The following is a 119,772-nucleotide window of genomic DNA, read 5'->3' as shown; positions in this document are numbered from 1 at the left end:
CAAGTTTATATGAAAATATTTATTATCCATTTCATAATGCATTAAGTTTGCAAATATAACATTTTAGTAAATGAATAAATACATATACAGTAGAGCATCGATTATCCGACTTAATTGGGGACTGGGGTTGGTCGGATAACTGAAAAGTCTGATAATCGAAAAGTGTGAAAAAATGCATTATTAGTATAGTGTATTAGGCCTGGTTTAATTACTAGACTCCCTTCATGGTCGAGCCAGTGCTGCCAGCTAAAACATGCAAAAATTTAACAAAAATAATATTAAAGTAGCCAAGACATAACCAAATATTGTAGCGTCACATCACTAGCAGACATTTGAATTTGCCGACTACAACGCGGTCGGTTAACCGATAAGTCGGTTAATCGGGGGTCGGATCATCGATGCTCTACTGTATCTTTATAACCATTTGCAAGAAGAATGAAACAATTTGATGTTTGAGATTGAATTGACTCTAAATTTCTGTAACAGATAAAGTAAAGAAGCAGATTCAAACATCGTACCTTAATACATATGACATAAAACAAATTCCCAATATAATATCGATTCTAGTGAAAGAATTTCTCTTTACGTTTGTTTCTTATACAATATCGTAAATTAAAATTAGAATAGGATATGCATGATATATCAGAAACAATAATATACGCTACTATATGTCGTTCTGTTTATACTTCTCTACAATCAGCCAGAGTATATCAATCCAATTTGCAGAAAAACAATTACTTGAGTAATTAAAAATAGACACATCTGTGAAATAAAAAAAATAATAATAAAATTCTTTACTAAATGTGATGAAACAATAATACAAAATTTAAAATTTTATAAATTTTCTTCGATTATAACAGAATCTAAGTTAACTAGCAGTATACATCTCATACTATACCATATCATAACTTTGTAATTACTTTATATTAATATTGAAATACAGCAAGTAATTAGCTAGTATATTTCCGAACATGGAATTTTGTAAATAAGTATATGATAATGGACTCACCTGCATCATATTTACTTTTGTGACAGGTAAAGTGCCAAAAAACGTCAAGTTCATTTCGGACTCTTGGCACTGGCTTAACGCATTATATATCTGAAAAAAACGTTTAACTAATACATTCACAGTAATTAAAAACTTACAGAAGTGAAAATTCGATATTCTTACCAAATTAATGTCTTCTATATTTTCACACTCGAAACTAATATTATATGTGTTTTTATATAAATTTTTAACCTGTAAATTTAAAATACAGCTTGTTAACCTACTTTATATAGTTTTCTGTTAGCATAAAAATTGTAAATACAAATTACTTTATTATAAAAACAGAATATTTTAATATTATATTATTGAAAACGGAACATGGCATATTTTCAGGTGAGAATACATCTATAAAAAAATTAGTAAGTGCAAAACAACCATATCATGCAAATCAACACATTCGCATTTTAAAAGATTACAGTGAATCGTGATCATGATATGCAATCGATAATCAATTAATACTAATTCAATTGTAAGTGCTGTAATCAGCAAAGGAAATGACTAATTATAAAAATAATAATATCTTGTGAAAAATTATATAAAAACGAATTTTGGAAGTACAGTAGATGTATATTAAGACTATTATATTTGAATTAATTCAAGAATTTAACTTACGTGTACAGAAATATTTGACAAGTAATAAAAATACAGTATCAACGTTGTAAGCGGTAATAGTATATAGGTCTCATAAAGGTATTTCAAAGTTTTGTTCATCTCATTACTAAACAATAAGATTCTTCCAACACACAATTCAACACAAATTACAAGTACAGCTAAAGTAAATGAAAAATCAATATGAATCGTGTTACAAAAGTTCAAACAGTCTTTACAGTCGTACAAACGCCTGCACAGATACTTAATTGATATTTCCCGATTTTCTTTTTCACACAATTCAATAATAACGGAAAATTGCATCTTCTGTAACTCGCATAAGAGAATCAAAAATATAATTTGAATCACAGTGGACATTGCAACATACATATAGAAATATGTAGAAGGAACTAAACAAATTCCTAATCCTATTGCCCATTTATAATCGATAAACGGTAGAAATGCCCTCCAAGTTGTGGCAAGAACATTAATGCCTACCATTGATAATGCAATAATCCACAAACGTATTAAAATATCTTGCATTCTTATGAACTTTCCCAGAAATCTTGTTTTAAAAATTGGATCGTTTATGACGTGATCCAACACCAGTTTATTTTTTCTAAGTAAGAGTTTATACTTCGAAGAATTCCAAGTGATTAACTGTTTCAAATTCAGTAAACTTAATACTAATTTCATGCATCTTACATAAAGTGAATTCTGCTTGAACATTCCTGAATTATCGCATAATTTCAATGCCAATTTTTCGTCATTAGATATAAGAATTATAGAATAACTCGCAATTATAGAAATGAAATATATGTTCATGAATAATACAAAATTTTTCATCCGTGCATCGTTTTTACCTTTCGAAAAAACAATATTTGCACCAATAATTTTCAGTATTTTGAAAGTTGGTTGAAAAAGAATTTCTAAAGATATTTCACGTTCGACCATAATTTTAATTAGGAATGTCAATTTTTATAAACTGTTAATTTGTTCTAATTCTTCACTATCGAATTGGCACGGCTTCTCTTCATATACAAATCGCTTTCAGTTATGAATCGATCTGTTTACATTAGCAGTCGAGTAATATAGGATCAATATGGATCTATCCATATACATTATTATGTAAGTCATAAAATTTATTGATATATATATGGGTTTCATAATCTTTATGAGCTATTTCGTAACAAATTTTATACTATATTAGAATTATCCCATTTAATAGAAGACCTTAAGGGCTTCCATTAAAACGCCATGCGACAGCATATTTTATAATGACGATACTAGATACTGTAATCTTCTTAATGCAAAGAATGATTTGAGAAACACGCTGCATGAATGTAATAGATTTATTTTTTCTGTTCCTCCAGAAGGAGCTGAACCATTTCATCACTAGAAACGTTGGAAAAAAAAGGAATATCTGGAGATAAGTTTGTTTCCATTATTCTGTGTAATTGGTTTAGCAAACGAATATCAATATTTTAATTCTAGTAACCTCATAAAAATGAATAAATTTACACGAAAAATTAAGAATTATTTCAATTTTCTAAACCTCCAAGTGTGATCCACGAGCCTTAATCTATCCTTTTATGACCGTACTTGCATAAATCAATGTACCGGTAATACGATTAGACACATTAAATCTCTAATAATTATAATTAAAATTTCGAAGAACAGGAATTGAAATTTATTTTAGAATACTTTTATATATTTAAAATTTGATAATCGATTGTTTCTCTGATATAAAACCTTTCTGCTATATTAAAATCTATATCTATTATTAGGATATTTCGTTTTCCAATGCCAAAGCAAACTTCCATATACAAAGACATATCAATTTATCGAATATCAGTATTGTTATTCGATAAATTGATCTCTCTGATACATTATGTAAATTTTTAATGTACGAGTTTATGTAACAGATGAGATATTATCCACGCATTAGAATTAGAAAACTTCTATATATTATTTCTAATAGAAATAATTAATAATTCACAATTGGATAACTACAAGTAATTATAAGTGCAATTACACAAACATCGTATCGATGTTATGAAACATTCAAGCCGCATTCCATACTTACGTAATCTTAGGATTTCAGTATGAAGACCATATTAAACATGTTATCGAGATAAACAATCGACATATAATATTCCTTTCTAAATATATATTAATGCTTATTAATACTCGGTAGCCAGTTAATAGCGAGGTTTGAGGCCGAAGATTTAGCGTTGCAAACTTCGGCCTTGACCTCGTTAATTAAAACTCTGGTTTTTACACTGAAACTGAAAATAAAATTTAAACAAAAACTATTGCAACATAATCTTTCAGGTTGTGTGAATAAAGTACTTGTCATTTGTTTTGATTGACTTAGTTATATTTCATTTTGACACAGGCGAGTCCCTATTTATAGCACTTTTTGTAATGTGATGATTTCGGTTTCGGTTGGAAGTGACAGAACATTTTCCAGTTAATATATAATTATATAAAATGGATATAGATAATATTATATTATATTGCATTTGTCGGCATTTTTATGCTTAAAATTCAGGTACAAAAGTAAAAAAAAGGGGGCTGTTTTGGGGACTGGAAACGAATTAATCCATTTTATAATGGTTTGTTACGGGAAAATTTTTTTGGATTCAAAACAAATCGGTTTTCCAACGACTTTTGAGAACGAATTAAGTTCGAAGCCAGAGGTTTAAATGTATATATATTTTTCTGGGTTTAAGTTTTCAGTTTGTATCTTTATTGGCAGAGTTATATAGTGGTTCGAACGTTAGGATTAAATGGAGGAATTGTTGTTCTCAGCCTTTCTTTTCTGATAAGGGTGTTACACAGGGTTGTATTCTAAGCCCTATTCTGGTTAGTTTATTTTTAAATGATTTATTGACTCGTGTTGATGATTCCCGCGGAGATGGAATAATTGTTGGTGGTGTTTCTGTTAAGATATTAGCGTACGCGGATGACGTGGTCATGGTGGCAGATTCTCCGCGGTCGTTAGAGAGGTCGATTGGCCTTCGGGATAAATATTTAAAGGATAACAGTCTACAATTGTATCTTGCAAAATCTAAAATTATGGTGTTTCGAAATGGTGGTAAGGTTTCTAAGGCTGACAAATGATGGTTCCCAGATGTTCCAATTTCGGTTGTATCACAGTATAAGTATTTAGGTGTAATTTTAAAAAGTAATGGTTATTTTAATACTCATGTGAGGTCTTGTTAAGTTAATGCCGAGATAAAAATGGAGAAAGTTATTCACATGTGTCAATCTTCTAAGTTGTGTAATTTGAAGGATCGGTTAAGGTTATTTATTGCCGTGGTGGGCCCATCTCTCCTTTAGGCTTCCGAGGTGTGGGGGTTTCAGGCGGAGAGATTCGATACAGTATTAGTTACTTTTGTTAAGAGAATGTACGGGCTTCCAAAGTGTACTCCTGGTTTTCTAGTGTCTATGGAGTGTTCATTGATTCCTTTATCTTTCTCAATCTTGAACGAATGTGTTAATTGGTATTTTAGAACGTTGAGTTTAAACAAAGAACGCCTTAGTAAGATTTGTTTGCGTTCTGTTTCGAAACAAGTTGAATTTCCTTGGTCGAAGTATTGGTTGGTAATTGTTCAAGGAACGGAATCGATGTTGATAATTTGTTACAAGATGTTAACAGTGTTTATTTATTAAAGTTAAGTAATTTTGATAATTATATTTTGAAGTTGAATCATGGAATATTAAGTTCTTATTGTGAGTGGTATAAAGGTTTGAATAAATCCTTTTTTGATTGTTCTATTTATAATAGTTATTTTTCTTCTAATGTTATCGCCGTATTAATGCAAGTAAGATGTAATTCCTTAAGTTTTTTTCAATCTAATTACAGAAGGGACATTTGCATATGTGGTACGGCTGACGCGCCATTGGCTGCGTTTCATATTATCGCTGTTTGTACTTTATTGTTAAAATTACGTGAGAAGACTTTTGGGGTTCCCTGGTTTTCATTTAATCAGTTTAAAAAAGTTGTTTCTGATTTTGATTTATATTCCAAGGTATTTATTTTTATAAAGATGGTTAGATTGTTCATTTTTATAATGTTTATGGTTTATTTTATGTTGATTTTTTCTTTTTTATTGTTTTTAGGCTTAAAGCGAAAGATCTTTTTGCTGTTAATTAGCTTTAAAATTTTTGTTTCTACGCCTATTACGCTCTAATTGGTAATTTATATTATGACTGAATCAACTTCAACTAATAAGAGATTTTCAGAACCATCTGGTCAAGATTTTTCCATGAAGAACCAATCTAAGTGATTGGAGTCAGAAATAATGTAAACAAACGTTAAAAAAGTAACTATATTCTTTATTTTAGAGCATAATTCTACTAGTTTTTATGTTATTTGACTCTATTTTGACAGGAATATTTCTTATCAAAAGCATCCAGCTGAAAAGTTTTTTGGAAAACTCATTACTTCCGGATATTGCGTAATCGCAGGAAAAATTAACGAATCATTTATTATAGTCTACTATTGTATAAAGCATTCAAAAAATATATAAAAAGTATCAAATATTCACTATTATAAAAGTATGTTGACAAACTTTGACCTAAAATTACCCGGTTCACTCCAGCTCTCGCAGTTAGTCAGGAAGAGAGACAGAGTAGATTGTAAACAAGGACATTACTCAGAACTGTTTTTGTATGTAACAGCCAAGTCAAACTTTCGTCGTTAGATAATAAGAGAAAATACATAAATAATTGCTTGCAAATTTGCATTGTATATTTAATTACTTTAATAATCATCAAAATAATATAGAAATGATATTTACTATACATTGTGTAGAAAAGAACTTGTCTTGACCTTGATTCACTGAAAACCCACCACTCCCGCGAAACTCAGTCCTACCTATTGTTACTTTATAGAAGATAATTTAGAAGCAGTTTTTTCTAAGATGATTTTTATAAACGCCTTATTAAGTTGTGGTTAAATTATTTTTACTTTGACTAACTACTACTATTTTGTAGAGTAAACAAATCACAGCTTTTTAACCCTGTAAGTTTATTTTCCAGGTGCTCACAAAAATGTCATAAACAGATGACAATGGAGGTGTCGATTAGTTTGTAATTCATGTTTTGATTTTATTTTTTTAAAAATAAGTAAACAGTAATTTGACGTATTAATTGACAAAAATAATAAAAAATTCAAAATATAATGAGAAAAATTATATACAAGATACTTCGTACTAAATTGTATTTCAAATATGACGTTTTGTCCCCAAGCAGTCTGCCAGATGTCTCTGCTTCTATTTACCCTCCCCTTTGTTTCCCCGATTCCGACGCTCGTACGCGAGCACCTGCACAAAGCTCATCTCTCGGTTGACATCTCGGTGATTCGTCATCGAGTCGCGTTTGCTTCAGGATAAGTTTCATCAGGAAGGTTTCTTTCGTGTCTGGTTTACATCACCAACACGTGTTCCTGACCTGAGTTGACCCTTGAAATTTCGATTTTAGAATTTTATAATTATTCACCATTTCTGCGCGTTTTTGCGACTCATACAATCAACAAACAACCAAACACCTTAAGTTGCTGAGAAAAATTTTAATAAATAACAAACGTTTTCAGCCAAATCTGTTGGCCATCATCAGGTTAAACAAATTCGAATGCAAACACAAAATGGAACAAAAAATTTAAATACAAATAAATAAAATAACGGATAAAATATACATATAAGAAAGTAAAAATTAAATATAAATAACAAAAATATATAAAAAATATGTATAGGTTAAATAATTTCCATGCCGAAGGCAACCCTTCGCATGGAAATATTTAATTAAGAGGTTTGATACCTCTTAATTTAATGCCTTGATTTTGTTATCACTGCATATCTTGTATATGTCAGAATTTCATATAATTTATTGATAAATGCACTTCTTGCATTTATTAGAGTTTCGTGTAGTTTATTATTTAACCTATACATATTTTTTTATATATTTTTGTTATTTATATTTAATTTTTACTTTCTTATATGTATATTTTTATCCGTTATTTTATTTATTTGTATTTAAATTTTTTGTTCCATTTTATGTTTGCATTCGCATTCGAATTTGTTTAACCTGATGATGGCCAACAGATTTGGCTGAAAACGTTTGTTGTTTATTAAATTTTTTCTCAGCAACTTAAGGTGTTTGGTTGTTTGTGATTTAATTTTTGCTGAGTGGGTTCACTTCAATGTTAAAATGGCGGCACCGGTGGATTATTACAAGAAATATAGGAAGATTGCGTTAAAACTTGTCAAGGCAGAATGCAAATTTACGTTTTTGAAAGAATGTTTGAAAAGCAGGGTATTTCCGATGTCGATTTATAGGATCAGCATCCCTAAGGAATGTGCTTCATTGAAATTTAAGTTTTGTCTTATGTGCCTTCGTAAGTCCATTAGAATTGCTAGGAATAAGAAATATGGTGTCCTGCATGAGCTCATCAATCTAGAAAATGTTATATACAATGAGGATCCTGAAATGTTGGTAGATATCAACCGAGGAATAGTTAAGTTAACGGATGCGGTACATGTGAATTTAAGGAACAAGTACATTAAGAAAATGAAATGGATCCTTAGAAAACAGGCATCAAGAGTAGCTAAGGATAATCCTTCGACATTCGTATTATGGGACAAGGTAGAAGTCCCGATGAAGATCATGGAGTTTCTAAAGTGGGGACCGAACTATGTCCCTGAAAGTTCAAACTCATGGGACGCGTCAATTCAGGAAATAGAAAGAGGAATATCTGGGCTAGATCCTTTAGAAAAAGAATACCTCCGATGGAAAACTGTCATTAAAGACCGGATGGCTTGGAGGAAAGGATGTGATGCCGGTAAATACATCAAACTTACTAAATGCTGGCTTAGAGAAAACGATTTGGTTACTACTAGAGCGGACAAGAGCAAGACATTAGTCATCATGAAAAGGCAAACGTATAATGACGCTTTGGATGATTATATTAAGAAAACCGAATGCGAGCGTGTTGACGAAAAGATTATCGATAGCGTCGACAGAAGAGTTAAGAAACTTGAAAAAGCTAAAATCACTAATTTATTACCTTTTCTCAAAAATTGTCGGAATCCTAGGCCAGGTATGCCGAGATTATTTGCGTTTGCCAAAACCCATAAAGAGGGCAAGGAAGTAAGACCCATAGTTGAAAGATGCAGAGGACCAACCTTTTTTCTTGAAAAGAGATTACATAGGTTTCTCACCTCTCAGCTCGAGAATAACGTATATGTGGCAAAGGATCCTAGGGATGTGGTTAATGAGATACAAGATCTAATTTTAATGGATAATGAGGTTGGAACCGTAATGGACTACGAGAGCTTATACCCCTCTATAAAAATTGAGTCATGCAAGGTAGCGCTTTTGGATTTCATGCACAGCAAAAGCCCAGGTTTGGCAAATTACAGTAATGATTTGATAGAGCTAGCTAACCTTGTCTGCTATGAATCTTTTTTCGCTTTTAATGGCCGTCAATACAAACAAAAAAGGGGAGTCCCAATGGGAAGTCCTATGTCAGGATTGTTGTGTGAACTTGTATTGAGAAGGTTAGAAAAGAGTGTTATTTGTGGCTTCATGAATGACATTATGTATTTTAAAAGATACGTAGACGATGTCCTTGTAATATGGAAAAATGACCGGAAAATCGAGGAATTTATTAATAGAATCAACAACAACGATGACGGCCTCATGCTAAAGATTGAACAGACGTGTTCCTCACGGATACATTTTTTAGACATTGACATCGAATTCAAGGAAGGTTGGTTGGTTAAAGTTTATTGGCACAAGGGCCACATAGGCCAAGCTGCGCCACAACACACGGTATATATAGGTACATAAATAACAATAAAAATGAACAAAACAAAAAACCAATAACAAAAATATACAACAGTTAAACTGTGCATAACAACAACATGTATATGGATATAAATAAATAAATAATTAAATTTCTTTATAAATATTTGTAACTTTTAGAAAGTTCAATAATTTATCAACATTTGGCCTCTGGCCCAAAATCTCTTTAAAACTTGCATTTCCAAAATGCTGCCTACGAATCCGTTCAGAGGCGATGCAATTGCTCAGTATGTGCTTAACACTTACATTACAGTTGCAATACTGACATACAGGCTGGTCATCACCCTTCAAAAGGTATTGATGAGTCAGTCGAGTATGTCCAATTCTCAAACGAGTAAGAATGACCTCAGATCTCCTGTCATAAGGTTTCTTCTGTGTCCAATTTTCTATCACAGGTTTGATCTCGTGTAGTTTATTGTGGACTTGTGCGTTCCACACATTTTGCCATCTCTCCTCTAGTCGTTTTTTAACAACTAGCTTCAAGTCACCTCCTTCAATATGCATTGTATGCTGAGAAGGACTTGCTGACTTTGCAGCTGCGTCAGCTTCTTCATTCCCTCTTATACCTACATGGCCTGGGACCCAACAAAATTTTATAGAGAAATTCCTCGCAAAAAGATGGCAAATCAGCTTACGAATTTTAATCACTATGGAGTGAAAACTAGTTTCATACGAGATCAAAGCCTGAAGTGCACTAACTGAGTCAGTGTAAATCACGCAGCAACGATGACCTTTCCTATTTATATACTTTAGGGCTAAATAAATAGCCTGCAACTCCGCAGTAAAAATGGAAGACTTCGGTGCTATTTGCTCTGCCACGATTTCATCCTGGCAAACAAAGGCTAAGCCAACATAGTCATCCGATTTAGATCCATCTGTGTATATAGGAATTAAATTCCTGTCACGATGTTGAATTTCTGCGAAGTGCTGTCTATAAACGTAGTCTGGGGTGATTTCTTTTAGAAACTGCTTTAAGCTAAAGTCAACATTAATCACAGGAGTTGACCAAGGTGATATATTATCGACCTCGACCTGTGAAATGTTGCTTGTGTCCAGGTCAATCGTGCTGCTTACATTCTCCATTCTAATGTCAAATGTAGGGACACAACTTGGGCGAGCTGTAAATAATCTTTTCAGCTGAGTATCTGATACTCTACAATAAACTGAAGGTTTAGCCAGAGATTTCTGTTTAATGTAATAGAACAAAGACAACTGCTCTCTCCTGAGAGATAGTGGAGGCTCATAAGCATCCACGTACAAACTTTGAACAGGAGAAGTTCGAAATGCACCAGTGCACAAACGCAATGCTTGATGGTGGATTGGATCCAGCATCCGAAGAGTAGATTCTCGCGCAGAGCCATAAACAACACATCCATAATCCAGCTTAGAGCGAACGAGGGCTCTATATATCCTGAGCATCGAACATTTGTCTGCTCCCCAGGATGAGCAGCATAATACCTTTAAAAGATTCAGAGATTTTAAACATCTACTCTTCAAATTGCGCAAGTGTGGTAAGAACGTCAATTTATGGTCAAACACGACACCCAAAAATTTTGCTTCATTGACCATTGGAATTTTAACCCCCTTTAGGTGAATTTCAGGGTCCAGGTGCAAACCACGCCTTCGGCAAAAGTGGATGCACGAGGTCTTCTCTGCATTAAAAGTAAAACCATTGATCTTGGACCAATTGTCTATGCGATTTAGGGAGGTTTGCAGTTGTCTTTCAATAAAACTCATGTTAGTAGACTGACAGGAGATCTGAAAGTCATCCACATACAAGGAGTGTTTCACACTGGGAGGAAGATACTTAGCTATGCTATTAATTTTGATTAGGAACAGAGTCACACTCAGAATAGAACCTTGAGGAACACCCTCTTCTTGTGTGAAAGGCCTAGAAAAAGTGTTGCCCATCCTGACTTGGAATCTACGATTCTGCAGGAAGTTTTTTATAAAAATTGGCAGATTACCCCGCAGTCCAAATTCATGCAGATCACGGAGTATTCCATATCGCCAGCAGCGATCGTAAGCCTTCTCTATATCGAAAAACACAGACACTAAGTGCTGTCGTCTTACAAACGCTTCGCGTATAGATGTTTCAAGGTTTACTAGATTGTCCGTGGTACTTCTGTTCCTACGGAATCCACTCTGATGTGGTGAAAAGTAGTTCTTTTCCTCTAGGAGGAACATCAGGCGTCTGTTTACCATTCTCTCGAAAAGTTTGCAAAGACAACTAGTCAGAGAAATTGGTCTGTAATTAGAGGGATTCTTGTGGTCTTTACCTGGTTTGGGTATGGGAATGATGATAGATAGCCTCCAAGAGTCTGGAAAAGTATGTTCTGTCCATATTCTGTTAAACAGATTCAAAAGATTACTGAGGGAATTGTCTGACAGATTTTTTATCATGCTGTAGTGGATTTTATCCGGCCCTACAGCAGTATTCCCCGAGCGAAAGATTGCTGTACATAGTTCTATTCTGCTGAATGGCACATTATATTCCTCATTAGATGGGGAGTGGAAGTTTAGATATTGTTTTTCAGTTTGAACTTTATAAGCCTGAAAATCCCTTGTATACATAATATTGCTGGATGAAGACGAAAATGTTTCACCCAACAAATCAGCAATACCTTTTATGTCACTGATTATTGTGCCATTACTTTCCAGCATGGACAGAGAGTGAGAAGCATATTTTCCATTGATTTTATGGATTTTATCCCAGACTGCTTTTGAGCTGGTGGAAGATGTTATGCTAGAAACATACTTCCTCCAAGAATCCCTTTGGCTTTGCCTTCTTATTTTTCTGGCATTAGCCTTTGCTTTCTTAAAAGCAACCAAATTGTTAGCAGTGGGGTATCTTCTGAAAATCCCCCATGCTTTCTTTTGCTTTTTAAATGCTGCCTCGCAATTTTGATCCCACCATGGTTTCGGATGTTTTGGATATCTGGTTGACGTTTTCCCCATTGTTTTTTCGGCTGCCTGAATAATACTGGAAGTGACAACTTCGACTGCATCATTGATATCAGCAGTATTGACCATTTCCTCAGTGACGTTAGCCAAAGAGGAAAATGCAGGCCAATCTGCTGTTTCAAGTTTCCAGCGTGGTGGACGGGCTGTTTCACAGCTTTCTCTGCCTCGGTATTTTAGAAATATTGGGAAGTGGTCACTAGAGAGTGGATTAGATCCAACCCCCCATGTAAATGCTGAAAACAAGTTCGGACTGGCTAATGATAAATCAATGGCAGTGAATGTTCTTGTTGGGGCATGGAAGTATGTCACTTCTCCGGTATTAAATATATACAGTTGGTGATTGCCTATAAATCTCTCAATGGCCCTGCCACGACGATTGATGTCGGGACTGCCCCACATTGGATTGTGACCATTGAAATCACCGAGTAAAAGGAATGGAGTTGGCAGCTGTTCAACCAAGGCATCCAATTCATCATCATTGACTCTGACATCTGGTGGCAAGTATATGGAACAAACTGTGACAGTAACGCCGATTGAAATTCTGACTGCCACGGCTTGCAGCTCTGTTGTTATTTGTACCGGTAAAGACGGGATGCGGTTTGAAACCAGTACAGCCACACCTCCACTGGCGCGGGTGTGGCTGTCATCATCTTTACGGTAGAGATCGAATCCTTTTAAAGAAATTCTTTCTCCAGATTTCAAATGTGTTTCCTGAAGTGCCACGCAGAGAGATAAAGTAGACGATGTCAGGTGTTTAATGTCAGAAAAGTTGTTGCGAAAACCACGACAGTTCCATTGGATTATTTTATAATCCATTATGTGTTTGAAGCAGCATTCTTTGTAAAGGTATCCCTCTTTAATTTTACAGCCGATTTGCCTTTTGGAGGTGAGGCTGGTGGTGTAACCACCTTATTAGTCTCCTCATCTGAGAAGTCGGAGAACTCACTCATAGACTGAGTCTCTGATCTTTTAGATTTAGAGAGGGCTGATTTTAATTTTTGTTTGTTGAGTGGGTTCTTATTAGCTTTTTTTGAACCCACATTTCTGGTTACTACCCCTGCTTTAGGTAGGGGTGTTCTTTTCTTTATACTCTCCTTTTCTTCTGTTTCTTTGGATTGAGTTAATAAACATCTAGCATGGCAAGTGAGAGATTCATTTGGTGAAACGGAAATGTCTGTCTGAACCCCACGTGTGTTTGTGGACTTCAAAACAGCAGCAAATGTTTTCTGTTTCACTGGTGCACTTGAAGTGACCATGCGACGAGCCTCTAGGTAAGATAAATTGTTGACAGTTTTTACCCGCTGAACCTCTTTCTCTCTCTGCCATGCAGGGCATTTCCGGGAGTAGGAAGGATGGGCATCTTTGCAATTCACACAGCATGGGATACTTTTACAATCGGTACTCTCGTGACCTTCAGTCCCACACTGTGCACATACGCTCTTTCCTCGGCAGGATGTTTGAGAATGTCCAAACCGCTGGCATTTGAAGCAGCGCAGCGGGTTTGGAATGTATGGTCGAACTGGGCAGCGCAGATATCCTGCAGTAACAAATGATGGTAATGTTGGCTTTCCAAAAGTGAGAATGAGATGTTTGGTTGGTATCAACTTGCCATCACGACGAATGGAGATGCGTCGGACAGCAGTGACACCTTGATCTGAAAGATTGATCTGGATATCTGATTCATCTTCAGACATCAGATCGATCTCAGATATCACACCACGTGACGAGTTCAAACTTGTGTGTGGTGTGATGGTGACATTTATGTCTCCTAGAGATTTAGTTTTTAAAAGCTTTGCTGATTGTTGAGGAGAGGCTGCCTCTACAAGTAAATCTCCTGACCTCAATTTTTGGATTTTTTTAAGATGCCCAATGGTTGATTCAAATAATTTTTGTATTAGAAAAGGAGAACATTTCGACAGAGATGTTTCTCCCGTAGCATGAACAATAAGGTAGGCTGGTTGGTTGGTGGAAATAAAATCGCTTGGTGGTGATGCATTGGTACATGGTGTTTTAGATTTTAGTGAATCCATATTGAAAAATTATTATTCAGCTCCTGGTGACCCCACCCACCATGGGGCCCAACAAGGGGATGCCGTCACATGGGAGATTCCCATAGACCGTCACACCAGGGTTTCCCAGGAGCTATACCCTCACAATGCAGTCAAGAAAAGCACATCTTGTCTGACGTGTCCGCCCGGTCTGCATCGATCGGTTGACTCCAAGCCGAGGTCAACAATGACTCAACGACCAGCCGATTGACTCAAACGGAGCCTGATTTGAGCCTCCCGTTTATCCGAAGCAAAGGCCAAAGCAGTGTGTTGGGGACGTTATGTTGCCCCTCAACTACCAGGATCCCCCTTTCCGGCATACGGGACACCACGCACGGCAAACACGTGGGTGGGCGTTCAGATCCCAGGGATGGTAAAGAAGAGTTTCTAAACCATCTCTGGGAGGTCCCCTCACCACGGACAAGAACCCACATCGAGGGGAATTCAAGGAAGGACATTTGATTACTAAAGTGTACGTAAAACCAACGCATAGCCCTTTGTACATTCCATCGCGTTCGAATGATCCTTACCAATACAAAATGGCTGCTTTCCGTGCCCTTGTTCGCAGGGCTTTTCTCTACTGCAGTAGTGTGGTTGATAGACAAAAAGAAATCTACAGGATATCGCATATCGCTAGAACTCTAGGGTACAGGGCGGATATGATAACCACACTAATCAAAAACTACAAGAATAACAAAACAAAAGCTCAAGGAAGGGATTTCCGCAAATTCACAAAGTTCACGTATGACAGAAAGAAAGAAGCTATCATGAAGGAAATCTCAGCTCGCAAAAATACCAAGTTAATTTTCAAGAGGGCTCCCAACTTGTACAAATTATTAAGGAACGACAAAGACCGTATTGATAAAGAAAGAATGGCTGGAGTGTACAAAATTCCTTATGAAAACCAAGAACTAGGCATTAATAAAAACTACATTGGAGTTACTAATAGAAGCTTAGGGATCAGATTGAGGGAGCACAAATACAACATCAGCAAAAGATCTAACGCCACAATTCTATCTCAGATGGCACAGGTTGAAGGCTCGGTAGTCAAGTGGGGTGAAGCAGACATCATTAAACCTGTACACTCACCGACTTTAGCGTTTTGCGCCGAAAAAATTGAAATATTTAAGAGCAGATTACATAATGCCTGCATTAATGCCAGGGATGCCGAAGGGTTGCCTTCAGCATGGAAATATTTAATTAAGAGGTTTGATAGCTCTTAATTTAATGCCTTGATTTTGTTATCACTGCATATCTTGTATTTGTCAGAATTTCGTATAATTTATTGATAAATGCACTTCTTGCATTTATTAGAGTTTCGTGTAGTTTATTATTTAACCTATACATATTTTTTATATATTTTTGTTATTTATATTTAATTTTTACTTTCTTATATGTATATTTTATCCGTTATTTTATTTATTTGTATTTAAATTTTTTGTTCCATTTTGTGTTTGCATTCGAATTTGTTTAACCTGATGATGGCCAACAGATTTGGCTAAAAACGTTTGTTATTTATTAAAATTTTTCTCAGCAACTTAAGGTGTTTGGTTGTTTGTGATTTAATTTTGCTGAGTGAGTTCACTTCAACATACAATCAACGTAACTTTCGTCAGTTGTTGCATCTAAGGAAATCGAATATATTTTTGCCTTTTTTAATCGATTGAATATTTCACTATACACTAATTTTCTAATTTCTTCAGTGAGTTGAAAAGAGGTAATTTTCTTTTCTGCTTCCACAATTTCCGTACTTTTCTATATGTTCTTTCAAAAAAGGATCGTATTTCGCCGGTAATTCAATTATCCCTAGAAAATTACCATTGCTTGGGGATACCAAAGTTTCATTCATCCCTCCAAACACTAATGATCGTTCACTTGAAAATAACACAACATCAATGACACAGTTAAAGATATTGCGCCAATATTGAGTGGAAACCTCGACTTTTTTTTCGAGTTCTTTATCGATTCGTCCTTATACTTTTGAAAGGCTATTGAATAAATTCAATGCTCTTAAACGATTATTTGACATTTCATGTTGTACTAATCGCTCATTTTTGTAAGGTTTTGCGCCCCTTTATTGAAAGGGCGAAGTTGACCGACTCGCTCCTCTCGCTTTAGGGTGCAACTATGCAGACGCGAATAGTTCTGGTATAAAATAAGCTTATTTTATACCAGAAACACTTGACATAAAAAATAGAGAATAAAGATTCCGTAGCGTGTATAATCTGTTTAATATATGCTCAATTTTTATTACTTCGTTATATCGCGTCGTCGGGTATACCGTGCTTTTCTTTGTCTCAGGACACGTGCAATATAACTAAAAGCTCTTGTAATTAATGTCAAAATATAAAATTGATTATTTTTGAGTTAAATTATACAGTGGTTGTTAATAAATTAGTTTTTATATTTGCAGTAACCAGATGCAAGAAGTTATGGAAAAATCTCTGTGATCAGTTCCGGGCTATCCACAACAGCTTGCCAAGGAGTGGAAGTGGCTTAGAAGCCAAAAAGCCTAAATGGATCTTCTATTCACAATTACAGTTTTTAGCTAATGTGGTAGAAGCTAGAGAGTAAGAATCTTTACATTAATATTTTAAAATAATGATAAATACATTTTATTTTATTAGTAGTTTTCTAAGGTACAAGTAGAACATTTCATACAATAATATTATTATACTTATTTTCCAGAACACAATCAAATATTTCAGAAACTGAAATAAATGAAAATATGGAACCAACTGCATCAGAAGTATGTATTCTTTTTGTAATCTTTAAAATTATTTTTTATTGTTCTATTTTTAAATCTCAACAAATACTTCAGATTTTAGAAAATATTGCTATGGGTTGTGATGTAAATATAGAAGAAGTTTCACCGTCCACATCACATCCTCATCCTCATCCAAAGAAGAGGAAAACATCCTTTCCAGATCAGTTACTAAAAGAAATTAGTAATGTAAATAGGTGAGAATATATTTTCTATGTACAGAACAATTTTATATGTAATAATTGTCAAAATCTGTTTGACAAAAATTTATAAAAAATTACAATTCAGAACATTAAAAATTTATTTCTTTTCAGGGAATTGAATGAGTGTCAAGGGAGTCCTTTCGCACTATATCTTGACACTTTAATGAAGCAAGTGCCATAAAAAAAAAGAAGATTGTGCGAAAGGACGGTGATTGATGTTGTAATTAGTTTTATTGACGATGTGTTAGATTAATAATTATTAATAAAGATCACTTTTTAAACAATTTTTGTTTATTTAATCAATATATATTATTCCATTGCCAAGATACATTTCCTTCTGAAACAAAATATATGGCAAATTTATTTTTAATATCTCCTGCCAATTTTAAAAAATTGCGTAATACATTTTGTTTAAATGGTTTCCATTGCTCACACAATTCATCTGTGCGCCATGAACCTTCGCAAAATACACCATTAGTATCTAAATAGTCTCTGTATCCTTCTGGGCAATATGCTGCTTCATCTAGAAGACACATTAATACTATAAATATAAAATATAACAAATAAAAATAATTATTGTAACAAATGATACCTGATAAATTATTCTCAGTGATCATAAAATTGTGCAGCACAACAGCTGCTTTTATTACTTTATCTACGTTATCTGGTGCTAAAGCAATGGGCCTTCGAAAAATTCTCCATCGGTTGGCAAGTATACCAAAGGCACATTCAACACAATGCCTACAAATACATTAATTATTTGTATCTAGAATTATAACTATTAATGTAAAAAAAATATAAATATACCTTGCTCGACTTAAGCGATAATTAAACACACTCTGCAAAGGGGACAGTTGTCTACCAGGATACGGTCTCATAAAATCTGGGCGTAGTTGAAATGCTTCATCTCCTATCAACACATGTGGAAATAAAGTATTTGAATTAGGCAGAATACTTGAACTCGGTATCCCCAATGTTCCATTTTTCAATTTTCTGCCTAGTACTGATGCCTTCAAGCTCCTCCATCAGAAAATGAGCCATACGCACCAATATCAACAGCCAAGAATCTGCAATGTGCATCAGCGATGCCTAACAATATAATGGAGTTAGTTCCCTGGAAGAAATTTAAACAAATTAAAATTCTTGAATTTTATCTATTTCAGATTTCTTGACATGGTTGAGCATTAATAATTTTATCATAATTTTTAACAAGCTTTTAAAATAGTATATAGATAGGTCAATAGAACACAATTCCTTGATTGAAAGTATTAATATCTTCATTTGTACATTACAATTGTCTTTAAAAACTTTATCCATCAGAAATTGTTTCTCTAAATCATAAATAACTGATAAATATATTCATTATCTGTTTACTCTATTTGTTATAAAATGCATTATGAGAAACTAATGTTTTAAAATAAGATTAAAAGATTGCATTGCAAGTTATTCATTCTTTCTGAAAATCACCTTATAATTGTAAAATCGAAAGCCACTATTTGCAGGCTGCTGAATGTTGACATGCTTGCCATCAACTGCTCCACAGCAATTTGGAAATTGCCATAATTTTTCAAATTCTATGGCAGACTTCCTCCATATCTGTTCAGTAGGTTCCTGCAAGGAATGCACACAGTACAGCAGATATGCGCTGCTATAGGCAACGCCCAGCATATTCTACTGGATTGCAAGACCTATGACATAGAACGCAGGCAATTGATCCTCTACTGTCTATCTAATGGACATGCTTGGCTACCTGACTGGAAGGTGTTCTGCTCCAATAAGGACTGCTTTAAACACCTAATGACTTTTGCATCCAATTGTGACATCCTCAAGAATAGCCTTACAACGTAAGGCTCCAGAACCACGGGTTCTGCTTCTGTTATTATTTATTGTAAACTGCTTATTGTATTTCCATTTCACTGCCTTTCATGTATATTTTCACCTTGTACATTGTACTCATCGTCGCCAAATTGGCATGCTGTATTATCTTCTATTTGTTTTTATTACTTAATAATTGCGGTGCAAGACGCCAATGTGTTCCCACTACACTATCTTCCCTTCACACTCTATCCCTATCAACTATCCTCCCACCTCTTCCCCTCACCCCAATCCTTACTTCTTAACCCCTCCTCTTCCATTCAAGGCAAAGTCTGCAGACAGCCATCTTACTCTATCTTCCAGTCCAGTACAGCAGATATATTTCAGAATAAACTAATGCAATATATATATATATATATTAAAATAAAATGCAGTGCAAAAGTATGGAATTATCACAATACTTAATTATAATTATGTATGAAATTTTACATAGCATTGTAGTGTATATTTTCTATGTTATATACCAGACATACATGAATATTCACGGGAATGTATTTTTCTCTAAGTGTATCCCAAATGACTTGGCAAGTTTCTGGAATAATTTTTTGAATTGTGGAGAATCCTACATAAAATGCATAGGCTAAAGACTTGTAAGAGCCTCCAGTTGCCAAAAATTTAGAAAAGCATTTTATTAGTTGATAAATTATTTAATTCTAAATTTTTATCTGAACTATTATATTCGAATTTTGCCTTAATGTAATCGCTAAACGTTCACCAGGAGAAATCGACTCATTATTACTATATTTTTGTAATCGATCAGCCGTCAGCCGTAATAACTGATCGAACTGTGACGGAGCCATCCGTAAATAGTTCCGAAAAAATGAGGAATGATTATTTCTCATGTCTTTCATCTATATATAAAAAGATTTTTGTTTTAATATTATTCAAACTACAGACAAACATGAAATTATACAAATTCTATTTTCTTACCAAATTATTATAATGTCCTTTAGCTTTTCGCTGTTTCCATAGAGGATGAACACCGTATCGTCGTTTTATTTTTATTTCTTCGTGCAGTAATCCTAATAATAACAACTTTTTTTTGCTAGTAACAAGCGTCGATGTCGAACCATTTTGTGTTTTATTTGTATATAACAATAGCTTTACTCGGCAAGTTCGACGAAAACACGTGACTCATTAACTCCACGCCTCTTTCTCTCGTTCGCTCGCGCGCTGTGTGGTCGTATAATCGAGAGCGAGAAACAAAAGGGAGCGAGAAATGTCATCACCTCTTCTCGCCACTTATTCTCGCTCTCTCCAAAAATTCGCTCGCTCGCGTCTGCATAGTCGCACCCTTAGGTCAGGATGTCACGAAAGGGCCTTTACCGTATGGGGGTAGTGGTTTGCTGGACGCAAAGGGACTCACACAGAGACCATAATTACGAGTGTAACGCGTTTATTCATATATAAACATGCTTACAACTGAGGTACTGTCGCCGTCTCGTTGGAGATTATCCCACCGAAGAAAAGTTCGTCTCCGATGATGCGTTGTCCAGTATATGGAGAAAGTTCGACTCCACGATAAGATGCAGCTGGAGGTTCGTTGTTTAGAAATCCTCGCCAGGAAGTTCAGTCCCAAGTCCTATTTTCCGCACTCGGATGAAATTTGGGGTCTTGTCTCTACGTGTTTACTATTCCAGGGAGATGTCCGGGTATAGATCCACAGAACCGAGTATTCTACTTCCAACCTCCCCGTGTCCTTGGAATTTCGGGCTTTTATAACATTTCTTTCCCGAAATCCCGAACCTTGGTTGGTCCGAACGAGGGTCTTCTTTTATTCTATTGGTCCCTGGTCTGTTGCCAAGGACGCGATTCGGGCCGCGGGTTCGCCGAAGATCCCCGAACTTTCCTCCCTGGGCCGCTCCCCGTCCGAGTCGGGTCAAGCCCTTCCCCGGACAACGGTCCCGTAAATTACACTCTAAATGTGTTTTTCTGACTCGGAGAAGGTGCAGCCGGGACCACTCGGCCCCGACTACCGCCCCCTCCGATGGGGAGCCGGACAAATTCCGCTTTGAACCCGGTGCAACCCGATGACACAAAATTTCCCCGGCGGTCGATCCCTCAGTCGTTCCCACGATGTACAGTACGATCAGTGATCTGTCAATTAGGTCGGGAATGTGACAATTAAATCGTCTCGCGCACCCATTCCTCGACCACCTCGATCTTGTTTACCGGATAAATCACCGATTTAACGAATTTAGCTCGACAACCACTTTGCCGATGGGGGGGGGCAAAATCCCGGCCCCACATTTCCATGTTTCCAGTCACAAAAACCGCCGTGCATAAATTGATTGTATTTGGAGTCATTGAGTAATTTACAAAAAAGCGATAAAGACGGCCAGTAGTTGGAGAAAAACACAGCCAAGAGCGATTGATAACTTCCTCACTTGGAGTTTTTTTTTTCAAATATACTTATACAGTAGAGCAGGAATGGACAACCTTTTTCTACGTAAGGGCCGCATTTCAAAACTTTTGAACTGACGCGGGCCGCACACAAGAGAAAAGAGGGGGAACTGTCGGTAAATCACAATTCTTTATTCATATATAATTATAAATTAGCATAGGTATACTTAATATAGCTTCTGGCACCGATCTAAATGTAATATATCGGAAATATTTTGTTAAATATCAGTCACTGCTAGTTTTAAATTAGTTTCGACGTGTCTGTTAGTCGGTTTTTTGTTTTAATTTTTACTAAATTCATTGCGAAAAAACTTTTCACAAATATAAGTTGTAGAAAATAACATTTGAATTTTTGTCAAATATCTCATTAAGCTAGGAAATTGATATATTTATTCATACTTTATGCCACGCGGGCTGCAAAAAATATTACTGCGGGCCGCATGCGGCCCAGGGCCGCATGTTGCCCATCCCTGCAGTATAGCATCGATTATCCGAGTCAATTGGGGACTGGGATTGGTCGATAACTGAAAAGTATAAAAAAATACATTATTAGTATAGTATATTAGTATATTCCATGTAATTTGTATATTAGTATATCGCTATTAACCTACTTCGCGTTGAATTTTCATCGATGTTAAGCCCAAAACTTTTTTAAAATAATAATCGTCGCTATTGTATCCTTAAAAATTATTTCTTTATTTTCCACAAAATAAAGACAAAATAAAAAATTAAGCATGGTTTAAATACTGGCTTCCCTAGCTTGGTCGAGCCAGTGTTGCCAGGTAAAACACGAAAAAATTTAACAAAAATAATATTAAAGTAGCCAAGACAGCCAAATATTGTAGCGCCTCGTCACTAGCGGACATTTGAATTTGCCGACTAGAACGCGGTCGGTTAACCGATGTGACGGTTAATTGGGGGTCAGATAATTGATGCTCTACTGTAGTACATTTACTGATTTTATTTCTGTCCAACTATTCAAATGAATAACTACATTACAACACTGCGATAGTCAGTTATTGAAAAATAAAAGTTTTCATCCAGTAATAATTGAATTCCTTCATTTTATCCGGCCACATGCCTATATCATCAGATTAACCATTTTTTCCCGTAATTGTAGTTTACAAATAGATTAATTTTTTTAAAATTTAAAAATATTAAATTTGAATTTTTACATAAAAGTAAAAAATTTATTGATAATTGTTCATAGTTGATTAAATACGTTAATTACATTTAATATTACAAAAAATAAAATACATTTAATCGTAAAAATAATGATACACTAAATAAAAAATTTGTCAAGAAAATTGTATTGTATAATTGCTGAATTATAGAATTAGTATTATATTGTTGTGTTTAAAGTTTTGAGTTAAGTAAGGATACACAGTTTAGGAGGGAAACGAGAGTGGAGGAACTGACCTCCAACCAGCAACTCAAGCACTGTGTGATGCAAGTATGCCCTAAAATTGTTTACTATAAAGGGTTATATAATATGATCAATCTTGTTATATACGAGCACACCTGTATCCACCGATAGTCCCACGTAACAGAATTCAAAATACAGTAAAACCTGTCTATGGCGACCACCCACGGTTCCTTTAAAAAGTGGTCTTTTAGACAGGGTGGTCGTCCAGTACAGGTGGTGGTGTAATACCGTATTTCCGTACGTATTTTGCGCACTTTTTAGCCATTTCTACTAAGCAAAACTCGAGGTAAACAAAGAAATTTTTTCAACGATACAACTATATAGGTATTTTATTCTTATCGGATAAATGGATTTACAGGAGTCTTCGTGATGTAAAAAGACAGATTTAATACGAATATTTTAAAGAGTAATAAAATACTCGCATTTTCTCGATTATAATGCACACTTTCTTTTTTCCGATTTAATTAATTCAACTTGGTTATTTTCATTCGCTCTTCAGTTACGTGTATTACGTCATCGATGTACTGTACAAGCGCGTCCTATCTCTCCATCCCTTTTGGTTTTGGTTTTCGTTAGTTTAAGAATACTGTATTTTTTAAAATATTTTGCGTGCGAAAAATACTTGGATATTATTTTTCTAAAAATACAGTAGAGAGTCGTTAATCCGAATCAATTGAAGACTGGAGTTGTTCGGATTACTTATTTGTTCAGATAACCGATTATGTATGAAAAAATATATTAACCAGTCCGATGTTCAAATTTTTCTCTGTTGTTCAAAATATCCACTTTAAAAGGACAAAGAAAAATTCAAACAAAGGAATATAACTATAAAACTAATACTCTAAAATGAATTAATAATACTCTAAAATAAAAATATATTAATTAAAATATACAAATTAATTTAATATAAGTAAAACTTTTTAAAACAGTTGTAATATTGCTAGAATTCTGCAATTTATATATAATTAATATCTACCAATTAATTAAATACACAAATTATATATTATAACAAACTAAATACATATGAAAGAACACACCATGTAGAATCTTCTACACATAAAAACGTGCTCAAAATGGCAGCTCTGTCGATTCGATAGTTGGATAAATAAAACCGTTGAAAAATTTACTAAAATTAAAATTAACATGATTTACGATAAATGTAATAAACTAATACTTTAAAATAACATAAAATTGATAGTATACTATCAAATAGTACATTAATCAAACTTAAAATTTAATTAAATTAGATAAAATTTCAATTAATTTACAGATCATTAACGTAAACAAGAATATACGAATTTTTTATAGAAATAATACAAAATATAAGCAAATAAATAATACACCAAATAAAAGTACACATACTTCCATATTAGAATTATCTGTTTTCATATTTTTAATACAAACGGTTGATTTTATACGAATTTTTAAAATAATATATGTGAATTGAACCCCATGACCTTGGAATTGGCCTGAGCGTACCAACTTCTGAATGGTTCGGCATTCCGTGAGAGTAAACGGGCTAATGTCCCTGCGTAGTATTCTCTATGCTGCATTTTATATGTAAAGAAAGTAAGAGCAATGTAACCTTTAAAATTAACGTATTTATTAATGTGTACGAATTCGAGTATATATAGAATAAATATTTATTTTTGCAGAGTTAGAACACTAAAAAGTTGGAAAAGAAGAATATATGTGTATGTGTTTTAAATACTTATGCTAAGTATCATAAGGACAGTCAGATATATAAATATTATAATTGTCATTGATCTTACGAATATTAAAACACTGGAAACAATATACAAGCTCAAAAAGTAGTGACGTAGAATTTTAAAATTTAATGTTAATTAAACGAAACTGCGGCCGATTGGATAAAAGCACTGAACAACATTTAGTAACTTTAAAAACGTGAATGAAATGGCTTCTAATCAGGATCAGATCTACATATGGATTAATAAAACTTAAGTCCTTGGCCCATAAAATTGAATTATTATCACAAATTTTTAATACTTTTTCATTAACAATGAGCATTTATCGTATAGTAAAAATAGTTAATATTAATAATATAGTAATGATAATTTATAGTATTATATGTATTAACAAACATGTGGTCCCATTAGATTTCAATAAGCCCTAGCCTCCGATAAACCTAGATCCGCTCCTGAATAAACATACTAGTTTATGTAACCTATGTCCTTAATTAATCACACTATCGTCTTATTCGCCTTTGCGCTCATACAAATAAAATTATGCGAAACAACTTCGCCCGAAACGTGGTCAACTAGTACAACGCCATTGAAATATGAAGACAAGCATGACCTGTATCAGCGCTCCTAGCGACAAAACCGTGCGAATTGGCTGGCAAACATTTTTCAGGCTAAGAACAGGCTCTGATATATATGAGAAGGCCATGTTTTTATATTATTAATTACTAAAAAAACAGCAAAAAACTTAATTTTAAGGAAAGGGACAAATTTAATTTTAAAAAAATTGTAAACGCTAACAACTAGAAAAATCGTCATTAAGTCCACTGGAGACACAACATGTGATCCCCTCTATCTCCCCAACCCCCCGATCATTAACCTTCAACATTTAATATCATTAAGGGCATGAGGACCCGATTAACTATATACGAACTTCAGATGCAAACCCGGATGTTCGTATATATGAAGTACTATATTACTCGATAATATTAATTTTAGTTAGAGGATGGCGTTTTGTCGTCTCGGCTTATTTGTTGATCTTGTCCCCCTCCCTAAATTTTTAGATTTTTGGACTTAGGACACGTTCAAAGGTCGAGAAATGCAAAAAATTCCGATGTTTCTTCTGTATAGATTTTAGTATGTATGAGGGGCACGAGTTTGTTCACCTCTTTGGAGCTTTATAAGTCCTGTGTCTTTTGCCGAAAATTTCTGAAATTTTGCAGTTAGGTTCAGGTGTTAGAGGGTTAACCTTTCCATATCTGGTCTCGAATTTCGTTTATCTAACTCCCTTCTTGAAGTTAAGAATGGACAGATCGACATACGAACGAAAGTGGGAATTTACAGGCTACAATGTTATCAAATTGCAAATAATAATATATTTAAAATAATTCAATCGGTTAAAATTATAAACGACGGTTATTTAGAAACTATTTAAAATCAATTTAAATAATAGAACGAAAACGTTAATAAGAATGTTTAATTCGAAAATCTGTGAGATGAAAATGTATTGGCTTAACGTATTAATGAAAATAGGGCTAATAACTTTAGTGAATGTTTACAGCCGAGCCAAATATGAAAATGCATACAACATAGATGAGTACGCAAAGATATCGGTAAAAGTTGGTTCGTTTTTACATGGAGACATCTCTGTTACTTTCACTTCGCCATTATTCGGAAAGAAGGAACTTAGTGGCAGTAGAAACTCTACCGTCTTTTCGGCCGCGACTAAAGTCTACCTGTGGACAGGAAAGAATATATACAAGAATCGCCTGAAAAATATGCGAAAATTGTTCTTCGTAGAAGGTAAAAACTTCTTTGGATATTTTCACAATAATAAGTTTATCGGAAGATTACAAACCCTCCGTGAGGTTTATTATATCGAACCGGATAATGTTCTCGATCTGGGGTATATCGGAAACTCTATAGTGTACAATTTAATGGATGTTAAATATAAATTTACACGTTACTATAGAAATTCCATTTGCAACGAGGTAACGAATGATACCGAATCAGAAAGAACCGACTGCAATTACGCAAAATTCAAGGAAAATATATTAAATGTTAAGAATAATAAAAAGTAAGGTTTGCTTACATTTATTACGTGCCATACGAGTATATTTAAACTTGATTATATGGTTTATTTTGTAGCAGTGAAAGAAGTTGCTCGCTAGAACTCTTGGCAGACTACACGTATTTTAAAAGAATGAATTATAACAACGAGAGAACAGTGGCAGAAATGATGTTCTACATCATGAACGCAAATAATATCTTTAAAATTTTAGACATAGATGAAGATGGAATTGCAGATAATATAGGGTTTAACGTGGAAAAGGTTACAATTTTCCGAGATGAAGACAACCCGAACTATCCTTTTCAGAAAAATATAAACTACACTCATACGACTTATTTAGATCATTTAGCTCGATATTCTCATCCCTATTGCATGCTGATTTGCTTTTGTCACAGGGATTTCTGGACTAAATCAACGTATTCGGCTGGAAATGTAAAAAAGCGAGGAGGAATATGCTCTCACACAGGGCCCGAAGATGCCAAGATTATGAATAATGTAGGTTTCGTTACGGATTTAGAACATGGATTGATATTGCCAAAAGTTGAAGTAGCTGTCAATGTACTACACCAATTGGGTCATGCATTCGGTTGCCTGCACGATCCTCAAAATTGTCATTACATCATGCATCCCGACATTCCTCTTTGGATAAATTCAACTAATTTGAAATTTTCTCCATATTGCAAGAAAAGAATCAGACAATACTTAGAAAGGAAAGGTAAGAACAATTGAATGATGTCTGGTATAATATGTGATATTTACATAGTATAACATCCTAATGATGCAGTTTCTACATACCAATCTCTTTCATTTACTGGAAAGTTTTCTTTGTCTATTTTCGATCGGAAAATGCAACACTCCTTCCATTTCCCACAATTATAATCTATATCTTAGAAGGATTTTAACTTCAACAATAGGGTTTATAACACAAAGGTCAAAACTTAGTTTCTCATTGTAATTATTTTCACAAGTTAAAACGAAAATTCTCACAAACAAACCATAACTATAATAAAAACACAAGAACAATATTAAATTCGAAAAAAAACCACTGAAAAAATCAACAACGTACTGAGTATGGTACGGATCAGACTGACCTAAGCACGAGGATGGATCCAACAAAAATGTTATAAGGGTAATAAAAAATTATTTATTAACAATTGACAGAAAATACAAAAGGGAATTTAGAGTCATACTTACTTATCACTTTTCCACATAATTACCAAATTCATTTAGGCATTTATCTGACAGCAGGACTAACTTGATAACCTACATTGGCAGAAATCACATCCCTGCCCATTAAATCTGTTCTCGGCAGCTGTTTTCACATTACTGTCTGAAGAGAACCTTGTTTCAGATAAGTGGTCCTTCATTTTCGGAAAAAGGAAATAATCAATGAGTGGGCAAATCTGGGCTGTGTGTGTGTGTGGGGGGTGGCTCCAGACTTTCCACTTGAACTTTTGCAGCAATTGTTTAGTTTTGCAAGCAGTATGGGGCCTGGCATTGACATGCAGGAAGATGATACCATCACTCAACATTCCATTGAATTTCAGATGCGGACACATTCTTTGCCCATTAGAAACAAATCACAACTCTCACCTCCAATCGAGACCACTTTTCTCAGCATCTTGCCATTTCAATCGCTCTGACGCATCTACGAACTTACACTACCTATCCGCACAACCGCTGTATGGCAACTAGCCTCACTGGTGTAAAAATATTCCTTCCACATTAATTACTTTCCAAATGCTGCTGCTTGTAGCCTTTTTTTTCTTTTGATCTATGTACTGTACGTACTGTACACTGTAAATAAACAATGACATCGCTGAGAGTAAAGGCCTTCGAGACCTGGCTCGTACTTAGATTTAAAAAATATTATTATATTGGGGGTTAGTACTATACTTACTACTTTAAACTCTGATTTTACTTTTTCGTAATAATTAAATCAAAGCTAGAAAATACCTAAATCCGAGATGAAACAAACTAGATTTACATCGCTTTTCTAATTGCCTAAATCTCAAATCTGAAAAAAACAAGCAAGGAAAAAATAGATTCTAAAGTAAATATCCTACCCAACACGTAGTGCAGACTTCGATGTTTTGACTTAAAATAAAATGGCGATCGATAGTATCCGTCGTTGTCACCATTAGCGCTGTAACCGCGGTCACAGCCACTCTATGTAGTATATTCTAGCTCGTTGGTTCCTTTTTTCTATTTATATTCAATAATGACGTTCGTCCTCCGTAAACATTCTGCTAAACATGAGATTTTCGGTTCTATGCTTATCGTGGAATCGGCGTACTACGACGTTTTGGTAAAATTAAATAAGATCATAAACTTTCGTCAGTCTTAAATCGCTGGTGTCATCATATTCTTTCAATGCATTCACCGGCTGTATTGCCCTGCATTTATTCAAACTGTGGTGACCGTCGATAGTAGTAATTGCTTTTTAATTGTATCATTGAAATTTGTATAATTTGACCTTTGTTTTTTTTAGAAATAGATTACTGCCTGAAGACACTGCAAAGATCAGTGTGTGGAAACGGAATTGTGGAGGAAGGGGAATCCTGCGATTGTGATGATTCTACTGGTCAATGTGACACAGAGCTGACGTGCTGTACGTCTAGAAACTCTTCATTACCATGCACGATTCAAGAAGGAAAAGACTGTTCTCCTTCTACAGACGAATGTTGCGATTTGAATTGCAGACTCAATACGCGCGATGACGTAAAGTGTTTCAGCAACGTACTGTGTTACAACACTTCTACTAAATGTGATAAACTGTCGCCATTTTGTCCGTTGATACAGGAGCCAGACCAATCACCGTGTTTAGGAACAGCCAAAACATGTCGTTCCGGAAAATGCATCAGCAATGTCTGCGAAGACAATAAGCTAAAAAGTTGCAATTGTTTGTCTCTAAAATGGGAATGCCACGTTTGTTGCCAAAGTAAACCCAAAATCTGTCAAAGTGCTAAGTCGCTCGGTTACGTTCCGTCCAATCATCAACTGTACATAAAAGATGAAGGATCGTATTGCGATCAGAATTTTGGAAGATGCACGAGGTACGTAACCTTAATTACTTTGATCTTACTATATAATTTTATTTATATGTGATTATTTGCACAGTGACGGATACTGTTCTTCGAAGAAAAGTTACACTATATGGTACTATATATCTCCGTTGCCTTTCATTGTACTAATAATTGTAGCTTTAGTATATCTTCCCGGAATATCGAAACAGAAGAAGAACACCGAAGACGTTCTGACAACAATACAAAAGAAGAAGGTGGTCAAATCGCAACAGAAATCTAAAGAAGAAAAGCGATCGCCAATTCAAAACATCAAACAGCGAATGTCTTCGTTGGGCATAAAGTCCAAAGAAGGTGCACAATTACCTACACAAGACAAAGAAGAAACACAAGCGCCTACTGGAGTCAAGAAAAAGACAAAATTGCCCATTAGAGTCAAGCGAAAGAAGACACTAGCGGAGAGCATCAAGCAAGAAATGCAAGACGAACAATCCTTACACCAAACCCAAGTCCAACAAGAAAAGCAATCGACCGATCGAGCAAACCGAGCCAAGAAAGTAAAAGTAATTGTCAAGAAAAAGAGGAAACCGACGTCATCAGACGATAAAAATTGAATTATAATCACTTTAATTCGGTCTTATTCTAGCATTGTGATCAATTTTAATTTCTGTAATTAGAAATAAATAATTTTATGGGTTGTGGAAATTTAATAGTGTTTGTTTTGTACTTCTCACACAACTATAAGTTTCTGTATGAACAATATATAATAAAAAAAATGTAGACCTATAAATGCTTACTGTCGCTGTCTGTCCGTCTTTCCTCAATCTGGAGAATGGTATTCATTAGATAAAATTCAGATGAGATGTAGAAAGATTAGAGTCAGGAGGCCCCGATTAACTTATAGGAATTTTTGATGCCAACCGAAAGTCACGTTATTTCAATTCAGATGTTTTCTACTGAAAGCAGTTAATATACGACCGACACGACTCTATTGTTAAAATACAGGGGCAAGCCACGAGTGCTGCAACCTGCTTTTGGTGGAAACTTTCCTAACGGCGCCTTCGTTTTACCCTAGATTACTCTAAATCGAGAAAACTCTCCGAGCTCGATCTCATGCTCGGATTTAAAAAAATAAGACAAACGATCCTATGACGCAGATCCCTGTACTATTATCGTGAAACAATAATCAGAACAATTCATTGTTTTTAAAAATCTGAATAACTAAAATGTCTTAGGAATTTTAGGTTTTTATCAGAGGCATTAATTTACATCTGATACGGAGATAATTGATGTTTCAGTATGGTAATCCCAATTTGACAAACAACAAAAATCTTACCTGGTCTTTAAATATTCATAAAATATACACAAGAGTCTAAGGGACACAATTATTTAACTTAATTTTAATTAATTCACTTTTAACATGTGTTGTGTATTTTAGCTAAAGATAGAAAAGCCATTCACTTGATTTCAAACATACTTTAATACGTAAATGATCAGTTTTAAAAATTTATTTACCAGTATTTACATACATATTTGCGTTTTAATATTCGTTTTGAAAGTTCAAATAAAACAATATTTTTTAAATACCCGCAATATCAGTGTTGTATAATGCTAAACTAAAATCGGAAGACATGGAATTGTTGACTGCCCGGTGCAGTCGAAAAATGCTTCGCTTCCGGGCAAAGTTCGTGTGACACGTGGTGTCTGTCACAAAGTGAGATGAGCTGATGAATGAAGTAAAAAGTTGTACCTGTACTGTAGTCTACCAATGACCCAATGACTTGTAGATTGAAAAATGCGAAATTCTACCTGTGTGTAATATACAGTGTACACCTGTGTACCTAGCATAAGTCTATTTTTTTTTAGGTTCTGCTGTCCTATCCTAAAACCCTCCAGTTATAGGGAAAAACAGAACGGTTTTAGGCTAAAACTTTTCCGGCGAAACTTGTGGCGCGATGGGTAAAAGCATCAGATCACAGGGCAGTTTTACCCTAGATTTACCCTGAAATATAAGACTACCCTAAACATTACCTTGAGAGGTTGAAATTACCTTTGAAACGGCAGCACTGCAAGCCACTATTTATTTCAGGTGGAGAGAATATATTTTAAATTAAATAAATTTTAAAAATATGATAAAAAATTGCAATTCAGCTTTGTGACAATGTCACAATAAATGGTTGCTTGTGTTTTAAATTCCTTTCTTTTTTACGTTTACATTGATGCCATTCACCATCTTTATCTTTTAGACTTTTTTTCATAAACAGATACGAAGTATTCGTTACTATAAAAGCAACGGCACAAATTATTTTCGCAAATTGTCCATTTTGTAGATTTCTATAACGTTTAAAGGAAACAACGTATCAAGAATACTGAACAACAGTATTTGGTCAAGCAAGTATTTTATTTTGTATGTGAACAGCGTGTTTTCAGATTCCAACTCTGCAGTAAATTATTACAACACGTCTGCAAACAATACTTAACGGCAGACAATGAGAAACATGTACCGTACGCGACATAGAAATATAAATGATATCTAGAAACTATGCCTAATACTTGTATACTAAAAACTAGGGGAAGAAAGGAGATGATAGGGAGAGTACAGAAATTAGAAAAAATAGGCTATAGTAAAGATTGAAATGCCCTGTGTTCTGTTGAACTTCAAAAATTGTGTGGGAGACCACGTATAGGGGCGGATGTACATGGGGAATAATAGGGCTTAAGCCCTCAGCCCCCTAGTGTCAAGGGCCCACAAAAATTGAATTAATATCTAATCTTAATCCGTCTCTGTAATCCAAACACTTTTGGTAGTCGTATCTCACAGCATTTTCTGGTTAGCAAAACTATTTTTTATTTACAATTGAACTACATATGCATTTCGGGGTGGTATAATCTACTCCAACCCCTCCTCAATGCTAGTTCAAATAAAAACAAAGAAATCACAATTAGGACATGACAATGGTATACCATATAAAATACAGCAAAATTAAAAATACAAACAGTTACTTTTCACCATTTTTTAAAAATTACAAAAATATGCTTAAAACCCGTTTTGTCTAGTTAAAACTAGGATTTACTGCTAGTCAAAAATGAATTTGAGTTAAAACTAGTTTTAACAAAGACATCCAATATAAACTAGTTTCAACTAGTTAAAACGCGTTATAACTTAAAACGGGGTTTGACTGTAACATATATAACATAGAGAAACTGTGGCGATCAGTCTAAACTCATCCGCAAGATGTTGTAGAATGTTAGTATGTATGAGGACACGAATTCGTTCATACTCTTTGAATCATACATAACTCTTTTGCATTTTGTCCAAAATTTTTGAAATTTTGCAGAAAGATTTCGATTTTACAAAGATTGAGGCTATTCAATTTTTGGTGATTAAAGGTTAAGGGGTTGGGCAGATAAAACGGGACGTATGAATCTCCAGTAGTATCGGAATTAACGATTTTACTCGTTATTAGCATTTACAATTTTTTATACATTTAAATTTGCATTCAAATAAAATATCATAACAGTTGACGCCACAAAATGTTGTCGGGAAAGTTAAGCAACTCGTTTTATGATATTTTTTCTATTATTGATGATAAAAAAATTTTTTAATGACAAAAATTCGATTCATTTACATATTTAAAATATTTTTTTAAATTTAACATTCTGGTTACGAAGCTCAATATTGTTCCAGTTTATCAAAACAAACCGCGTCATCCTAGCTTCAATATAACCCGAGAAATTTATATTAAATTTTGTGACGTTGAGGAGTCAACATGGCGCTGCATCCACGGTGAGGCACACGTTTTTGGACTGTTATTCATATTAAATGTATAAAGTGCAATACGTGTTCGCGATATGTTTAGTTTTTTTGTCATATTCTTATATTTAAATTTTTTTATTACTAACTAATGATTGTTACGAAATAATGCTGATTAACGCGATGGATCGCGTGTGTCTCGTCGTCGTTTTGAAAATAACTGGCCCATATTTAGGAGAAAACCCAGAAAACTCCACGTGACCAGCCCCTACGGGCGAGGCGCGAACCCACAACTCAACTCGCAGTGTTCAGGAAACGGAACCGCTTCGCCACTAATTAAGGCAGTGAAGAATTTCCATTAATCGAATTGCGTGTTGCATCGTTTTTTCAAATCAAAAAACGGTTGCTGTCTTATTATATTAGTAAAAAATGATTCGAGTTTATTGTGACTGATGTAAAATGCTGTAGAATTTCTGTATTTCTGACTGATTACGGTTTCTTCTGTTATACTGTATTGTTATACGTGTACTTTTCTTAATCAGAGTCTTCTCTTAACTTGCAGTTCATAATTTTTATTCTCGCTCTGTTATAAATAACAGAAGGAAAATATAGCGATGAATTAAAAATTGACACCTAAATATTTTTATTTTTTGGACTTAAGGAGAAATTTCTATTAGTATAGATGTTAGTATGAGTGGTGAACACGATTTTGTTCACTTTTTTTGAAGCTTAGACTTAGACTTACACTAACTACATTGGAATTTCCAGACTGGACCGGAAGTCACGTGATTTTTTAACTCATTTTAAAACTACAATTAAAATTTGCAGATGGCATTGTGCCAATGTCACAATATGTAATCGTTCATTTGTATTGCATTTTATGAAAACTGAAATATATTTTTGACAAAGCTTTTTATACTAATTTAGCAAATTATTTTTTTAAGGTTTTCTTATTACTCGAATTCTATATCAGAACATGATTGAAAATTATTGAATTTTCTGATGTTACACTTATCTTGTTGCAGTGCTAGGAAAGTGGAGTAAGAACCCTCGCCAACTTTTTACACTAACAAAAAGCATTGGATCCGTGGCCTGGCGAAAAAATTTAATACAACTGGATAAGCAACCAATTACGTAGCTTGTTTCATTTGAATCAAAATATTTCATTGGTTTCCTCATCCAGGTGTGTTTTAAAGCCGCTCTACCTAACAACGTGTTTTTTGACCCGTCAATTTTTTCAATCACTTTTCCATTTAACTGTAAAAAAACATTTGAGTGTATTATAACTCTACTATCTTGATTAAATTATTGATTCTTTTTACCAAAAACCTTTTCAAATATATAAAAAATTGGAGTTTATTCACAGGAGATATATTAAATTCTTTACAGTACAGACACATTCGTGCTATCTAGAGATGAAAAGAGTTTAATTTCCTCAACTAGCACGCAACTTTATTTGAATTCTATATTGCACGTTGATTTATTTAATGCAATGACGTTTATTCCTCGTAGATAGAAGCTACCTGCTACACAGAATCGAAGAACTTGACTTTTAAAAATTAATTAACAAACACTTGTTAACGGGGATTTCTATTGTCATACAGAATGAAAGTTTCACCTGTAGTTAAGTTTAGTCCGATTTTAAAATCGCCTCGGAAACAGGGCTGTCCAGATGCTTGGAAACCTTTGCTGATGTCCATGATGTTATGTGGTTTAAACTACAAATCAAGAAGCGTTACTTTCTATGACGTCGCCATGATCGGGGCAGGTATCTTGTTTAGTATTTACTTTACTGTTTATTATAGCTTTTCAAAATCCCAATGTAAAAACCGATATGATATTGACGTTTGTCTACTATAAGTTTTACATCATAATCAACTGCGCATCGGTAATTCATTTTCAGGCCAAGAAAAACAACCTCCGAAACATTATCATAAAACTTTATAACATAAAAGATTTCCATAATGGAGAAAATGGAGTAAATCGGAAATATTTTAAACCGAAAATTCTATTTATTTGGCTGTGCTTATTAATGAACTGCATTTTCTCCTATCTGACTGAAACTTCTGAAAACTTCACCTATAAAACTATGGGCATTACATTTAATAAAACTATTCAAATCATTGTAACGATTGTGGATAGTTTACTGCGTTACAGATTTTTCGTAATGAGTACTCTTTGGCTCTTTTTATTCTTTGTGTTAATATGTGAAGAATTGGAAAATGCCCTAAATACACTGTTGAATTTCATTAAGAACGGTCAAGTTTCTTCTTCGCGCTTATATTCGGCATTGAAAGTGTACTTACGCATTCTGGAAATGTCAAAAGAAATATCGAATATCTATTCTCCAATGTTACTTGTTTGGAGTATATGTATCGGAAGTAGTCTTACATTTAACCTTCATATTTTATTTGTGGTTCCACCAAATATTAAATTAAGTATGTTAGTCAATTTTATACTATCGTCTGCCATTCCGTTTCTGTATTTTATTAATGTATGCGTAGCGACGTCTAGAGTGACCAACGTTGCAAAGGAGATAACAAAGACTATTTTCACGGTTTCTATGTTGAACGATGATTACACTATTCAGAATTTTGCTTCTCATTATTCTCTTCACGCTAAATGTGTACAAGATTTGCCCGAATTTACGGCATGTGAAATGTTTACCGTAAACAAATCTCTGATACTGACAATTGCGAGTGTATTGGTGACGTATTCGATTATATTAAATCAAATGGAATAGAGTTGTAAATACATGAAAAAGGTTCATGTAACGTTTGTGAGGGTCCAATTCATGACGTAGACCAATGCGACACTTGGAGAATTTGTGAAGGAAGTGTGTACCACTTTCTATGGCACAGTGGGTTTTATTTCGGTTTTAGACAGGTGAAGAAGAAAAGAAAATTCTCCCAGTCGGCCAGATGCAAATCCACGACCAGTGCTCCAGTGTTTTGTGGTGTTATACACAAAACACTGGAGCACTAACACTAACCTTGGCATTCTTTCTCGATTCGTAAAGAAATTTCCCTTTTATAAACTCGGTGACCAATAGTGTTTTCATTGTCATCGTTAGTTTCCCGAGACTCGATATTGCCGTCTTCGGTATCGAGTGAAACCATTCGAATATTAGAATACTGAAGTAAATAGATGAATATAAACGGTTGTACGAGGAAAAGAAAGAACTGCAGCAGTATCAGAAAGTAAACTATTTTTATTTGAATTTTATTGTCGTTTTCTTTAATATTAATTCATTGGGCTATTGTTAATAAATATAAAAACTAAGTTATTAAATAACTTCTGAAAAAATAAAATAATTTAATCTTTATCACAGGTAAAAGTTTAATTACATTAAATACAGTGGTGACGGGCAGTTCGAATTTAATTTATTCCAGCAGGTCGTTGGAGCTTCGAACCGTTCACAGTACGAGTTAACACCATATATGTTAAAGACCAGAGGGAAGTAGTCAAGCCAATAATATTTATGATTGAAAAGAGTATAGATATTGTTCATTTTCTGACTCTTATGCCAATAAACCTCGTAAATATCTCTGAAAATGGTGTGTTTACGCGGTATAATGATGCAACGTCAACACGATAATAAAAGGTTTATAAAAGTGCTTTAACTTTCTGTGGCTGCATTTTTAAAGCAATTTAAAATGAAAGATATTCACCTTGAAGGCCACTCGTAACATTAATTAAAATTTCCAACTCACCATATATGCCATAATATATTCGACAAAACAACGACTATTATCATACGTTGAGAACAGAATTTAACTAAAGTAGATCTTTAAAAACGTATATATGTTACCGACAAAACCCGATTTCAGGCCAAACTAGTTTGGCGTAAGCGTGTCAGGCCAAACTAGTTTAAAATAATTATTCAAGTATATTAATGGTTAAAATAAAATTAAAAAGCAATTAATTAGATGAACAATATTTATTTATCTAATTGATATTTTACTGTTGATACTGTTTCTTTGTTTGCTTTTATTCAAGAACTACCATGAATCAATAACTAGTGACGTTAAACACTGGGCGGCCTGCCGGCGGCTCCCCTCCGAGAGAAGTCCGTCAGGAGCACGAACATTTTTTTTTTTTTTTTTGTAACTCTTTCCGCCCAGTTGGCACTAAGAGGGCCTCTTATAGCAAGCCCATTATGGGTTCGGCCAGGCCCACAATGAGGCGGCCGGGTGGTGAGGGACGGGACCCGACATATCCGGACGGACCACCCCCCGAAAAATTCCTGGAAATTTCTCGACCCGTCCGGATTCGATCCCGGGTCCCCCAGGGCGGCAGGCTGCTAATTTTGACCGCTCGGCCATTCGGCCGCTACAGGAGCACGAACAGTCGGAAGTGCTGCCATTGGGGTTACCTAAGTACACTTTAACCCACCCATTAATATCTAAACTAGTCTGGCCTGACACGCTTACGCCGAACTAGTTTGGCCTAGGCAAAACCAGTTTGACGTGAAATCGGGTTATGCCGGTAACATATACACTGTTGTTATAAGTTCGAATTTCTATAATCTGTGTTTTTTGTCGAACATTTCTGAAAATTCTTTGGGGGGTTGCGTTGGGGGAATCGACGGTATTAAATTTAAATGGTTAAACTTCAAGATGGTGGGGATATAAAAGAGGCGTGTCATATCTCGAGTAGGGTCAGGGTAATTATGATTTCAACCGTTATTACCATTTTCAATTTTTTTTAATAAGACATTATCCTAAAAATCAAGTTATTTTGCCGTTTATAATTAAAAATATAAACGTTCATTTTTATAAAATATCGTAACAAATAGCACCAGGCAATGTCCTGAAAGTAAAGTAACTCGTTGCTGCATTTACAATAACGATTTTAAAAGCTAACATTTAAAGAAATAATAAATTTAAAATGCATCTCGAAGTGTTCGCACGAAAACATTATTGAAATGCACGAAATTATATAAATTATTTCACTAATTAATGTAAATGTTAGTGATTAATCAGACTAATAAAGGAACATTAACAAAGACACTCGACTCGTCTTCTTTGTTTCGACGATAAAGCTTTGATGAGAACGATTAAAAATTATTATATCGATATTAAAATCTGTTTCTGCTTTAACTTCTGTACATTTAAAATAAAAATATTTTACACAAGCGCAGGTTTAGTTGTAAAATTCAATCTAGAGCTAATTTTTAATTTAAAACTAATTGTTTTATGACGAGAAAGTTGAAAGAAAACTGAAAATATTCATTTTGATGAAATTCGAATAAATTCCTTTAAGTAAAACGAATACATACCGAGTGATTTCTTGTTCGGTGTTTAACATTTCACACTTCTATTTCGAATTATAATCGACCTATACACGAGGTTCCGTTCGTTTTATATTTTTGATAAAGACTCCGTGTGACGTTATTTATTTAATAACAGCTTGTTTGTAGTCTGAATTAGCTGATACTATTTACTAAAACTATCTTCAAAACATCAAAAACAGATCTGTTTAATTACTAAATTTTCTTCTGTCGTTTTGAAATGTAACGTAAGGCGGAGTGTAACATAAAAGTGAAATTATAGCAGAATTATGTGTTCATAAAGATTTTCTAAATTTCATTATCCATATTTAAATTTTAATGTTACAAATGAACAAACCGTTATTTAATAAACGATAAACTATATTATAATAATATATTAAGAAATTAAATATAAAATGAAACTGTTTTATACTTTATAATATAGAACACATTTTCGTAATAACAGTTTGATACGTATAAAACCTTGTTTTAGTTACGGTATATTTATTGAACAATTTCTATTATAATCCCAAATAGTAAAACGTATTTTTTTTTCAATCAATAATATCAATTTTGTACGTTATTGTGAGTATATATTTATTTAATTTTCTGGAAATTTAATAATTAGTTAAGTAAACAGGCGGTTTATCGCAAATAGAACTCGCGAACGATCTTCCGGACAGAAGTGTATTAAAAGATAATTACTCATCCGGCAGCACTCGAGGATGTTGACAAAGTATAAAAAAATATTCTTACGTAAACTTTATTAATAATTAAATATTTTAAGTTATCTGTACAAATTCTGCAATTTACTTACGGCGATGTAAACGAAGTTTTAATGCTCTTAATACGAAGAAAGAATAATGTTTAGATCTGTGCAACAAAAAAATTACGTATGTTTTTTAAATCAAGAGCATACGCGGCAGTTAAATCAACCTTGGTGATAAGCAAATCTAATCGAGTGCCAATGGAATCGGGGACAGAACAAGATGACACCGTGGAACTCGCTAGATCAATCAACCACTGGAACTGGAATGCTAAACCGCGAATGAACTCCTGAGCCCAATTTCCTATTGCTTTTCCTAGCTAGGTAACTCTAAAGCTCATCGAGGAGCTCGAACGCTCATCAAGAAAGTACGAGAAACTGCACGTAGCCATTAAACTATGTGTATTGGTCTGCGATTTGTAAAAGTCGTAGACAAATTCTACTCTCATTCGTTTGTCTGTGTGTTTGCCTGTCTTACCTTCATCTCCAGAACCTAGTCAGATACAACAATGCTTGAGACCTGACATAGAACGTGTAAGATCGGCACGCCCGCATAAACTATATTATAACTTCCGATACAAATTCAACTCACTTTACTTCAATTCAGACATTTTTCCCAAAAGGCGCTACATAGATGAATGCATAACTGGTAACAGGAAAAGTATTGTGTGCAGGGCCAAAAAAACTTACTAATTTGAAAGGGTAAACATATATTTTATATTACAAATATAATTAAAACTTGCAGCTTGGTATCGTGCCATTATCACAATAGATATTAGCTCCTTTCTGTATTCTTACTTCTGCAGTCGATTTCTTTATTTATTAATGGTTCGTTTATTCTGTAACAATTACAATAAATTTGAAAAAATTAATTAAAACTTTATGAACATATAATTCTTGTTTATTTTAAATTTTCTATTATTTTACATTTCGAATCAATCAATCCATTTTCGATATTTTAAACTTAGTTTTAATAACTGATATCAGCTAATTTGGAGAAACAACAAGCTGTAAGTATATCAACAACGTCACACTGAATCTTTATCAAAAATATAAAACGAACGGAAACTTGTGTTTAGGTTGATTAAAATCCGAAGTAGAAGTGTCGAAGACCAAACACGAATTCATTTGGTAAGTATTCTTTTTATATAAAGGAACATTCGAATTTAATCAAAATGATTATTTTCCAAGTGTTTGCATTTTTCTTTTGTCATTAAACAATTACAATTTAAAATTAGCTCTACATTAAATTTTATAACTGAAACTTGCGCATGTGTTGAATATTATTACTTCCAATGTACAGATATTAGAGCAGAAATAGCTTTTATTATCGATACAATAGTGTTAAGATCGTTCCTATCAGAGCTTTATCTTTGTAAATAATTTATATAATTACCTGAATTTAGACAATGTTTTCGTGTAAATACATTGGTATGTATATTAACTTTATTATTTACTAGCAGGTAGGCCCGGCGTTGCTCGGGCAAAAGTAACGATAGCGAAGATTCAGATTATTATGTTATAGTCAACTTTACCCGTTTTCACAGAATGCAAAAATTGGGTCCCTCTGTTTCCGGACTAATTACAAAATTTTTAAATAGGTCTAAAATTATGTTCGATTTTCCGCAAAAACGAAAAAATAACTTCATCTGCGTCTTGCACGTCGCTTTCTCTTAACAATTCCATTGTTACGTAACACTTCCATCAATAATGGAAGTGTTAAGCCTTAATCCTGTCCCTCTCCCCCGTGGGGAGGAATTTCGAAAAATCCCTTCTTAGTGTGCGTTTTCGTGACGTACCCTAACTGCGTACCAAATTTCAACTTTCAACTCCTAACCGTTTGGGATCTGCACTGATTATTATTATTACTATTATTATCAACTCGTCTCGATTATATATATAGATTAATTCTTGAGCCATACTTTCCTTCTGTTATGTATAACAGCCGAAAAAGTAAAAGCTATATTGTTCTACTGTATAAAAATCAGAAAGAATAACAATAGTGTAAATTATTTTTTTCAAATCTTCACTAATTATAAGCTTTTAATGTATGATAATACTCGTTGAATGTCGAGTGTACTTAGACGTTTATAGACGACGTGTTGGGAAGTTTAATGTTAAAGAGTGACCTATAGATTGAAATAATTCTTGTAAATGTGCCTTTAAATTTGCATTTACATGGCTAGAAATGCATATTCGGAAAAGGACTTAATTTTCCTGTTGACGTGTACTTACGAAGGTTAAAATAAACTTTTGACTATAAAATAAAATTTCCTAGTCGCAATAATGCCAGATTTTGTCCTTTCTAATTGAATGTAATAATTAAATCACACATCGATGTTAAGTAACGCCTGCTTTTAATAATATGGAAAACATTTCTGTTGAACACAATGTACTCATTGTTGTTTGTTAATTAATGCAACGTTCGTTTTATGATACAGTATCCAAATAACCTATTTCATTTATCGTTATGTTTTCAATTTTTTTGTGGTATTTCACCCTTATACATCATACTTTCCCTGTTAGCAATAGAGTCGTGCTGGTCATCGATCTAACTTTATTCGGGAGAAAGTTTTAAATCGAACTAACGTGACATCCTATCTATACTTGAAATTAGTGTATAGTTAATCCGGTATTCTGCCTCTAAGCTTTCTACACCTGGTCTCGGCATTCATCTATCTAACTCGTTACTCGAGATTGAGAAAGGGCAGGCAGACAAATACAGACAAATACTGTCGAAAATTTATAGCTATATAATTTTTTCAAATTTCAGTCGAATATTTTTTCTACAAAGGCGATATTGACGAGAACGTATTTCTAACATTATTTATACAATACGTTCCAAAAATATAAACACGTTATTACCACAAATATTACTTAATTAATATCTAGCTAGATGCTTCTTAACCTACTCAAAACACCTTATTCTCACAGTTTTATTATTATTATTATTTAAACAAGTCATAAGAAGTATTTCGCACATTACGGTTAGAAACTCGATCACAGGCAGAGCCATCACAACCTTTCTAACACGGATCGTTTTTCACGTATGAATATATATATAACCCATTGATCGCGTCTGTAATCTGTAAGTTGTAACGGTATCCACTAACGTCCCTATCTTTTCAACGAGACACACCCTCCAATAAATCTCTCACCCCCGGATGCACACCCTGATTTACACACCTTTTCTCCACCGAGAGAGACCCATCACGTGGCAAAGAGGGGGCAGAGAAAGACGTAATGCACAATACAACACCTGTTACAGTAATCTTACGACATATTAATCTTGGATTAATATCTCCATATATTCCACTGATATGAAAACATTTCCCATTGATATGAATTTATTATTTATACCACGGAATAACACCGCCGCTGCTAGAACGCCCACTAAATTTCAAAAATGTGTGTGATAAAACCTACCTCTAGAACATTATCAAAATGAATTTCTAAGTTCGAACAATGAGGCACCACAGTATTTAATATTATATAATTTTTCTCTTTTAAAGCTCAGAATATTTAATTTCTTTAAAAAGTTATTTCAAATTTAAATTATTTTTTTCAATAACAATAGCACAATGAAGAATGGTAAAGAAAACGACTATAAACTTCATATAAAAATAATCTATTGTCTAATGCTGCTGCTATTCTCGCTTTTCCTCGCACAACTGTTTATAATTTTCTATTATAAACAATGCGAGTGCAATATCAAGTTTCGGAAAACTAACTTTGAAGATGCCAACACCAATCAAGACACTGATGAACACCGAGTGGTCAAAAGGGAAACTTCGTCTCAAACCGAAAAAAAATGCCAAGGGGATTGTCCTCTGACAGCAAATTCATCTGAAAAAAACGACGATACAATAATGATAAAGGGATATTGGAATGTGAAAGTAAGCGTTTAGTAAAGCACCTCTAATTTGAAATAATTAGCAATTAATTACTTGAAATAATTAATAAAATTAACAAATAGATAAGACATTGTTGTCAATGCAGTATAAGTTTAAATTGTTTATCGTTTGTTGCTTACGTAGAAATCTGATCTGTTGGAATATTGTTTTACCGCCGATGACTTCTGTCGAAGAAACAGGGAAAAATCAGAAGGTATTTCTTTCATTATAGAGAATTGTCTGTGGAATCTAGAGCAATGATATTAATAAATTAACATTCATTTAAACAGACGAACAGAAAGAAAACTTGGAAGCAGAAAAGCAACAAGAAGATGAGTGTAAGAGAATTTATATTATATCCAGAATTAAAATTGACGATGTACAATTTATTAATTGTTTATTTGATAAAATTTTTAATTTATTGTACTTTTTATGAGTTTAGTACAACACAGTCAATTTGTTTCAGTTATTGCGTTGAAATGATTTTAGAATAATTTATTGTGTTGGAAATAGTAGGGTTTGTGTTGATAGCTTCATTCTTTACGGTAAAAAATTCATCCATTTGGTGAAAAAAAACGTGAAGAGTAAGATTATTGTGTCAGATTTAATAACATACCAGATAACTCAATGTGTTTTAAATATGAATTTTACTCCTTTGTTTTTCAACTCTTTGTAACATTGTAACATTTATGTGTTTATTAGCCTTTCAGTTCATTTCTCATTGTATCTGGTAGATAAGTTTTAAATTTTAAATATATCCTTATAAAGTGGTTCTGACAATGTTTATTTTTAATATCTTAATCCAAAAATGTTATTTTGCTGTATCGATGTGATTTTGTTTATTGATTATATCACATTATTTTTATTCTCGAAATGTTTTACTTGTGTTTTTAAAGCAATTGAATTGCAGAATCAATATAATTATCTTATTCTTCGCTAAAAAATCAATCCCTCATTCCAGTGCAATTAAATGGCTTTCGTGGAATGTTTCACGTTAATTAACAATTAATTTTCTTGTACTTTATTTTTAATGGCGTTGTTACGAAATGTATATAAAATAATTACTTCTTTTCTATCTTTAATAGGAGTGCAAGTGTCACAAATAAGTTTTTTAGTATCACTAAAATTATTTTTTTTGTATTCATAAGTGTAAAGTTCTCTTGCACATACAGAACATGAACATTAATATAACCATTTTAATAGTTCATTGAGTGTTTACAAGTACATTTTCAGAAATAATAATCGATTAGAGTCTATTCAATTATTTAAACATTTCAAGTGAAATTTATTTATTTCGTAGTTTCTGGTTTTAATTTTCGTTTGCAATAATTTTATTCGAACTGAATTATTTAATTTTACTATTATTTTTTCTTCTTCTGTTAACGAAACAATAATTAGATTCACAAACTGTTACTTTCATTTGTGTTTTCTAATAACGTTTGATGTTTTGTTGTATTGGAATTTCAATCCCCACTGTTGGTATTTTGTTTTCGTGTTTTAAATTTAGTCGTACATTTGTATAGTTTTTTTATTCAATTCGTATGTTTATTAGTATTAAACCCTGTTTGTTTTAACTGCTCTTTCTACATCTTACATTACAGTAGAAAATGAAAATTCCAAATTATAGCTAATATCTGACGAATCGGTGTCACGATTATATTTTAGTCGCCTGTAAACTCTTTGTTGAAATGTATCAGTGTATTTTGATTTCGATTATTAAAATCCTTATTCGTTTTTGTAAAATCGCTTTGTATAACTTCAGAACATGAAATTTCCTTGTTATTTCAACATTTCTGTCAGTTTCCTGTGAGAAACACCTGTGAAAAACGTCATTTACGTTCGTGATAAACACACAAAGCAAAAAAGCTGGCTCGGCTGTGGCCGACTTTCTCAACACTCGAACAAAAGGTTAAGAGAATTAAGAAAAAGTACCACATTTTCTAATCATTACGACTTAAATTTTCACTTTTTCTGTTAGAATTTTAAAGTGTATAAATTGTTGATTGATGATAAGTTGTTTAATTTTCGAAAAAAATAATGTTTGTGTTGTGGTAATAGGAACATCGCTACGTATTTACACAGAAACAATTGTAATGGCAGAAAGAAGTATAAGTTTTATTTTTTTCGTAATCGTGGAAAATGATGCAAATAATTAAACAATTTGCTTACCAAAAAAGAAAAGCAAATGTTTGAATTTCTTGCTGACATCTAAATGGTTTAATGTTAACTGCGAGTGAATTGATCGAAACATTTACATTTTAATAATTTTGAATAAATGTGCAATTTATTTTTAACTAAATATAAACAAACTTAAATAATAAATCGAGTTTTTTTTTCCAGATTGCATTCCCCAAAATATTACAAATCACGAGTCCTCTCAGTATCAGAACGTCATTTTTGATTTTCCAGGATTTTGGTCACAATACATAAATATTGAAGAGGGTCCGAAAGAAAATTTCAAGATTTTTCATGCGAATTGGGTACGGGTTTTATGCAAGAATTTCGACTTAATGAAAAACGAGAAGTGAAACTACTGAAAAAGTTCGAATTGCCTAAAGAAATGAGATCGGGGGAAATTACGGAATACAATGGAAATATTTATAGTCGACACGTAAATAGCTCGGAACGAAGAATTCTGAAGTATAATATTGAAACAGGGAGGTTGACTTTTGGGAATAAAATCGATTTTGTTGAGTATAATCACCCCGTACTTTTACGTCCAGGGGACGATTTTTTCTGGGTATTTGACATTATATATCAGAAACCACTTCCAGAATTTCGTAGAGAATATAATTTCCTTGCGTATAAAATGAATTTGGATAATTTAAAAATTTTGTCAACGACAAATTTTACACTGAATAATTGTTCTCCTCAATTCATGTTCGTTGCTTATGATAAGATTTATTGCGTTCATAAACACTATGATAAGATTGATATTTCGTCGGGTTTAAATGATAAGATGTTTCTATACATTGATGCACAAGTGCCAAGAGATTTGCAATTCCGACATGTCTTCTATAATGTTAACGACGAAAATCTTTACGCAGTGTTTTTTGGTACATCTTCCGCGAATCATACAATTGTTGTAAAAAAGTTAAACTTCAATTGTCCAAACGAAAATTGAATTATTTTGTCACATTTTTATTTTCCTTTTAATTTTTTGTATTAATGAATAATTATAATGTTAATAATTTTTTGTATGAAATACTAATAAACATTTTATCTACTCAGTTTGTTAGTGTATAAATAAAACTAAGAAGTACAAAATTTGCATAGTTCAATGTCGTAATTGATAATCTAATAGTAATAAACCATAGTTAATTATTTTGTGAATATTTCTATATCGTTTATTTATTATGTATACTGGATACACATCTCCTCGATGCGGGGAGCAATACAATCCTTCAAAAAATCACTTAAATACATCGAAAAAATCACTTAAATACATCACTGACAAAAATATACAATAATAAATTATATCATAATTAACCTACATTTAATGTTGAAGTTTTAATTAAAATTTAGCAGTAACCATCAGTAAAATAAGAAAAGTAATACCAATAATTAGTTAAATAACTTAACTATTAATAAGAATATTTCTAACCTACAGAAAAGAAAATGTTAGTATCGATGACAGAACACTGACAGATGCTACATTTAGTCAAAGTATGCCAAACATCAACAGTTTCTTCCCCCAGACAAAAATTACACAATTCTTTCGAAAATTTATTTTAAACTACAGTGTATTACACCTATCCTGTATAAAGAAAGACAAAATAATAAAAAGAACATCTTGGTTATGCAAGGGATTATCAAAAACGTAATATTTAACGCCTTATACCAACAATTATATGCGCTATTACTTATTCTTCTATAATCCTAATAATCCAATTTCTTATCCCACTAAATATCATAAGTTTTATAGGAGTCACCTCACATTCCATCATAATTAAATAACCCATTGTAAACGAAATAAGTCTTTAATGGATTCAATCTCTATACCATCCCCATTAATCAAATGACAACCTCAAATTTCTGAGTCATATAACAATGAGAGCAACACTAGAGTTTTCAATAGATGTAAGTTATCATTTAAGTTACGTAATGTGGCAGATTTCCTTAACTGAATGATTTTCTTCATCAATAATCTAGCATAATTTTTTATTGCTATAATGCATCCGATATAAACCAATAGCCGAAAAAGTAACACCTAAATACTGTATTTAATTAATTAAAACGCACAACCAAGATAACATTTGTGTTAAACAAACACAATATCTGAAAATATTGTAAACTTTCAAGGAAAAATAATTGTTTTCTTCAGACAACATTTTACCTCTACCAAACATTATCATTATTCAGTAATTACAAATTGTTCCTATTTGAGTAAAAACAATGTAAAAGAAATTGTCCAAGAAACTTTACAAGGGATTGTTCCTGAACATATTTATTTAGATCCTTTAAAACGTGCTTCGTGCAGTGCTAAATGATTAGAAAAACTAGGGATATAATTCTAAAATGGTATTTAAAATCAATGTTTTTGTTACAATAGACAAAAATGCGTGTAAAGTATTAGTTGTAGCTATTTTGCTGCCAACGCCTACAGTTGTCGACCGTGTAAGCTGAAACCTGTGCATAAGTACTTCATCTTATAATGTTTACGTAAAGCAAGCTGTTTTCACCAGAAGCATCCCTTTCTCAGTGACGCGTAAGAATAACAGGTTGCCTCATTTTCGGTGATATAAAAAACTATTGTGCAACACTCTTGGTAGTCGACAAAGTAGTGAGGCATTGTTAAGTCTTTAGGAGATAATGAGGGCTTCGAGAATTGGGTGTGTATTTTTTATAAAATGCCTATTATTAAGCTTTTTTATTCTTTCACAGTTGTCAGTTTTGTGGGGTTCTTGATTAATGTAAATTCGGTTGACAATTTCCGTAAACGAGATTGTGACTCGATGGTCGACAACAGGAAGAACGGCCTCTGTGATTGAATCCTTTTTTTATAATGTAAACAAATGTCTAACGAGAAATGTTTCTGTTTTCGTGACAAGTATAGAAAAAACTTTATTTTCATATGAGTTTTGTTTTTCGTGCTAATACGTATTGTAACAAAAATATTAAAGTCCAAAACAGCTGAAAATGTCAACTACTGGTGTCATCATTTTTTACTACGTAACTGTGTTTAATGCAATATCACCTTACATACGATGTATATTATATAACTCTTTATTTCACACAGTTGTATCTCATACTTCGAACGACTCTAACTTTGACCGCTTCGGAGTTCGAACGCCGAGTTTAAAAAAACAACTGCTTCCGAGTTCGAACAACGCTTCGAACTTTGAACTGTGCGCGAAATTATAAATGAATTTCAGGCGTAAATAAGTTTCTGAACGAAGAATATAATCTCAAGTTACCAATAATGTATTAAAATTTGCAACTGTTATATTTGAATCACACACGTTTTTGAGTAATCGCATCTGTAAAAATCTAGGAAACCACAATTGTTTTTATTGTTTAAATTAATGTAATATTTAATAATTAAAGGAGATTATATTTTAGTTGTCAGTTACGACGAGACTTTTCCTTGTTTTTGAAGGAAGATCCCGTTGTTTACGAGAAGAGAGATATAAATTTGATACCTATTCAACGAGGAAAATTCTTGTTGTTTCTTTCGTCACGTGACCCAAAATGGCGACCGAAAGTATTGACAGGAGACTGATACAATAATTTTCTAGCGTTTTCTCATCTAAATCCTTGAGTTTTAAAATGTCATATAAAAACTGAAAATTTTTGCTATGGATTTTCAGAAGCGTGAATCGTTCATTCAGGGATTTAAGGATAATGTCCAGACTATGACAGTGCAGGGGAAAAAAATTTTGACGACTATGCACGGACAGTAAAAGGGGCCTTTCCCAAAGTGCCAGAACGAGAGGAGGCAGTGCCATTGTGGTTTCGTACGGTCGAAATAGTTCTGGAGACCTACGAGGTACTGGAAGAACTGCAGGGGCAAATAGTTCTGAGCGTACTATCGGAAAGATGCAAAGCGGCGCTAACAAGATTGTCGGTAGATAAAGTCAGACACTACCCCTCCTTAGAGCAATTCATTCTCGAAGAGTTGAGGCTTTCCCCTGCAAAATATTTGAAGGGATTCAGGCGGGCCGAACGTTATGTGGGGGAGACGTGGCCCCAGTTCGCGTCGCGTCTGAAGGACTTTTATAAATACTACGTAGATAGTAAGGAGGTTAAGACAAGGGAAGAACTTATCGAGTTAACGGTGGCGGACCATTTAAAAACAGTCTTACCCCACGACGCGAGGAAGTACGTAACCTTGCAAGAGGGAAAAGGATGGAGCAAGCCCGCGGAATTAGCGAAGTTCATTGAGAAGTTCACGGAGGCATCTGGCGGTAATCTGGGAAGCAAGAAAGAGGAGAATAGGAACCAACGGGACATCCAGGAAGAGATGGCGAGAAAGCCCGACCTGGTGACCTAGAATACTAGCGAGCGAACACCCAGGGCTAGCTGCTACTCATGTGAATAGGCCGGGCACTGGAAAAAAGATTGCCCTAATCGAAAGGCGACTAGCAAGCCCAAACAGGCACGGCTCATGTCCAAGAGCAAGACACCTGAGACAGAGAACCACATGGTGGCAAGAGTAACGGCATACGATCGGCCAAAGGCTGGGGAGTCGCCGAATAGAATTAAGTTAGTATGTGGCGAAAATCAACTTTCAGCTATAGTCGACTCGGGAGCGGAGATTTCAGTCATAAGGGAGGCAATGGTCCCGACGTCGGTGATAGAAACGAAGGGCGAAATCCAACTGGTTAGAGCCTTTGGTCACCGGATCAACGCGGTTTTGGTAACGATCCCAATAGGGTTGTCAAAGGAAGGCAGCCCAGGATCGCATTGGCCAGTGCTGGTAACGTGTGCTGTAACGGACAAGTTAAATCAATCCACGGACGCGCTATCATCGGAAGAGGATTACCAAACGTTGTTAGACCGGAAGAAGGAGGTCCAAGGGAAAGAGGAAAGACACATAAGAAACGTAAGAATAAAGCGAAGTGGTCTCTTCCAAGGAAAAGAACCAGAACCCTACCTGGGTGCGGCGGGCGACCGAGATGAAGACAGTGATGGGAACGGGACGGATCTGCGGGATGCCCAATCCCGAGACGATTCGCTCTCCCGATTGTGGGAGGCCGCCAAACACGGGAAAGATGGGCTGGTGGTCAAGGTTGGTTGGTAATAGTTTTTTGGCACAAAGGCAACACAGGCCAAGCTGCGCCATACACATGGTATAAATAAATACATAAATAAATAACAATAATAAATAGAATAAAATAGAACAAAATAAAACAACAGAAAAAAACAAAACAAAACAAAAAACATAGAACCGAAAACAAATAAATAACAATTAAAATGTATATAGTAACAAGGTGTAAATATAAAATAAACAAACAACTAAATCTGTTTATAAATATTTGTAACTTTTAGAAAGTTCAGTAATTTATCAACATTTGGCCTCTGGCCCAAAATCTCTTTAAAACTTGCATTTCCAAAATGCTGCCTACGAATCCTTGCAGAAGCAGTGCAATTGCTCAGTATGTGCTTAACGCTTACAGTACAATTGCAATACTGACACACAGGCTGGTCATCACCCGTCAGAAGGTATTGATGAGTCAGTCGAGTGTGTCCAATTCTCAAACGAGTAAGGATGACCTCGGATCTCCTGTCGTAAGGTTTCTTCTGTGTCCAATTTTCTATCACAGGTTTGATCTCGTGTAGTTTATTGTGGACTTGTGCGTTCCACACATTTTGCCATCTCTCCTCTAGTCGTTTTTTAACAACTAGCTTCAAGTCACCTCCTTCAATATGCATTGTATGCTGAGAAGGACTTGCTGACTTTGCAGCTGCGTCAGCTTCTTCATTTCCTCTTATACCTACATGGCCTGGGACCCAACAAAATTTTATAGAGAAATTCCTCGCAAAAAGATGGCAAATCAGCTTACGAATTTTAATCACTATGGAGTGAGAACTAGGTTCATACGAGATCAAAGCCTGAAGTGCACTAACTGAGTCAGTGTAAATCATGCAGCAACGATGACCTTTCCTATTTATATACTTTAAGGCTAAATAAATAGCCTGCAACTCCGCAGTAAAAATGGAGGAATTTGGTGCGATTTGTTCTGCCACAATTTCATTCTGACAGACAAAGGCTGACCCAACGTAATCATCCGATTTAGACCCATCAGTGTATATAGGAATTAAATTCCTGTCACGATGTCGAATTTCAGCAAAGTACTGTCTATACATGTAATCTGGGGTGGATTCCTTAGGAAATTGCTTTAAGCTAAGATCGACATTTATCACAGGAGTTGACCAAGGTGATATACTATAAAGCTCAGGCTGTGAAATGTTGCCCATATCCAGGTCAATCGTGCTGCTGACATTCTCCATTCTTATGCTGAATGTAGGGACTTGGGCGGGCTGCAAATAATCTTATCAGCTGAGTATCTGATACTATACAATAAACTGAAGATTTAATCTGAGATTTCTGCTTAATATAATAGAACAGAGACAACTGCTCTCTCCTGAGAGATAGTGGAGGCTCATAAGCATCCACGTACAAACTTTGAACAGGAGAAGTTCGAAATGCACCAGTGCACAAACGCAATGCTTGATGGTGGATTGGATCCAGCATCCGAAGAGTAGATTCTCGCGTAGAGCCATAGACAACGCTTCCATAGTCCAGCTTAGAGCGAACGAGGGCTCTATATATCCTAAGCATCAAACATTTGTCTGCTCCCCAGGATGAGCAGCACAGTACCTTTAAAAGGTTCAGAGATTTTAAACATCTACTCTTCAAATTGCGCAAGTGTGATAAGAACGTCAGTTTTTGGTCAAACACAACACCCAAAAACTTTGCCTCATTGACTATTGGGATTTTAACCCCATTTAGGTGAATTTCCGGGTCCAGGTGCAAACAACGCCTTCAACAAAAGTGGATACAGGAGGTCTTTTCTGCATTAAAAGTAAAACCATTGATCTTGGACCAATTGTCTATGCGGTTTAGCGAGGTTTGCAGCTGTCTCTCGATGAAACCCATGTTACTAGACTGGCAGGAGATCTGAAAGTTATCCACATACAGTGTGTGTTTCACACTGGGAGGAAGACACTTAGCTATGCTGTTAATTTTTACTAGGAACAGAGTCACACTCAAAATACAACCTTGAGGAACACCTTCTTCTTGTGTGAAAGGCCTAGAAAAAGTGTTGCCCATCCTGACTTGGAATATACGATTCTGCAGGAAGTTTTTTATAAAAATTGGCAAATTACCCCGCAATCCGAATTTGTGCAGATCACGGAGTATACCGTATCGCCAGCAGCGATCGTAGGCCTTCTCTATATCAAAAAACACAGACACTAAGTGCTGCCGTCTAACAAACGCTTCGCGTATAGATGTTTCAAGAATTACTAAATTGTCTGTGGTACTTCTGTTCCTACGGAATCCACTCTGATGTGGTGAAAAGTAGTTCTTTTCCTCTAAGAGGAACATCAGGCGTCTGTTTACCATTCTCTCGAAAAGTTTGCAGAGACAACTAGTCAGAGAAATTGGTCTATAATTAGAGGGATTCTTGTGGTCTTTACCTGGCTTGGGTATGGGAATGATGATAGATAGCCTCCAAGAGTCTGGAAAAGTATGTTCTGTCCATATTCTGTTAAACAGATTCAGAAGATTACTGAGGGAATTGTCTGATAGATTTTTAATCATGCTGTAGTGGATTTTATCCGGGCCTACAGCAGTATTCCCCGAGCGAGAGATTGCTGTACATAGTTCTATTTTGCTGAATGGCACATTATATTCCTCATTAGATGGGGAGTGGAAGTTTAGATATTGTTTTTCAGATTGCACTTTGTAAGCCTGAAAATCCTTTGTATACATAATATTGCTGGATGAGGACGAAAATGTTTCACCCAAACAATCAGCAATACCTTTTATGTCACTCATTATTGTGCCATTATTTTCCAGCATGGACAGAGAGTGAGAAGCATATTTCCCGTTAATTTTATGGATTTTATCCCAGACCGCTTTTGAGCTGGTGGAAGATGTTATGCTAGATACATACTTCCTCCAAGAATCCCTTTGGCTTTGCCTCCTTATTTTTCTGGCATTTGCCTTTGCTTTTTTAAAAGCTATCAAATTCTCAGCAGTGGGGTATCTTCTGAAGATCCCCCATGCTTTCTTTTGTTTTTTAAATGCTACCTCACAATTCTGATCCCACCATGGTTTCGGATGTTTTGGATATCTGGTTGACGTTTTCCCCATTGTTTTTTCGGCTGCCTGAATAATACTCGATGTGACAACTTCTACTGCATCATTGATATCGGCAGTATTGACCATTTCCTCAGTGATGTTAGCCAAAGAGGAAAATGTAGGCCAATCTGCCGTTTCAAATTTCCAGCGTGGTGGACGGGCTGTTTCACAGCTTTCTCTGCCTTGGTATTTTAAAAATATTGGGAAGTGGTCGCTGGAAAGTGGATTACATCCAACCTTCCATGTAAACGCTGAAAACAGATTTGGACTAGCTAATGTCAAATCAATGGCAGTAAATGTTCTTGTTGGGGCATGGAAGTATGTCACTTCTCCAGTATTAAATAAATACAGTTGGTGATTGCCTATAAATCTCTCAATGGCCCTGCCTCGACGGTTTATGTCGGGACTGCCCCACATTGGGTTGTGGCCATTGAAATCACCGAGTAAAAGGAATGGAGTCAGCAGTTGTTCAACCAAGGCATCCAATTCATCTTCATCGATTCTGACATCTGGTGGCAAGTATATGGAACAAACTGTGACAGTAACGCCAATTGAAATTCTGACTGCCACAGCTTGCAGCTCTGTTGTTATTTGTACCGGTAAGGACGGGATGCGGTTTGAAACCAGTATAGCCACACCTCCGCTGGCACGGTTGTGGCTATCGTCATCCTTACGATAAAGATTGAATCCTTTTAAAGAAATATTTTCTCCAGGTTTCAGATGGGTTTCCTGGAGTGCCACACAGAGAGATGAGGTAGATAATGTCAAGTGTTTAATGTCAGAAAAGTTGTTGCGGAAACCACGACAGTTCCATTGGATTATTTTGTTATCCATTATGTGTTTGAGGCAGCATTCTTCGCAAAAGTGTCCCTCTTCAATTTCACAGAGGATTTTCCTTTTGGAGGTGAGGTTGGTTGTGGCACCTCCATATTATTCTCTTCATCAGAGATATCAGAGAACTCACTCATAGATTGAGCCTCTGATTTTTTAGATTTAGAGAGAGCTGCTTTCACTCTCTGTTTGTTTAGTGGGTTCTTACTTGCCTTCTTAGAACCCAAGTTTCTTGTTGTGATCCCTGTTTTAAGTAGGGGTGCTTTTGCTTTTAAATTCTCTTTTTCTTGTGTTTCTTTGATGGGATCAGTAGACATTTTGCATGGCAAGTGAGAGATTCTTTCAAAGAAACTGAAATATTCGTTTGAACTGCACATGTCTTTGTGGATTTCAAAACAGCTGCGAATGTCTTCTGTTTCAATGGTGCACTTGAAGTGACCATGCGCCGAGCCTCTGGGTAAGGTATGTTGCTAACTGTTTTCACTCGTTGGATTTCTTTCTCTCTCTGCCATGCAGGGCATTTCCGGGAGTAGGCAGGATGGGCATCTTTGCAATTCACACAGCATGGAGTATTGGTACACTCAGCACTCTGGTGACCTTCACTTCCACACTGTGCACATACGCTCTTTCCTCTGCAGGATGTTTGAGAATGTCCAAACCGCTGGCATTTGAAGCAGCGCAGTGGGTTTGGAACATATGGTCGAACTGGACAGCGCAGATATCCTGCAGTAACAAATGATGGTAATGTTGGCTTTCCAAAAGTGAGAATGAGATGTTTAGTTGGTATCAACTTGCCATCACGACGAATGGAGATGCGTCGGACAGCAGTGACACCTTGATCTGAAAGACCGATCTGGATATCTGATTCATCTTCAGACATCAGATCGACCTCAGATATCACACCACGTGATGAGTTCAAACTTGCGTGTGGTGTGATGGTGACTGTTATGTCTCCTAGAGATGTCATTTTCAAAAGCTTTGCTGACTGTTGAGAGGAGGCTGCTTCTATCAGTAGGTCCCCTGACCTCAATTTTTGTATTTTCTTTAAATGTCCAATAGTTGATTCAAACAACTTTTGAATTAGGAAAGGGGAACACTTAGACATCGGTTTTTCAGTAGTACTATGTACTATGAGATAAATTGGTTGGTTGGAGGAACTGACCTCCTTTGGTTGTGATGCAATGGTGCTTGTGGTTTTTGAATTTGTTGAATCCATGTTTAAAAATAACTATTCAGCTCCTAGTGACCCCACCCACCATGGGGTCCAACAAGGGGATGCCGTCACATGGGAGACTCCCATAGACCGTCACACCAGGGTTTCCCAGGAGCTATACCCTCACAATGCAGTCAAGAAGAGCACATCTTGCCTGACGTGTCCGCCCGGTCTGCATCGATCGGTTGACTCCAAGCCGAGGTCAAGAATGACTCACCGACCAGCCGATTGACTCAAACGGAGCCTGATTTGAGCCTCCCGTTTATCCGAAGCAGGGGCCAAAGCAGTGTGTTGGGGACGTTATGTTGCCCCTCAACTACCAGGATCCCCCTTTCCGGCATACGGGACACCACGCACGGCAAACACGTGGGTGGGCGTTCAGATCCCAGGGATGGTAAAAAGGAGTTTCTAAACCATCTCTGGGAGGTCCCCTCACCACGGACAGGAACCCACATCGAGGGGGGCTGGTGGTCAATGACAGAATACTCTACCGTCGGGATAGTTGGTTCGGCAGGCCCATTAAACAAGTGGTAGTGCCCCAAGAGTGGAGGGCAGAGGTTTTAAGTCTAGTCCACAAGACTCTGTGGGGCTAGACTTTTGAATATTTGAAGCGATAACTTAAAACAAATAAATAATGTTAACATATTAAAAATAAATTTTTAAATATTTCACTAAAGGAAAGTAAAGGCATTTCTTTAGTAACCTTTAAATATTTGTTTATTAATGCGTAATTATCCTGTAATTGGAGATGCTTTTATTATGTACAGTACAAAGAAATTATTTATGCTTTTGTTTTTTCTAATGTTTATTTTGTCACCTTATTGTTATTTGTTGAGAGTTCCTAAAAACATCTCATGATCGGAATGTCCCTCGTTCTTTCTTAATTATGTGTTTACGTTTATCGATTTTCTATAACCATATAAACTAAAATAAAGAAATATATTGTTATTATTATTTAAGAATAGTGTTTTGCTTGTGTGTCAAGTTTCACGTATTTTTGCTTATTTCTTAATCGGCCGGTTAGTGTTAATTATTTGTTCTGTTAATAGTTAATTATGCCATGTTTTCTTAATAAAATATAAAATTTTATAAGTACTTAGAGATTCTGGAGCAAATATGGTAGCTGGAATCAGGAATTGCAACTTAGAGGCATTATCATGCTTTACACATACACTGCAGCTGACAGTAAACGAATGCATATTTTCTCAATAAAATGTGAAAACTATAATCACAATTAATAGAAATACGGTCACACATTTTAATCATTCTGCTGTAGCTGTAAATAAATTGGAAGATTTGCAAGACAAGTTAGGTTTGCAGAAACACAAATAAACTCAACATGTTCCTACTCGCTGAAATTCTATTTACTACATGTTGCAAAGAAACTTGGAACAGCAAAAAGCCCTTATTACATATGCTATATATAATAAAATTCCTACGTTGAGCACATATCAGTGGTCTCTGGTTGAAAATATTGTTCTACTTTTAAAACCATTCGAAGAAATTACCGTGGAAACCAACAACTGAGAAACCACCTTAGAAAGACTAGAAAATTCAATGAAGAAAGATTTTTAGCATATGTAGAAAACAAGTCTTTAAGATTGTCATCTTTATTAGATCCAATATTCAAAATAAAATTTCGAAAAAAGAAAATATATATATATATATATATATAATATATATTATATGGTAGAAAAAATAAAAAAATGGACAATCGATAGCTTAGTTAATGTTGATAATTCAAAATTTCAAGAAGAATTAAATTCTGAAGCTTCTACTTCTGGAGATGATCAAGATGGAGAATAATCTCTAAGTTTTTAAATTTATTTAGTGAATTATCTTGTGGTAAACGAAATAATGAATAAGAGCCTATGTTTTTAAAAAGGAAGAAAAAATGAAACAACTGAACAAATGTTTCTATCAAGAATATGAAAATTATTTACATTTACCTCGTATACAAAGACATAGTTACCCATTTTTGTGGTGGAGATATTCAAAAGAACTTTTTCCTAGTTTGAGCAAACTAGCTATGAAATATCTAAGTGCCCCAGCATCTTCCATTGAAAGTGAAAGAATTTTTAGCACCGAAGGTAACATTTATGAGCCGGCGAGAAACACACTATGTTCTGAAAAAAGTAAAATTTTCAGGTTTTTGTATTACAATTTAAAAGTTTTAAAGTTTATAATAGGGCAAACTATAAATTTTCGGGAATCGTATAAAATCGCATCGGCATAGAAAGCGGCAGCTTTATAAGTATAAAAGAACAAATGGGCTTGCGCAATCGAATCTGCGAAGGTTTTAATTTTTAAAAACGTTCTAGATTTTCTGTTTGGCATGAAATTTTGTTCCATCCTGATGAAGGTCAGTTAATTTCACCGAAAACGTTTGGTACGTAAATAAATTGCACTGCATTTTAAAGGCTATTTGGATATTTTGGTTTACTATAGTAAGTGCAGCTAGAGATATAGTGTTTAAAGTTTGAATATTAAAGTTTTGTTTTATATATTCAAAGTTTAAACTTTAAATAAAAGAGATAATTTATTATAAGGTATAATATAACCTATGCAAAATTATTTCTTTTATCAATACATAAGTTAAAAATTTTTTTAATATTCAGTTTGTCATGTAATGAACAATAAATATATAACAGAAATTTATTATTTTTTATTACTAGCCTTATACGTAACATTCTAACGAAAATATTAAAATAAGAAATTGGCCGATTATTAAAACCGATTAATCGGGGAAATGGCCGAGACCAATTAATCGGGTAAGTGGCCGATTACTAAACCGATTAATCGGTGCATCCTTAGTTTGCAGTACAAACAGCACTATCTATCAAATCAATCTATTCTGTAAATGCTTCGGATCTAGGTAAGACTGCATTGTATAAATGTCATATACCGAACTGAATTATATAAAAAGCATATGCCATTATATTAATACTTGTTTTTAGGTTTTAGTTAATGGCATCCATTTATATATTGAATACCATCAACATAAGCGTGTTAATAGGATCTATTAACATGCTTATGTTAATGTTAATGTATTGAAATATAATACGTCAATGGATACGATTAACAAAAGTCGATTAAAAATAAGTATAATGCCAGTTATTATAATGGCATATGCTTTTCATATAATTGAGTTGGTCTCAAATAACTGTACATCGTACATCATCACACGATCGTAAAAAAATATTTAGAAAATTACCTTTGAATTCATTTTTTACTATATTTATTTTGATAAAATATAAGCAAACTTTAATTTCATAACAAAAATCTCAAAAGAACACAAGGAGTTTAAAATATATTTGAATGAAAAATACCGAATTTAGAGATCTTATACGTTCTTCACAGATAGAAAAAGCTAGATGAAAATAGTAGCAAATTCATTATTTAGAGAAAGTTTACACTTTACTAAAGATACTTTATATCAATTTTTACAAATTCTGAAGCGAATAGCGTTTAAGACTTTCCAAACAGCGACTGGTTATCTTCTACGCTGGCTGGCGAGTTTTTTTTTTTTTTTTTTTTTTTTTTGTATGAAACACGATGCTGCATAATATCTTTAGAAAAATTACAGAACATTGCTTAGCCACAATCAAATTAAATACAGTAAAAGAAAACGATTTACAATGAATACTGTTTTAATCAATTGCCTCCATATAATAAAAGTGAATAAATTCGTAAAAATACAACTACGTATTTTGTTGCTAGAAATAATGTTCAATTCTTTGGTTTACAATTCAGGCTATCTAACATAAAACAAATGACTGTTCATCATTAGGCTGTTTTTAATTGTGACCAACGAAACCTAAATACTTGTTTAAAAAACTAGTCAGTTAGTTTCTAATTCTAGTTATGAATAAAGTAAATGCAAATTGATTTGAGAAAAATATGTTGGCAAGCAATCTTGAACGAAATTCTCGGCACTCAAACAAGGTGATAATGGGATCATTACAAGTCCAACACCTTTCAACTATACTAGGATATAAAATTTGACTAATAACAAAAACTTAAAAGAAGTAATGTTATTGAATTATATTATTATTTAGGGGAAATTTTCATCATAATTTAAACAACACTATGAAATAGACCAGTTAAAATTGTGTGTGGCGCAATTTGTTGGAAAATTATTTAAAAAATCTTTTGTATTATTAGTTATTGTAAATGGCCATAAAAGCTTCAGTTTGAAGGAAAGGATTAGTTTTAAAACATAAAAATTGCCTTAAAACAAGGCAATTAATCTAAGAACTTTTTGATATTTTCGAACGTGTTTCGATTCATCGATTAATATTCTAAGTATTGTGATGAAATCGCTATTTTCTGAACACAAACGTCATATGATGAGTAATAAGCGTTATGACAGCATGAGCACTTTCAATTATTTGTGAAATATACACAAATTACGAGTACATTAAAATGACCAAAAAGAAAGAAAAGTGGGTTTATGTAATAGTAGGCCTATTAACGTCAATTTTCCATCAATAAATCAAAAATATTAAAATTTTCTTTTAAGATAATTTTTGGTATTATAAAATTCCATCATGATAATGGCATAAAGCTAATTACTAAATGATCAATTAATTTTATGCCTCTTATAATTGACGCGTATCGATCAATCTATAGTGATAGTCGATGACTCGAATTAGTCGTGGATCGATTCTCCTATAAAGAGCATCTTCATACACGCCAGTCGAAGAACTGAGTGAAGCCAACACCATACTTTTCTAAAACAATGCTCGAACGTGAAATATCTGCAGAAATTATTTTTCTACCAACTTTGAAAATACTAAAAATTATTGGGGCAAATATCGAATTCTCAACGAATAAAAACCAGCGATGTATGAAGAATTTTGTTTTATTTTTAAAGATATTTTTCAGTGTTATAATAACAGATTATGCAATAATACTCATAACCAATGATGAAAAGTTGGCGTTGAAATTATGTGACAATTCGGGAATGTTTAAGCAGAATGCACCTTATGTAAGATGCATGAAATTGGTATTTAGTTTATTGAATTTAAAATACTTATTCACTTGGAATTCTTCAAAGTATAAACTCTTACTTAGAAAAAATAAACTAGTGTTGGATCGTGTCATAAACGAACCTATTTTTAAAAAAAGATATCTCTATAAATTGATAAGAATTCAAGATATTCTGATACGTTCTTGGATTACTGTTGTATCATTGGTAGGCATTAATGTTCTCGTGACAACGTGTAGAGCATTTCTGTCCTTTATCAATTATAAATGGACAATTGAATTAGGAATTTGCTTAGTTCCTTCTACATATTCCTTTATGTATATTGCAATGTCCACTGTAATTCAAATTGTATTTGTGATTCTCTTATGCGAGCTACAAAAAATGCAATTTTCCGTTATTCTTGAATTGTTTGAAAAAGTAAATCGGGAAATACCAATTAAGTATCTGTGCAGGCGTTTGTACGACTGTAAAGACTGTTTGAACTTTTGCAACACGATTCAAATTGATTTTTCATTTACTCTAGCTGTACTTATAATTTGTGTTGAATTGTGCTTTGGAAGAATCTTGTTGTTTAGTACTGAAATGAACAAAACAATGAAATACGTATATGAAATGTACATTATATTACTTGTTTTGGTGTTATTCGTCTATTTCTACTATTTGGCAAGCGTATCTGTATACGTAAGTAATTATCCCTACGTTAAAGAAATTCTTAATGTATATAATTCCACATCCATAGTAGTCAGTCTTAATAAAGTTACATTTTTTTTATTGATGTAACTTTCTTTACTGTAACGTGTGTGTTCTAGAGATTTAGGGTATCCAAAAATATTCTAATAAATATAACCCTTTACGAAAATTGTTTCGGCTCTATAACGAGTGAAAAACTAGTGAAATTTTTTGCTAAAACGTAAAATTCGCTTGCATTTCTTTGTACAGAAGCGGGATAGGATTGATATTTCTCTGAACAGCTTAGCAGCGCTTCTAGAGCAGCATCTCGAAGGAACTATCTGAACTTTAACACATTCCAGAGCTGAAAGAATACAGATTATATTATTATATTTATAGGTTATTTTTGAATCTCGTTGACTTCTAAAACACACTGTAAATGTGCTTACAAAAGGGCTGTTTTACCTTTAATATAATTATAACGCAGTAATTTCAGATAATAAAATTAGTTTATTATACGTGATTATAAATGAAGTTTTATTACAGGTTGACTACTTGTATAATAAAATTTATAACTTAAGTTTTAAGTGTAAAACTATAGAAGACATCAATTTGGTAAGTTTATTCTCCTGTTTTTTTCCTCTAAAAAATAAATCACATCTTGAATATATTTACTTTCAGATATATGATGCATTAACCGAGTGCAACGAGTCTAAATTGACCTTGTCATTTTTTGGTTTTTTACCTGTCACAAAATTAAATGTGATGAAGGCGAGTATTGGTTTAGAGAATTCAATATTCGAATAATGCATTCTAATACCGAAAAATGCAAAAATTTCGATATAACTCTTCAAAAAATTCGTAGAATTTTATATTTTTCACTCTTAATTCTTAATAAATATTAATATTATCTTAAAATCTATTTTAACTTGAATTCATTTATATTTTCAGATGTGTCTATTTTTAATTACTCAAGCAATTGTTTTCATACAAATAAAAATGGTGTACTAACATTTAGTGTAAGGACAATTCTATAATTCTAATCTTGAAATAAAGATACTATTCGATAAATATAAAAAAAAAATTTAATTAATTCATTAATAAGAACCAACATAGACTCATAATGTTATAGAAATTTGGTATTTGTAGTTTATGTGATCGAAAATAAAACGAAACTCAAATTTGCTTCAAGATCTTTTAATCTGTGTATCCAGAACCAAATTACAGAAAACATATTTGTGTGAGGACCCGAACAGGGGTCGACAAAAGAGCGAAATTGGAGATTTCCATTGTTTAATGGAAGTTTTTTTTTTCTGTATTTAAACAATGAAAGAGGCGAATTCCAGAAACACGCGCCGCTAAGGGAATCAAGTTCTGTCGCGACGATGACCTCTCCCGCGCCCTCCATCGGGTTTCGAATTGGCACCAGGTGACAATGAAAGACCAATGGAAAGGCGACTTAGAGGAGAAACATTATAAAACCGCCGTTTTCAAGGACATTAAGGAGTTCTTAGATGCGCGAGTTTCCTCCCTTGGTGGTGTGTGCTCCCGAAACATCAGAAGGAAAGGAAAGGATCCCTTTAGAACCCAGAGGAAGCATCGTGGATATGTGGTTGTCTAACCATCTCTAGCTCATCTGTTCGCCTCGAGTGAAGCAGCAGAAGTACTGTACGTGCCATTCGCCCCGGGGCCTATCGTCTTCTCGTCGTCCACGTTGAACTACCAGACACCTGAACACAAACTTTGGACGAACTCTTTTGGGGACAGTCAGTCGCGTGTTTTGTGTGGTTTTACCTCTTTGGACAAGGGTAAATTGTAAGAAAACTTCTATGTTTATTAAACGGTTTTTGATGGCCAACCAGTCTCAGTGAGTCAGTCCATCCCCACAAGACTGTCTGACCGCTCGACCGCCTTTGCTTTCTTACACTCCTATCGGCAAACCTCACATTTGCATACTTAATGCATTATTAATTAAATAATGTAACGATACCTAACTAATAGCTACTTTTAGTTTAATGTGTGGAAGTGATTGTAATATCATAAATTGTCTAAACAGAATCTTTTAATGTTTTCATTTATGAATAGAATCGTTTGTTATTTTCCTTGTACCGAGTAATAGTAAAATATTCAGTAATCTTGGAAGAAAACCTTTAATAAAAAACAATAACCTTTGTTTCTTTTTGAACTTCCAAAAAATTAAAACAGATACTCTCTGTTATATTTGACAATGAATATAACCTTCCATTTCTCGTAAAGTTATTTTACAAATAAAACTTTCTGCTTACACTGATACTTTGCTTATCATACACGAATCCGTTAGACGTCAGTTTTCACGATTTTATTGGCATGTCTAACACTTAAATGAAACCAGTTTCCTAAAAGGCTCTACGCGCGGCAGACCACCCATATGTTGTATTATCATAAACCATCAAACAGAACCATTCTTTAATTGAGTTAGTGAACATTTCTATGAAACGTTATAAGGAAATTTGAAATTTTCGAAAGCTTGTTTACCAATTGTTTTAAATTTTCATATATTTTATTAGTGTCGTTACTGGTAAAACATTGTCGTCATGCTATTTAGAGCAATTATAATAAATACAGTAGACCCCCATATAACACGGTAGATACGTTCCGTGTTATATGAATCAGTGTTGTACGAGTCACTTAAATAAATGAGCCAATCACAGCCCGGCACGTGTGCAGTTTATGGGCCACGGCTGTTTGAAAGATTTTCATCCATAAAATTAATCGATTCTAGACTAATTTTACTCAACATTTCCAAATCACGTATAATTTTTTAAGAAAAATCCATATAAACTATGCTATAAACAAAAAATTGTAGGATTACTTACCGAGTGTGCACCGTTCGACGACGCCATTGCTTAAGCTTGTTTTCATCACGGAGCGGATCATTGAACATTGGGCGCGTTTCCTGATAAGTTATTTTTCTGCGAAAAATTCGCTGAACTTTGGAGACATTATTAATAAAAATATGATTTTTATAGCCGCTGAATGATAAATGTTTTTTAGTAGGTCCAGTGCTCGTTTAAACTCAATGGTCTGTACAATATCCACTATTGGTCCAGATTCAACCAACCTTGTCGCGACACGAGTCGGCAATGACGTTTTACCGTGTTATACGAGTCTTTTTTTAGTGTGTTATATGAACACGATCGCAATTTTTTCGCCGTGTTATACGAATCCGTATTATAGGGGAGTCTACTGTACCACAATGATCCAAAGAGTAATGTTAATCACCCAATATCATTGGGGGCACTGCGGTGACTGGCAACATGACACTGGGCCACCACTGTCCTCAATTCCAGTGATGTCTGACCTTGTGTAATTTTACTTTCTGTAGTCGACCATGCTCAGTCATGTCGCGCCTTGGACGTTGTCTGGATGTTGGCATAGCATTGAAAATTTGCAGATAAAAACATAGATAATAAACACCCGATAACTGCCTGGAGAACATATCATACAATCTAATTTTGTTTACCTAACAAAATGACAAAACTCTGCGTGAATAGAATCAGATTGATAACCATGAGAAAATCGATTTTGAAAAGAAGCATGCTGTCATGTCTGACTTTCACGAATATTTGCATAATTTGATGTAACACAGTTCGGATATTAATTTTCAATTATACCAGGATGTAAAATGTATGTAATAGCAAAAGTTTTAAAAAGTAAGTTTGTTGAATTATCACGAATTCTCCCCTAAAAATAATAGATTTTAAAAGATAGTATGAAATAGCTCAAAGTCAAAATTGTGTGGGATGCAAAAAAATGAAAAGACATGATTTTATTGCAAGGATTGCAACGTTGAGTTATGTGCAATGCCGCGATTAAAAATATACCATACGGAATAAGATTTTTCACTTTGATATAATTGTGACCAAAGGGTCAGAGTCTCTTTGACCCCTCATCAGGATGGGACACCACCGAGTCTTTCTGGGCTCTGAAATCGTGACAGAGAGTTGTTAAGTCACGCGAGCGGTCGTGGGTGAGCAATTATGTCCGTTGTGGAGGTGGAGGAAGGAGAAACAAGGAAGTAAGTCACTCGGGATACTTGCTAAGTAACAAGAATAAATTTAATAAAAATAACAGAGATTACAGCACGACGAATTGAATATTTGGCCAGAATATTTAATGATGATTTGTATGGTCAGTCTTCAATACCTAATAATTGGAATAAAGTAATTTTATATATGATTTTTAAAAGGGGAGATAAAAGTCAACCAGCTAACTATAGACCGATTGCTTTATTGCCCGGCTTACGGAAACTATATACATCTATATTATCATCAAAATTCAATGAATGGATAGATATAAATGGATATAAAAATAATACTCAATATGCCTTTAACAAAGATGGTGGTACTCTTATAACATTGTTTGTACTTATGGCAATAATACAACTACAACTACTAAGAAAGCGACATAAAGTATTCGCTCTTTTTTTGGATTTAAAACAGGCATATGATTCTGTTTCAATATTTAAGCTACAAAATAAAATGTATAAATGTCAAGCAGATGTTAAACTGATTAATGCAGTTGGTTTGTTGTTTGGTCATTATGATATAAATATAAAACAAAATAATACTATATTGCCAAGTATAAAAATAAACCGAGGATTGCTACAAGGAGACCCATGGTCTCCCCATCTATTTAATTTTTATCTACACGATCTAAATACATGTTTTACAAATGGCAATGACGGTTTTTGTTTTTCAGATCAGATAGTTCATTCCATATCATATGCAGATGATATTGTTGTATTAGCGCCGACTGCAGCTGCACTTCGACGAAAAATTAAAACGTTGGAAAAACACTGTGAAGACTCTGAGTTAAAAATTAACCCAAGTAAACCTTGTGTAATGTGAGGACCCAGACGAGGTCCGAAATCGCAAAAATGCAGAATTCTGTTGTGAAAAAAATAACGATAAATTATATAAGAGAGAGAGAAAAAAAACTCTTAATCAAAACAACATAACGAAAAATGTAAACAACGAGTCTCGGGATGCCATCAACGCGTGTTAAATGACCTGTTAATGTTTAATCCAAAGGTAGAACTCTGACACACGCACTCATAAAGAGATATAAGGTTGACACAAGTATTCAAAGAAAAAATTAAACTTAGGAAAACAATTTCAGAAAAAGGGAAAAATTGGAGAGAGAGAAAAATATCGCGTGATCGTTAGAATTCCAGAATGACATCAATTGCAAACAACGGATTAAGTTATGAGTGCAGGTGTTGTGGTTCTATCAACAATCTTAGAGCATAGTCGACAAAGGGTGTCAAATAGACACCTCGAATCGGACCTTTCCCGCGACCCGACATGGTCTCGTTTTGCGCTTGGAAACAAAGGGGAGGCCAATCGGGAAGCGAGGAAAGGGACGAGGAACCAATCCGCAAGGTGGATAGTACACAAGAAAAACGTATAAAAACTGGGACTTCAAGGTCAAAAGAGAGTTTTTCGGAATAACCGACGTGCCTCTTGAGGATTAAACCAGTGTGTGCTATGTCGTCCCTCGGAACTTTAAGTGTGTCACCGCCCGCCAACATCGCCATACGGCCCTTCTTGTCCGCCCAAGATTGGATAAAGCGACCACTAAACTCTTACGTTCTGAAGACCGCCGAGATTTGGAACAACCTAACCGAAGTAAGCATGTATTCGTCCAAATAAACGGTTTTCCGCATGTAAACATTTGTCATCATTCGCCTCCTTCGCAACTGCCCACATACACGGGTTCCCTTAAGCTCATCCTGACGTGGGATATTTAAGCCCAGTCTACACCAGTCCAAATCTTACACTGGTATCAGTGACGCAGGAAATTGTATCCCCCTTTAAAGTCGGCGAATCTTACAGTAATGATCTTTCGAAATGGTACTAATTTACCAAAAAAATAAATGTCTTTTTTTCTTTGTCAGGAAAGGCTTTTACTCGTCCCAGAGATGAAATTTCTGGGTGTTACGTTCACATCTACCATGTCCTTCGGGAAACAATTTAAGAAAGTAAAAACAAAAGCTTCTACCTTGATCAACAGTTTAGTTAAACTATTTGTTAAATTAAAAATTCAAAATATAAAAGTTCAATTTAGATTATTCTCTTCCATTGTTTTAAATTCATGTGGATACGCTGCACCTATTTGGAGTCCCTTGTACTTTAAAAAACTGGAAATTATTCAAAATAAGTTTATACGAAAAGTCTTTTCGTTGGACTTTAATATTTCTGGAGCGGTGTTGCGTCTTGAATTAAATAGATTTAAATTGGGGCCTTTCTTCATGAGAAGATATGTTAAATTTTTGAGTCGATTGAGAGACAATGGATCATTGCCTTTTTTACTGTTGGATTTATTGTATAATAAGTTGCTTAAGGATTGTTAAGATAGTAAAAAAGGGGAATAATAATTATTATTGTTGTTGTTGTTGCTACTGTTATTATTATCATTGTTACTGTTGTGATCTAGGTAATTTTAATGTTCTTTAATTCTGCTATTTGTGTTGTGGGTATTTCCCCACAGATGGCGCTCTGGTTCTATGTATAAAAACAGAACCCTTTGTTGTAGCTGACCCCTTTTTCCTTTGTGTGTAAAAGAAGACATGTGTTAAATAAAAGTGTTATACTAAAGTGATAAAATCTAGTTCTTTGTCCCTAAAGCATTAAAAACTTGAACAGGTTATGGGCCCAGGTTTCTCTTGCTGAAGAAGAAAAAAAAAAGGAAAGAAAGGAAGAAGAAAGAAAAAGTAAAATAATTGAAAAAAGAAATGGCAGGGGCAAGCATGAATGTTGAAGACATTACACACATTGAAAAGCTGGCTGATGTTTCTGACTTCCAGGTATGGAAATTCCAAATAACTATTTTGTTTAAAGCAAATGGGCTCTACAGTATAGTATCAGGGGATGTAAAATTTGAAGATCAAAAACTTGAAGAAAAGTCAAATTGGTTGAAAAAAGATGCAAGTGCTCAGAAGATTATAATTACTACAATTAGTAAAAAACTACTTATGCATATCATAAACTGTTCCACAGCAAAAGAGATGTTTGAGAAACTGTGTTTATTGTTCAGTAGAGACACTGAACAAGAGAAGTGCCAGCTCATGCAACAATTCTTCTCATATACTTATGAAAGAGGAACTGATATCGCTTTACATATAAGCAATCTTGAAAATCTTGCTTTTAGATTAAAGTCTGTAAATCAGCAAATAGATGATCAAATGATAGTTTCAAAAATTTTATCAACATTGCCGGACCATTTCAAATACTTTGGAACAGCCTGGGAATCGACCCCATCTGAAGAAAGAACCCTGACAAATTTAACAGCAAGATTGATGGCAGAAGAAAAGAAATTAAAACATAATGAAATTTTAGATGCTGTTGCCTTCAAATCAACAGAAAAAAGATGCTTTATCTGCAAAAGTATATCTCATCTCTCTCAATCCTGCCCGAAACGACGACCTCTCTCGCAGAAAGGATGTTTTATTTGTAATGCTAAAGGCCACCAAGTGATAAATTGTCCTAACAAAACCAGATCACAAATAACATGCAAAATATGTAAAAAAGGTAACCACACTGACAAAGACTGTTACTTCAGGGCAAGATCTAAGTGGTGTGGTGTGTGTAAGAAGAACAACCATGCTGAAGAGGACTGTTATTTTAGACCTAAAATTGACCATAATACATTCAACAGAAGAAGTAGCCAAGAGAAAGTGTCCTTCTTAGCACAGTCAAATAGAATCCTAAGAGATAAAGAATTTGTGGTTGATTCAGGTTGTACAACACACATGACAAATGACATCTCCTTGTTGAAAGGTTTTTCCAAAAATACACAAAGTGTGATGGTAGCAAAGGACTGTGAATCAATGAAGGCATATGGAGTAGGAAGAATTGAAGGTGAAGACTTTATACTCGAAAAGACATTATATGTGCCTGATTTATGTACAGACTTGTTGTCAGTTAATGCTGTCACTGAAAATGATGGTGAAGTCACATTTACCAAAGATAAAGTTCTTATCACAAAAGATGATGATATTATCTGTGAAGGTGTAAAGCAGGAAAATGGACTTTACACAGTTGCCCTAAAAACGACAAGTAAGGATAGCTCTATGATAGTCCAAAGCAAGACTAAAGCAAACAGTAACAGAAGTATACCAAAAAAAACTGAAGCTCAACTTTGGCATGCAAGATTGGGACATCCTGGAATTAGCAGCATAAAGAAAACGATTAACCTAGTCAATGGAATGAACATATCAGGGAGAGATTGCGAGGAACTGGATCATACATGCCAAACTTGCATAAAAGCCAAACAAACGCGACTACCTTTTGTTAAGGAAAGACAAAGGGCAGAACGAGCTCTGCAAATCCTGCATACTGATGTGTGTGGCCCTGTAGAACCAGAAACATGGGATGAAAAGAAATACTTCTTAACGATTATGGATGACTACACCCATTATGCAGTGATATATCTACTAAAAAACAAATTTGAAGCCTCTGAATACATTAAAGAATTTGTACTGGAAGCAGAAGCTCGTCAAAATCTAAAAGTGTCAAAATTGAGATGTGACAATGGAAGAGAATACTCCAGTAACGAGTTTAAGAATTGGTGCAAAAACAAAGGAATTGTCCTTGACTACAGCATTCCCCATACACCTCAACAGAATGGAAAATCGGAAAGGCTCAATCGAACAATTATGGAGAAAGCCAGAGCACTACTGTATGAATCAGGGGCTGAAGAGAGGCTCTGGGGAGAGGCTGTTAGAAGCTCAGCTTATCTTCTTAATCGTTGCCATTCAGACACAGTAGAAGTGACACCTGCTGAAAAATGGTATAAAAGAAGGCCAGACATGTCAAACATAAAAGTATTTGGTTGTGAAGCTTACGCCAAAGTGCTAGGACACATAAAAAAACTCGAGTCTAGGAGTAAAAGACTGATTTTCATAGGATATGCTCCAAATGGTTTCCGTCTGTGGGATCCAGAGAAAGAGAAAGTAATTATTGCTAGAGATGTAGTGTTTAATGAACACAGAAGAGAAAGAGCCGAAGAAAAAAATAAAGAGGTGTACATAAGATTAAGGGAGGAAGCAGAAAATAAAGAAGGACAAGATACAGAGGAAGTGCAGGAAACGCAAGAACCGACAGAAGATGATGAAATTGAAGAGGAAATCCCTGAACAAATAGAAGTTGAAGAGAGCAAGACAAAAAGAGTAAGAAAAATTCCCAGCAAGTATCATGATTATGTTCTGATGACGTATCAAGAAGCAATTGCTGGAGATGAAAAAGAAAAATGGATTGCAGCAATCAAGGAAGAAAAGGAATCACTAAATAAAAACAATACTTGGGAACTAGTTAATGAAAATGAAGCCAAAGGAAAACGAATCTTAACAAACAAATGGATATTTAGACAAAAAGAAGATGGACGATACAAAGCAAGGTTAGTAGTTCGAGGGTGTGAGCAAAAGAACACTTTAGATATTGAAGAAATATTTAGTCCTGTAGTGAATGCGAGCTCTCTCAGAGTTATCTTTGCATTAGCAGCCCAGAAAAATTACTCAATGATCAAATTTGATGTCAAGACTGCTTTCCTGTATGGTGAAATTCGTGAAGAGGTATTTATGAAAGTACCTCAAGGCTATAATGAACGAGGAAAGATCTGCAAGTTGAACAAAGCATTGTATGGTCTCAAACAAGCACCTGTAACTTGGAACAGAAAATTTACCTCAGTTATGAAAACTAAAGGATTGATGCCAATAACTACAGAAAAATGCATCTTTAAGAATAACAATGGTTCTATTATATTAGCAATATATGTTGATGATGGAATAGTAATAGGAAAAGACATCTCTGAGTTAAGAGACCTAGTGAAAAGTCTTGAAGAAGAATTTGAAATTAAAAAAGACGATGATCCAACAACCTTTCTGGGAATGGAAATACATAAAAATGAACATGGAATAAGACTGACTCAGACCAAATACTTAAAAACAACACTGGAAAAATTCAACATGGAAAATGCAAAAATAGTGAACACTCCAGGATTGAAAAATATTGATAGAGGCATAGAACCAGAAAAGAAGTTCCCATACAGAGAAGCTGTTGGAAGTTTGCTCTATCTTGCTACCAGAACACGTCCTGACATTGCTCATTCAGTTAACATAGCAAGTAGATACATTGAAAATCCCACAAAGGAAGATGTAATTGCTTTAAAAAGAATAATGAAATATTTGATAGGGACAACAGAAAAGGGAATACAATATAATCGAGAACATGATGCAGAAACAATTAAAGCCTTTTGTGATGCTGATTATGCTGGAGATGATGAAACAAGAAGAAGCACTACTGGATTTGTAGTAATGTATGCAGGAGGACCAATCAGCTGGTGCTCAAGGCGTCAACCTATTGTTGCATTATCATCCACGGAAGCTGAGTACATTGCAGCTGCAGACTGCTGCAAAGAAGTGCTATACCTAAAATCCCTCATCCAAGAACTTATATGCAGGGAAGTAAAAGTTGAATTAAACATAGATAATCAGAGCTCAATCCATTTAATAAAGACTGGAATAATAAACAGACGCAGCAAGCACATTGATGTACGCTATCACTTCATTCATGAAAAGTTTCTGAGTGGTGAGGTGGATGTGAAGTTTTGTCCCACTGAAGCTCAGATTGCAGATGCACTCACTAAACCCCTTGGTAAGACTAAATTTGAGACACAAATATCAGCAATAGTCAACTGAAGAATTAAAAAACTCAAAATTAGGGGAAAGTGTTAAGATAGTAAAAAGGGGAATAATAATTATTGTTGTTGTTGCTACTGTTATTATTATCATTGTTACTGTTGTGATCTAGGTAATTTTAATGTTCTTTAATTCTGCTATTTGTGTTGTGGGTATTTCCCCACAGATGGCACTCTGGTTCTATGTATAAAAACAGAACCCTTTGTTGTAGCTGACCCCTTTTTCCTTTGTGTGTAAAAGAAGACATGTGTTAAATAAAAGTGTTATACTAAAGTGATAAAATCTAGTTCTTTGTCCCTAAAGCATTAAAAACTTGAACAAGGATAAGTCTAAACCAAATTGGGTTTATCAAGTGTCTACTGTATATTTAATATGTTTGGGTTTTCAATAACTCCGTTTATATATAATACAGACTCAAACGAAATATATAATACACAACTGATTAAGAATGCTTTTGAAATATCCTTGGCGCAGGATATATATGAGGTTAAAACTCATAAGAACTCTATTTGTAATAAAATTATTTTGAATTATCCAGACATCAATAACTATACTGGTTCTGATTTATTCTTCAATGTTAAAAAGTTTTTCATTCAATTAAGATTAAATAGAGAAATTATTCTGATCAATAAAACTATCTATCAACTCTCTAAACTTTTTTGTATAAGTTGTAAGGTTGCTATGTCTAAACTTCATTTGTTTTGCACCTGTTCTTGTAATAAAACTCAAGAGTTGTGGAAAAGATATAATATTGAGATTTTGTTTTTAAAAAATAGTGAAGACTTTATGTATTCTTTTTTTCATAAAGCTAAAAAGACTACTATATATAATCTATATAACTATGCTCAAAAATTTTTTATCGTTAATCAATTTAATATATTAATTCTGTAATTGAGTTAGTATTATTAATTAATTATGAGATTGTATAGACTGTAATTGTACTGCTTAAGAGATTATGTGATGTTATGTACCATATTATCCCACCTTTTTGTAACAGGCAAAAGCCTAATATAAATAAAGGTTATGATTGATTGATTGATATATAAATGAGTTTTTAAAAGTATTACGGATTTAAATATAAAAAATACTTTTAAAATTGCTAGTTTGGATATCGTTGATATGCACCTCTCGATATCATGGGAAATTGTTGAAGAAAAATTAAAACAAATTAACGTAGATCCGGATATTATTGATTTAATAGAATTCTCTTATAGAAGTAACTACTTTGAAATAAACAATATTATACACAAAACGAAGGCATTAGCATTGGATCTGTTATGGGACCAAAGTTAGTGGAAGTAGTATTGATAAAAAAATTAATAAAATAAAAGGCATAAAATTTTATAGAAGATATGTTGATAACATCCTAAACATATATAATGATATAGAGATCAAAATTAACGACATTAAAGATATAATAAATAACATACAGAAAGAAATTCAGTTTAAAATAGAAGAAGAAAATAATATTAACCATAGCATAAATTAGTTAGATATTACAATAAGAAGGAACGAAAATAGTATAGAATTTGAACCTTTAAAAAGAACTATGCTCTATAAACAAAACAATTAATTATAAGTATAACATATCTGTGCACATTAAACAGAACGTTTTCAATTTGGAATACACCAAGATTAAGACAAGAACAAGTAAAAATACTTATATCAACAAATTAAAAAAGAAATTTATGCTGAACGGATATTCTAACAGAATAATTAATACATGGGAAAAGAGGTTGAATGACAAAAATACAAAAGATTAAAAAAAGACCCTGACATAAAATATATTAGTTTTCCTAATATTAGAGGGTTATATGAAGAGATTGACAAAGAGATGAGAAAAATTAATGTAATATATGTAATATAGCACCTAAATACGAGAAACTGCAATCTAGATAAAAAGCGAAACAATTAACAAAGTTAACTAGACAAGAAGAAGAAATGCAAAATATAGTCTATAAAAGTCCATGTACTTGCAGTAATACTAATATTTATATAGGTGAAACAAAACGTAAATTAAATATAAGATTGGAAGAACACAGTGCAGACTTAAAATACAACAGATTAAATTCAGTTTTCCACGATCATTTTTATTGAATAATTGTAATATTGATAAGTTTAATATTAAAGTCTTACATAAAGAAACAAACACACACAGCAGGAAATTTAAAGAAAGTTTCGAGATCCTAAAAGCCAACAATTGTATTAATAAAAACTTGAGTTTAAAAATAAGTGAAAATTTGTTAAATGTCTTATAAGATAATTTCAAAGAAATTGTTGTCTAGTTTGGCTATGATTTGTATTATCGAAATAGTTATTGTAAAATAAGTTACCGTATTTCGTTAAAATATGCAAATTTGTATTAGACAGCATTGCAGCAGGAGGAAAAAAAAACAGTAAAGAGAGAGACGGTTTTAACTGTGGTGTATTAATGTGTAATTTGTAAACTAGAACTTAACTAAGTTTACTAGTTGGTGTTTCTTTTATTTGTCTAAAAGACCACTTTTTAAAGGAACCGCGGGTGGTCGCCAGACAGGTTTTACTGTATTTTGAATTCTGTTACGTGAGACTATCGGGGGATACAGGTGTGCTCGTATATAACAAGATTGATCATATAACTCTTTATAGTAAATAATTTTAGGGCATACTCGCATCACACAGTGCTTGAGTTGCTGGTTGAAGGTCAGTTCCTCCACTCTCGTTTCCCTCCTAAACTGTGTATCCTTACTTAACTCAAAACTTTAAACACAACAATATAATACAAATTCTATAAATTGGAAATTATACAGTACAATTTTCTTGTTACAAATTTTGTTTACAAATTTTTTATTTAGTGTATCATTATTTTTACGATTAAATATATTTTATTTTTTGTAATATTAAATATAATTAACGTATTTAATCAACTATGAACAATTATCAATAAAATTTCTATTTTAAAATTTTCTACTTTATGTAAAAATTCAAATTTAATATTTTTAAATTTTACAAAAATTAATCTATTTGTAAACTACAATTACGGGAAAAAATGGTTAATCTGATGATATAGGCATGTGGCCGGATAAAATGAAGGAATTCAATTATTACTGGATGAAAAACTAATTCTTCATTACAACACTGTGATAGTCAGTTATTGAAAAATAATTCATTTGAATAGTTGGACAGAAATAAAATCAGTAAATGTACTACAGTAGAGCATCGATTATCTGACCCCCGATTAACCGTCACATCGGTTAACCGACCGCGTTCTAGTCGGCAAATTGAAATGTCCGCTAGTGATGTCGCGCTACAATATTTGGCTGTCTTGGCTACTTTAATATTATTTTTGTTAAATTTTTGCGTTTTACCAGGCAACACTGGCTCGACCATGATAGGGAAGCTAGTATTTAAACCATGCTTAATCTTTTATTTTGTCTTTAATTTGTGGAAAATAAAAAAATAATTTTTAAGGATACAATAGCAACGATTATTATTTTAAAAAAGTTTTGGGCTTAACATCGATGAAAATTCACCGCAAAGTAGGTTAATAGCGATATACTAATATACAAATTACATAGGCTATACTAATATACTATACTAATAATGTATTTTTTCATACTTTTCGGTTATCCGACCAACCCGGGCCCCCAATTGAGTCGGATAATCGATGCTCTACTGTATAAGTATATTTGAAAAAAAACTCCAAGTGGGGAAGTTATCAATCGCTCTTGGCTGTGTTTTTTCTCCAACTACTGGCCGTCTTTATTGCTTTTTTTGTAAATTATTCGATGACTCCAAAGACAATCAATTTATGCACGGCGGTTTTTGTGACTGGAAACATGGAAACGAGCAATTAGTACAACATGAAATGTCAAATAATTATTTAAGGACATTGATTTTACTCAATAGCCTTTCAAAAGTATAAGGACGAATCGATAAAGAACTCGAAAAAAAAGTCGAGGTTTCCACTCAATATTGGTGCAATATCTTTAACTGTGTCATTGATGTGTTATTTTCAAGTGAACAATCATTAGCGTTTAGAGCATGGATGCACAGACCGCAGCCCGCCGGTCGAATACTGGTGGCCCGTCGACAGCAAAAATAATACTCTCGTACATTCAAAGAATATTTAATTCTATTCCAGAATAAAACCAAAAAAATCTAAAAACTTTATATAAAGTTCAAAATAGTAGAGAAATCAAGAATTTTCTAGCGCGGTGTGAGCAAGCGAGATAGCAATAGTCCCGAATTCCCGATTGCTCTCTTAGGTACGAGTAGATACACGAAGCGTAGGAGAATAAGTGCAGTTTAATAGTGTTTTGGGGAGGCAATAGTTCTAGTGTAGATTTTAACTCGACTAGCCGGTGTCATATATTTTGATCCACATTCAACGTAGATTTCCTGTTAACCCGTCAAGTGCCGTGTATAATTGTGTTGTGAAATCGTAAGTAAAACTCTGTTATTAATAAGTGTTTCCCTACCTATTTAATCAATTTTAATCAAATTTAGCTTTAATGTTGGCCAAATATTAAAATAAAACAAAGAAATTACTATTTTTATCAGAATTTCTCTAACTGTAATAATTACGTCATTATTTCAGATATAAAATCTGTATAAAAATCTTAAAATTTCTGAGGAATTTAATCAATTATTTTTGATAATTTAAAAAAGAATGGGTAATTTAAGTAGGTACTGTAATTGTTTTTAGGTGCTGTGTTAATCCTAGCCAGGATTAGAACGCAACATGGAGAAGCCAGGACCTAGTAAAAAACGTAAGGTTAAAGATGAAAATCGGCAGTTTCAAGAAATTTGGACTGAGAAATACTTTTTTGTATGGTCGCATAACAAAGTCGTTTGTTTAATTTGCAAGAATTCTGTTGCGATTGCAAAGGAATATAATGTAAAAAGGCATTATGAAACGCAGCATCCTTCTTTTACCAAGTTTACAGGCGAATTAAGAAAGCAAAAAATGTTGTCTTTAAAACGGGAGATTATTGGTCAGCAAGCTATGTTTACAAAACCCATTCAAGATTCAGAAACAGCTACAGAAGTTAGTTATGAAATTTCTCGAATGATAGCAAAGCGAAGTCGCCCCTTCAATGATGGCGATTTTGTAAAAGAATGCATAGAAATTGCCGCTAAGAAAATGTGTCCAGAAGCAGCAAAAAAGTTTGAGAAAATTCAACTGAATCGTATGACTATCCAAAGACGAATTATGTCTTTGTCAGGTAATATTGCGGAACAATTAATTGAAAAAACTAAGATCATTGAATTTTTTTCATTAGCACTCGACGAATCCACTGATATTAGTTCCACAGCTCAACTTCTCATATTCATACGAGGTGTTACTCAAGATTTTGAAGTCTTAGAAGAGTTATTCGGAATGTGTTCATTGAAAGGTCAAACCAAAGGAGTTGATATACTCAATGTACTTTTGGATGAGTGTTCAAAAACTGATTTGGACTTATCAAAATTATCGGGAGTTGCGACTGACGGTGCTCCTTCGATGATTGGTGTCAATTCCGGGCTAGTTACTTTGCTGAAAAAGCATCTGCAAGGAAAAAACATAAACGCTGAAGATCTCATGCAGTTTCACTGCATTATACACCAAGAAACCCTCTGTTCTAAAAAAAATGAATTTCAAAATGTCATGAAAGTGGTAGTTTCGACTGTAAATTTCATAAAATCACGAGGACTCAATCACAGACAATTCAAACAATTCCTTGATGACATCGAAAGCGAATACGGAGATTTACTGTATTATACAGAAGTAAGGTGGCTAAGCCGTGGATTGACACTGGAACGATTTCTAAATTTAATAGAAGAAATTGGAATATTTCTGGCGGAAAAGCAAAGGGATGTCCCGGAACTTAAAAATCCTGATTGGTTGTGTGATTTGGCTTTTTTAGTTGACATTACAAATCATTTGAATGTCTTGAACACACGGCTTCAAGGCAAAAATCAACTGATATCCCAGCTCTACGCTCATGTATCATCCTTTCAATGCAAGCTGACACTTTTCAGATCACAATTGAATTCTGGAAATTACAATCATTTTCCGAATTATAAGAAAATGGCTGAAAAATTCAACAAAACTGCGATTAATTTCAGTTATGTAGAAAAGCTAGATATTTTGATTCAATCTTTTCAAGACAGATTTTCGGATTTTAAAAAAGTGAAACCTCTGTTGGACATATTCAGCAATCCTTTCACGATTTCAGTTGAAAATGCGCCAGAGTCAATGCAGTTAGAAATTATCGACATTCAAAACGATCAAGATTTACGCAACAAATTCAACGAAGGAGACTTGCTGAACTTTTACCGCTGCATTGATAAAAATATGTACGAAAAGTTGCGCACAAACGCTTTGAAATGTGCCAGCTTATTTGGTTCTACCTATATATGTGAACAAACTTTTTCAATACTAAATAATAATAAAACAAAAAATCGAAACCGCCTTGCAAATGAAAGTTTGGAAGCAGTTTTACGTGTTGCTACAAGTAAATTTGAGCCAAATATAAAAAAGATTGTAAGCACTATGCAGTGCCATGCTTCAAATTAATAAATTCTTTTTGAATTTTAATAAATTATTATCAATTCTTTATTGTCTTTAATTACCTATACTTCTGGCGGCCGGCCCGCCATCAGTTCATGATTTGCCCGAGTGGCCCCTAGTCTTCATAAGTCTGTGCAACCATGGTTTAGAGGAACGAATAAAACTTTGGTATCTCCAAACAATGGTAATTTTCTAAGAATAATTGAATTACTGGCAAAATACTATATTTTTTTGAAAGAGCATATAGAAAAGTACGAAAATCGTAGAAGAATAAAAGCCAATTACCTCTCTAACTATTTATGAAAAACTCACTGAAGAAATTGGAAAATCAGTGTATAGTGAAATATTCATTCGATTAAAAAAGGCAAAAATATATTCGATTTCCTTAGATGCAACAACTGATGAAGGTCAGGTTGATTGTATAGGTCGCAAAAACGCACAGAAATGGTGAATAATTATAAAGTTCTAAAATCGAAATTTCGAGGGTCAACTCAGGTCAGGAACACGTGTTGGTGATGTAAACCAGACACGAAAGAAACCTTCCTAAAACTTATCCTAGAGCAAACGCGACTCGATGACGAATCACTGAGATGTCAACGGAAAGATGAGCTTTGTGCAGGTGCTCGCGTACGAGCATCGGAATCGGGAAACAAAGGGGAAGGTATATAGACTCAGAGAAATCTGGCAGACCGCTTGGGGACCAAAATGTCATATTTGAAATATGATTTAGTACGAAGTATCTTGTATATAATTTTTCTGATTATATTTTGAATTTTTTATTATTTTTGTCAATTAATACATCAAATTACTGTTTACTTATTAAAAAATAATAATAATAAAAACAAAACATGAATTACAAACTAATCGATACCTCCATTGTCATCTGTTTATGACATTTCTGTGAGCACCTGGAAAATAAACTCAAAGGGCCGATTGCAGAGACAATGTATAAAGGCTGACGGCGGTTTACAGATCGGGTAGACCGTGGGTCAGAAAAATTTCATTGCAGAGAGAGAGTTTCACGCTTGCCACAATGTAGACAGCGATTAGAAACAAGTTATTTGACCTGCTTTCTAGACTCCCTCGATAGCAGGTTTAGAGAACATTTTACTTGAGTATAAGACGCCATATTCATTTGTTAGTCATATTATAATGAATATTCTGAATTTAATACATCTTGCGAACGGGACGAATCAAGAACATTATTCATCTCGGCAATTACGAAGAGAGAGGGTAATGCGAGATCGGAATAATCCTATGGAAATCTATTCCGAAGACGAATTTCGAATTCGGTATAGATTTTCTAAATCTGGATTCGTTCGCATTTTAAATCGTATTGGCGACGAAATTAAACATCTAGATGGAAGAGGGTTGCCGTTAACTACCGAGCAACAATTATTGACGACATTACGATTTTATGCCACCGGAAGCTACCAGAGGGTAGCCGGTGATCTTATCGGAGTTCACGTCTCTACTGTATGCAGGTATCTATCAAACTATTATTAAATAAATTTAAAAAATTTTTTTGTATAGTGTTAGAGACGTTTATAAGAAGGAGGTCTTATTTAACGTTTGTATAAGTTATATATTGCATTTTTTATTAATTATCGTTATATCCTTATCAGAACCATCCAAAATGTTTCAAAGGCATTGGTTCATTTGAAAAATGCCGAAATTGTATTTCCGATAGAATCGGAACTTCCATCTGTTAAACATGATTTTTCGGTATTGTCTAAGGATAACTTTCCTGGTATAATTGAAACAATTAATTGCACCCATATACCTATCCAGTGTCCTGACAGCAGTAGAGAACAAGTTTTTTATAATAGAAAATCCTATTATTCTATTAACTGCCAGGTGAGAATTATTTACATATATCATCATCTTTACTTAATTATGAGGTTAAGAAAATAACATATTTAAGTAAAATTTCAATAAAATACAATTTTATTGTTTTCCACAAATATTTTTGTAACTAATTTATTGTAGCTTAAATGACTATTAAGTATGCAATGGCCTATATATTTTTCTAACATTTTAAATTGTTATGCCTTGTTATGAACAGTTATATTCTTGACTATTTCTTTGACATGAAAATAAAAATATCAAATAATATCTTTGATATCTCAACCCAATAACTTTAATGAAAATATATAATTGATGCACGTTTAAATGTATATTTTAGGTTATCTGTGATAAAAAAATGAAAATTAGGAATATTGTTGCTCAATGGCCAGGTTCAACACATGACAGCAGAATTTTTTCAAACGGCAGTATTAAAGAAAACCTTCACCAAGGATATTGTAATAGATATCTGGTTGGTGACAGTGGCTATCCTTGTTTGCCGTACTTAATGACCCTATTTCTACATCCACAGAATCACGGCGAAAGACGGTACAACAAAGCTCATTCACGAGCAAGAAACATCGTGAAGAGATTATTTGGGGTGTGGAAAAGACGATTTCCCTGCATAGGAAGTTGTCTAAGAACGAAATTAGACAACACACTCAATATAATAATAGCCACTGCGATTTTACATAATTGAGCCATTGACTTTAAAGAGAAAGAGTTTCTGATTAAGCATTCAAATGAAGAAACAGAGAAAGAAAGTTCAACAATGAATGAGCAATCAAGTTCAGGGTCTGCTCTTCAAAGATCTATTGTACTGCAACATTTCACTTAAATGAAACAGTACTGTAGAAATTTCACAAAAGGTCCTTTTCAGGACCATACAATTTTGATAAAGAGTGAGCCTATCACAGACAAAATAATTATCTTTTTATTCATTTTAAATAAAAATATTTCTTAACGTAACCTATGTAACAAATTAAATAAACATTCATACAATTGTTTTATTCATCCATATTTCCTCAAAAAGATTTAAATTATGATTTCTTTGTTTAATGTTTGTTTCTATCATATATTTGGTTATTTTACACTAAAATTAAATACATAAAATGTCAACATAAATCTGATAATGTGGTTAAAAACAGTTTTAAAGTCATTATAGAATTTATTCATATAAAGCCGAGCTAAAAATATAAATTAATGTCTTCATTTTATTTACAAATTTCAAAATTTTGTTTAAAACTTACATTTTGGACTTAGCACATTACTTAGATATTTTACAATATGGAATTTTCATATTTTATTACTGATTTTTAATCTGTTCTTCTACAGATTTTGCTTCGTTGACCATTGGAATTTTAACCCAATTTAGGTGAATTTCAGGGTCCAAGTGCAAACCACGCCTTCCGCAAAAGTGGATGCACGAGGTCTTCTCTGCATTAAAAGTAAAACCATTGATTTTGGACCAATTGTTCATCCGATTTAGAGAAGTTTGCAGTTGTCTTTCAATAAAACTCATGTTAGTAGACTGACAGTAGGTCTGAGTCGGTGACAACCAACGATGGCGTTTGTCCAGCAGATGATAAGAGACTCCCCGGAGAGGGGAAAGGAGTGGCTTTTATAGTTTTTGCCTGGGAAATCAATCACGTGATTGTAGGTGGATGACGATTTGTGTCATATATGTTCCCGGGATTCAAAATACATGATGAATTCGGACGTTAAGTGTAAATTAAGTTTGCAAGACGATCTAGATACAATTTAAGAACAAAGGATTGTTGACAGTTATCTGGCCAGGGACACATATGTGGCCGTCGGCCATATTGTATATAGTTGTAATTTTATCTTAATTTTGCCATTTCCTCCTTCCTTTGTCTATTCTTTCTGGAACTTTCCATGACCGTTATCGCCATGGGGCTGGATCAGCAGTTCTGAGAATCGGTAGAGACAATAGCAGGTGTGTGCATGGGGAAAAAGTGGCTAAGAGGAAGGTCACTTTTCGACGAGATACGAAGAGAGACGGACAACAAGAGCGAGGCTCGATCGTGATTTCCGAGAGAGGAGAGAAGTGCGATAATCGAGTTGAGAGCCGAAATATAGAGACCGGCATATTGGAGAACCCCGATAATTGAGAGAAGAAAGAATAGTGAGGAAAGCCACTATCGTCTGATCCAGGGTCCACACAAAGTATCGATACGCATCCGCCGAAAAAGAGAAAATCCCGGGTGAATCATCCCTTTCATTTCTTCTACCTTTCTGCTGTCCTATCTTTCTTATTTTTCCTTAATATTAAGTTAGATTTCAGCTAGATTTAAGTTAGGTTAGTTACGCGTTTACGAAGGACCGATTGTTACGCGCATAAAAATTAACACACCTCGAATTGTAATTCAGTTGGGATTCCTTAACAACAAGAATCTTATTTTGTTCCAAGTGAAATAAAGGAACATTGTTTTTTATTGTAATCGTTGCAGTGTCCTTTTCTGTACGTTTCATTCGCGGGTCGTACTGCCACACTCATATAGAACACCACACATATTTTCTCGTCCAGGACCATTTTTAGACAGGATGTTTATATTAGAGTAATAATTCATTTTAGAAATTTTCCAAGTTTAATTCTAAGGGAATTCCAGATCTCACACAGCTTAATAAAAAGTTTTATTGCAAAGTTTTACAGTAAGTATATATTATTAATCTATATTTTCTTGCTAGTTTTTTCTTTTATCTTATATTAAAATAATAAATATATAAGTATATATTATTAATATATATTAATAATTGGAATTTTTCAGGTTCCTTTTGCTAATTTCCAAGTTTATTTGGAAGTTTGATTGCAAAGTTTTGCAAAGTTTTACAGTAAGTATACATTATTAATCTATATTTTCTTAATAGTTTTTTCTTTTAACTTATATTAAAATAATAAATATATAAGTATATATTATTAATTGAAATCTTTCAGGTTCCTTTTGCTTATTGCAAAGCTTAATAAGAAGTTTTATTGCAAAGCTTAATAGGAAGTTTTATTGCAAACTTTTATTGGAAAGTTTTACAGTATATATTATTAATCTATATTTCCTTGCTAGTTTTTTCTTTTATCTTATATTAAAATAATAAATATATAAGAATATATTACTGATTGAAATCTTTCAGGTTCCTTTTGCTTATCGCAAAGCTTAATAGAAAGTTTTATTGCAAAGTTTTACAGTATATATTATTAATCTATATTTTCTTGGTAGTTTTTTCTTTTATCTTATATTAAAATAATAAATATATAAGTATATATTATTAATTGAAATCTTTCAGGTTCCTTTTGCTTATTGCAAAGCTTAATAAGAAGTTTTATTGCAAAGCTTAATAGGAAGTTTTATTGCAAACTTTTATTGGAAAGTTTTACAGTATATATTATTAATCTATATTTCCTTGCTAGTTTTTTCTTTTATCTTATATTAAAATAATAAATATATAAGAATATATTACTGATTGAAATCTTTCAGGTTCCTTTTGCTTATCGCAAAGCTTAATAGAAAGTTTTATTGCAAAGTTTTACAGTATATATTATTAATCTATATTTTCTTGGTAGTTTTTTCTTTTATCTTATATTAAAATAATAAATATATAAGTATATATTATTAATTGAAATCTTTCAGGTTCCTTTTGCTTATTGCAAAGCTTAATAAGAAGTTTTATTGCAAAGCTTAATAGGAAGTTTTATTGCAAACTTTTATTGGAAAGTTTTACAGTATATATTATTAATCTATATTTCCTTGCTAGTTTTTTCTTTTATCTTATATTAAAATAATAAATATATAAGAATATATTACTGATTGAAATCTTTCAGGTTCCTTTTGCTTATCGCAAAGCTTAATAGAAAGTTTTATTGCAAAGTTTTACAGTATATATTATTAATCTATATTTTCTTGGTAGTTTTTTCTTTTATCTTATATTAAAATAATAAATATATAAGTATATATTATTAATTGAAATCTTTCAGGTTCCTTTTGCTTATTGCAAAGCTTAATAAGAAGTTTTATTGCAAAGCTTAATAGGAAGTTTTATTGCAAACTTTTATTGGAAAGTTTTACAGTATATATTATTAATCTATATTTCCTTGCTAGTTTTTTCTTTTATCTTATATTAAAATAATAAATATATAAGAATATATTACTGATTGAAATCTTTCAGGTTCCTTTTGCTTATCGCAAAGCTTAATAGAAAGTTTTATTGCAAAGTTTTACAGTATATATTATTAATCTATATTTTCTTGGTAGTTTTTTCTTTTATCTTATATTAAAATAATAAATATATAAGTATATATTATTAATTGGAATTTTTCAGGTTCCTTTTGCTAATTTCTAAGTTTATTTGGAAGTTTGATTGCAAAGTTTTGCAAAGTTTTACAGTAAGTATACATTATTAATCTATATTTTCTTGGTAGTTTTTTCTTTTATCTTATATTAAAATAATAAATATATAAGTATATATTATTGATTGAAATCTTTCAGGTTCCTTTTGCTTATTGCAAAGCTTAATAGGAAGTTTAATTGCAAAGTTTTATTGCAAAGTTTTACAGTAAGTATACATTATTAATCTATATTTTCTTGGTAGTTTTTTCTTTTATCTTATATTAAAATAATTAATATATAAGTATATATTATTAATATATATTAATAATTGGAATTTTTCAGGTTCCTTTTGCTAATTTCTAAGTTTATTTAAAAGTTTGATTGCAAAGTTTTGCAAAGTTTTACAGTAAGTATACATTATTAATCTATATTTTCTTGGTAGTTTTTTCTTTTATCTTACATTAAAATAATAAATATATAAGTATATATTATTGATTGAAATCTTTCAGGTTCCTTTTGCTTATTGCAAAGCTTAATAGGAAGTTTAATTGCAAAGTTTTATTGCAAAGTTTTACAGTGAGTATACATTATTAATCTATATTTTCTTGCTAGTTTTTTCTTTTATCTTATATTAAAATAATTAATATATAAGTATATATTATTAATATATATTAATAATTGGAATTTTTCAGGTTCCTTTTGCTAATTTCTAAGTTTATTTAAAAGTTTGATTGCAAAGTTTTGCAAAGTTTTACAGTAAGTATACATTATTAATCTATATTTTCTTGGTAGTTTTTTCTTTTATCTTATATTAAAATAATAAATATATAAGTATATATTATTAATATATATTAATAATTGGAATTTTTCAGGTTCTCTTTTGCTAATTTCTAAGTTTATTTGGAAGTTTGATTGCAAAGTTTTGCAAAGTTTTACAGTAAGTATACATTATTAATCTATATTTTCTTTATAGTTTTGTCTTTTATCTTATATTAAAATAATAAATATATAAGTATATATTATTGATTGGAATCTTTCAGGTTCCTTTTGCTTATTGCAAAGCTTATATAGAAAGTTTTATTGCAAAGTTTTACAGTAAGTATACATTATTAATCTATATTTTCTTGCTAGTTTTTTCTTTTATCTTATATTAAATATCTTATATTAAAATTATTATATTTATCGTCGATTCAAACAACAACGATTTTCCCAACGGATCTTCTCTAACGATTATGACTTTTGAATTACAAAAGTTTCTGTTATGTTACAAACAGTGGGAATCATTCACCTGGGCGATTCCATACACTACAGATGACTTCAGCACTGTACCAAAGGCTTTAACAGGTTTGAAGAATTTATATACTTATTTTACCGGTGTGTAGAGAGCTTGTATAAACACAAAACATGAAAAATGATTAATGTAACACAACTGATAATGTAAAAAGGCAGCAACTCTGTCTATTCCTTTAACTGTCCATTTTTCATATTAATATATTCATGTTACACTTCCTCTCTGTGCTGCTGAGACTTTACTTCATTTTCTAAAGTTTATCAGTTGTCCTGCCTGGTTGGTTTTGTGTATTTGCCATTCTTCAGCATATTTAAGGTGTCTCTCGTCTTGCATCTTAAACAAGTAACATGTTTCATATTTAAATACATTTTTTTCAAATTGTTAAAAGCAAAAACCATGTATGATGCTTAGTTTGAAAGAATAAGAATCACATTGTCATGTCAAATTCTTTATGACCAATTCTATAAGTAGGCATTGTTAAAAGCTTGTATGTTATTTGATGTTGATTTTTCCCTGTGCCATGCAATTCTTTGATTTATTGTTCGTATGAAGTTAACGGTCAACTTTTTTTAGATATTTAGTTTTCCACTGTAATTATGCTGGACAGATCCTGTCCAGTGTGTTGTGATTATGTTTTCCATTTTTTTTTTGTTAAGACAATTTGCACACTTGTTCTTGGAATTTTTAACCAAATAACTGCCAAATTTTTTAAAATACTTTTTTTTTATTCCACTTTGTCTACACTTCATTAGTAAGAAAAACATGTACAGTAGAGCATCAATTATCCGACCCCGCGATTAACTGACTTATCGGTTAACCCAGTGATTCTCAAAGTGGGGGGTCGCTGAAAAATTGATTCCAGATTAATTTTTTTTCAAATATTTTATAAATTTACTATGGATTCATGTTTAGAAATAATAGAAATAAAAACTATATAAAATAATTTTTACTTAAATAAATTGCACATATAAATAATAAAAATAATATAAATATTTAAATACGAGCCTAACCCCCTCCCTCCAAAATGTTTTTCGACACAAACTCATTTTTCGGGGGTCCTTTGAAATTTTTAAGTGCAGAAGGGGGGTTGCAGACCAAAAAGTTTGAGAAACACTGGGTTAACCGACAGTGTTCTAGTAGGCAAATTCAAATGTCTGCTAGTGATGTGGTGCTACAATATTTGGTTGTGTCTTGGCTACTTGAATGTTACTTTTGTTAAATTTTTGCATGTTATAGCTGGCAGCACTGGCTCGACCATGAAAGGGAGGCTAGTACTAAAGCCAGGCCTAACACACTACTACTAATGTAATTTTTCATACTTTTCGGTTATCTGACTTTTCAGTTATTTGACCAACCCCCAGTCCCCAATTAAGTCGAATAATCGATACTCTACTGTATTTTGAATTTCATCAATCTTTCTCAAAACATGCATCTTTAGTTTGATTTACAAATGGGGATCATGGCACATACTATTTATTTTTGATGCCATCTTTAAAGCATGGCATATGTAATTTATGGCAATGTTTTCTTGCATTTTTCTTACACATGACAACCATGCCAGAGGAGGTGTGGCTATACTGGTTTCAAACTGCATCCCGTTGTTACTGGTACAAATAACCAGTGATTTGCAAGCTGTGGCAGTCAGAATTTCAATTAGTGTAACAGTCACAGTTTGTTCTATATATTTGCCACCAGATGTCAAGAGTCAACAAAGATGAATTAGATACCTTCGTTGAACAGCTGCTGGCACCATTTTTTCTACTAGGTATTTCCAATTGTAACAATCCAATGTGGGGCAGTCCCGACATCAATCGTCGTGGCAGGGCCATCGAGAAATTTATAGGCAATCACCAACTGTATATATTTAATACCAAAGAAGTGACATACTTCCACGCCCCAACAAGAACATTCACTGCCATTGATTTATCATTAGCTAGTCCGAACTTGTTTTCAGCATTTACATGGGAGGTTAAATCTAATCCACTCTCTAGTGACCACTTCCCAATATTTCTAAAATATCGAGGCAAAGAAAGCTGTGAAACAGCCCGTCCACCACGCTGGAAATATGAAACGGCAGATTGGCCTGCATTTTCCTCTTTGACTAACATCACTGAAGAAATGGTCAATACTGCTGATATCAATGATGCAGTCGAAGTTGTCACTTCCAGTATTATTCAGACAGCTGAAAAAACAATGGGGAAAACGTCAACCAGATATCCAAAACGTCCGAAACCATGATGGGATCAGAATTGCGAAGCAGCATTTAAAAAACAATAGATAGCATGGAAGATTTTCACAAGATACCCCACTGCAAACAATTTGGTTGCTTTTAAAAAAGCGAAGGCAAATGCCAGAAAAATCAGAAGGCAAAGCCAAAGGGTTGGTTGGTTGGTTGGTTAAAGTTTATTGGATGGTTGGTTGGTTAGTTAAAGTTTATTGGCACAAGGGCCACATAGGCCAAGCTGCGCCACAACACACAGTATATATAGGTACATAAATAACAATAAAAATGAACAAAACAAAAAACCAATAACAAAAATATACAACAGTTAAACTGTGCATAACAACAACATGTATATGGATATAAATAAATAAATAATTAAATTTCTTTATAAATATTTGTAACTTTTAGAAAGTTCAATAATTTATCAACATTTGGCCTCTGGCCCAAAATCTCTTTAAAACTTGCATTTCCAAAATGCTGCCTACGAATCCGTTCAGAGGCGATGCAATTGCTCAGTATGTGCTTAACACTTACATTACAGTTGCAATACTGACATACAGGCTGGTCATCACCCTTCAAAAGGTATTGATGAGTCAGTCGAGTATGTCCAATTCTCAAACGAGTAAGAATGACCTCAGATCTCCTGTCATAAGGTTTCTTCTGTGTCCAATTTTCTATCACAGGTTTGATCTCGTGTAGTTTATTGTGGACTTGTGCGTTCCACACATTTTGCCATCTCTCCTCTAGTCGTTTTTTAACAACTAGCTTCAAGTCACCTCCTTCAATATGCATTGTATGCTGAGAAGGACTTGCTGACTTTGCAGCTGCGTCAGCTTCTTCATTCCCTCTTATACCTACATGGCCTGGGACCCAACAAAATTTTATAGAGAAATTCCTCGCAAAAAGATGGCAAATCAGCTTACGAATTTTAATCACTATGGAGTGAAAACTAGGTTCATACGAGATCAAAGCCTGAAGTGCACTAACTGAGTCAGTGTAAATCACGCAGCAACGATGACCTTTCCTATTTATATACTTTAGGGCTAAATAAATAGCCTGCAACTCCGCAGTAAAAATGGAAGAATTCGGTGGTATTTGTTCTGCCACGATTTCATCCTGGCAAACAAAGGCTAAGCCAACATAGTCATCCGATTTAGATCCATCGGTGTATATAGGAATTAAATTCCTGTCACGATGTTGAATTTCTGCGAAGTGCTGTCTATAAACGTAGTCTGGAGTGGTTTCTTTTAAAAACTGCTTTAAGCTTAAATCAACGTTTATCACAGGAATTGACCAAGGTGATATATTATCGACCTCGACCTGCGAAATGTTGCTTGTGTCCAGGTCAATCGTGCTGCTTACATTCTCCATTCTTATGTCAAATGTAGGGACACTACTTGGGCGAGCTGCAAATAATCTCCTCAGCTGACTATCTGAACAATCAGCTAAAAGTTTATTTTGAGATCTCTGTTTAATGTAATAAAAAAGAGACAACTGTTCTCTCCTAAGAGATAGTGGAGGCTCATGAGCATCCACATACAAACTTTGTACAGGAGAAGTTCGAAACGCACCAGTGCACAAACGCAATGCTTGATGGTGGATTGGATCCAGCATCCGAAGAGTAGATTCACGTGTAGAGCCATACACAACGCATCCATAGTCCAGCTTAGAGCGAACAAGAGCCCTATAAATCCTGAGCATAGAACATTTGTCTGCTCCCCAGGATGAGCAGCACAGTACCTTTAAAAGGTTCAGAGATTTTAAACATCTACTCTTCAAATTGCGCAAGTGTGATAAAAACGTCAGTTTTTGGTCAAACACAACACCCAAAAACTTTGCCTCATTGACTATTGGGATTTTAACCCCATTTAGGTGAATTTCCGGGTCCAGGTGCAAACCACGCCTTCGGCAAAAGTGGATACAGGAGGTCTTCTCTGCATTAAAAGTAAAACCATTGATCTTGGACCAATTGTCTATGCGGTTTAGCGAGGTTTGCAGCTGTCTCTCGATGAAACCCATGTTACTAGACTGGCAGGAGATCTGAAAGTCATCCACATACAGAGTGTGTTTCACACTGGGAGGAAGACACTTAGCTATGCTGTTAATTTTTACTAGGAACAGAGTCACACTCAAAATACAACCTTGAGGAACACCTTCTTCTTGTGTGAAAGGCCTAGAAAAAGTGTTGCCCATCCTGACTTGGAATCTACGATTCTGCAGGAAGTTTTTTATAAAAATTGGCAAATTACCCCGCAATCCGAATTTGTGCAGATCACGGAGTATACCGTATCGCCAGCAGCGATCGTAGGCCTTCTCTATATCAAAAAACACAGACACTAAGTGCTGCCGTCTAACAAACGCTTCGCGTATAGATGTTTCAAGAATTACTAAATTGTCTGTGGTACTTCTGTTCCTACGGAATCCACTCTGATGTGGTGAAAAGTAGTTCTTTTCCTCTAAGAGGAACATCAGGCGTCTGTTTACCATTCTCTCGAAAAGTTTGCAGAGACAACTAGTCAGAGAAATTGGTCTATAATTAGAGGGATTCTTGTGGTCTTTACCTGGCTTGGGTATGGGAATGATGATAGATAGCCTCCAAGAGTCTGGAAAAGTATGTTCTGTCCATATTCTGTTAAACAGATTCAGAAGATTACTGAGGGAATTGTCTGATAGATTTTTAATCATGCTGTAGTGGATTTTATCCGGGCCTACAGCAGTATTCCCCGAGCGAGAGATTGCTGTACATAGTTCTATTCTGCTGAATGGCACATTATATTCCTCATTAGATGGAGAGTGGAAGTTTAGATATTGTTTTTCAGATTGCACTTTGTAAGCCTGAAAATCCTTTGTATACATACTATTGCTGGATGAGGACGAAAATGTTTCACCCAAACAATCAGCAATACCTTTTATGTCACTGATTATTGTGCCATTATTTTCCAGCATGGACAGAGAGTGAGAAGCATATTTTCCATTAATTTTATGGATTTTATCCCAGACCGCTTTTGAGCTGGTGGAAGATGTTATGCTAGATACATACTTCCTCCATGAATCCCTTTGGCTTTGCCTCCTTATTTTTCTGGCATTTGCCTTTGCTTTTTTAAAAGCTATCAAATTCTCAGCAGTGGGGTATCTTCTGAAGATCCCCCATGCTTTCTTTTGTTTTTTAAATGCTACCTCACAATTTTGATCCCACCATGGTTTCGGATGTTTTGGATATCTGGTTGACGTTTTCCCCATTGTTTTTTCGGCTGCCTGAATAATACTCTATGTGACAACTTCTACTGCATCATTGATATCGGCAGTATTGACCATTTCCTCAGTGATGTTAGCCAAAGAGGAAAATGTAGGCCAATCTGCCGTTTCAAATTTCCAACGTGGTGGACGGGCTGTTTCACAGCTTTCTCTGCCTCGATATTTTAAAAATATTGGGAAGTGGTCACTAGAGAGTGGATTAGATCCAACTCCCCATGTAAATGCTGAAAACAAGTTTGGGCTAGCTAATGATAAATCAATGGCAGTAAATGTTCTTGTTGGGGCATGAAAGTATGTCACTTCTCCGGTATTAAATATATACAGTTGGTGATTGCCTATAAATCTCTCAATGGCCCTGCCACGACGATTGATGTCGGGACTGCCCCACATTGGATTGTGACCATTGAAATCACCAAGTAGAAAGAATGGAGTTGGCAGCTGTTCAACCAAGGCATCCAATTCATCTTCATTGACTCTGACATCTGGTGGCAAGTATATGGAACAAACTGTGACAGTAACGCCAATTGAAATTCTGACTGCCACAGCTTGCAGCTCTGTTGTTATTTGTACCGGTAAAGACGGGATGCGGTTTGAAACCAGTACAGCCACACCTCCACTGGCGCGGGTGTGGCTGTCGTCATCTTTACGGTAAAGATCGAATCCTTTTAAAGAAATTCTTTCTCCAGGTTTTAGATGTGTTTCCTGGAGTGCCACGCAGAGAGATGAGGTAGAGTATGTCAGGTGTTTAACGTCAGAAAAGTTGTTGCGGAAACCACGACAGTTCCATTGGATTATTTTATAATCCATTATGTGGTTGAGGCAGCATTCTTTGTAAAAGTATCTCTCTTTAGTTTTACAGCCGATTTGCCTTTTGGAGGCGAGTTTGGTGGTGTAACCACCTTATTCGTCTCCTCATCTGAGAAGTCAGAGAGCTCACTCATATACTGAGTCTCTGATCTTTTAGATTTAGAGAGGGCTGATTTTAATTTTTGTTTGTTCAGTGGGTTCTTATTAGCTTTTTCAGAACCCACATTTCTGGTTACTATTCCTGCTTTAGGTAGGGGTGTTTTTTTCTTTATATTCTCCTTTACTTCTGTATCTGTAGATTGAGTAAACAAGCATCTAGCATAGCGAGTGAAAGATTCATTTGGTGAAACGGAAATTTCTGTCTGAACCGCACGTCTTTGTGGACTTCAAAACAGAAGCAAATGTCTTTTGTTTTAATGATGCACTTTGAGTGACCATGCGCCGCGCCTCTGGGTAAGGTATGTTGTTAACTGTTTTTAGGCGTTGAATTTCTTTTTCTCTTTGCCATGCAGAGCATTTCCGAGAATAGGCTGGATGGGCATCCTGGCAGTTCACACAGTGTGGAGTACTTTTACATTCAGTACTGTTGTGGCCTTCAGTTCCACACTGTGCACATAAGCTTTTGCCTCGGCAGGAGGTCTGGGAATGTCCAAATCGCTGGCATTTGAAACAACGCAGCGGATTTGGAACGTATGGTCGAACTGGGCATCGAAGATATCCCGCAGTAACGAATGATGGCAATGTTGGCTTTCCGAAAGTGAGAATCAGATGTTTAATCTGTATCAGCTTGCCATCACGACAAATGGAGATGCGTCGAACGGCAGTGACACCTTGATCTGCAAGACCGATCTGGATGTCTGCTTCATCTTCAGACATCAGATCGACCTCAGATATCACACCACGTGATGAGTTCAAACTTGTGTGTGGTGTGATGGTGACTGTTATGTCTCCTAGAGATGTCATTTTCAACAGCTTTGCTGACTGTTGAGAGGAGGCTGCTTCTATCAGTAGGTCCCCTGACCTCAATTTTTGTATTTTCTTTAAATGTCCAATAGTTGATTGAAAGAACTTTTAAATTAGGAAAGGGGAACATTTAGACATGGGTTTTTCAGTAGTACTATGTACTATGAGATAAATTGGTTGGTTGGAGGAACTGACCTCCTTTGGTGTTGATGTGTCAGTGCTTGTAGTTCTTGTACTTTTCGGTTTTAATGAATCCATGTTTGAAAAATAACTATTCAGCTCCTAGTGACCCCACCCACCATGGGTCCAACAAGGGGATGCCGTCACATGGGAGACTCCCATAAACTGTCACACCAGGGTTTCCCAGGAGCTATACCCTCACAATGCAGTCAGAAAGAGCAAATCTTGTCTGACGTGTTTGCCCGGTCTGCATCGATCGGTTGACTCCAAGCCGAGGTCAACAATAACTCAACGACCAGCCGATTGACTCAAACGGAGCCTGATTTGAGCCTCCCATTTATCCGAAGCAAGGGCCAAAGCAGTGTGTTGGGGACGTTATGTTGCCCCTCAACTACCAGGATCCCCTTTTCCGGCATACGGGTCACCACGCACGGCAAACACGTGGGTGGGCGTTCAGATCCCAGGAATGGTAAAGAAGAGATACTAAACCATCTCTGGGAGGTCCCCTCACCACGGACAGGAACCCACATCGAGGGGAAAAAAAGAAATAGCAAATGACAGAATCAAAGTTGTCGAAAATTGAAATAATAGAACGTTGTTGATATAACAATGGGGTGGATGAAATGAATTTTTTCAGTGAAAGGAATAAACAGTTATTCGTTAGTCAATCGTTGAAACTTGAGATAATTGACACTGTAATAAAGCACTTATCAATTTGTTTACATTAAAAATCAGTGTGATTCCCACCCTTCTGTAAAAGTAATAAGCATTTACTATTGTGACCTTGACTTCCAACCCTGCTTTTCTCCAATTACAAAGGAATTGGAGAGAAGCGGATTTCACTGCCTGTCATCAGTGTCAGGCAGTGTAATCTGCTTCTCTCCAACATGAGATAATCTGAAAGGAATTGAAACTAGATATGTTTATAATTTGCATTTTTTAAATCAAATTAAAGTAACATAAACATAAGAAACGTTAAAAGAGAGAAAAGTTACATAAACAATATAATCGTATTTTCTGATGGCAGTAATGCCAGATTTTTATTTTTAAAAAAATGTGATTATATTAAAAACGCTGTGATTACGATTTTTAAGCTTAGTGCTCAACATAATCCCTTTTGAATTCCTATCACCCCCCAATAAATCATACAACAGCGCAGTCCATTTTAAACCAATGGGAGCACAAGTAAAAATAATTGACAGGTCAAATCACATGACTTACTTTACGTGACATGACGTCCACGTTGGTGAAAACCATTTTGCACTGTACATCCTCGTCTCTTGCCTGTACACAAATAAAATTTTTGCAATTTTATGTTAAACAGAACCTTTTAAAAGGGTAGTGATAAAAAGATTTGAAAAGTATCAAGATCCTCAACATCTTTAATTCTGTTATCCCTTCTAGCAAAGTCCTGTGCTATGCCTATCAACTTTAGGCATACCACTGCCAACATCTGACCTTTGGTCCATGCCACTAACCGAGTTACATCAGCTAATGCCTCAAAAAATTCTGTAATCTGGGGGCCCTTCGGGTCTCCACTATAAGTAGGAAACAACGGCAGCAGCCTGCCTAAACCACCTATAGTAATAGGGTTGCCTGTTACTGCTACTCAAGGAATTTCTTCCCTATATCTATCCATTATTTTAATCTATATTAACTTAATTTTAACTTATATTATTATATTATCGATCAATTCAAGAACAACGTTGATCGTCACAGAATTTGAGTTAGATTCTCTAGACTCAATTCCAACCTTTTGACCTTTCCAAAATTTCTGCTATACCATTTGTGATGTCTATAGGTAAACGATGACACGATATGTGAGGTTTTTTCAGAGGTATTTTATTCGAGAATCCCACTGAGGACACCATATGTGAAATCGCAACCATGGATGGATGATATTGTCGCTATTGTTCCACCGCTTAATCGGAAAACTCATTGTTAATCGACAAGCTCTTGTTCGTCATAATCGATGGCTTCTATTGATTATTAGTAAACAAGGGTCTATAAGGATCCCCTGTGAGTTGTTTTCCTGACACCAGGTAATCAGTTTTGCGAACATGGATTACCACGTGTAATTAATCATCTCGCGGAATAACGAGTGGGAGGGATTGCGAGTAAGTTAGAAGGTGGAAAAAACTGGTGGCTGAGTCAAGCAATACTCCATCTTAACAATAACAATAAAAAGTTTAATGAAAGTGATTAAATAAATGAATTACAAATTGAACGATCTTAAATCTAAACCTAACACGCGAAAAAAAAACTTATAAAATAATCCCGTAGTACATAATACCTTATCAAATTAGCAGATTCAATGTCTTTAGATGTCTTCTATTTAAAGTTTGTATCTTTCTTCTATAGGCACAGATATATAAATCTTTACTCGTCTACTTAGATTAGGCAAACATATGCAGGCCCTTTGTTCTCTTCTCCTCACAAGGAAGCTTTAAGGTAGACTCAAACTAATGTATAAGATATATGGAGAACGCCTAGCTTGTCTTCTACTGTGACAAAGCCTTCAGTGAACTCCAATTTGCTAAATTCGCTAATATTCTTAGAGTTTATCCAATCAAATCATTACAAAATTACATCATAAATGTGGTAAAACAAAAGGTTAAACTGTAAATGACTCAATGATTAAAACATCAATAAAAATGTTAAAATAGGAAATAAACTTCCTTTTTAGTGGAAAGGGAGATGAAAAGTCTCTTTCTTTAACTATATAATTTTAAGGGTTTAGGGTCCATTATTAAGTAAACTAAATATAACAATCAAATTAATCTATCCTTTAACATACAAATGTATAATAAGAAATGCTTACTGGAACTAAATCCGAAATTAAATGTATTTCACGCCTTTAATGTGTCCAGCATACTGTTAAATTTTCATAAAAACGTTTTCGATCACTTTTAGAGATCTTCATCAGTTACAGATCTGTAACTGATCTGTAACTGTTAGCTAACTGATCAGTTACAGATCTGTAACTGATGAAAATCTCTAAAAGTGATCGAAAACGTTTTTATGAAAATTTAACAGTATGCTGGACACATTAAAGGCGTGAAATAGATTTAATTAACATACAAATGTTTCCAATTTTAGACCTTTCTAACCGTAAAACAAAGGATTGACATGACATCAAAAGGGGGGAAAATGAGTTTATTCGACATCTGTTTTCAGTGTATTGTTGCCTGAACTTCCCTCTAAATTTAACATAATTTACAACTAAAATAAATGAATTTAAAAATAATATATTTAACTTAAAATTTTAAATAATTAGAAGGTTAAAAAGGGGGGGGGGTGATTTTCAATAGTCTGAAATTATTAATTTTACCTTAATGTCAAACAAAGTCGATTGTGAGCTGATATTGCATCAAGCCATCAGGTATTCTGTTTGGTAATGTCAGGCTCAATTAATTGCAATAACTTCGCGAATGTCTCAATGGGCATTCAGAAAAATCTATATTTAGATAAAATCTATTTCATGTATTCACTATACAGTATTACTATCCAAATTAAATATTAATGTCAAATAGATGTACTGTACTTACTGCATGAAGTGTTCGGGATCGTGTTATCTTAATTCGGGTATCAAAGTATTCGAAATTCCTAATTTAGAATAACATCAAAATATTTTTCGTACCAGCTAACTGAAAGCCAGATTGAGCATCTTTTGCACAAAATTTCCCCCGGAATTCAGAAGCAAAAGACAAAGTTTGGGGAGCCAATATCTCCTGCTGAGAGACTCACTGTTACACTCCGGTTTCTAGCAACAGGAATTGTTTAGAGATTTATCATAGGAAATCAGAATTGGTGCAAAAACGATATCCTACATACTCATGGAAACATGTGCAGCTTTGTATGAGACCTTAAAATATACATTTCAAGTGCCAACATCAAAGAAATATTGGATGGCTATTTCCAAGCACTTTCAAGATTGATGGAATGTACCCCATTGTTTCAGAGCAATTAATGGAAAGCACATTGTGATGAGGAAGCCCATCAATAGTGGTTCTCATTACCGTAATTAGAAAGGAACAGAATCCATTGTTCTTTGTGCAGCTGTGGATGCTAATTACAATTTTTGGTAAGTTGATGTGCAGAAAGTAAGAAACAAGTCTATTCTGGACTTCCAATGACTTGTTAACAATAATATGTATATCAAAATAGAAAACAAGTGATAATTAGTAGATTTTTAATTAATTTAATTATACCAAGAGCTAAAAGCATTTTCTTTATTTTGATTTTCTAGATATGTTGATGTTGGCACACAACATAGGATCAGCGATCAAGGTGTGTGGAACAAATACAACTTGAAAGAGCTTATAGATGTAAATGCTCTTGACATACCTCCAGCTCATCCACTTCCAGGTCAAAACATATTCACTCCATACGTCTTCTTTGCCTATGACGCTTTTGGCTTGAAACTGTGTATACTCAAACCTTATGGTGGATATGACTTGACTCTGGAAGAACAAATATGCAATTACAGGTAAGAATTCAGTGGCTAATGCAGATGTATCTTGCAACATTATACCAGTAGGAAAAGGGTTGATGGTATAATAAAAAAAAACCTGTGATCTTGGAAAATTGATAGACCAATAGTTGAGTTAAAAATATCTTTTAATTGTTTTTAGAATTTCACGTGGCTGCCAAGTAGTGGAGAAAGCTTTTGGAATTTTTGCAAACATTCTTCAGGTGTTTCTGGATCCCATACTGTTGCAGCCAGACAAAGCGCACACATTAGTACTTGCTGGTTGTGAGCTTCACAACTTTTTAAGGAGCCATGAAAGCACAGAATCATGGCCAGTCAATTATGTGGACAGAGATGTGGAAACTTATCACTGTGCCCTTTGCATGCAGGAATGAGATTCCTGTACAGCCCAGGACAGATATACATCTTTCACAAGTGGTGACCACCTACACCAACCTTTACAGCTCAGAGGCAAAAGTTGTGTGAGACAACTTCAAAGCATTCTTCATGTCCGATGTTGGTGCAGTTTACTGGCAAAATCGTTTTGTGTACATAATGTTTATGTACGATTGAGAAAATTAGAAATAATATATTAAAACAAACATTTATTAAACATAATATAATAAACCTAACATTTATTGCTTTAACAATTGGTCCTTAATTGTTTGTAATATTTGAACAAAATGCCCTGTATTTCATATTTTGCTTCTTCCCACAAGTCTTCATCAATGTTCATTAAGCTGAGAGTGACGTGGTTACTGAAATTTTGTTCAACACATGCTGGGGGATTGATGGGCTTGTTTGCCAGTTAGTCTACAGCCCTTTTATACAGCTTGTAATTAAGAGAGAGAGATGATACATGCAATGTCTTCTGTTGCTTTCTTTTATTCTCTTGTCTGCCGACTGTAACTCCATCATCCGTCGGATGGGGACTAGACCACTGGCTGTTTGATGTCATTGGTGTTACTGAATGACTTCCTGAGTTCATTGAGTCGTGGCTACTTGCTGGGGTATTTGGCTCCAAGCTTTGGATTATGGATTATCATCTCCCGCCATTGAAGCCATCCATCCCATCCATCCGAATCCTCCGATTTGAACTTTAGTCCATTTGACTCTTATATTCTAACAAACTCTCGTTCTTCAAACTTTATCAACAATCTCAGGATTACAAAGGTATTTATCCTACTCGCGATGTTTTGTAAACTCTCTCTCTAGTCAATCGAGACGTGGTTCAATAATTCGATTCGATGATATCAATAATACTTCCAATTATGTTAATTGATGTATTTCATATCAATCCCAAATTAAACAGGTATTTTTATTTAGTTAATTTCACATTATCACAAGACAGGAAGAAAAATTACTATTTCGTAAGTACGAAAAAAGTTGTAATAATAATAAGGTGATTAACTATAAATCATATTGTTCTCTAGACATAAAGAAAAATGTTTTTCTGATGAAATTAAGAAAAATTTTTAATAGAACAACATTACAGAAGCATATAGTAATAGAAACTGCAAATCTCTTTAAAAAATATTTACTCAACGATTATCCGCAACAACTAATACATAGGTGGTACAATTGTTACTACATCAATAGATATAATGTAAAAAAGGAAAAATTAATAACTTATGTATTAAAATTCCATATATTAAAAAATTTTTTGAAAAATATAAAAATTATTCTGTCAACTTAGTAGGTGAATAGAGAAATAGATTGAATAAAGGTATTGGTGAATAAAGGAGTTGTTGGGCATTCAAGGAATCCTTCAGAAGTAGCAGGAGTCGTCTACTGATTGATGTGTACATGTGCAGAAAGTAAATTCAATATCAGCGGGACAGGAAGACAGCTTGAAAAGCGGCTAAAAGAACATGAAGCGGCAATCCGACTAAAAAGAACTGAATCTCCGTGGCATCAACATTGTAGCAATAAAAACTGTATTATAAATAGAAACAACGTTAAGATATTGTATAAAATAGAAAACATTGTAACGAGACGCATCGTTGAACATTATTGCATCAAAGGTTACGCAAATGTTATCAATTTAAATACTGGCGTATCTGTAGATGCATGCTGGGATAGCCTGGTGGAATATAAATGTACTGGTGATGTAAAGGCATAGTGTCTACAGAAGAGGTAAATAATTGTGAAATGCATTTGGATAATAAAGTAAGAAATATTTGGTAATTTTCAAAAAAGTGTCCATCTCTGTTTTTAATTCAATTTGAAATCGGATAAAAAAAAGAGTTGTTTTTAACTCGTTTATTTTTAAGAAATTTACATTTTTTTAAAGATTATTGTTTTTAATATGACAGTTCCATTGGATTATTTTATAATCCATTATGTGTTTCAGGCAGCATTCTTTGTGAAAGTATCCCTCTTTAATTTAACAGAAAATTTTCCTTTTAGAAGTGAGGTTGGTTCTGTCACCTCCATGTTAGTCTCTTCATCAGAGATGTCAGAGAACTCACTCATAAAGTGAGTCTCTGATCTTTTAGATTTAGAGAGGGCGGCTTTTAATTTTTGTTTGTTTAGTGGGTTCTTACTGGCTTTTTAAGAACCCACATTTCTGGTTGTTACTCCTGTTTTAGTTACAGCAGTTTTGGTCTTTGTGTTCTTCTTTTCTGCTGATTGTGTAGATAGGATCAATACATATTGTATGGTGGGTAAGAGATTCACTTGGTTTTTTTGTCGTTTAGTCCAAAAAGCAATTAATTAGTACTTTACAATGTTTTCTGCTCCGTTGCACAGATAGATAGATGTTGGTATGTCAGGTGAAAATTCTCTTGACAAGAAACATTCTGCAACTATTACTGGAAGAACACAAACTGGTGGCAGTAACATTATGGTCTTGGAAATGTTTTCTTGGCCTTGTCTGGGCCCAATCATACCTCTGGAAAGCATTTTCAACCAAATTATTGAGTATGTATCCATCCTTCCAAAACAAGTGCACTCTAACACGTTGACTGTCTTCTCTGGAATAGATGGGAACTTCCAACAAAACAATGCAAAATGTCATACTGCCAGAATTCTCTGATAGTTGTTGAAAAAAATTGAAAAAGACTTCCAAGTGCTTCCCTAGCCCCGTAATTCTCCAGACTTGAACCAAATTGAGACCCAGAGTTGACCACTCATACAGCAAATATGATGATTGACATCATCCACCAAGTACCACTCAGTGCAGCTGTCAGACACTATATTCTCCATGGTTTCACCAGGGGTGCACAACCTACGGCCCCTTATCAATGTTTATGCGGCCCGTGGACGGTACAGGCCAAATCCCTTCTTTCCAAGTTTCTAAGTGTAGAACTTTTCCCTTTCACAAAGTCATTAGCACCCAACTGTTTTATAACTTTCCCTGAAGTGAGAAATCGGGAGTTGTTCTATAAATAAGTCTATTTCTAGCTAACACTTTCTGGTTTAAATATCGAATATTTTAAGTCTAATACATAGTATTATAAAGATTTTTTGAAGAATCAAATAGAATAAAATGATGTTAGAACGTCATTTCCGATGTTATCAGGAAGTTTCTATTTTGGCGAAGAAATCTTCAATTTTATGCTTCGGAAAACTTGCTTATTCGTCTAAATAGCGTCAAATAACAAAAATAAGTGAAAATAGCACTGAAAAACTATGAAAATAACAATTTTTTAGCATTTGTTTACATTCTAGATTCTGATTGGTATAGTCGAATTTGAATCAATCTTTTCTAAAAAGACGCTTATTCGTCAATCTAATGTCATTCAAACTAGAAAGAACTAACCAGAGTTCAAAAAGAAATGTACAAAAAACTATAACAACCAATAATTTACAACAATATCTCTCCATAGACTAAGAATAGAAAAAAATTTTTTGCATCAAACTTATTATTATTAAGTTGGACCAAGAAAATTAATACTGTAATTGGAATAGAGTCATTATGACTGAAAGGAAGCCGTTTGCACTAAAATATTTTGGATTTAATAATTATTACAAACCGCGTCACGCCATAAACTTGTCAACAAAGAGGGTTGTAAAATGATTCCGTGTAGCTAGAAAGCTGCGGTTTCTTTTGTTTGAAAGAAAACAGATATATTTAGGTTATTTAAGTAGTAAATTAATTGGAACTTTTTATTTACTTTTATTTTTACATTCTTTTTTTCGTAAATTTAAAATTAAATTATTATTTTTAATTTTTATTTTATTTGAAATTTAACAGTTGTAAACTGTGATATATTTGTGACAAAAAACAAAAAACAGATTGATTCCAGCACCAATTTGAAACGAGATATCGCAATTTTATTATATTTAAAATATTCAGATTTTCCGCTGCACCGCGTTAATCACTTTTGATTCATTTCTGAACACCGGGGTAAAACTGACGGGCCATAAATATAATTTAGATAAGAATGGTAACCACATTTATGATGGATTAGTGTCCTGCACCTGGCATGTTGACGATCTGACTCACAAATTCTGAGAAATAGTGGAGACGACCAGACAGGGGTCGAACGAATTAAGACCTGCCTGGCCATTTGTCACGTGTGCGTAATAGTCTTCTGTCCCCGCCTCTTTAGTCTTTGGTCAGAGTGGATACAGAACAAAGCACGTGGTAGTCTAACTTGCCTTATCTCAAACACGATTCATTGCAGGGCTCAGAATTTTCGGCACAACGAGACATTGTTTTGCAGAGTGAACAGTATGGCGCCGGGCATTAAACGCAAGGTCGATCGCGAGAATAGTCAATTTCAAGAAGCGTGGACTAACAAGTACTGTTTTGTGCAACAGAACAACAGCATTATTTGCCTCTTGTGCAATGGAACAGTAGCAGTGCCAAAAGAATTCAACCTGAAGCGACATCATAAAAGCCAACACAAGGATTTCCTTCTGCAAGGTATGGAACGCAAACGGAAAATCCAATTGTTACGACGATCACTAATCAGCCAACAAAATGTGTTCAAGAAACAATCTGGAGAATTGGATGCAGCTGTTGAAGCCAGCCTAGAAATATCTGCTTTAATAGCCAAGAATGGGAAACCTTTCACAGATGGCAATATGATAAAAAAATGTCTTATCATTGCAAGTGAGAAGATGTGTCCTGAGAAGACAAAGTGTTTTCAAACAATCAGTCTTAACCGCATGACGATACAACGGAGAATCTCGGAAATTGCATCAGACATTTCTGGCCAACTTAATATTTTAGTTGCAAACTGTGCTTATTTTTCTTTGGCTGTGGATGAATCCACTGACATATCATCAACAGCACAAGTGATTGTGTTTATTAGAAGTGTTTCACTAGATTTTATTGTGAATGAAGAATTTCTTGGCATGGCATCACTTTCCGGACATACAACTGGTGCTGACTTACTTACTGGTTTATTGAGCGTTTGCAACAAATCAGCACTGGACTTTGACAAGCTATCCAGCATTGCCACTGATGGAGAACCATCTATGGTTGGATGTGAGAATGGCATGGTCACCTTGCTGAAAAACCACCTTGGGGACAGGCAAAAGGAGTTAGTTCAGAATCATTGCATAATTCACCAACAGCAACTTTGTGCAAAGAAGCTGGGATTTGAACGTCTGCTGAAAGATGTCTATGATACTGTGAACTTAATCCGCCGTCATGGACTCAACCATCGACTCTTCAAATCATTTCTTGAAGAAATAGATGCTGATTATGCTGACCTGCCCACGTATACTGAAGTTCGTTGGCTGAGCAAGGCAACAGTCCTCAAGAGATTTGTGGAGCTATTGGGGCCTATTATCACTTTCCTCAAAGAACGGGGGAACACTACAAGGAATTTGGAGGGACAAAGATGGCAGTGTGATTTAGCTTTTTTTGCTGACATTACTGCTTATCTAAATGACCTTAATTTGGAGATTGCAGAGAAAGATGCAACTTGTTTCTCAGTTGCAAAATCAATGCATTTATGACCAAACTATCACTTTTCAAGTCCCACATGCAATCAGAGAACTTTACACACTTTCCACATTGCAAGGCCATGAAAGAGAAATACCCACATATGAAGATGGATTACTCTGACCAAGTTAACACCCTCCTTACATCATTCAATGAGAGGTTTGGTGAATTCCAGAAATACAAGATCTATCTGCAACTTTTTTCAACTCCATTTGATGTGAAAGTGGAAGACGCCCCTCCAGATATCCAACTTGAGTTGATAGACATCCAGTGCAGCGATGAATTGAAATCACAGTTCAAAAATTCTAATCTCCTCACATTCTACAAAGAACTGCCAGATACATCATTTCCAAAACTGAAAGACAATGCTCGATTTTGTGCAAGCATGTTTGGCAGTACCTATGTATGCGAACAAACGTTTTCGCTTATGAATTTAAACAAGTGCAAAACACGGAACAGGTTAACCAACGAGAATTTGGAAAATCTGCTGGTTGTTTCAACATCTGCCATTACACCAGAAATCAAGAAGATTGCTGCCAGCATTCAATCTCAGAAATCGCATTAATCGCTTGGAGGTCCGGCCCCCAGTCAGTAAACTTAATCCTAATTTGGCCCTTCTTCACAAAAAGTTGCGCATCCCTGGTTTCACATACCTGTGGCAATCTTCCAGCAACTTACTGAAATCACCCACATTGTCCATACTCCAAAAAGTTATTCCAGATATTAGCTGGTGGTCATAACCAAGTGTCTCAACTGTGTATAATAAGACAATTTAATTTTGACATTTTGAGTTTCTGACAGTAGTGATCAATTTCCTGTTTCACAGAACTGATAATTTCACATTTGTCACTACTGATTGCACGGAATAACATCTTTCATAAATTTATTCAACTGATGTAAAATTTCAAATAATGAATATTCAGTCAAATAGCATTGTACTTTTCCAAATTAATTTAGAAAATTTTCCATTAAGTTTGTATTTAGAATTACTTAGAACTTTGTCTTCATGTATAAATAAACAAATGTGTAAAATAATAACAATTTATTAGTTGTTTAATTTAAATTGTAAGCACTTTTAAGCAAAATAATTATTCTATATTATCAAACTTAAAAAAAATTATCTATACTACAAATAAAAATATTCATGTCTTACTTGAAATTTATATAAAATTTTCTACAAGGGTCACCCAGGAAGTAACAACTTATTGCACATTCCTGCTGCACAGATTGATATCAGGCTTCTATATAAGGTCAAATAGTTTCCTCGACATCTTTTCTGTGTTGTGTGAGTACTTGTTGAAACAAGTTGTTATTGTGCATTCTGTGATTGTTAACAATGAACTGTAATATAAAGTCCCACCAACTGTGAGGTCAGAGGTGTTATTCATTTTTAAATACTCAAAAGTTGAAACCTACAGAAATTTACTGTTAACTAAAGGAAGTATATGGTGATACAGTAATGAACAAAAAAAATGTGAGAAAGTGATGTGAAATGTTCGACAATGAACAAACAAATGTGCATGACGAAACTTGATCCAGACATCCATCACTCATCACACGATTTAAAGAATCAAGTGAAGAACAAAATCGTGCAAGACGAAGATGTAACCCTGGACAAGTTACACATTTCTTTCACAAACATTTCTCATTCTTTGCTCGATGAAACTGTGTCCAAACATCTGGCTATAGCAGAATTTGTACACGATGGGTTACTCAGTAAATGAGTGACAAGCAGAATGAATGCAACACTGACTTTTTTGATGCAATATCATGCAGATAGAAATGCCATTCTTAATCAAATTGTTACTGGTGATGAGACATAAGTGCCTCACTTCACCCCAGAGACCAAGCACCAATTACTCGAGTGGCATAATCCTTCATCACACAAAAAACTATGAAAATTCAAATAAACTCTGTCAGCACAAGAACTCATGGTGACAGTTTTTGGATCATAAAAATGTTCTCTTGGTGGATTTCATGCTAAAGGAACTATGATCAATGCAGATCAATATTGTGACACTGTAAGAAAACTTGCAGACATCAAGTTGCCAAGTTGCCAGACATTGGTTTACATGCTCTGAATTTCGATAAGTTTTTCCAAAGATTTATCTAGTATTTTGTGTGCTATCATTTATCATTGGAATCGTCTTGAAGCCTGCTTTTGATTGATGTCACCCAATTCCAGATCCGACTTTTCCATCTTGTGCTAAGTTAGTTAGTTAGTTAGGAGTAGATTCTCATGCAGAGCCATAAACAACACATCTATAATCCAGCTTAGAGCAAACAAGGGCTCTATATAATCCTGAGCATCGAATATTTGTCTGCTCCCCAGGATGACCAGCCTAATACCTTTAAAAGGTTCAGAAATTTTAAACATCTACTCTTCAAATTGCGCAAGTGTGGTAAGAATGTCAGTTTTCGGACAAATAAAACACCCAAAAACTTCGCCTCCTTGACCATTGGGATATTAACCCCATTTAAATGAATTTCAGGGTCCAGGTGCAAACCACGCCTTTGGCAAAAGTGGATGCACGAGGTCTTCCCTGCATTAAAAGCAAAACAATCGATCTTGGACCAATTGTCTATGTGATTTAGGGAGGTATGCAGTTGTCTCTCGATGAAACTCATGTTACTTGACTGACAGAGGATCTGAAAGTCATCCACATACAGAGTGTGTTTCACATTGTGCGGAACACTGTTAGCTATGCTGTTAATTTTAATTAGGAACAGAGTCACACTCAAAATACAACCTTGGGGAACCCCTCCTTCTTGTGTGAAAGGCCTAGATAAAGTGTTGCCCATCCTGACTTGGAATCTTCGATTCTGTAGGAAATTTTTTATAAAAATTGGCAAATTACCCCGCAATCTGAAGTGATGCAGATCATGAAGTATCCCAAATTGCCAGCAGTAATCGTAGGCCTTCTCTATGTAAAAAAAGACAGACACTAAGTGCTGTCGTCTCACAAACACCTCACGTATAGATGCTTCAAGGTTGACTAAATTGTCTGTGGTACTTCTGTTCCTATGGAATCTGCTCTGATGTGATGAAAAGTAATCCTTTTCCTCTAAGAGAAACATCAGACGTCTGTTTACCATTCTCTCAAAGAGTTTACAGAAACAACTCGTCAGAGAGATTGGTCTATAATTAGAGAAATTCTTGCAATCTTTAACTGGTTTGGAAATAGGGATAATAATTGATAGCCTCCAAGAGTCAGGGAAAGTATGTTCTGTCCATATTCTGTTAAACAGATTCAAAAGATTACCAAGGGAATTGTCTGACAGATTTTTAATCATGCTGTAGTGGCCTACAGCAGTATTTCCCGAGTAAGAGATCGCTGTATGTAATTCGATTCTGGTGAATGGCACATTGTATTCTTCATTAGATAAGGAACGAAAGTTTAAATATTGTTTTTCAGTTCGGGCTTTATAAGCTTGAAAATTTCTTGCATACATTGTACTGCTGGATGAAAAGGAAAACGTTTCGCCCACCAAATCAGCAATACCTTGTATATCACTGATTATTGTGCCATTATTTTCCAGCATGGACGGAGAAAGAGAAACATATTTCACATTAATTTTATGGACTTTATCCCAGACTGCTTTTGAGCTAGTGGAAGATGTTATGCTCGAAACATACTTCCTCCAGGAATCCCTTTGGCTTTGTTAACTTATTTTTCTCGCATTTGCTTTTGTTTTTTGAAAAGCAATCAAATTGCTAGCAGTGGGGTATTTTCTGAAAATCCCCCTTGCTTTCTTTTGTTTTTTAAATGCTGCCTCGCAGTTCTGATCCCACCATGGTTTCGGATGCTTTGGATATCTGATTGACGTTTTCCCCATTGTTTTTTCGGCTGCCTGAATAATACTGGAAGTGACAACTTCGACTGCATCATTGATATCAGCAGTATTGACCATTTCCTCAGTGATGTTCGCCAAAGAGGAGAATGTGGGCCAATCTGCCGTTTCGAGTTTCCAGCGTGGTGGTCGGGCTGTTTCACAGCTTTCTCTGTCTCGATATTTCAAAAATATTGGGAAGTGGTCACTGGAAAGTGGATTAGATCCAACCTCCCATGTAAACACTGAAAACAGATTTGGGGTTGCTAATGGTAGATCAATGGCAGTGAATGTTTTTGTTGGGGTGTGGAAGTATGTCACTTCTCCAGTATTAAATAAATATAGTTGGTGATTACCTATGAATCTTTCAATGGCTCTGCCTCTACAATTGATGTTGTGACTGCCCCACATTGGAATATAACCATTGAAATCACCAAATAAAAAAAAAACAAAGTTGGCAGCTGTTCAACCAAGGCATCCAATTCATCCTCATTGACTCTGATATCTGTTGGCAAGTATATAGAACAAACTGTGACAGTTACACCAATTGAAATTCTGACTGCCACAGCTTGCAGCTCTGTTGTTATTTGTACCGGTAAGGACGGGATGCGGTTTGAAACCAGTATAGCCACACCTCCACTGGCACGGGTGTGGCTATCATCATCCTTGCGATAGAGATCAAATCCTTTTAAAGAAATTCTTTGTCCAGGTTTTAAATGAATTTCCTGGAGTGCCACATAAAATGATGGGGTAGATGATGTCAAGTGTTTAATGTCAGAAAAGTTGTTGCAGAAACCACGACAGTTCTATTGAATTATTTTATAATACATTGTGTGTTTGAAGCAGCATTCTTTGCGAAAGTATACCTCTTTAATCTCACCGGGGGTTTTTCTTTTAGAAAGGATGTCGGTTGTATCACCTCCACATTATCCTCTTCATCAGAGATGTCAGAGAACTCATTCACAAACTGAATCTTTTATTTCTTAGATTTAGAAAGGGCTGCTTTCACTCTGTTTGCTTAGTAGATTCTTACTGGCCTTTTTAGAACTCACATTTCTGGTTATTACCCGTTTTAGGTCGGGCTGTTTTTGTTTTCACACTCTGCTTTTCTGCTGTTTGTGTAGATGAGAGTATTAACCATTTTGCATGGCAAGTAAGATATTCTCTCGAGGAAACAGAAATATCTGTTTGAACCCCACATATCTTTGTGTATTTTAACACAGTAGCAAATGTTTTTTGTTTCACTGGTGCACTTTTACCATACAAAGAGCCTCTGGGTATAGTATGTTGTTGATAGTTTTTACGCATTGAATCTCTTTTTCTCTTTGCTATGCAAGGCATTTACGGGAGTAGACAGGATGGGCATTTTTGCAGTTCACACAGCAGGAAGTACCAATACACTCAGTGCTCTGGTGACCTTCTGTTGCACACTGTGCATATACACTTTTCCCCACGGCTCCATGTTTGAGAATGTCCAAACCGCTGGCATTTAAAGCAATACAGCAGATTTTGAATGTATGGGCAAACTGGACAACAAGGATATCCTACTGCAATGGAAAATGGCATTGTCAATTTGTTGAATGTCAATAACAAATGTGCTTTTTAAATTTCAATTTTATAACGACTATATTTTAATTATGATTTCTCTGAGTGACTTAAAGGTGATCAGCCTTGCAATTGGCTTTCTAAAAAAAAACAGGTGAACTAAATAAAAATTTGAAGCGGGAAGAATACTACCAGAATATAAGCTAATGAGCCTCGACATAGAGTCAATGTACCCTTCAATTACTAAAGTCTGAGTAAGTACAGTGTTGAACAACATTTAATAGTCTGTTTTAGTTTGCCTTGGCTATTAGATAACTTACAACACATGTCAGTACACAGTCAAGACCCGTTAAACACCTGCCTCTTTAGTCTTTTCCCATCTTCCTCACATCATGAACATAACACCTTCTCTGCAAATAGAATGTAACACACCTTCATGTTAAAAATACAGTAAAATAATTATAAAAACTGTACCAACTTATAATAACATATCAGCTTTATAATATCACTGAAGAGGGGTTGGGAAATAAACCAACCCGAAATGCATATGAATAAATAAACTAAGTTTACCTAACCATTGCTGTTTGAGCGTCTACCAATATCATTACTTGGCTTACAAAGACGATTCATACAGGATTAATATACACAGCATCCAAACTTACTACGTTAAGAAACATTTAATAGACTTAACTAAATTTGTATTAGAACAAAACTTCTTTGCAGTTAACGGGAAATACTACCGTCAGAAAGACGGAATTTCTATGGGTCCGTTGTAAAACCGAAGCTAGCAGAAATAGTTATGATTAACGTAGATAAAATTCTGTCAACAATTAATGGAATAGTGTTCCTTGCACAGTACGTAGATGATATACTCCTTATATATAATAGTAAAGTAACATTTCCAAAAAAAATAGAAGAAGCTAATAAGATTAACAAATGTATTAGGTTTACCCATGAAATTGAAAAGTTTAACAGACTTAACTACTTAGACCTAACAATTATTAGGGTCAACGATCAAGGTTTTTCATATTTGCAATACTCTAAATGTAGTGCAAGGAAAGTAATAAATTTTAAATCTTATTGCCCAATTAACCAAAAGAAAAACATATACTTAATAGAAATACATAAGATCTTTTCTAGAACGACCAGAGCCAGCATAAGAGAAGACGAAATCAAAGAAATAAATAAGAAATATCTATTGAACGGCTATCCAAAAAGACTCCTTAAGAAGTGGTATAATGCATATTTAGAAACCAGATTTCAAGTAAAAGAAGAAAAACAGCCGATAGATAAGTATGTCTCTTTCCCATACGTTAAAGGTATCTTCGAAAAATATCAAAAAATTTTATGTAATAATCTAATTAAGTTGGCTCCGATCTAAAAAAATAGGTTATTTGGACTTGTGACAAGAACTAATGTGAAAAAAGAATTATTGGAGGAAGATTTAATTTGGTTTGTTTGAGTTTTTTGGCACAAGAGCCATATAGGCTATGCTGCGCAATGCCAAATAGTTAAATAAAATAAAGCTATATATATATATCAAAAAATATTAATATAGCACAAAAACAAACAAGTGCAAATAAACAGAACAAAACAAATATAAGTGTATAATAAATAAATAAATAAATTAGTTAACTCAAATCTCTTTATTAAAATTTATAACTTTCAAAAAGTTCAGTATCTTATCAAGATTTGGCCTCTGGCCCAAAATCTCTTTCAAACTTGCATTTCCGAAATGCTGTCTGCGACTCTGGTCAAAAGCAACACAGTTGCAAAGTATGTGTTTAACACTTAAAGTACAAATGCAATACTGGCATACTGGCTGGTCACCACCCTTCAAAAGGTATTGATGAGTAAGCCGAGTATGTCCAATCCTCAGACGAGTAAGAATGACTTCAGATCTCCTATCATACTGTTTCTTGTGTGTCCAATTTTCTATTATAGGTTTGATCTCGTAAAGTTTATTGTGGACTTGTTCATTCCACACATTTTGCCATCTCTCTGCTAGTCGTTTTTTAGCGATTAGCTTCAAGTCACCTCCTTCAATAAACATTGTATGCTGAGAAAATCTTCCTGACTTTGCAGCTGCATCAGCTTCTTCATTCCCTCTTATACCTACATGGCCTGGGACCCAACAAAACTTTACAAAAATATTACTCACAAAAAGATGGCAAAACAGGTTGTGAATTTTAATCACTATAGAGTGAGAACTACATTCATGTGAGATCAAAGCCTGAAGTGCACTAACTGAGTCAGTATAAATAACACAGCGACGATGACCTTTCCTAATTACATATTTTAAGGCTAGGTAAATAGCCTGCAACTCTGCAGTAAAGATGGAAGAATTTGATGCTATTTGTTCTGCCACGATCTCATACTGGCAGACAAAGGCTGAGCCAACGTAATCAACCGACTTCGATCCATCAGTATAAATAGGAATTAAATTCCTGTCGTGGTGTTGAAATTCTGCAAAGTGCTGCCTGTAGATGTAGTCCGGGGTGGATTCCTTAGGAAACTGCTTTAAGCTAATGTCAACATTTATCACAGGAGTTGACCAAGGTGATATATTATCGACCTCAACCTGTGAAATGTTGCTTGTGTCCAGGTCAATCGTGCTGCTTACATTCTCCATTCTAATGTCAAATGTAGGGACACAACTTGGGCTGATACTCTAGCCTCCGGACTAGAGTATCAGCTACTCAGCTGAAAAGATTATTTTCAGCTGAGTAGCTGATACTCTACAATAAACTGAAAATTTAGCCAAAGATTTCTGTTTAATGTAATAAAACAGAGACAACTGTTCTCTCCTCAGGGATAGTGGAGGCTCATAAGCATCCACGTACAAACTTTGAACAGGAGAAGTTCGAAATGCACCAGTGCACAAACGCAATGCTTGATGGTGAATTGGATCTAGCATCCGAAGAGTAGATTCTCGCGCAGAGCCATACACAACACATCCATAGTCCAGCTTAGAGCGAACGAGGGCTCTATATATCCTGAGCATCAAACATTTGTCTGCTCCCCAGGATGAGCAGCCTAATACCTTTAAAAGGTTCAGAGATTTTAAACATCTACTCTTCAAATTGCGCAAGTGTGATAAGAACGTCAGTTTTTGGTCAAACACAACACCCAAAAACTTTGCCTCATTAACAATTGGGATTTTAACCCCATTTAGGTAAATTTCCGGGTCCAGGTGCAAACCACACCTTCGGCAAAAGTGGATGCACGAGGTCTTCTCTACGTTAAAACTGAAACCATTATTGGAGGAAGATGGTGTGGTTTATAGACTTCCGTGTTCCTGTGAAACTCCTAATTTTTATGTGGGAGAAATGAAAAGGAAACTGCAAGTAAGGTTGTCAGAACACCTGGCCTCGATACGCCTTAAAATTAATACTTCTCAAATATTTTTACATTGTCGGGCTAATAATTGTACTATCGATACTAATAACATTAAAATATTACATTGGGAAAAAAATGTAACTAAACGTAAATTCAAAGAACATTACGCAATCATTATGCAAACCAGCACGAGTTTGAATGATGGCGTGATTGTAGCGAAATGCTGGGATAGCTTAATTGGATATAAAAATTGTACGCGAAGTAGTCACTGTATGGATGATGTCTCTGGTGTTGGATAACTTGCATCTAAGTTCCTTTGTAAAGGAAAAAAACCCTACTGAAGAGACCGTTGAAAGCAAAATGCATTTGGGGTAATATGAATAATAATAAAAAAAATTTTTTCTCTCTCTCATAGATTACCTGTTTGTCTTACAACCTTTTTTATCTTCTAATTTTATTCAGATTTGTTTTTTTAAAAAAGCAGGTTAGAGTACTGTAGAATTTCTAGCCTCCGAACGTCAGAAAAGAATGGAGATAAACTTTCCGTGTACTGATATATACAGTGCAAATAACAAAAAAAATGATTTTATCTGACACCATTGGTTTTTAAGATAAGAGTTATCTTGAAGTAATTTTTGTCTTTTACATTATTTTTATTAATTATTTCTGTATTATTGTAAGACTAAATATCTGCATCCATAATTTTCCAGTGTAAGTCCTGTTAATTGATAAATGTACTAGTATACAAAGATAAATTTAAGCTATGATAAAGGACACAAAGGCATAATAATTGAAGTCAATATAAGATGTTTTGTAGGTATCGACTGGCCATCTCGACGAATGGAGATGCGTCAGACCAGTGATACCTTGGTCTGAAAGGCTGATCAGAATATCTGATTCGTCTTCAGACATCAGATCAATCTCAGATATCACACCTCATATGTTCAAACTTTTATGGGGTGTGATAGTGACCTTCATATCTCCCAGAGTCTCTGTTACCAAAACTTTTGCTGACTGTTGAGGGGAGGTTGTTTCTATGAGTAAATCTCCTGACCTAAATTTTTGTATCATTTTCAAATGCCCAATAGTCAATTCAAACAAGTTTTGTATTAGAAAAGAGGAGCATTTTGATAAATGAATTTTGAATTTTAATCACTATGGAGTGAGAATTAGGTTCACGTGAGATCAAAGCCAGACTGCTGCACTAACTGAGTCAGTGTAAACCACACAGCAATGATGACCTTTTCTGACTACATACTTTAAGGCTATGTAAATAGCCTGCAGCTCTGCAGTAAAGATGGAAGAATTCATAGCAATTTGTACTGCCATGATTGCATCCTGGCTAACAAAGGCTGAGCCAATGTAGTTTTCCGATTTAGTTCCATCCATGTATATAAGAATTAAATTCCTCTGACCATGTTGAATTTCTGCAAAGTGCTGTCTATAGACATAATCTGGAGTAGTTTCCTTAAGAAACTGCTTCAAGCTAATGTCAACATTTATCACAGGAGTTGACCAAGGTGATATACTATCAACCTCAACCTGATACGTATGTAGATAATGTCTCTGAATTAACTGGTATTATGAGGTTTAGTTGTAAGGTTAAAATTGAGTCGAGAAAGGTCACTAACATCAGACAATATCGTATACCATATGTGCATCTACCAGCACTAAAAAGAAAAATTGATGAGTTCCTTAAGGCAGGCATTTGCAAGGAAACTAATTCCAAATGGAACTCCCTGATATATATATTGGGTTGTCTGGAAAGTTTGTGCCAATTTTTGGTAGGTGGTGTAGGACAGGTCTGAACATGTCAGAATAATTGAAAACAAATGACGTATGTACAGTACATATCGTAAAAGACAGCACATTGGGCATATTTAGAAAAAAGTTTGATTATGATACGTTAATTTTTGTCAGTTTTATATGCCTTTGAATAAGAAAGAAAACAGTGCATTTTAGGCATTTAATGAGTTTCTTTTACTAGAAAGGCAAAAATACCACACAAGTGGCCAAACTGTTTATGGCGAAGGTTCTGTAGCTGAAAGAACTGTGCGAAAGTGGTTTGCTAGGTTTAAAGTTGGTGATTTCAACCTTAAAGAACAAGAACACCAGGGTAGGCCCTCCACCACAGATGAAGATGAGATTAAAACACTGATCGAGAATAACCTACACTAAACGACACATAAATTAGCAATGTGTTAAATATGTCAAAATCCACCATACCCAAGTGTTTTGTGAAGCTTGGCTATATAAACCGTTTTGATGTATGGGTTCCCCACAATTTAACAAAGAAAAATCTGATGTATCGCATTTCCATTTGCAACTCACTCTATAAACGATTTAAAAGATCGCAAGAAACTTGCGATCTTTTAAATTCGAATTTTGTTCATTCTTTTTAATGGGTAACTGAAGATCTCTAAAAGGGATCGAAAACGTTCTTATGATAATTTAACAATATGCTGGATACTTTAAAGGCGTATAATAGATTTAATTTCTGATTTGTTTGTTCCAGTAAGCATTTATTATTATTAGTTGTTTCGTTTTCCAGGATGATGATGTCCTGTTTTCTCCTACATTAGAAGAACATTTAATCTTTCTCAAAGAAGTTCTTAAATTGATTGATAAAGTTGATTTGAAACTGAACCCAAAATAAGTGTAAAGATTTTAGCTAAAGAGATTTGTTACCTATATCACATAATTGACTCCAGAGGAATCAGGCCTGATCCTGAGAACATTAATCCAATTAAGACAATGAATCTTCCCAAAAATACAAAAGGTGTATGTAGTTTCCTTGGATCTGTGGGATTCTTTAAGGAATTTATTTCCGATTTCTACAAAACAGCAGCTCCTCTAATCATCTTAAGAAAAAGTAAAAAAAATTTTTTTGGAATAACAAAGTATTTTGAGGGTTTGAAGGATGCCTTGTCTAAACTGCCACTCCAATCCATCCCGATTTCAGTCATCCTTTTTACATCCACACCAATGCTTCTGATAAAGTTGCCACTGCCATGCTAGAACAAAAAAAAGAAATGGGCTTTGTTCCCATCAGATATTTTAGCAAGAAGTTCCAAGACGCTGAGTTGAAATAATCAATGGTGAAGAAGAAATGTCTAGCAATAGTTCTTGCACTTAGGCATTTTAAATATCTGATTCTTGGTGAAAAAACTGTCATCCTATCCAACCATAAACCCTTGGGTTTTCTTAACAACTTAACAAATAGTAAAAATGAATAAGAAAGGTTGTCTCCGTATCGTAAATTTTAATGAACTCCAAATGGTGAAAAACGATGGAAAGAAAAACAATAAGCAAAGGATTTACTTTGTAAAAAACGTTGTATTTATATTTTATTGTATATTATGTTAAAGAATAGTAACAAGTGTTCAATGAGGTGGACGATGAAGGTAAGCAATTTTGACTTCAAAGTACGACACATTAAAGGTAGTGATAAGAAAGTGGCCAACCTGCTGTCTCGTGTTACTAGACGTCAGGAAAGCAATATCATCAATGTAGTTAGCTGAGAATTCCCTGACAGAAATGACATTATTAGATCAGAAAATGAGGACAATTACTTTGACACTATCAAACACAACTTGGCGAGAAATAATAAGGAAGACTTTAATCAATAATGGAAAGCCCCCAGAGTTTAAATTGGTAAGTAATTGCCTTTTTAACGTAGTTCATAATGGTACCCATGATCAACAAGTGAACCTAATGTGTGTAGGAAAGGGCTTTTATGATGATATTATACCAATGCTATTATAAGGGCTTTTCACCAAAATAACATCACTGGTCATAGAGGTGTTAATAAGAATCAAACTAAACAAGCCATTACTATATATTAAATCTAATACAAAAAGTAGAAGACATGATACAAAGTTCTCAGATATAACATACATAAAGGCCAGGCTCCATATCGACCCAACTAGACTGCTACTTCTCCCTTTTTGCAGGTAGCAATAGACATTGTAGGCCCACTGAACTATACAAAACAAGCCAATAAATTCTTGCTAGTGATGATAGATATTTTTACTAGGATCATAGAAGTATGCCCATTAAAAGACCAAATTGCCTTGACAGTGAGTAATTAAGCCTTGGGATTTATGTCATCAAGCATGTATTGATGAAGCCAAGGCAATGCTTGGTAAATTGAATGGTGTAGTTGCACGTACGAAACAAGAAAATCCTCAGATGAAAAGTACTCATTGTCGTCTTCATCGACAAGCTCTTGAAGTGGAGAAAATGCCAGAAGAGCTAAAAGACGTACTTAACGATTGTGTTAAAATTATAAATTTTATCAAATAAAAGCCTTTAAATTCAAGAGTTTTCAATTTATTGTGTGAAAGTATGGGACGTTTACATAAAACACTACTGTTACACACAGATGTCTGTTAGTTATCTCATGGGAAAGTGTTAGCAAGATTTTGCAAATTAAAAGATGAAATAAGAATTTTCTTATTTGAACATGCACCTAAAATAGCTCAAAAATTAAACGATGCAGTTTGGATTCAGAAAATAGTATATCCATCAGATATTTTTTACCTATTTAAATGAGCTCAACACATCGCTCCAAGGAACAAATATCAATATTTTCAAGGTACAAAGTAAAATTGATGCTACTCTTTTAAAACTGAAATTTTGGACAGATTGCATTTCGAAAGGAAAAATTGAATGCTTTCCTAATTTGCGCAATATTTTAGTAGACAGTAACGCAAATCTCAATAAAAATGTAATAAATAATTTGGTCCAACATTTATCGGATCTGCAAAAAACATTTCTTGAACATTTTCCCGTCCAAAAAAAAAAATTATCGTAAATTCAGAATTCTTTTCAAGACTGACACTTCGAAACTCCCAATAAAAGAAAGAGAACAACAATTTGATACATTGACCGACACTCAATTGAAACTAAAATTTAATCAAATTGTATTATGCATTTTTGGACTGGCATTAGAAATGAATAACCTGAAATTGTCAAAACAGCTGTGAAACATCTAATGTCATTTTATCAACCTATATATGTGAAAAATCTTTTTGTATGCTGCCACAAAAACAGATTGGATGCTGAAGATGACATTAGGTTGCAGATTTCAACAATTATTTCCGATGTAAAAATGCTTTGCGATAAAAAACAAGCAGTGAAGTCATTAAAAGAATTTTCTTTTTATTAATTTGTTATAATATAAGATATTGTTCTTTTTGTTAATTATTCATAAAATGTATTCTAGAAAGTAAATAAAATAAAACCTGATTTGCTACCTCACTATTCATTGTCTTATTAAGATGTTTGTATTAAGATTTAATAAAGAAACAAGAATAATTTTGCAAATTGGAGTAGAAAAAAGCTTTGATAAACTATTTTATCTGCTACTTAAACATGAGGTTCCTTCAAGAAAACCATGAGCTCGAAGGGTTCCTAAGTGTAAAAGGTTGAAGACCATTGTTATAAGGCAACTCTTGTGAACAGATTCTACCCAGTCAATTAACTAATATTTTCTTTAATGTCAATTTGTAACCAATAACCATGTAAGTTATAATATTTAAAAAAAAAATTTACACGTATTATTATGTATGATGTAATCCTTATCTATTTTCCTTTTGTAAAGTATAAAAACTGAAAAGAAATCATTAAGACCCAAAATGTATTTTCTCCAATAAAACCTGCATCAACAACTGCTCCTTGTATACGCTATTGAATAAAAAAGTCAATAGTTTTCTAATTCTTTAAAATCCACAACAAAACTAGTAACACAATGCTTAATAAAATTGCCTATTTCTAAATTCTTAAATAATTTAATTGATCTACATCAGTCTAACATTATTCAAAGGACATCTTTTGCGGAAACCAGCATTTCTCAACCCCCTTTAATATCACCACTTGGGGGTCGCGGTGATATTAAAGGGGAGGGGTTATGAGACAATAATGAAATCATTTTGAGAAAAAATCATTTATTATAAACTTATAAACATTTTACTTACAATAAGTACACATGTAAAGAAAAGAAATTAATGTGATGATTGCATTTGTTTTTCATTTAAAATTTTCTCCATACATGGATCTACGTTAGAAACACACAAAAGCAAATTGTTTTTGAGTGATAAAAGACAATTCCTGTAGTTAGTTTTTAGCACTGTATTTAAAAAAATTTACATCTACAATTCCAGTCAAAATTCAATTAGTAATAGTAAGGCTTACTGTTGTTATTCGTTTGGGTGGGAGGTCGCAAAATAGTAATTTAATTTTATTTACTATTTGGGAGGTCGCAGAGCTAAGAAGGTCGAGAATCGCGGGTGGAAACAATACATTCCACTAAATAGTCTCATTTCATGTGAAATTTTATATGTTATGCAAATCCTCCTCTGGATATTTATATCTTTTTATAAATTACACTAGAAAGAGTACTGCTGTAAATGACAAGTATACAGATACGTCACTTACATCTAAAATTGTACCCACATTTAGTAAATTATCTTGTATCATGCCGTACGGATTTTTACAGAACTGTACATGAAAAAAAATTGAAAAAGGGAGAGACAGTGGTGATGCAGATAGGTAAAATGATGATTATGAAATGGCAAAATAAAAGAGATGTCACTTTACTCTCTATGGTCCTCAATCCTAGTATAAGTAAAGAAACTCATGCCGGTAAAATAGTAATAAAGCTACAGGTTGTTGTCGACAACAACAAAATAACAAGTGTTGACATTTTAGATCAGCATCACCGTGATTACCCAGGGCAAGAGAAACAAGAAATATTACAATAAGATATTTTTTCATTTACTAGATGTTTTTCTTCCGAGCGCTTTTGACGAATGTATTTC

At 34.2% G+C, this 119,772-nt stretch overlaps 9 protein-coding genes, 1 long non-coding RNA gene and 1 pseudogene across 11 annotated transcripts; 7 read left to right on the top strand and 4 right to left on the bottom strand.

The window, feature by feature from the left end:
- Positions 1 to 7,852: 7,852 nt before the first annotated feature.
- Positions 7,853 to 9,493, top strand: LOC136975012 (uncharacterized). The gene has a single exon (XM_067270003.1). It carries the CDS (start codon positions 7,853 to 7,855, stop codon positions 9,491 to 9,493), a length of 1,641 nt encoding a protein of 546 aa, XP_067126104.1.
- A 3,697-nt stretch (positions 9,494 to 13,190) lies between these two features.
- On the bottom strand, positions 13,191 to 14,962 carry LOC136975121 (uncharacterized). The gene has a single exon (XM_067270141.1). The coding sequence runs from the start codon at positions 14,500 to 14,502 to the stop codon at positions 13,288 to 13,290; it is 1,215 nt and encodes a 404-aa protein (XP_067126242.1). The 5' UTR covers positions 14,503 to 14,962; the 3' UTR covers positions 13,191 to 13,287.
- A 2,824-nt stretch (positions 14,963 to 17,786) lies between these two features.
- Positions 17,787 to 20,389, bottom strand: LOC136975001 (uncharacterized; annotated as a pseudogene).
- Positions 20,390 to 27,580: 7,191 nt separating this feature from the next.
- LOC136974843 (disintegrin and metalloproteinase domain-containing protein 10-like) lies at positions 27,581 to 30,753 on the top strand. 2 transcript variants are annotated; one of them, XM_067269824.1, is made up of 4 exons: positions 27,581 to 27,677; positions 29,454 to 29,683; positions 29,765 to 30,018; positions 30,083 to 30,753. In XM_067269824.1, exons 1-4 carry the CDS (start codon positions 27,584 to 27,586, stop codon positions 30,597 to 30,599), a joined length of 1,095 nt encoding a protein of 364 aa, XP_067125925.1. In that variant the 5' UTR covers positions 27,581 to 27,583; the 3' UTR covers positions 30,600 to 30,753. The 2 variants fall into 2 exon arrangements, with proteins under 2 accessions (XP_067125925.1, XP_067125915.1); XM_067269814.1 differs by having other exon boundaries at positions 29,454 to 30,018.
- A 24,331-nt stretch (positions 30,754 to 55,084) lies between these two features.
- LOC136974981 (uncharacterized) lies at positions 55,085 to 56,029 on the bottom strand. The gene is made up of 2 exons (XM_067269977.1): positions 55,735 to 56,029; positions 55,085 to 55,653 (listed from the first exon to the last, which is right to left on the bottom strand). The coding sequence occupies exons 1-2, from the start codon at positions 56,027 to 56,029 to the stop codon at positions 55,085 to 55,087; spliced, it is 864 nt and encodes a 287-aa protein (XP_067126078.1).
- A 7-nt stretch (positions 56,030 to 56,036) lies between these two features.
- LOC136975169 (uncharacterized) lies at positions 56,037 to 93,218 on the bottom strand. Its single transcript, XR_010880757.1, has 2 exons — positions 93,114 to 93,218; positions 56,037 to 56,490 (listed from the first exon to the last, which is right to left on the bottom strand). It is a non-coding gene; the product is annotated as an uncharacterized lncRNA (long non-coding RNA).
- LOC136975080 (general transcription factor II-I repeat domain-containing protein 2-like) lies at positions 76,518 to 79,093 on the top strand. The gene is made up of 2 exons (XM_067270081.1): positions 76,518 to 76,805; positions 77,180 to 79,093. The coding sequence occupies exon 2, from the start codon at positions 77,372 to 77,374 to the stop codon at positions 78,962 to 78,964; it is 1,593 nt and encodes a 530-aa protein (XP_067126182.1). The 5' UTR covers positions 76,518 to 76,805; positions 77,180 to 77,371; the 3' UTR covers positions 78,965 to 79,093.
- On the top strand, positions 80,111 to 81,503 carry LOC136974869 (putative nuclease HARBI1). The gene is made up of 3 exons (XM_067269850.1): positions 80,111 to 80,442; positions 80,584 to 80,815; positions 81,144 to 81,503. The coding sequence occupies exons 1-3, from the start codon at positions 80,111 to 80,113 to the stop codon at positions 81,501 to 81,503; spliced, it is 924 nt and encodes a 307-aa protein (XP_067125951.1).
- Positions 93,219 to 97,198: 3,980 nt separating the features above from the next.
- LOC136974971 (uncharacterized) lies at positions 97,199 to 98,729 on the top strand. Its single transcript, XM_067269969.1, has 3 exons — positions 97,199 to 97,245; positions 98,113 to 98,352; positions 98,498 to 98,729. The coding sequence occupies exons 1-3, from the start codon at positions 97,199 to 97,201 to the stop codon at positions 98,727 to 98,729; spliced, it is 519 nt and encodes a 172-aa protein (XP_067126070.1).
- A 2,836-nt stretch (positions 98,730 to 101,565) lies between these two features.
- Positions 101,566 to 104,250, top strand: LOC136974960 (general transcription factor II-I repeat domain-containing protein 2-like). The gene is made up of 2 exons (XM_067269959.1): positions 101,566 to 102,819; positions 102,966 to 104,250. Exon 2 carries the CDS (start codon positions 103,015 to 103,017, stop codon positions 104,248 to 104,250), a length of 1,236 nt encoding a protein of 411 aa, XP_067126060.1. The 5' UTR covers positions 101,566 to 102,819; positions 102,966 to 103,014.
- Positions 104,251 to 104,345: 95 nt separating this feature from the next.
- LOC136974949 (general transcription factor II-I repeat domain-containing protein 2B-like) lies at positions 104,346 to 104,801 on the top strand. The gene has a single exon (XM_067269949.1). The coding sequence runs from the start codon at positions 104,346 to 104,348 to the stop codon at positions 104,799 to 104,801; it is 456 nt and encodes a 151-aa protein (XP_067126050.1).
- Positions 104,802 to 119,772: the final 14,971 nt, after the last annotated feature.

The sequence above is a fragment of the Centruroides vittatus genome, unplaced genomic scaffold, assembly GCF_030686945.1.
Source record: "Centruroides vittatus isolate TY-2023 unplaced genomic scaffold, ASM3068694v2 contig_108, whole genome shotgun sequence".
Taxonomy (NCBI): domain Eukaryota; kingdom Metazoa; phylum Arthropoda; class Arachnida; order Scorpiones; family Buthidae; genus Centruroides; species Centruroides vittatus.
This window is presented reverse-complemented; position numbering and strand designations above follow the sequence as displayed.

Bases quoted from the DNA above. Each gene is read 5' to 3' on its own strand.
- LOC136975012 (XM_067270003.1), top strand. From the start codon at position 7,853: ATGGCGGCACCGGTGGATTATTACAAGAAATATAGGAAGATTGCGTTA.
- LOC136975121 (XM_067270141.1), bottom strand. From the start codon at position 14,502: ATGGATTCACTAAAATCTAAAACACCATGTACCAATGCATCACCACCA.
- LOC136974843 (XM_067269814.1), top strand. From the start codon at position 27,584: ATGCATCCCGACATTCCTCTTTGGATAAATTCAACTAATTTGAAATTT. The intron at 27,678-29,453 runs GTAAGAACAATT...TGTTTTTTTTAG, and splicing joins ACAATACTTAGAAAGGAAAG to AAATAGATTACTGCCTGAAG. The intron at 30,019-30,082 runs GTACGTAACCTT...TTATTTGCACAG, and splicing joins AATTTTGGAAGATGCACGAG to TGACGGATACTGTTCTTCGA.
- LOC136974981 (XM_067269977.1), bottom strand. From the start codon at position 56,029: ATGGATTCAACAAATTCAAAAACCACAAGCACCATTGCATCACAACCA. The intron at 55,654-55,734 runs GTTTGAACTCAT...TCGGTCTTTCAG, and splicing joins CACCATCACACCACACGCAA to ATCAAGGTGTCACTGCTGTC.
- LOC136975080 (XM_067270081.1), top strand. From the start codon at position 77,372: ATGTTGTCTTTAAAACGGGAGATTATTGGTCAGCAAGCTATGTTTACA.
- LOC136974869 (XM_067269850.1), top strand. From the start codon at position 80,111: ATGAATATTCTGAATTTAATACATCTTGCGAACGGGACGAATCAAGAA. The intron at 80,443-80,583 runs GTATCTATCAAA...TATCCTTATCAG, and splicing joins CACGTCTCTACTGTATGCAG to AACCATCCAAAATGTTTCAA. The intron at 80,816-81,143 runs GTGAGAATTATT...TGTATATTTTAG, and splicing joins ATTATTCTATTAACTGCCAG to GTTATCTGTGATAAAAAAAT.
- LOC136974971 (XM_067269969.1), top strand. From the start codon at position 97,199: ATGTCAAACAAAGTCGATTGTGAGCTGATATTGCATCAAGCCATCAG. The intron at 97,246-98,112 runs GTATTCTGTTTG...TTGATTTTCTAG, and splicing joins ATATTGCATCAAGCCATCAG to ATATGTTGATGTTGGCACAC. The intron at 98,353-98,497 runs GTAAGAATTCAG...AATTGTTTTTAG, and splicing joins GAACAAATATGCAATTACAG to AATTTCACGTGGCTGCCAAG.
- LOC136974960 (XM_067269959.1), top strand. From the start codon at position 103,015: ATGGCGCCGGGCATTAAACGCAAGGTCGATCGCGAGAATAGTCAATTT.
- LOC136974949 (XM_067269949.1), top strand. From the start codon at position 104,346: ATGGATTACTCTGACCAAGTTAACACCCTCCTTACATCATTCAATGAG.